This window comes from Zea mays, chromosome 7, assembly GCF_902167145.1.
Source record: "Zea mays cultivar B73 chromosome 7, Zm-B73-REFERENCE-NAM-5.0, whole genome shotgun sequence".
In the NCBI taxonomy this organism is placed as follows: Eukaryota; Viridiplantae; Streptophyta; class Magnoliopsida; order Poales; family Poaceae; genus Zea; species Zea mays.
Genome location: NC_050102.1, coordinates 125,697,488 through 125,841,666, shown reverse-complemented (window position 1 = coordinate 125,841,666; position 144,179 = coordinate 125,697,488). Strand labels below are relative to the sequence as shown.

Below are 144,179 nucleotides of genomic sequence, written 5' to 3'. Positions count from 1 at the left end.
CCCTTAATAAGGCTGATTTCATATGCATATCTTTCCTTACTGTAAGGTAGGTTGGTGTTTACACCTTAATATGTTCCAAGTGGCTTTGTGAAGCAAAGATGTTGTCCTACAGAACATCTTTAGAGGAATACACCTATATGAGCTTGACTGTTTGTCACAATCCATGAGATTTGAGTGATCTCTAAAAGTTCATGAAAGGCTATGGAGTTTGACTTATATGCTCCAAATAGAGGGGATGCATGTTGCAGCCTAGTATCAGTTAAGGGCTTTGGTAAAATTTATTCACACAAAACTGGCAATTCAAGGCATAATCCATTGTTCAGTTGTGGATGAACATAACCTCTGTCCTAGATGGATATTCAACTTAACAGTCTCCATCGAAACACTAGTATATCATATAACAGTGGAACTGAGATTATTTACATGTGCATTGGAATTTGGTGGGGATTGTTAGATTAATTGAGTTAAAACCCATTGACTAATTAATCAAATAAATCCCAAGGCACATTAGTGGTGGAAGTTAGAATTAGTTAATTGGCTCTTGATGACTAAGAGTTATTGCCTTGACTAGTAACTCATGTCTTTGATGGTTGAGAGGTACTGTTTTGATGGTCCTTTCATGGCTAGTAACTTATGTCTCTTGGTGGTCGAAAGTTACCGTCATTTGATGATACTTTTATGGCATTAACCTGGAAGCTAAAGGGGCTCCTGGTGCCTATAAGAAGAGGCACTACCTCTCATCCAAGGACACACGTAGCACCACCAGAGCTATCCACTGCTACGCGCGTTCTGCTTTCCCGGCTTTGTTCTTGCGCGCATAAGACACGGAGTAAGCAAGTCTCTGAAACCATCGTCATTGTAAGAGATCCTGCTCGAAATAGGTGACTGATTAGGTTTTTCGGGACCGCACGACGTGACTATTTGATCAACATCGACTCGTTGGTGAAATCGACTTGTTCGCAGGAACCTGTTTGTCTTCTTCCTGGTGGCTGTTTGTGGTACTGCACTGCGAATATCAACCTGCATTGAATTTTGATCGACTACATCGAACATACACACGAGATGTCTCACGTAAAAATGTATAAAAAGAAATCTTAATTTCTAATATGTCACTTAGATGTAGTTTCTTATCCTTTCAAATACAATTTTCTTACCCTTCTATGCCTCTAATAATGACATAAAAAATGTAAAAAAATGTATCCGAGTGGTGTAGAAGAGATTTGAACATTTTTATGACAAATAAGGTACGGACAAAATTAAAGTTTCATATAGAGAAATTTATAGGAACAAAAAATAGTTTTGCTGAGTGCTCGGTGCTTTGTCGAGTGCTTTCTATCGGGCACTCGGCAAAGACATCTTTGCCGAGTGTCGCACTCGATAAAGTCCTGCTCTCGGTAACGACATCGTTTACCGAGAGCAGGACTCTCGGCACAGAAATACACTCGGCAAAGAAATCTTTGTCGAGTGCCAAACACTCAGCGAATGGCGGCGCTCGGCAAAGGGCCGTCAGTAGCCGTCCAAAGTTGGCGGCCGTTATCTTTGCTGAGCGTCAAGCTTCGGCACTCGACAAAGAAACTTCTTTGCCGAGTGTCTCACGTCTGACACTCGGCATAGTATTCTTTGCCGAGTGCCATTCCTGAACACTCGGCAAAGTATATTTTTATTTTTTTTATTTTCCAAACCAAACTTTTTGTGGTATGTTCCTACACTATGTAGACCTACATGTACCATTTTGACACAATTATAAAAGTGTTTTCTATAACTATTAGATTTAGTTCGGTTAATTGAATTTCTTCGTAAAATTCACATTTGAACTGCAAGTCACTCGAAACATGGAAAATCGTGCATACAAAAATGATGTGCATATTATTTAGCACAAGTTACGACCGATTTCAGGAACAGACCGAAATCTTTGAGCACCATGCTCACTAAACATGACTGTGAACTTGCCATCCAGTTGTTTAAAAATTGTATAAAACACAAACAAAGTCAAAAAATCATGAAACTTGTCCACATATCATGATATCATATGTAAAGGCTGTGATAAAAATTTGATAATGTTTCGAGAAAGTTGTGACACACTATATGTAGAAACCTAAGTGACCTACACATGAAATCATAGAGTTTCAATGTAGTTCACTTAGGTTTCTACACATACTGCCTCACAACTTTCTCGAAACATTCTCAATTTTTTATCACAACCTCTACATATGATATCATGACATGTGGACAAGTTTCATGAATTTCTGACTTTGTTTCTGTTTTATACAATTTGTAAACAACTGGATAACATGTTCACGGTCATGTTTAGTGATCATGGTGCTCGAACATTTTGGTCTGCTCCTGAAATCGGTCGTAACTTGTGCTAAATAACATGGATATTATTTTTGCATTCACGGTTTTATATTTTTCTAGTGACTTGCAGTTCAAATCTGAATTTTCCGAGAAAATTCAATTAAATGAACAAAATCTAATAGTTATAGCAAACACTTTTATAATTGTGCAAAAATAGAACATGTAGGTCTACATAGTGTAGGAACATAGCACAAAAAGTTTGGTTGGGAAAAAAGAAAAAATAAAAATGTACTTTGCCGAGTGTCCAGAAATGGCACTCGATAAAGAATGCTTGGACATGAGACACTCGGCAAAGAATCCTTTGCTGAGTGTCAGACATGAGACACTCGGCAAAGATAATTTAGAAATATTAAAACCGTCTTTGCCAAGTGTTTGTCAGCTGGCACTCGGCAAAGACGTATTTGCCAAGCATTAGATCTAGGGCACTCGGCAAAGTATGTTTTAAATTAAAAAAATCTTTGTCGAGTGTCAGATCGTGGCACTCGGCAAAGAAGTCTTACATGTAGCCGCCGCAGCCGCGCCGTGCCCTCTCACTCTCACTCACTCACTCTTCTCTCACACCGCCGCCGCCGCCGCGCCGCGCCGCGCCCTATCCGCCGCCGTGCCCACACCGCTACCGCCCCATCCCCAGTCGCCGCCGCGCCCACACCGCCACCACCCCTTCCCCACACTGTCATCGTGCCCTCCCTAGCCGCCGGCCACCATGCCCTTCCCCGGTCGTCGGCCACCTTCCCCGTCCGTCGTCGGCTCACTCCATATTTAAGGTTTGTGTTTCTAAGTCTTTAGGGTATTAATTATTCATTACATGAGTAACTGTAATAAATACAAAAATATTCAGGACCACCATTGTTACAATAGTAAAATGTAGTGGTAAAATTGTTTAATGCAAAGCCTATCTCGGCAAAATACTATAGTGACACATGCTTGAGCGGTAGTTTTAGGGCATTCTAGTGAATTTGCTATGTTTAGTAAAATAGTTCTATATATTGTGATGGTGGATATGGATGTCACTTAGATGTGACTGGCATCCATCGTGCCGTTTGTATATGTGCATGTCAGCCATCGTGCTGTTACATCTATTTGCAGGTTTTGAAAACCTCCCCGTACAGGGGAAGTGCTGCCGATTTTTTGTTGACATGCTTGTTTATTTTTTTTTGTAGAGGTTTTCCTAGCCATTGCGGGTCTGCCTGCACCGCGACGCGTCGCCACTGCACCGACCCACCACCATCACCCTAGGTACAACTTCTATTCCCGCAGCATGGTAATAGATTATATACATGTTTATATTAAACTATAATATCTATTTCCGTACTGTACATGGATTAGATGTTTATATTAAACTATACTTGGTTATATATGTTAGAGGATGGAGGACTGTGAGTAGATGTACACGGGCCGTGTAGGAAGGAATGATGTCACCCCTAAATGGATTAGAAAGACCGATGATTTCGTGGAACGGGCATATGACGAAGCTGCTAAAGGAGCGAGTCTAGTCCCATGCCCGTGCAGCAAATGTGACAACTGGAAAATAAATCAAAGAAGTCCATGGTAGAACATATTTGGAAGAATGGATTTATGTCGGGCTATACTCAGTGGATCTTTCATGGTGAAGCGCATCGTACAAGAGAGAAGGTGCTGAGACAATGCGTCGAGCATTATGATGCAGATGCAGGGGTAGCGGATATGTTGAACGACTATCACGAGGCACAGTACGCCGGAGGATGTGCGGATGACGAGCCAAAGCCGAGTGCAAAGGCGTTCTATGACATGTTTGACACGGCGCAGAAGCCCCTTCACGGCCACACACAGGTTTCTCAACTGGATGCCATTGGGCGTGTAATGGCGTTCAAGTCGCAGTACAGCATGAGTCGAGACGCATTCGATGGCTTGTTGACTGTTATTGGTAGCCTGCTTCCGGAGGATCACGTTCTGCCAAAGAGCATGTACGAGGCACAGAAACTCCTTCGTGCACTCAATATGACGTATGAGCAGATACATGCTTGTCCAAAGGGTTGCGTGCTATTTAGGAAAGAATACGCGAAGGCAAAGTACTGTCCAAAGTGTAAATCATCTAGGTTCACGGAGGTAGACTCTGGTGATGGACAGAAGAGGCAGCTCGACATCCCCTTGACAATCCTATGGCACCTTCCATTCATACCGAGGATACAGTGTCTATACATGACCGAGGAATCCACGAAACAGATGACATGGCACAAAAATGGAAAACGATACAATCCTGACAAGATGGTGCACGCATCCGATGGTGAAGCATGGAAACACTTTGATGCCATTCACCGTGAGAAAGTCGAAGAGGCTCGTAATGTACGTGTTGCGCTGGCCATAGACGGGTTCAATCCCTATGGAATGAGCGCTGCCCCATACACATGTTGGCCTGTGTTTGTTATCCCAATCAATCTCCTCCCAGTGTGTGCTTTCAAAGGCAGAATATATTCGTGTCATTGATAATTCTCGGACACTCGGGGACATGTACATGGAGCCTTTGATCAATGAATTGGAATGTGCTTGGGAGGAAGGGGTATGGACGTATGACCGATCTACGAAGACAAACTTCAAAATGCATGTTTGGTACCAGTACTCCATGCATGACTTACCGGCGTATGGGCTATTCTGCGCGTGGTGTGTTTACGGTAAGTTCCCATACCCAGTTTGCAAGGAAGCTCTTAGGTTCATTTGCTTGAAAAAGGGTGGCAAATATTCGTCGTTCGATAAACATCGACAATTTCTCCCTCCTGACCATCCATTCTGCCTAGACATCAAGAACTTTACGAAAGGTGTCGTAGTGACAGACCGCCCACCTGCAACGATGACTGTTGCCGAAATTCGTCAACAGATAGATGGGTTTGTGGCCAATACAGAAGGTGGTTTTGTGCGATATGGTGAGCAGAATATGTGGACACATAAGTCGGGCTTGACTCGGCTCCCCTATTATGACGACATGCCCCTTTCACACAACATTGACGTGATGCACACTGAAAAGAATGTTGTTGAGGCACTTTGGGCAACAATTATGGACATCCCTGATAAGTCAAAGGATAACGTAAAGGCAAGAGTGGATCTAGCAGCGTTATGTGATAGACCAAACCAAGAGATGAAGCCAACTAGTGGTGGAAAGTAAGGCCTAAGGACGATTTCGTCCTAAGCAGGGCCCAGAGGAAGGAAGTACTTAAGTGGATCAAGATGTTGATGTTCCCTGATGGGTATGCAGCTAACCTGAGTAGGGTGGTGAACTTATCTACTCTGCGAGTCTTAGGGATGAAGAGTCATGACTTCTGAAAGGGAAATCGGGTTAACCATTTACTATAATTAATTTTGGTGGTTGATGATAAATACAAACACATGGACTAACTAGTTTGTCTAGAATTCATGTATTACAGGTGCATAAGGTTCAACACAAACCAAGAAAGAAATCAAGTTAGGGACACAATTTATTTGGAGCAAAAGAACTTGAGTGTGCTAAAAATTGGCGCACCGGACTGTCAGGTGGACCAGGGCCATACAACTCCAAACCAGCCACTCTTGGGAATTCTAGGGCAGCCTCCACTATAATTCACCGGATTGTCCAGTGTGCCACCGGATTGTCCGGTGAGCCAGCGGAGCAACGACTCTCTGCGCGCAACGGTCGACTACAGAGTGAACAGTGTCGCGCAGAAGTCAGAGCAGCGAAGTCAGAGGGCACCGGACTGTTCGGTGCCACAAGAAGACAATCCCTCCAACGGTTGGCTGACATGGCGGATCACCGGACTGTCCGGTGCGCCCATCGCCAGCAGCCTTGGCCAATGGCTACAATGTGGTTGGGGGCTATAAATACCCCCCAACCACCACATCCTTTGGCATCCAAGTTTTCTGAAGATCACATTCAATACAAGAGCTCTGGCATTCACTTTAAGACACAATTCAAAAGATCAAATCCTCTCCAAGTCCCAAATTCATCTCAAACACTTAGTGACTTGTGAGAGAGAGATTTTGTGTTCATTTGCGCTCTTGTTGCTTGGATTGCCTTCTTCCTTTCTCATTTCTTTACTCAAGTGATTTGTAATCGAAGCAAGAGACACCTAAGTGTGTGGTGGTCCTTGCGGGGTCTAAGTGACCCAAGAAATTAAGGAAAAGGCTTACTCGGTCTAAGTGACCGTTTGAGAGAGGGAAAGGGTTGAAATGGACCTGGTCTTTGTGACCTCCTCAACGGGGACTAGGTTCTTTGGGACCAAACCTCGGTAAAACAAATCATCGTGTTCACTCGCCTTGATTCTTGTTTGATTTGTTTTTCTCTCTCCTCGGACTTGAATTTAATTCTAACGCTAACCCCCCACCTTAGTGTGTGTTTAAGTTTATAAATTTAAGGTTTCGCCTATTCACCCCCCTCTAGGTGACTTTCAACTTCCACATATGGATTGAACGGATTCTTCCTGCGATGGTTCGAGGCTATGTCCCTGAGCATGTCTGGCTAGCGCTTTCAGAGTTGAGCCATTTCTTCCGCTAGCTTTGTGCAAAAGAGTTATCTCGGACCGTGGTTGCAGACTTGGAAAGATTGGCACCCGTGTTACTGTGTAAGCTTGAGAAGATATTTCCACCCGGCTTCTTCAATCCAATGCAGCATTTGATTCTTCATCTCTCCTATGAGGCATGAATGGGGAGCCATGCAGGGACGTTGGTGCTATCCAATTGAGAGTTTGTCAAAGAGAACCGTCTATGAACTCAATTTAGCGTCTTCTAACTTGCAAATACTTGCAGGGCCAAAAAGATTCGTCTATGAGTGCCGAGTTGAGACAAGTAGCCAACACCTTTGCTTATAGGGTCAAGAAATATTCTGGGTATGACGTCAATGGATACCATTTTCGCACAACAAACTACGACCAAAGTCGGCCCAATCCAAAAACAACGTGTTCTAGAGTCTTTACGCCCAGCCTTGACGATGTTGATTATTTTGGACAAATTGAAGAAATATATGAACTCAATTTTCATGGTTCCAAACCTCTTACTCCAGTGATATTCAAAGGTCATTGGTTTGACCCTCAAGTGATGAGATGGGCACATTCTAATTTTGGGATAGTCGAAATTCGACAAGATTCCACCTTACCAGGAGACAATGTCTATATCATGGCCCAACATGCCACACAAGTGTATTATCTCCCATATGCGTGCCAAACGAAAGAACATCTTAAGGGTTGGGATATTGTGTATAAGGTATCGCCGCACGGTAGATTACCTGTTTCTAACGATGAAGATTATAACTTACACCCGGACACATATGATGGAGAGTTCTTCCAAGAAGATGGGCTAGAAGGCGATTTGAGATAGACTTAACCGAAGCTATCGAAATGGAAGTAGATATTGAAATGGTTGTTGATGAGGAGGATGACGAGGTGCAAAATGAGAATGACTTAGTAATCCTTGAAGACAATGACATTAATGACGAACTTGCGCCTTCAGATGGTGTTGACTATGAAACGGTTGATAGTGATGATCAGAGTTATGATCCAGCTAACCCCGACACATATGAAGATTTTTTTAATCGATGTAATGCTATAGTTTTTTATTTTGCACCTGTTTCTAAATACACCTTTTTGTATGTGCTTATTTGTTTACTCTTAATTGCAGGTTGTTGGACAAAGATGGTGGGCGGTTGGCTGAGGAGGAGGAGGGGGAGGAGGAGCAGGACGGTGGAGGAGGCGCAGCAGGACGACGACGTCCAACAGCAGGCGGTGCAGCAAGACGATGATGACCAGCAGCTGGATGACGACGACGCTCAGCAGGACGCCTCAGGTTCGAGGAACGTCTACCTATGAGGTCCCGCGAGTCTCCCTCAGGGTCCCATACTTCGGGACAGGCGGCCGCTGATTCGGTCGGATGGGGAGAGGCATGTAACTTTATGTTCTCCATGCTTATTCATATTATGTGTTCAAAATCATAATATAAACTAATACTTTTTATTTATTTATCACTTGGACAGGTCTTGGATGGTTGTGGAGAATGCTGGGGGTCATCGTCACAACCCCAATGGCATCCTCGGCCTGCTGTGCAGGGAACAGTTTCCTGGACTGGTTGAGTACGCCGGAGTGACGGGCCCAGCCTACACCTTCGACCACTACGCCATCGCCCCCGATGCAGTAGACCGGGACGACAGGGAATTCAATAACAAGGCGGAGCAGGTGAAGCAAGAGCTATGGGTAAGTCTTATTATAATGTAAAATATGTTGCATTCGTTGCACATTCTTGAAATAATGTGTGGATACATCGTTTTTGTATGCAGGATTTCTTCAGATGTGAGGCTGGATACGAGGCTAGGACGGATGTGGTGGCCACCACGAGCTGTAAGAAGCTCGTCATGGACATGCACTATGAGGCATGAATCCAGGCCATCGTCAGCTATCACAGCTCTGTCCTTGGGGAGAAGGTGACCAAGCAGCAAGCCCGAACCATGTCGTTCACCAGGGACCAGTACCTGCTGGTAATATACAACACTTTAATTTTTCCTCAATTTTATCTTCTGATATGCAGTGTACGTGTTTACTTTGTAGATGATTCCATATTGGTGCACCACACATCCTCTGTGCTGGGAGCAGATGGTGGATAGGTGGTGCTCGCCTGAGTGGGACCAGGCGCACAACGCTAACCGGGAACGGCGTCTGATAATGCAAGGTCCCTCCTACCACCAAGTCAGCCGCAGCCTAGGCCAATATGCAGAAGCATGGGTACGCCCTCTTTTTTTATTTTAGTATATAACAGTGGATTAGATATTATTTCTAACTATCTCGTTGGTTTTCTTGCAGTCAGCGTCACATGGTGGCCAGCCTTGCTCCATCTTCTCGGCCTATACTATGGCCCACAAGGGCAAGGCGACGTTCGACGTCACCTACAACCCGGATGATGGGCCCGAGACGTACACCAACCCCACCGTCTACAGCCGCCTTCATGACTACACCGCCATGGCACAGGAGGTCCATGGCCCAGAATACGATCCGAGGACTGAGCAGATCGACCCCGATGTCCTCATGAGGGTCGGAGGAGGCATGAGATATGGGTGGTACTGGATTGCCGATGGGGCAATCGACTCGTCGTCCACTCCCACTCTGTCTCAGGTGAGAGCAAGGAGCACGGGCTCGAGTCTAGCCATACGACCTTGGCAGGACAGCTCACATCATCGCATACAACTCGAAGTTAGTGTTTCTGTAATTCGTCATTCCTTTAGTTATATACCTTCTCTTTGAGTTACTATAACATTGGCTTGGAATACTACAGACCCAGCTAGAAACAGAGAGGAGGGAATGTCAGGAGATGGAGGCGAGGATGGCAGAGATGTTCCAGTACATGCAGAGCCTTGGCGCCGCACAGGGTTTCGCTCCACCACCTCCATTGTTCCCTACAGTTGACCCTGCTCTGTTCCATACTCCTGTGAGTATCAAAATTGTAGTTAGATGTTGGTAATGGTTTTGGTATAACATATGCAATCTCTTCTCTGTGCAGGGACAATCTGGACGCGGCATCCAACAACCCTCATGGATCGTCCAGCCGCCCACCTCGATGAGATATTATCTTTCTTAGTGTTGTTGTTCTTGAGACTTATGTTCTTAGATGTTGGTATTGCTTTGTGAGATACTTGAGACTTATGTTCTTGAGTGTTGGATACTTATGTTTGTGTCCGAACATGTTGGTAATGTTGTGAGAACTTGTTTGATTTATGGTGCTTGTGAGATATGTGATGTATATGTTATATCTGTGATGATTATGTGATATATGTGATGTATATGTGATATCTTTTGTTTGTTTAGATGGAATAACAAAAACAAATTAAAAAGGTGTATACTGGTCAATTTGCCGAGTGTAACACTCGGCAAAGAGGTGCTTTGCCGAGTGTCAGGACTATAGCACTCGACAGAGAAGTAACACCTGGGCACCGGTAAAGGTTCTTTGTCGAGTACCGTGGCCCTAGCACTCGATAAAGAAGCAAGCTTTTCCGAGTGCCACCTAGAGCACTTGGTAAAGAAGCTGACAAAGGACTCCACTGATAGACCCTTTGTCGAGTGCAGGCTGTTAGGCACTCGACAAAGGTAATTTCTTTGCGGATGTCACCAAGAACACTCGGCAAAGGCGCTGTTTCCATTATCCGGCGCCGTGACAGCTACTTTTCTTTGCCGAGTACCGAGTGACACTCGGTAAAGACTTTGCCGAATGCCCGATAAAAAGTATTTGGCAAAGAAGTCAATGTACTGTTCGCCGAGATCTCTTTGCCGAGTGTCACACTCGACAAAAACTTTGCCGAGTATTTTTCAGTCTTTGTCGAGTGCTTCAGCGCTCAATTCCGGTAGTGAATGTATGAATGTATGGATACTTACCACGCATGTGCAGTGGGCGTCTGTACCGTTGTACAATCTTGTCTGCGCCGACGATGGTGTGTCAGTATCTCCCAAATTAACGGACGTACGAACACCGTCCCCAATCGTCGTCATAGGCGCTGGTCGTCGACAGTCCGGTTGTCCCGTTGTTCTCGCCATGCAAGGGCATGGCAATGGCATGCTAAGCTGACTCATGCATGCACGGCGGCAGGCAGATCATCGACGCAGCACCAGTGGAGCGCATGCAACGCGATCCTCGGCGGACGATGCGCGGTATCGATCTAGCTACCAGTGTAGCGGCCCCGCGGCGGTGCGGCCGGCTGGCCAATGCCCGTCGCCGCGCGTTCAATTCGTGCTCGCCAGCCGTACGCCCGCGCACGCACAGGGTACAGACACGAACGTACTGGGTGCTGCGTCGCGGACAGCGGACGCATCCGCATCAGTTCAGTTCTCATTTATGCGACGCCGGGCTTTCCGGTGCCCGCGCCTACTCGTGGCCGGTCGGAGAGCATGCAACTTGCACGTACGGCGGACGCCGGCCGGTGCCGTGCGATGGCCGACGGGGGTGCAAATAACGTACTCCTTCGTGTCTGAATTTTATTTAGAGGAGTTCAGATATGCTCATATCTAAATTCGGATATTTAATATCTGAAATTATATCCATATCTAAATATTTATATTATATATTTATAATATATATATATATATCTCCTATAGATATAACTACTATTATTCGTATTTGAATTTGAATCTTAATAGAAATACGTCTGCGATATCTGTCCATATCCTGTCCAATTCCGTTTTGCACGTCTTGTGTGTCATACTGCCATGTGCTCCGAGCTACTGTTACTAGTTAGGCTAGGCAACTAGGTAACCATTTAACTGATTCGGGAAAAAGGCTAACCGTTTACCTAACGGTTAATGTAAGAGAATTTCTAAAATTCAACTGTCTCAAAAATTAGAATTTTTCTAGATAGAAAGGATAAGGCAAAATTCGCAGCACCATCTTACGATATATAATGAAAGCATGATTTAGATAATGATTATGGAGAAATAACATGAAGGCAGCATGATCCTACCAAGTTTATGGAACATTGATTGGATTCTGGATTTTCTTGAAGGCCTGATTCGGTAGAATGTCACATTGAATCTTAGCCCAATCTCAGATACTAGCCCTGAGTCGACCCTGGTGTGGAAGTGAGGTTGTGACTGTTGGAAGGCAAAATGTCCCGCAGATGGTCCGGCCCCGAGGCCGGACGGTCCATGGTCCGGACGGTACGCACTGGTGGTGCGGACGGTCCGCGCGCGTGCAGAGTCAATTAGGGTTCCGAGTTTCTTGCTACAGTTGTTGGCTAGATTCACGGAATTAACTCGGGAGATTAGTTTATAACGGGTCCAGCCCCCCTCCTCTATAAATATAGAGGAATACGGCCAATTAAACAGCATCAATCGAATCAATAATCAGTTTATCTCTCGTTTTTTCCTTAGGCATTAGGAGTAGTTCTAGTTTAGCCTCTCAATCCCCAAATTCTTCGCTTCTCTTCGGCTCTACGTTGATTAGAGTTATCTAGGGTGGCCTACCGACCCTAGACAACACCTAGAATCTCTCCTCCCCGACGGGGTCCCTCCTGAGAGCGAGATTCAGGTGCCGTCGGCGAACTCCGCCGCCCCTGCGCACGCGCGGACCGTCCGGCCCGTTAGGCAGGGAACCCTAGCCCTGCTCTAGGTCGCGGACCATCCGGCCCCAGGCCACGGACCATCCGCGCCTGTGCAGAGAGCAGCGTCGCCAGTTCTCAACGCAGTGATTGGCGCCCGAATCGGCCCCAACACACTTTTTGGCGACTCCGCTGAGGAAAGCACATATAGACCTATCAGATCGGCTCTCAATGGCCGGTTCAAGGGATAACTCTAACATCTCCCCTAGCAATATCATAGAGCCAACTTGGAAAACCTTGTCGGCTGATGAACAACTCCAGTTCGAGGAGCACAAGGAGTAGCTGATCCAAGAAGCAAAGGCGAAGTTCCCGGCCAACTTCAAGGTGGACAGGAACAACAAGGTCGTTTGGCAATGGGCGACTCATCTGGCTTCGCTCCAACTCACAATGGATACCCCCAACGTAAGTAACACCAACGAGCTCCAATCTCTTAAAGCTTACATAGATGAACAGCGAGAACAAATGCAACATATCGTAGGGGGTATACAAAAGGATTATAAAAGGCTAGTACATGCGTTTGATAAATTTACTGTTGCAAATTCTCCTTCGCACGAGGTTGAATTGGGGGGAACACGCGTAATTCATCGGTTGTAGGTTGTCACGACCAGTCATAACCCCTTTATGGGATGCCGATGGACACATACCCTGAGCAACCACAACCTCCTACGCACATCAGCAATAAATTAGTCGATCTACACATGTCCGGACCGTCCGCCCGTGAGAGCGGACCGTCCGTGCCAGCAACGGTCGGTCCCATTTTCAATGAGTTACCGAGATATGCGTTCGAGCCACCACATGCTACACAAGTCCTAAACTACCCAGTCAGACCGTCCGCATACAGCGACGGACGGTCCGCATACGATCACGGACGGTCCGCGTATCCGACCGGATGGTACTGCACAGGGTCGTTTGAGGAGGATTATTGCCTAAATCCTCGCCCATCCTAGCAACACCTCCCATTGCACTATACAATGCACCAGCCCATTAATACAGAATTCCAAGCCCATGGGGGCGAGTACTTTTTGGCTCCGCCTAAAAGGCTGGAAATGAATGGTCAGTCCTATGAACCATATAGGGCAAATAGTAATGCACCACAGAACTCAAACCAGTGGGGGGAAGACAGTCATATTGGAGGCCTTATGACAGCCGATTTGACCACCACTCATACCCATAGGGAACCAGGATACCCGAATTCGCAAAATTTTCGGGTGACCAAGGAAAAAGCACACGTGAACACATAGGCCAGTTTTTAGCGCAATTAGGAGAATTGGCCGACAACGAGGCATTCCGTTTGCGTTTATTTTCATTATCTTTAACAGGAACCACATTCGCATGGTATGCCACATTACCTCCTAATTCTATTTTGTCACGGAGGGATTTAGAACAAAAAATTCCATGATCACTTCTTTTCCGGTGACTATGAGTTCGATTTGGTAGACCTAGTGGCCCTGTCACAAGGAAAAGACGAATCAGTTAATGAGTACATCCGGAGATTCAGGAATACAAGAAACTGATGCTTTCAAATTCATTTAGCAGAAAAGAGCTAGTGGGATTAGCCTTTAATGGACTATGATATTATTTAAAGGAAAGATTAGAAGGCATCTAGTTTTTCACGCTAGCACAATTACATCAGAGAGCTTTGGCTTGTGAAAGCCGAAGCAAAAAAACTGCTACAACAATTCGTAAGAATGTCCATATAGTAGAGTGTGACCAGAGTAGCTCGGACGATGAATCAAAAGATGTATATGCGGCTGAAATGGTTTGGCCAAAACAGGCCAAATCTTCGGCTTGTTCCTCCTTATAGTAAGTTCAAAAGAAACGGCAAGAGGAGGTTAAATTTACATTTAATGTTGGTAAATGTGACAAAATATTTGATGAATTACTCAAAAATGGCAACATTAAAATAAATCATAGTGTTCCATCCACCGACGAACTAAAACGTCGTGCATACTGCAAGTGGCATAACTCGTTTTCTCATGCCACTAATGATTGTAATGTATTTCGACGACAAATCCAATCGGCCATTAACAAGGGACGATTGAAATTTCATGAAATGCAGGTGGATACGGAGCCCTTCCCAGTGAATGTGATCGATTTCGAAGGCAAAAAGGTCCTAATTTGGCTCGGCATGGCCGATAAGGGCAAAGGCAAGGAAGTAATCATCGGCGATGCGCGAAAGGCCGGTGAGAATAATAAAATCTCTTGCAGGAAAGTGGTGGCGGAAAAGACTCCTAATGGAGGGGAGACTTTGAAAGTTACCATCACCACCTCCAACGCCAGGGGACAGGCGCAAGCATGGAACCAGGCGCCTGCACCTATTTTGCGCATCGTGGACGGTCCGATGCGCAGACGCGGACGGTCTGGGACACCACGGGACAGTCCGAACCATTCCAGTGGATGGTCCGAGAACGCCCAGGAACCACGACGACCGCGTACCTTCAAACCGCGACGACCAGAAATAGGTATGTGGAAAACTAACACGGTAAAGGTAGCTGGCCGACTGGTCAGATCTAGCCCGACCTTTGACCAATTATTGTCTAAATATGTAAAAAAGAAGGCCGACCCAAGTGACCGGCCAGCAAAGCGACCTCGCTCACCCACTTAAGAGCGACAGCAGGAAAGACCTATCGGACCACCTCACCAATCGGAAAGAATGACAGGTCATAATGTCCAATTATGACCCAACATACCTGCATGGACACCTCCACCCCCATATCCACCTGTGCCATATCAATATACATACATGCCACCGCCATATGTCCCAAATCAAATGTGGGGCATGCCACCATACCCATTTGGGATGCCCCAATACCCCGCTTGGGGGGCACCCCAAACATCTGTATTCAACAGGGTGGCACCTCCAGTACAAGACCGATTAGGCACCACTCAATCCATTCATCAGGCATAGGCCCAGCAAGATTGCCGGACCACTCGGCCACAAAGACCGACCAATCCGGCAGGGGGGCATATAGCTACACCCTCCAGCAGGACGACAAAAGGAGACGTCATCAGAATAGGAACACAGATGTCGTCATACAAGAAAATAATGAAGGGCCGATGATTTTTGGTGAATCGGCCGACACAAGCAAAAAAGAAGGTACAACTGTCAACAAAATAGCCGATCCAAAATACTACATGCCCCGATGGTGCCCATCAGGATTGACACGATCGCAAAAGTGAAAATTATAGCACCTAAGAGCGAAGGAGAACCAGGAAAAGGAGGCAGAAAAGATATTTTATGACACACATCCACAGTACCCACCACCACAAAAGAGATGGAGACCAAAGGCCGTTGAGGAAAAGCAAACGACCACAAAAATGGAAAATAAAACAATAATTGTGTAGCTCTCTGCAGGTATGGCGGACAGTCCAGCTATAAAGGCCGGACCATCTGCACAGGGCGCGGACCGTCCGACCCCTGAGTCCAGACCGCCCGCACTACACCAGGACACCTCCAACGACATGCCGACACCCATGGAGGAGGACGACCTACTGGGGGAAGACATGTTCGAATACGAAGCTTCTCTAGAGCACCCAGGTATGGACATAAATGTTATTACATTCTCCGTCGATTGTATTATTGTCGGCGACGATGAACCTATCGTTGCTCAGTTTGACTTTCGTCCTAAAGAGGTCGCCTTCACTAAACTAAAGGAATTGGTAAATCATCTAAAGTCGTTCTTCGTGTGCGGTCACATTAATGGGATATCGATTGCTAAAATGTTGGTAGATGGGGGGCGGCCGTAAATCTAATACCTTATTCATTATACAGAAAATTAGGTAAACAGGACGATGAACTTGTCAAAACCAACATGACCCTCAGCGGCGTTGGAACTGATAGTTCAATCAAAGCCAAGGGAGTCACGTCCGTTGAGTTAACCATCGGGACTAAGACCCTTGCTGCCGCATTCTTCGTTGTTAATGTAGAAGGAAATTTCAATCTAATCTTAGGGAGGGATTAGATTCATGCTAATCAATGTGTACCTTCTACGTTACATCATATGTTACTACAATGAATAAGCGACGATGTAGAACAAGTACATGCTGATGCATCGGCCTGTATTGCCATGGCCGATGCCCCTGTACTTTGGACCCATGAGACTGCTACGTGTCTCACAGGAGTAGATTTTTCTAATTATCAATTCATAAGTATAGATAAAAAGGGTTTCATTCCGGTAATGCTAGAGCCGATGGAGAATTGGTTAAATCCTAAATAAAGTTTAAATGATGAGTACACACATGGCAAACATGTCTCTAGTCGCGGACGGTCTGGCCTCTGAGGCCGGACGGTCTGGACTGTCACAGAACAGTTCAGCTTTTAAGGCCGAGCGACTACCACAACATAAAGCCAGTATCGCGGACGGTTCGACTCTCGAAACCGGACGGTCCGCCGTCACACAAAGATCATCTAATTCCTCTGTGGGAGACATAATAGAGGAATTCAGAGATCTCGACAAATTAGGATAGGGGTTTACATCGGCCGATTCTTTGGAGGAGATCGATATAGGAGATGGTAAAACTCCAAGGCCGACGTTTGTAAACAAAACCCTGGAGACCGATCCTAGAGATGAAATGATCGGTCTATTGAAAGAATATTCTGATTGCTTTGCTTGGAATTACACTGAGATGCCAGGATTAAGCCGAGAGATAGTAGAGCATCAGCTGCCTATTAAGTCCGGTTTCAGACCTTTCAAGCAGAAAGCTAGAACATTTCGTCCAGACCTACTTCCACGAATAAAGGACAAAATTCACCGGCTACTAGAAGCTAATTTTATTAGACCTTGTAGATACACAGAGTGGGTCTCCAATATTGTGCTGGTGGAGAAGAAAGAATCAGGTAAGCTCAGAGTATGCATTTATTTTCGCAATTTAAATAGAGCAACTTCTAAAGATAAATATCCCATGCCCATAGTCGACACGTTGATCAATAATGCGTCAGGAAATAGAATTATTAGCTTTCTTTATGGTAATGCCGGATATAATCAGATTTTTATGGCCGAAGAAGATGTGTCTAAAACGACCTTTATATGTCCAGTCTTCATTGGTTTATTTGAGTGGGTTGTCATGACATTTGATCTGAAAAATGCTGGTGCTACTTATTAGAGGGTTATGAATTTGATCTTTCACGAGCTGTTGGGAAATACTGTGTAAGTCTACATTAATGATATTGTAGTCAAATCAGCTGAGTTTAGTTCTCATATAGCTGATTTGCGCAAAGCCTTTGATAAAATGTGTCGGTATGATCTGAAAATGAACCCACGTAAATGTGCTTTTGGAGTGTCGGCTGGTAAGTTCTTAGGATTCATCATTCATGAACATGGTATAGAGGTAGACCCTGACCGAATTAAATCCATTTGGAATGTGGGACCTCCGACCTGTAAGCTTGAAGTGCAGAAGTTCCTCGGAAAGGTAAATACGGAGGTTTATTTCTAACCTAGCCGGGAAGATTGATGCCTTCACTCCTATCCTTCGGCTTAAAAATGATGCCAAATTCACATGGTGGGCAGAACAGCAGGAAGTGTTTGATCTCATTAGAAAGTATTTGTCTTCGGCTCCCGTGTTAAAAGCGCCACAGGTAGGAGTACTGTTCATATTATACATTGCAACTGAAGATAAGTTTATTGGAGCTGTTCTAACGCAAGAGACCAAAGGAAAGGAGCATGTGGTAACCTACCTAAGTCGAAGGCTGGTGGATGCTAAAACAAGGTACACTTTTATCGAGAAGTTATGCTTATGCCTGTTTTATGCATGCACCAAGTGTAGATGTTATTTACTGTCTAGTCATTGCACCGTTGCCGGTCAAACCGATGTGATCAAATACATGTTCCAAACCCGATTATGAGTGGTAGAATTGGTAAATGGGCTTATGCACTCATAGAATATGACTTGGCCTATGAACCATTGAAATCTATGAAAGGCCAGGTCATAGCAGATTTTATTGTAGAACATCGGATTGATGATACTCATAAACTAGACATATCTTACCTCACTGTTACTCCCTGGACTTTATATTTTGATGGATCGGTTTGCAATGAAGGACAAGGAATTGGCATCGTGCTTGTTTCACCATGTAATGTCTCCTTCGACTTCTCTAGCCGATTAAAAACTTATTGCACTAACAATCAAGCCGAATATGAAGCCCTTTTGTTCGGCTTGGAACTTTTAAATTGTATGGGAGTAAAACATGTGAAGGCATTTGGTGATTCACAGCTAGTTGTCCAACAAGTATTAGAAGAGTATCAATGTTCTAATGGTACTCTAAATAGTTACCTTGAAAATGTTGGGGCATAATTCATTCTTATGATGAATTCAGCATTCGACACATCTCTAGAGTTGAGAATCACAGAGCTAACAATTTGGCACAAGATGCATCATGCTATCGGATAAAGCGAGGGAAATTTCACAACGCCGAAAACCTGATAACCAGTACAGGGCCAATTCCCTAGGTCGTGGACCGTCCGGGTGAGGGCTCCAGACCGTCCGGGGTTGCCAGGAAAGTTCTCCTGATTGATTGGGCTAGTAATGAAGTCGATGCAAGCAATTGGAGGACACCCATAATTAATTATCTACGAAATCCTAGTGTTAGGACGGATAGGAACGTTCGGCGTACAACTTTCAAGTATGTTTTAATGAGTGATGAACTATACCGCTGAACAGTCAACAATGTCCTGCTTAAATACTTGGGCCCAGGTGATGCTATATTAGCCATGCCCGATGTACATGAAGAGATTTGTGGTACCCATCAATCGGCTCCAAAGATGAAGTGGTTATTGCGAAGGTCTGGCTTCTATTGGCCTAACATGATAGTTGATTGTTTCAAGTACTACAAAGGATGCCAAGTATGTCAAAAATTTGGCGACTTACAGTTGGTCCCTGCAGCCGAATTACATCCTATCATTAAGCCTTGGCCTTTCAGAGGATGGGGATTGGACTTTATAGGAGAGATCCATCCTTCATCATCAAAAGGGCATCAGTTCATGTTAGTTGCCACTAACTACTTTACCAAATGGACTGAAGCCATTGCTCTGAAGAACATGACACACAGGGAGGTAATTGAGTTCATAACTAAGCATATTATTCATAGATTCGGCATTCCCCAGACTTAGAGTACGGACCAGGGGGCTTCTTTTATATCAAAGGAGGTATGTTAGTTTGCTGAATTATATAGAATTAAGTTACTCAATTCATCTCTGTATTATGCTCAGGCCAATGGACAGGCCGAGTCTAGTAATAGGACATTGATTAGCCTGATAAAAAAGAAGATATCTGATCATCCTAAGCATTGGCATAGGATTCTGTTCGAAGCTTTATGGGATCATAGAATATCTAAACATCGTGCTACTAAAGTATCTCCGTTTGAGCTTGTATATGGGCAGGAAGCCGTGTTACCTGTAGGGATAAGTTTAAATGCTATCAGGTTCACCAAGCAAAATGATCTGACTATCGGTGATTATTATAATTTAATGATGGACAATATTGATGAAGTGACCGACAAGAGAGTGACAACCTTAGGAGAAATAGAAAAGGACAAGATCATGGTCGCCAAAGCTTACAACAAGAAGGTTAAGGCTAAATCGTTCTAGGTGGGAGACCCGGTAAGGAAGACTGTCCTGCCTCTAAGGAGCAAAGACCGAAAGTTTGGGCAGTGGTCACCAAGCTGGGAAGGTCCTTACAGGGTCACGCAGGTGATGTCCAGTAACGCCTACTTATTGCAAACATTACAAGGCAAAGCCTTGCCTAAGGCGTTAAACGGGTGTTTCCTCAAGCAGTATCATCCTAGTATGTGACAAGATGCCTAAGAAAACTGATGTGATCACATCGAGTTAGTTACTTTTGGTTCGCTCAGCTCCGCCAAAAGGCAGGGGGCATATGTTGGAAGGCAAAATGTCCCTGCGGACGATCCACAATGGTGGTGCGGACGGTCCGCGCGCACTGAGTCAGTTAGGGTTTCGAGTTTCTTGCTATAGTTGTTGGCTAGATTCGCAGAATTAACTTGGGAGATTAGTTTGTAACGGGTCTAGCCCCCCTCCTCTATAAATATAGAGGAATACGGCCGATTAAACATTATCAATCGAATCAATAATCAGTTTATCTCTCGTTTTTACCTTAGACATTAGGAGTAGTTCTAGTTTAGTTCTAGTTTAGCTCTCAATCCCTAAATTCTTCGCTTCTCTTCGGCTCTACGTCGATTAGAGGTGTCTAGGATGGCCTGCCAACCCTAGACAACACCTAGAATCTCTCCTCCCCAACAGGGTCCCTCTCGGGAGTGAGATTCAGGCGCCGTCGGTGAACTCCGCTGCCCCTGCGCACGCGCGGACCGTCCGGCCTATAGGCGTGTACCATCCTGCCTATCAGGTAGGGAACCCTAGCCCTGCTCCAGGTCGTGGACCGTCCACGACTGTGCAGAGAGCACCACTAATACCGTTGAGATGACTAAGCACCCATTCCATGTCAGAGTTTTTTAAGAAAGCTCTAAGCCCAGTTGAAGCTTAAAGCAAAGATAGGATTGAGCTAGAAAAGGCTTTTTTGAATGTAGGGCGAACCCCCCTCCCCTAGTCATCGAGGAGGGGAGGTAGCTTATTGACCAACTGTATAGGGTAGGCAGGCTGAGTTCCCTTTCGCTTGATGCAATGTCAATTCTAAATCAAGCAATTGATGGAATCAAAAGAGGGAACGAAAGTAAATGAGAAATTACTTTTCACTCGGAATTCTTTATTCATTTGAAAATGAGACTCTCACTCGCCTTTTTCTTTTCTTATCCCCTAATCTACTACTTCAAAGCAGTGTTTCTGCAGTGTTCCTAAGATGAGCTATGTCTGGTTTAGTGTCAACTAATCTTTAACCCTTTGATGGTAGAGGGGAGTAACTCGCTTTTAGAGCCGGTTTCTCAACGCAATGATTGGCGCCTGGATCGGCGCAAAAAGTGACACTTCATCTGGTAACACTTTTTAGATCAAGGCACGATGTTGCAACATTGTACAACTATGATCATTAACTTAAAATAGACGAAATATTGCCACTTACACTAGCCAGACTCGGTCATCCAAAGAGGTATCAGACGTTGTATACACCAAAGGGTACTCAGGACACTGATTGATGGGTGGGTGTAAGGCGCCTTAGGGGATGATGATTAAGTTCGTAAGGTCCCTCAGGAGAGGATGATTGAGTTCTTGGTGAAACACTTTAAAGGCCATGACTTGTCAAGAGGATTTGAGGACTCAATAGTAAGATCCCTCAAGGTAGGACGATTGAGTTCTTGGTGAAGTACTATGAAGGGCATAATGTGTCAGGAAGAGCTAAGAATTTAATCATCTAAAGAAAATATCCCAATATTGGTTCCATGAATACTGAGTTCTAGACAAAATTGCTCCAACAAAAGGAGTTTGCAGCTCAGTTATCGACGATAAAATCCCTACAACAGTGCAGGATCAAGGATTCTGGCTAAAACATTAGGGAAATTTAATTAGAATAACAAGAGATTCAAACATTCTACCCTAGGTTGACCTAAGTGGGTTTGCTACCTAGAATGACAAGAGATAATTGAAACACTATATATCGATGTGCTTAATGTAAGAACAATAACATTAAGCTTAACAAGATTGTTACCACACAAGACACCAAATTTATCCCATGGTGACGATGATAATGCCAGTCACCCCTAATCCACATTGAGGTCGATTCAATGACTTCCAATTTCTCTATAACCAAGAATCCACATGGTCAATGAGCCAGCTTGGATCAAAGAACCAATCCAAACCTCGTTTTCACTAGAGATGCTTTTCACCTTTAACACCCTAGTTTTTGAACCAACAAAATTTTTCAATATTTAATTTAATTTGTAAGATTTGAGTGGTTTGGTATCACGAATTATGGTTCTGAAAGTATTTTCTTTTATTATAAGTCAATTAAAATGAATTATAAAGTCAAACTTGCTTTGTTGCATTCATGTTGTTGCTTAGATTTTTAAGTGCAAAACGTGTTTGAAACATGTTTAAAAAACCTTGTAGAAAACCTCGATAATTTTTCGTGTTTTCTAGTTTTTTCTATTTTCGAAAAGAAAAAATCTATTTATTAGAGGCATTTAAAAACATTTTTATAACCTCACAATATTTTATTTGTGTTCGTTGGGTGCCAAAACATTTCTAGAAATTTGTCTGGAATTTTTGGAACCATTTGAACATTTTTGGGCATTAAAATGAATTTCTTATTTTCTGAAAATATAAAATCTTTAAAATTTGAATTTATCCACAATACGGATAAACCCAAGACATCCTTATAAACACATGTCTGACTTCCCCATCCTAAAACATATAGCAGTTTATCCGGATTCCATCTACAATCCCGCAATAGCTCGTCGAAGTTTGAGTTCGTTCCCAACCCGACGACAACTACGGTGAGGAATTTCTCTCCGTCCAAGGTGACCCAAAACATCGTCGTGACCGGCTGTGATTAGACGAGCGAGTGTTCGTGATCTATAAATCAAGACTTTTGAAGAGATCTGATCAACATGTTATTGCAAGTAAAAGGCAAGTGGTGTCCTTATCACATTTTTTGACCTAATAATATTAACTTTTATATCACCCTGCTTGTATTGTTAGGTTAAAATGGTGGGATCTAATAGATTATCTAGTCTTGTTTACATACATCTAGTTTGCTACAAATAAATTATTAGGTAGTCTTGCTATTTCTCTATCTGGTTTTGGGATTAACATTATATATGAATTATGATCATGCTTTATTATTATTGTTGTCTTAATTATTGTTCATGATAAGATTACCTTGTTAATTAGAATATGGAGCGACCACCCAGAAAAACAATGCTACCACAAGGGTGGAATGTGACGCCCTTGGTCAATTAATTAGGAAAGCTAATGTGAGATAATCCTTTCCCGAAAAGGGCAAGCGGGGAGTGAATCGCTGCAAGTATAGGGAGGTTCTCGAATCGATCTGTCAGTGATAGCTTTTAGAACGAGGGATTCCTATACCCCTTTTGCCTGAATTCGTAGCGGGTTTTCTCATGGTAGTGGAACTTTGTAAAGACCTCGTAGTGGATCCCTAGCCATTCACCTTGTAAGTGTCTAAGGGTCTTGCAAACCCTGGCTAGATGAGATACATGACTTGTGGGTAAATATGTGCAACCTCTGCTGAGTGTAAAACTGGTATATCAGCTGTGCTCACAGTCATTAGCGGCTCGAATCCTCACATGAGTAAATTATAAAATTAAATTTAGCATGTCATGAATTGCATTGTGGGATTTATTCTTCATTATGATCTATTATTTAATTAGATGATATTTACTTATATGTAGTAATTGCTAATAAAATTTTGACCAACAAAGTTAAAAGTTATGTTTAGCCTCAGCTATTTTTCTTGGTAAGCCTTACACTTCTTGAGTTCCAACCATAAGTGAGCTCATACATATTTTCCCCGCACTTGCTGAGTGATGACCGCATGGGAGCTCACCCTTGCTATAATCACACCAGGTAAAGATTAGGTACAGCCAAGAGGAGGATCACCATGATGATGAGTTCAAAGAGGTCTAGGTCGTCGTCTCCCAGTGAACTATGGTTGTGCAGGATCGTTGTCGTAATATGGTGTGTTTTATTTAGTTATTTTATACAGAAATTGTGTTAAGTAATAAAGATGTGTCATTATTTTTTATTCACTGAGTCACCATATGTGTGAGACTTGATTCGAGAACATATGTGAGATACATCTGGATTTATCATTAAATTCAGGTGTGACAGTACTGCTCTGGCAAGGCAAGCTCAAGGCCTCTCACAAACAAGCACCAGGCTTCTCCAACATCTTCTTGAAAAGGTCGACAGTGCAGTGCCACCAAGCTATATAGGAGGTGACAACCTCAAGAATAACAAGCCAAAAGACATCGCTTGATCTTCCTAGTGCCTCCAAACTCAACAATTGATGCAATGGACTAGGATGCACTCTCTCACACAAGAATTCAACCACTACGTGATGTGTGAGAAAGAGAATAGAGAAATAGCGAGATATGCTCACAAGTGTTTCAAATGGCCATGGGAGAGCCCAACCCCGTGCACCAAGTATTTATACTCCACTTCTCAAAAAACTAGCCGTCATAATGCAGTTTCGAGCATTCTGGGCATTCATGGACAGTCTACACTTTAAGTCTGGACTGTTCGCATTTGAAATCCAACAGCCAAAAATAAACAGAATAAAGAATTGCGGAAAGTCCACAACTCAAGCTTAGAACGTTCGTAGTTCAAATATTTCAAAACTACAGAATTTGCGCAAGTGCTATTTGTCTAGAAAATATAACGACGGATTGTCCAGGCATCAACCCTGGGTTGTCCACTGTATAAAAACTAGCACCCACCAGAAACTGCACAAAACAATTCATACACGCGCGGATCGTCCAGCTGTGACCCATGGAATATTCGCCATACAAAAACTTATGAGCCAAGTTTCATCAAGAATTATGTCCGTCCTCTTAGATTGTCTGATCATGTACCTCGGACAGTCCACCGCCATAAAATGCACAAATCCTTTTATGTTGTTTTTTCACAAAGATAGCTTTAAGAACTTAAGGCAAAAGACCTCGTGCACATGTATCAATCTATATGAGCAAATGAGGCACTAGAAACTATTCAAACTAAATGGTTTGACCCCTCTTAATAGTATGACTATTTAGCCTATGAAACCGGTCAATATTTCAGCCTCTAATCTCCTTGGAGTGGGATTACTCACCACCTTGGAGGGGAGGTAGTTGAAGATATGGGTGGCAGTATTCAGCGCCTCCATCCAATAGCTGGCATGGAGAGACGCTTGGAAAAGAAGGCAGTGGGTCATGTTGCTGGTGGCGTGAATAATGTGTTTGACCAGGCCTTTCTGAGGGCAGGTGTAGGTACACGAGAGTCGCACATGAACCACGTGATAGATAGAAAGAGCAGGAGGTAGAGTTGTCGAACTCATGACCGTTATCGCACTAGAGTGCATGAACCGGGAGATCAAATTGGGTGGAGACCCAAGCAAAAAGTGTGAGAAGAGTGTGAAAAGTATTAGACTTCAATCGTAGTGGAAAAGTCCAAAAATGAGAAAAGTCATCCAAATTCACTAGTAATATTTATAACTTGACAGGCTATCCATAGATCACAGTGTACAAGATCGAAGGCCTGATCAGCCCAAGAAGTGGAACTAGAGGAAGGGAGGCGAGCATGGCGGCCTAGCTGACAAGCATGACAAAGACTATCAGAATGGCCCCTGTTAAAAGAGATATCTAAACGACTAGATAGCTTGGACATAACATCGAGCCTAGGGTGTCTGAGACGACGATGTCAAGTGGTGAACATGGTGGTAGTAGCCAAAACATGACAGGAAGACGCACAGGTGGAGGAAGTGGGTAGTTGAGTGCGTACAATGGCCCCGAGCTATCACATTAGATGAGAAGGGTCCTGGTACCCAGATCCTTCATAGATAAACCAAAAGGGTCAAACTCAATGGAACAAGAATTTTCGATGGTGAACTGACAAACATAAAGAAGATTCTAAATGATATGAGGAGGAACAAGAATGTCTTTGAGGTAGAACGTTCGCGGAAGAACCGAATCATCTACTGAAGTGACCGGGAGAGTGGAATTGTTCCCCACAATGATACAAGAAGGATGGAAGGGAGGAGGAGGATGAGAGCGATATAATGCGCCGACAACAGGAGTGGTGTGGTAGGAGGCGCTAGAGTCCACCACCCAATTTGGAGAGGTGGGGGTGGAGTCAGCGCCATCATGCTAAATGAGGCAACGAGGGAATCCTGGTCCCAGCCCCTAGCCAACGGGGGACCAAGGGGCTGAGGCAGGGGTCCCTAAGAGCGGGAAGAGACGCGGAGCCGATGACGGTTAGAGTAGAGGAGGCGCTGAAGGTGGTGGGACACCGTAGGAGGGTGTCATTAGGACTGCTGAATGTGGGGGCATGACGAAGAAGAACCCATGGCCAGGGCTGGCCACATGGAGATGGTCCCAATCCAGGGGTTGTAGAAAGATGACCACATCGGACCGTTGTCATTGCCTATGGGGCCACCATGGGAGGATCCATCGCCCCAACGGTCACCCTTGCGAGGCCGGCGACTGCCGTTAGAGCTAGGAGCCTCACAAGGAGCTCTAGGGGGGTGGTTGGACAGAATGTAGCCCCCTAGTGGTGTTGCCGGGGATGGGCTCGCCAAGGTCATGAAGGGAGCCTGCAATGCCCTTTATCTGACGGCAGTACTCGCTGACAGATAGGTCCCTTAGAAGAATAGGAGGAAAGCAGTGTCGAGGTGGAGAGCCTGAGCTTCCCCGTTGCTAAGGAACTAGGCGTCGAGGGCAACCTAGGAATGGAGAGCGGTGCCCCTCTGCCCCTCTCATGGATGATGTCCTAAAGCTCAACGGTGAGCATGTTAAGGATCCACGATAGGACCACGCTGTCCATCAAGTGCCAAGACGGAGGCAGTAGGGAGGCGACATTAACGAGGATGTGGTCATTGAGGGCATAGTGATGGAGCATGAGGAGCGCCTAGTCGCTCTAGCGGGCTTACTGTATGGACGTCGAATCAAGGACGATGGAGACAAGCAACCGGATGTTTTGGACACTGTCCGCCTGAGCGTGAAGGGGGGCAATGACAGCGACGTCGAACCTGTAGGGAGACGGGGGCACTAGAGGGGTCGACAAATGAGGAGTCCTAAAAGTGGCGCTCGACCTTGGCTACCTAGGAGGCAAGACCATCCGTCGTGGTGTTCGTGCTCCTAGACAAGGGTCGCCACTTGTTCGCGATCCTGAGCGACGGCCTTGGTGACGTCGAGAGCCACGACTAAGATAGAGTGCGCAACGGTGACATAGAGGGAGGACAAGGCAAAGCTCGAAGAAGCTAGTGGGGGTCGACACGGCAGGGAGCACTAGAGAGGTCGAGAGAACCAGCGACGGGGGAGGCACATCCACCATGTAGGACCACACACTAGAGGGGAGGAGCAACGAGTTATAGGCAGCGCATTTTGAGGAGGCAGTCCAAGGGTTGGCGCAGTAGTGGAGGGAGGTGGTTGCATGGTCGCGAGTGAGGGTGACGGGCAAGTCGTTGTGGTAGAGAGCGTTGCGTCTTGTGAAGGGGAATGTTGCACCACTGGAGAAGGGGAGCGCAAGGGCCGCATCGCCGTGCTGAGGACGGGGTCGTGCCGCTGCTGCAGGGCAACGTGGGGGAGCATCGTGTCGCCAGGGAGTGGACAAGCGATGGTCGTGTCACCAGGAAGAGGAGGGGTGGTGTCGCGCCCATGCCACCAGGTGGAGGAGGAGCTAGCTGTGCCGACACCAGAGAGAGGGAAGGGGCGCCGATGAGGGAGGGGGAAGGCTTGGTGGCGGTGGCAGCATAAGGTGGGGAGGGCGGCGGCTACTATGGGAGAGAGAAGAAACCTAGCTAGATACCATATTAGAGGACTAAAAACCCTAACCATAGAATGGGTTGGGAGTATATTAATATATCATAGTAACTGGGCCAAGGCCCATTACAAGAGACACAATTACAGTTATGATAACATTTTGAACACTATACCGGATTTTAAGATCTAAGCTTCGTCAAAATCATCGCTAGTGATTTAGGCGCAAACCACCAAACATAGCTGGAGGAGTGTATTCATCACGCTTTCTCCATCCATCCTCGATTGTCTAATTATTAAGTTATTTGTGTCCCTGCTTAAATTGGTTAATTATTGTCTTGATTTGGTCAACATGGTTCATTCCTTCAGAAGGTCGCCTAGAGGGGGGTGAATAGGCGAAACCTGAAAATTATAAACTTTGAACACAAACTTCATCCTAGGTTAGCGTTAGAGTAGTTCTTCTTGCTATGAGTTGCTCAATCAATACAGATAACTTTGCGAGCCAACTCAAAACGATCACAAGTAAGAGAACTAGAGTGAGGGGAGAGGAAGAAGTAAATCGCAAAGCAAGATTAACACAAAGACACAAGCGATTTGTTTCTCGAGGTTCGGTTCCAAAAAATCTACTTCCTGTTGAGAAGTCCACATAGGACGGGTCTCTTTTAACCTTTTCCCCTTTCTCAAACTGTCACTTAGACCGGATGATTGCTTCTTCTTAATCTCGAGGGTCACTTAGACCCCGCAAGGATCACCACACACTTAGGTGTCTCTTGCTATCTTTACAATAGAATTAGAATTAGAAGAGTAGGAAGAAAGCATGATCAAGAAAATCAAGCCAAAAGAGCAACAAGAAACTCACAATGTCACACTCTCTTGAGTCTCTCCAAAGCACTAATCACTAACGATCTTCAAACACAATTATGGAACTTAGAGAGGACTTTGATGCTTTGAGTGTGGATGGAGTGAAGTTTTGCTCTTTGCAATGAATGTGAGCGTTGAAAGCTTGGGGTGCCACTGAAGTGGGTGGTTGAGGTGGTATTTATAGCCCTCAACCACCACATAGTTGTTGCCTCTTCTTAGCCACTTGCAGACTGTCCACGAGCTGAGTCCGGACGGTCCACACCTGTAGGATCAACGATTGGATTGCAATGGTCAGTTATAATGGCTATATCAACGACTATAATCGCATTTAATGTGTTGTCAGACGTCAGATAAATTCTGATGCTGACAGTCCAGACGTGCCTCAAGATGGTCCGTATGGATGCTATAATTCATTTTACTGAACTTGGCACCTTTGGGTTGGAGAGATCTTCAAAGGGCGGACGATCCACACATGAGGCCGGACGGTCCGTGCAGAGTGTCAGCCAGTTTTCAATTATCTTTCGGACAGTTCATAGTAGGAATGTGCATTTGATATAGTTCATGTCCGAATTCATTGTGAGGAACAAGGACCAACGGGGATGAAGATGATTTTATCCCCGTAAAGCTAAACGGGGCGAGGACGATGGCTAATCCTGGCCCCGCCCCATTGCCATCTCTAAGTGTTATCTACATTGTCGCGCCCACTATTTTCAAGGTCCGCTAAAGAGAGTCTAAGATGCTATCGTTCTCGCAAAATGTAGTAGTTTTAGTTTAGTCCTTTTGTTCTATTCTAGTGTGACCGCCTTGCAAAAGAAAGCGCTGGATTCTGAATATTTCATTGGACGTGCCATCAGGGGTACCAATCAATCCCAGGCTCCCATCATATCCTGAACTAGCCTGATTTGCCTGGAGATTTGGTTTGTGGTCCCATTTGTTGAAGAGGTTACGTACTGCAGTGATGCTGTTGAAAGAAAGTCCCAAGCCTATTACATTTGTTAACCTCGTGTAATACTAATTCCTGAAGCATACGGGTTGTTCTACTTGCACGCCCTTGCAAGAACTGTAAGCGTCAGCGAAATCAATCAGTTCTCAGGTCAGCAGCATCCAGGCCTTCTTGCAACAGACATGCATGAGTTATTTGAATTTGTAACATTCTCGTCGCGCGTCTTCGCCACTATATTACTCCACAGCTGTGCATCGCCATTTTGGTATTATGGAGCTCACAGCCGCGCCAGATTGGGACTGTTAATCTTCCACGCTCTGTTACCTTCCATGAGCTATGGTAAAAGTCAATTTTGTCCCTGCTGTAACCACGAGGCTGGTGAAAACCTAACTCCTCACTCCTCTCTGTTACCTCCCGCGCTATGTGAAAACCTAACTCTTCCACGGCGCTGCCACTCCTCTCTGTCTCCTCTGTGCTCGTTCCTCCGAGAGCACTCTTCCTCCGATGGCGACTCCGACGAGAGGGAAGAAACGGCTGGTCGTCGACGTCGATGTCGAGGTCGACAGTGAGGTCGAAGTGGCTTCCGCCTTCAGCCGATTGTCCATTTCAATCGTTGCCAAGCGTACAGGCGACGGTTGCAGCAAGGAGCACTCCATCGGCAAGGAGCACTCCACCGGCAAGGAACTCACCTACGCGGCCACATCAGTGTAAAGCCCAAAATTGGTAGGAGAAAAATAAATAAATAAATAAGTATATTTATAAGTGGGTGTTGGGGATCCATTGATTTTTTTTTTCTCTACATACTCAACTAATGGCATAATAACAAATAAAGAAAAAAAATGTGCATCTCATGCGGATGTTATTTCTGTGATGCATTCTAGTTGAATCAAGGAATCATAATTTAAATTTACCTTAACTTATAAATGAAAATATATATGAAAAAGGGATTTTAATAAAGTCATTCCTTTCTTCCCTAATTAAACAATTGGGAGAATAATAAATAATAATAATAACAATGAATAAATAATATTAGTGCAGGTAGAAGAAGTATTATCTGTATTATACTGTTGTGTTATTTTAAATCTGGAGTTCAAAACAAGGATTTAAAATTTGAGTTAGAATACTTGAACTTAGATAAAAAAAAGAAAGAAAAGAGAAAACCATCTGTGCTAGGCCAACTACCTCACTTTCAGCCCATCTCCACAATCCCATCCCGCGCGGCCCATCTACTTTCTCTCACCCGCACCAGCTACTACTGTGTCATTGACGCGTGTGGCCCACTTGGCAGCCTCCCCGTCTCCACGCGCAAGCACGTTCGGGCGAGTCAGTCCTCTTCCAAGTGGGTCCCAAGCGTCAGGTTCTTCATCCTCGCAACAGCCTCCGCGCCGCCCGCAACAGATGCCGCCGGAATCCTCGCTGTTGGCCTCAACAAACTCTGCAGTAATCACGACCTGGACTCGGTCTCTCTGTGTATAAAAGTTGGACCCGACGCCCCGTGACCTCCACGCTTGCATCGCACCACGGGAGCGGCTTCGCCATGGTGCAGTGGGGGAAACCGGCGCCACCACCGTTGGCGCACCCGTGGGATGACCTACCGACCGCGATGGGTGGTGCTAGTGCATCACGGGACTTCGCCGCGCACGTATGTGGCCTCGTCAGGCGTGGGCCGTGGTCGGGACGCCGACAATTGCACGTCGGCGCTCACCAATCCGCCCTGGGCCGTGGTCGAGGAATTTCGTGTTGTAATTGCCGGTCAGCTTCTCTCCCACAGATTCACATTCTCGTATGGTACGCGTAGATCGTCTCGGTTGGGGGATTAGTGCCCCGATGCATCGGATTGGGTTTCTCGCCGGAGCCTGGGCGCCGCCGCGGTGCTGCATAACACCGTGAGCCCTGCTCAAATCCCAGCACCTCCAACGCTAAACCCACCATTCACATGTTCGCCCTGACCTCCACACCACGTAGCACGTTTTGGATCATAGTCTCGTGCATGGCGGGGGAAACTTGGGTGCTCGGATCTGCGCAGCTGTGGTTGGGGCATGGCGCCGTCGCCCAGCTCGGGGGAGGGAAGAAGATAACGCTGTGGCCATCGATCTGATATTCTACGGTCGAGATTATACCCTAGATACTGATTCGACCGAGTCAATCTGCGGCGTTCGATTCAGATCTGGCGGGAGCTATTCGATCTGGTCATTACTAAATCTGAATCATCCATCGGGGATCCGATGGCCAGGGTCACTCGCGGGGTTGAGGGGCGTAGGATCTAATCTGGGCCACAGAACCGGAATCCAACGGCTGAGATCCAAGAATACCCCTTCAAGATGCATTTTTATTAAAGAGCCCTTATGTTTCCCCGAAAACAACCCGTAGTCCACGTAGTAGTAGTCTGTGTCTTAGGAATTTTTACGCGCCAGCCCCTGCGCTTTCTGGAATTTGAGGCCCAATCCAGAGAACTTTGAAAATCAGAAATTAATATCAGAAATCAATTTTTAGTGCATAAATAAATGTTAAAACTTGTTTAATTCATAGTAAATGCATATGAACTCCAAATTGGACCATTCTAGTTCCTATAATTTTGTAATATTATTATCTATCAAATAGTACCACTGTTTTTACATGAAGTGCACATTAAAATTTATTTCTCACTTAACCCTATATTAAATGCATAAAACCTCCAGAAATCCATAACTTAAAATCTATAACTCCAAATTTAATGATTCCAGTTCCTGTGATCTTATTTTAATGTCTAGATTATTACTGTGTATTTTATTTACATGCTTGGTGTAATGTTAATTTTGCCTATACAATGTTTGTTTGTATTGCTACGACTAGAGCAAGGACACGTGTCATCTGAAAAGCAAGTTGGTACCTGGATTCTCAAGTCCCAGGCAAGTTGTGCCCTTGATCACTTCTTTTTACCCACTCATGTTCTAATTAATCATAATGATCTGCATAGGTTACTTTTGATGGGACCCAATAGGTTACCCTAGTTTGTCTATCTTTATACCTTGTTTACCACTGAACTTTTTGGGTAGTACTTGCTAGTGCTTTATGTGGTTTTGGGTATGAAGGTACATTATTCATGATCACACTTTTATTATATGTTTATTATTACTGTTCATGGTAAGATCATTATGTTAATTGGAACATGGAGCGACCACCCGGGAAAACAGTGCTACCACAAGGGAGGAATGGGACCCCTTGGCTGATTAATTAGGAAAGCTAGTGGAAGACTACCTTACCCGAAAGGGGCAAGGGCAGTAGGGGAGTGGTCAGTGTAGGGAGGCCCTCGGGAGGATTTTGCTGCGATGGTGGTCCTGCAAGGGATTCCTGCATTGGAGCTTCCTATAAACTGTAGCGGGTTTTCTGAAGCTAGTGGAACTTTGTAAAGGCCTCGTAGTGTTACCCTGCCTCACCTCCTCGGTAGAGGTGTATGGGAAGTCGCGATCCCTTGGCAGATGGGTAACATGACTTGTGGGTAAAGATGCGCAACCTCTGCAGAGTGTAAAACTGGTATACTAGCCGTGCTCACGGTCATGAGCAGCTCGGACCCTCACATGATTAATCTATGGAACTTAAATTCAATTTGTCATATGCATTGCATCGCAGGTGATGTTGTTACTTTTGTTCTACTACTTAATTGGGTTGGTATTTACTTATACTTAGTAATTGCTAATAAAATTTTGACCAACTTTAAAAGCAATGCTCAGCTTCAACCATCTCCGTTGGTAAGCCTTACACTTCACGTGAGCTCCCACCTTTGGCGAGTTCATGCACATTATTCCCCACAACTTGTTGAGCGATGAACGTATGTGAGCTCACTCTTGCTGTCTCACACCCCCCCCCCCCACACACACACAGGTCAAGAACAGGTACCACAGGATGAGGCGCTTGGAGGATGCTGCAATGTGTTCGTGAGAGGTCTAGGCCGTCGTCTCCCAGTCAACTTTGGGTTGCTGGACCGTTGTCTCCATATAATGTAATTATTTATTTATTTTGTACAAAACTCTGATTATATAGTAAAGTTGTGACATTCGATCCTGTGCCATGATTCATCATATGTGTGAGACTTGGTCCTAGCACACCTGGTGATTATGTTCGTGCTCGGGTTTTGGACCCCTAAAACCCGGGTGTGACAGAAGTGGTATCAGAGGAATGTTGACTGTAGGACGAAACCTAGATAAAAAAAAACCTGGACAACCATTCTTTACTTACCCTTGCTACTCTGATCCTTTTCTAAACTTTTCTTAATCTTTTCTCATCTATTTCCGCTTTACTCTGATTATTCTTACCTTTTCATTCTAAAGACAAATGTGGATTTCACACTTTGAAATCCTGTGCCTAAAGTGACTTTAGGACTAGGAGACCTACTCTTAGGAACAAAAATAAAACTATTTTTATATATATCTATGAATTTGAATGTTTTGTTCTTATGATACTTGTCTGATTTGGATCTTTGATTGAGTGTGATGAGTTGTGGAGTAATGTCCACAATTACATCTGCATATACATAATGCCTATAAAACTAACTAGACAAACTAGATTATCCCTCATTAAAGTATCTAGCCTAGCAATATTCATCTCATCTTGAAAGATTCTATCTTACACTCATAGATCCATCTTGGCTTTAAAGATTCTCTCCTATCTCAATAGATTCATCTCACCTTGACATATTCGTCTTATCCTAACAACTTTGCTTATCTCATCCTAAAGTAACAACCATGATCTAATCCAAATTAATGAGATCTTATCTAGTCATAACAATCTAACTCAGATCTGATCTAATGTGATGGATTAATCCAACCTAACGAAGTCTAACCTTAAGTTGAGCTACTCTAATCTAAGTTACTTAAACAAGTTAGTTAATACTGGTAACATAGATTAGATTATATTTCTATAAATGGGTGCTAAACCTGAATTGGTGTCTTAGACCAACTCGTCCGTGAAACCACAACCTAGCCTATGTTATAGGTTGCCCAACCCATTTATCCCAAAAGCAAAGTAAACCTTGTTGGGCCTACCCATCCAAGCACCGACAACTATCTTAACCATATGTCCTTAACTCGGATGATAACTCCAAGAATAAAGGCCAAAGAAGACCAACCACGTCAAGGGAAGATAAGCATCAACTCAAGTCTTCAAAGATCAAGTTAGATCGCGAGAGGAATCAAGATCAAGAGTTCAGGATGAAGTCTTTCCTTATTATACCCTTGCCACAGCCTCTACTTGCCATAACCGTACCTCATCTGACCTAATAAATGTCTAGACATACAATATTCATATGTAAAAACTTGAACAAAACTTTGATTCCCAAAACCAAATGAGAAACTAAAATTCTAGACCAAACCTATTGTATCCCTTTTCTTACAAATCTCGAGGACGAGATTTTTTTAAGGGGGGTAGGATTTGTAAAGCCCAAAATTGGTAGGAGAAAAATAAATAAATAAATAAGTATATTTATAAGTGGGTGTTGGGGATCCATTGATTTTTTTTCTCTACATACTCAACTAATGGCATAATAACAAATAAAGAAAAAAAAATGTGCATCTCATGCGGATGTTATTTCTGTGATGCATTCTAGTTGAATCAAGGAATCATAATTTAAATTTACCTTAACTTATAAATGAAAATATATATGAAAAAGGGATTTTAATAAAGTCATTCCTTTCTTCCCTAATTAAACAATTGGGAGAATAATAAATAATAATAATAACAATGAATAAATAATATTAGTGCAGGTAGAAGAAGTATTATCTGTATTATACTGTTGTGTTATTTTAAATCTGGAGTTCAAAACAAGGATTTAAAATTTGAGTTAGAATACTTGAACTTAGATAAAAAAAAGAAAGAAAAGAGAAAACCATCTGTGCTAGGCCAACTACCTCACTTTCAGCCCATCTCCACAATCCCATCCCGCGCGGCCCATCTACTTTCTCTCACCCGCACCAGCTACTACTGTGTCATTGACGCGTGTGGCCCACTTGGCAGCCTCCCCGTCTCCACGCGCAAGCACGTTCGGGCGAGTCAGTCCTCTTCCAAGTGGGTCCCAAGCGTCAGGTTCTTCATCCTCGCAACAGCCTCCGCGCCGCCCGCAACAGATGCCGCCGGAATCCTCGCTGTTGGCCTCAACAAACTCTGCAGTAATCACGACCTGGACTCGGTCTCTCTGTGTATAAAAGTTGGACCCGACGCCCCGTGACCTCCACGCTTGCATCGCACCACGGGAGCGGCTTCGCCATGGTGCAGTGGGGGAAACCGGCGCCACCACCGTTGGCGCACCCGTGGGATGACCTACCGACCGCGATGGGTGGTGCTAGTGCATCACGGGACTTCGCCGCGCACGTATGTGGCCTCGTCAGGCGTGGGCCATGGTCGGGACGCCGACAATTGCACGTCGGCGCTCACCAATCCGCCCTGGGCCGTGGTCGAGGAATTCCGTGCTGTAATTGCCGGTCAGCTTCTCTCCCACAGATTCACATTCTCGTATGGTACGCGTAGATCGTCTCGGTTGGGGGATTAGTGCCCCGATGCATCGGATTGGGTTTCTCGCCGGAGCCTGGGCGCCGCCGCGGTGCTGCATAACACCGTGAGCCCTGCTCAAATCCCAGCACTTCCAACGCTAAACCCACCATTCACATGTTCGCCCTGACCTCCACACCACGTAGCACGTTTTGGATCATAGTCTCGTGCATGGCGGGGGAAACTTGGGTGCTCGGATCTGCGCAGCTGTGGTTGGGGCATGGCGCCGTCGCCCAGCTCGGGGGAGGGAAGAAGATAACGCTGTGGCCATCGATCTGATATTCTACGGTCGAGATTATACCCTAGATACTGATTCGACCGAGTCAATCTGCGGCGTTCGATTCAGATCTGGCGGGAGTTATTCGATCTGGTCATTACTAAATCTGAATCATCCATCGGGGATCCGATGGACAGGGTCACTCGCGGGGTTGAGGGGCGTAGGATCTAATCTGGGCCACAGAACCGGAATCCAACGGCTGAGATCCAAGAATACCCCTTCGCGATGCATTTTTATTAAAGAGCCCTTATGTTTCCCCGAAAACAACCCGCAGTCCACTTAGTAGTAGTCTGTGTCTTAGGAATTTTTACGCGCGAGCCCCTGCGCTTTCTGGAATTTGAGGCCCAATCCAGAGAACTTTGAAAATCAGAAATTAATATTAGAAATCAATTTTTAGTGCATAAATAAATGTTAAAACTTGTTTAATTCATAGTAAATGCATATGAACTCCAAATTGGACCATTCCAGTTCCTATAATTTTGTAATATTATTATCTATCAAATAGTACCACTGTTTTTACATGAAGTGCACATTAAAATTTATTTCTCACTTAACCCTATATTAAATGCATAAAACCTCCAGAAATCCATAACTTAAAATCTATAACTCCAAATTTAATGATTCCAGTTCCTGTGATCTTATTTTAATGTCTAGATTATTACTGTGTATTTTATTTACATGCTTGGTGTAATGTTAATTTTGCCTATACAATGTTTGTTTGTATTGCTACGACTAGAGCAAGGACGCGTGTCATCTGAAAAGCAAGTTGGTACCTGGATTCTCAAGTCCCAGGCAAGTTGTGCCCTTGATCACTTCTTTTTACCCACTCATGTTCTAATTAATCATAATGATCTGCATAGGTTAATTTTGATGGGACCCAATAGGTTACCCTAGTTTGTCTATCTTTATACCTTGTTTACCACTGAAGTTTTTGGGTAGTACTTGCTAGTGCTTTATGTGGTTTTGGGTATGAAGGTACATTATTCATGATCACACTTTTATTATATGTTTATTATTACTGTTCATGATAAGATCATTATGTTAATTGGAACATGGAGCGACCACCCAGGAAAACAGTGCTACCACAAGGGAGGAATGGGACCCCTTGGCTGATTAATTAGGAAAGCTAGTGGAAGACTACCTTACCCGAAAGGGGCAAGGGCAGTAGGGGAGTGGTCAGTGTAGGGAGGCCCTCGGGAGGATTTTGCTGCGATGGCGGTCCTGCAAGGGATTCCTGCATTGGAGCTTCCTATAAACTGTAGCGGGTTTTCTGAAGCTAGTGGAACTTTGTAAAGGCCTCGTAGTGTTACCCTGCCTCACCTCCTCGGTAGAGGTGTATGGGAAGTCGCGATCCCTTGGCAGATGGGTAACATGACTTGTGGGTAAAGATGCGCAACCTCTGCAGAGTGTAAAACTGGTATACTAGCCGTGCTCACGGTCATGAGCAGCTCGGACCCTCACATGATTAATCTATGGAACTTAAATTCAATTTGTCATATGCATTGCATCGCAGGTGATGTTGTTACTTTTGTTCTACTACTTAATTGGGTTGGTATTTACTTATACTTAGTAATTGCTAATAAAATTTTGACCAACTTTAAAAGCAATGCTCAGCTTCAACCATCTCCGTTGGTAAGCCTTACACTTCACGTGAGCTCCCACCTTTGGCGAGTTCATGCACATTATTCCCCACAACTTGTTGAGCGATGAACGTATGTGAGCTCACTCTTGCTGTCTCACACCCCCCCCCCACAGGTCAAGAACAGGTACCACAGGATGAGGCGCTTGGAGGATGCTGCAATGTGTTCGTGAGAGGTCTAGGCCGTCGTCTCCCAGTCAACTTTGGGTTGCTGGACCGTTGTCTCCATATAATGTAATTATTTATTTATTTTGTACAAAACTCCGATTATATAGTAAAGTTGTGACATTCGATCCTGTGCCATGATTCATCATATGTGTGAGACTTGGTCCTAGCACACCTGGTGATTATGTTCGTGCTCGGGTTTTTGACCCCTAAAACCCGGGTGTGACAATCAGGTACCTCTTTCTATCATCAAGGAGCACTCCCCCAGCAGCAGACCCCTTCTATCGTCAAGCACTGCTCGGCACCTCGTTCAGTGTTGGTAAGGGTTGTACTAAGTTCAATACTATGCAGTACTATGTTCAATTCCAACAGCAATTTTTGTGGTTTTGCAGATAACCCGATTTTAAACAGTTCGTAGTGACCTCGCCCAAGCCATTGCAAAGATGCATGTAGTTGGGAAGGAGTTGAAAGATTTGGCCGGAGACGAGATTATGGATTCGCCAGATACGGCCAAAGAGGTGTCAGTGAACTTCACAATGTGGCGCGTGTATGAGCTTGCTCAGTCACTTGAAGCTGGTCCGTCGCCACCATTATCTGAGTGTTTCAACAACCAATTTGCTGAAGATGAAGATATGGGTGGTGGGGAATGGGCACTGGATGATGTCAGTTCTTAAGAGATTCGGGATCGTCAGATGAAGTAGAGTAATATGGGTGGTGTTGAATGGCACTGGATGTGTTATTTGTGTAAGAGTTAGCTTGTGTAAGGTATCTGTGTAATAGTTAGCTTGTGTAAGGTTATTTGAGTATTTCGATAACTTGGTAACTGAACTTGGTAGTGAAGTACTGTGAACCTGGGTTGTCCATTCTGTCGAGTGTTGAATGGCACTTGATAGCTTTTGTAAGGTTATCTGAGTATTTCTGTTTTCAATCTGAATCTGTGCCATTCTGTTTGTGTATGCCCAAGTCATTCAGTTTGTGTATGTCCATTCAGTCTTCTATTTTCAGTCCATTTGGACAGTCCAAACTCACCAGAAACGACTGTTTTCAGTTGCAAGCCATTTGGACAGCCATTTGTCAATGCTGTTAACTGAAGCTGTCCAAATGAACCTGTTTTCAGTATGGTCATCCATTCTGTTTTCACTTGCAAGTCTACTGAAAACAGAACATACTAAAAACAGTAACAACTTTAGTCAACACTTCATTTGGACAGGGTGTGGCTTCAGTGAAAATACTGAAAACAGTAACAGCAATGACAAACAGCTTCAGTGAAACAAAGATAAGTGCAAATAAAATCTAAAAATAACAGGGTTGGTAAGCGCTTCTCCCTGAGAATGTCCGTCACCGGAAATACTGATAATACATTGTCTTCCTATTTATTCAGCCCTTCAGTGAGTATTTCTTTCCTGTGAATGCTGTGAATTTTTTGGTCTTCATTTGGTCAATCATTTGGTCAATCAATACAGATAGTTTCATTTGGACAGCTTCAGTTAACAGCATTGACAAACAGCGCTTCATTTGGACAGCTAGTTTCACACTGAAAATAGCTTCACTTGGACAAAATACAGATAGTTTCACACTGAAAACAGAAGACAGTTTCACACTGAATACAGATAGTTTCACAATCAAATATAGATAGTTTCACACCAGAAACGGCTGGTTCGAGATAGTTGCTGCTACACATCGGGATAATTTCACACATACACATCGAGATACTTTCAAACATTTTTCTCCTTCGGCGTCAACTTCTTTCCTACTGCTCTTTTTTTGTGCCTTTGTGGGGTTAAGTGCCCAACATGACCAACTGAAGCTGTGGCACCTAACAATAGCCTTGGTGGGATTAAGTGCCCAACATCAACTCCCTGGAACTCCTGCTGCCCAACCTCAACTCCCTCGAACTCCTGCTGCACAACATCACCTTCCTGGCGCAACATCAGCTGTGTTTGACTAGTAACTTCAGTTCTTCTGGGGTCATCTTGTGGGTTGTCATCCTGATGTTGAGCTGATTCGGCCATATTTTTTGGAAACCATTGTTTTTGTGCTATTTTTCTGAGGTTTCCTTTTCCTGAAAAACACCAAAAAATAACATTATGAAGTCAACAAAGTAATCATTAAGAGGGAATTTAAAGCTTCAATTGAAATAAAATGGCTTGCCTTTTTTTGACCCATTAAGAGGGCATTTTGGATTGGCCTTCCTATGATTGAGTTGGCCACAGTTCGGGCATTTAATTTTTCCTCTGAGTAGCTTCTTCTCCTTTTCCTCTTCAGGTATGGACTGTTTCTTCTTTGCAGCACCATCTTCTAGGCAACTTTTCATCTGATTCTTCCTTTGTCGCCCAACACTCCTCTTACCAATAGGTGCATTCACTTCATCGGCTAGGGACACTTTTGGCCAAAAGGACTTGTTGCCCACACTTTCAATCCTTCGTGTATAAGCCTTTTTAAATTTGTCAACAGAAAAGTAGTCGTCTACAAAGTGCTCCATTCCAACTTCTCGCATTTGTTGCGCTATAATGACCACTAGGCCGTGCTGGTAGGGTTTCCCTGTGTGCTGCCATTCGAGACATGAACAATATCTCTATTCTGCCTTCACAACGTGTCTGCAATGAATGTTGTTGTTATCATGGATCTCAGCATGATAGTAGTCACCTTTTTGTATACATAAATGACCCAACCCCCTGGTTCTAGCCTTCAACAAATTGATGACTATGGGAAGGATTGTACGACCCAATTTGTCCCCGATCCTTTTCCTTCTAAAAAAGAGATCCAAAACCAAACATCTGATTTTGTCTGCAAGTTCACAAACTGGTAGGTCTTTGTAGTCTTTAATCCAGTTGTTAAATACCTCAGCAATGTTGTTGGTTATGTAGTCACACTTTATAGCCGTGTTGAAACCACATCTGTACCATAAAAGAGGGTGTCACTCATCAATCCATTGCTTCACACCTAGTATATCCCTGGCATTACTGAAGTGGTGCTCGAAAATGGTGTTCCTATATGCTCTAGCTGCGGGATACATGTGCTCGGAACCAGTGAAGTGCTTAATGTAGTTTTGCATGAGGTGGCGGAAGCATTCTCTTTTTTTAGCATTTGGAAATACATCGTTTACTGTTGATGTCAGTCCTTTGTATGCATCAGAGCAAATGGCTAAAACAGGAGGGTCGCCTATGGCCTTACGAAGTTGTTGCATGAACCAAATCCAACTATCTTTTGTCTCTGACTCGAAGAAACCAAAAGCCACTGGAAACATCCAATTATGCCCATCAACACTTGTAGCTGAGGGAAGGTGACCATTCCAACGACCATTTAGAGCTGTGGAATCCACACTTAAGTAGGGCCTGCAACCTTCACGAAAACCTTGAAGACAAGGGCCAAAAGCACAAAAGAATCTGCTGAAATATAATTTTCCATCTTCAACTACTAGATCAAACTCAATCACTGAGTCTGGCATAACCTCCAAAACAGCTTCTCTCCATCTAAATAGTAATTTGAAGCTGTCCTCCCATGTTCCATACAACTCTCTAAGGGCCTTCTCTTTACCTTTCCACACTGTATCATAAGAAATTGTGCAATTGTGCTGCTCTTGCAAGGTATTTTGCAATTCTTTAGCTCCCATATGTGGTTTCTTCGTTAGGAATGGCAGTGCTAGGGATGCAACCCATGAGCTGGTGGGTGTTGTTGTTTTTCAACGACCACTAGAAGTGCATGTGTGCTGATCCACGATAACTGTAACATGCACACAATAAAAAATTCATTGTGACTTTCCCTAATTTCATTCATGATCCAAAGTAGAAACAATGTGTGATACAACATTACTCACAACGACTGTGGGAGGCCCGGCATTTTGTAGCCTTGCATTGATTCTCCATGGACAATCACCTCCTTTGCAATAAGCTCGATATCTGAAAGGTGAGCTTGACTCAATCCCTAACTCAAACTCATTATTAATCTCATACTGCCTGATAGCCAGTCTGAATTCTTTCATATCCTTGTACAAACTACCAATCTTCATTATTGGATTAGATCTGTTGCAAACAAATACCCTTTCTTGTGGTATGCAATCAGTGCAGGGCAATGCAGCAGTTTCATCATCAAATTCATCGCTTTGGCGGACACCAAATGGTCTGCTGGTAAAAGCATCTTGCCTTTCAGTAGTTTCACGTTCATCTTCAGCTAACAATCCTAACCGATCATACATCACTGACTCAGAGGCAGTTTCTTGTTCTCCTTCTTCCTCCCATCTATCATCAATCTGTATTGCCCCCCAATCAATTTCTAAAACCTGAAAACATCTAATTAAGACAGCTATGAAGTACTCGGCGCAGGTGCATCATAAAATAAACCGCTGGATATTTGAATCAAACCTCCATTCTATGTTAATCCCCTAACAGAAAATCTTGGGGATCCGACAAATCCGAGCTCCTAACAGGTAGATCCACTCTTTCCACAAGAGAAACCATGGGGAGGCAAGGAAGGGGTGGCTCACTTTCATCGCTGGGAGATGAATCCGGGGAGTGGGCGCAGTTTTCTACCTCCATGCAGACGGGTCGTGAAGGGAACACTAAGCTTGAGATAGCTCTCTTCCGAGGAAGGCGTGGCAGACGGCGGCGCGGGCTGTAGGTGGCAGGCGGAGGTCCGAGGAAGGCGTGGCAGACGGCGGCGCGGGCACCTGGTGGCAGGCGGCAGCGCGGGCATCTGGTGGCAGACGGCGGCGCGCTCTGTTTTCTTGTTCTCTCGCGCGGCTAGGGGAGTACTCCGGCTAGGGGTAGATTAGTACGAAGGGGTACACAACCTTCATCAAGAGCAAGAAAACAGACGTTAACAGAGCGTGGGAGATTAACAGTCCCAATCTGGCGTGGCTGTGAGCTCCATAATACCAAAATGGCGATGCGCAGCTGTGGAGTAATATAGTGGCGAAGCCGCGCGACGAGAATGTTACAAACTCACTTAGGTGTCTCTTGCTATCTTTACAATAGAATGAGAATTAGAAGAGGAGGAAGAAAGCACGATCAAGAAAATCAAGCCAAAAGAGCAACAAGAAACTCACAATGTCACACTCTCTTGAGTCTCTCCAAAGCACTAATCACTAATGATCTTCAAACACAATTATGGAACTTAGAGAGGACTTTGATGCTTTGAGTGTGGATGGAGTGAAGTTTTGCTCTTTGCAATGAATGTGAGTGTTGGAAGCTTGGGGTGCCACTGAAGGGGGTGGTTGAGGTGGTATTTATAGCCCTCAACCACCACATAGTTGTTGCCTCTTCTTAGCCACTTGCAGACTGTCCGCGAGCTGAGTCCGGACAGTCCACACCTGTAGGATCAACGATTGGATTGCAACGATCAGTTATAATGGCTATATCAACGACTATAATCGCATTTAATGTGTTGTCAGACGTCAGATAAATTCTGATGCGGACAGTCCAGACGTGCCTCAAGATGGTCCGTATGGATGCTATAATTCATTTTACCGAACTTGGCACCTTTGGGTTGGAGAGATCTTCAAAGGGCGGACGATCTGCACATGAGGCCGGACGGTCCGTGCAGAGTGCCAGACAGTTTTCAATTATCTTTCGGACAGTTCATAGTAGGAATGTGCATTTGATATAGTTCATGTCCGAATTCATTGTGAGGAACAAGGACCAACGGGGATGAAGATGATTTTATCCCCGTTAAGCTAAACGGGGCGGGGACGATGGCTAATCCTGGTCCCGCCCCATTGCCATCTCTAAGTGTTATCTACATTGTCGCGCCCGCTATTTTTCAGGGTCCGCTGAAGAGAGTATAAGATGCTATCGTTCTCGCAAAACGTAGTAGTTTTAGTTTAGTCCTTTTGTTCTATTCTAGTGTGACCGCCTTGCAAAAGAAAGCGTTGGATTCTGAATATTTCATAGGACGTGCCACCGGGGGTACCAACAATCCCAGGCTCCCATCATATCCTGAACTAGCCTGATTTGCCTGGAGATTTGGTTAGTGGTCCCATTTGTTGCAGAGGTTACGTACTGCAGTGATGCTGTTGAAAGAAAGTCCCAAGCCTATTACATTTGTTAACCTCGTGTAATACTAATTCCTGAAGCATACGGGTTGTTCTACTTGCACGCCCTTGCAAGAACTGTAAGCGTCAGCGAAATCAATCAGTTCTCAGGTCAGCAGCATCCAGGCCTTCTTGCAACAGACATGCACGATACAGAAACAACTGCCAGCACACCAACGAAATACCTCCAAACCGTCCAAATGTATTTGAGCTATACGCCTATAACGTGGAATTACAATGTGGCAATATAAAACATTCCCAGATTTCCTATCGCACGCCTTTACTTTCGCCAGCCTGCAGAAACCCCCATTGGGCTGTCTGCGTGCAACAGATTTGGCCAACTTAACCTTGCTGGCACCGTACCTCAAACAGGATCGAGCTGCTTGGACTTTTGGGTTCGATGCTTTTTATAGCTTGCAACTACGATCCAAGTAAGGCCCCAAACCACCAATCTTGATCAGATATTTGTAGTACGGCTAGGGCCTGCGGGTGAGCATGACCAGCTCAGCACAGCCCAAAAATGCACTGCTCTTATGTGCCATACATAATACATTGTATCCTTACATCTCATTACAATAGTGGACTGCTTCAACAAAATGGGAAGTTGAGACCTGATGAAGGCATTCCTGATGTATGTGAATAAGTCGATGTTAGTTTGATGTAAACAAAACTGTAAAAGTCACTGCACATAGATTTCTCCAAGGTTTAACGTAGGTAAAAGCAATTTCCAAGACAACTGGATGAGTGATGCGACTGGTTTGTCCCAGATGTATTCACCAAGCAAATTAACAAAACTTTGGATTTTGTAACTGTAAATTGGATCAACAATTATGAACTCGTGCATTAGTAGTACATACCTTTGTAAGAAGAACTCCAAACTTCAACAGATGTATTGAATAACTCAAAATTTAAAGGGATGTAAACCAATCAGCAATTGTTCTTGAGAGGACTCTTGTTTCACTAAGAGCCAATGATTTCAATCCTTGTGCAATGGCATCTGCTGGAGTGTATTCTGAACCAACTTGCCATTTGACATCCTGCAATACAACAAAGCTGAGTGCCTGACAACACAGTTGAAACATACGAAGAACAATTTCTTGATCGGTAAACAAGATAAGAGCACTATATTCTCCTTAGTGTGAAACAGTGATTTCGAACATGCTAAATGGTGGTGGAACCCTAAAATAATATCAGCTTGTTTACTTCCATTCTAGTGCTGTCAAGTAGAGACTAGAGGCTTATTATTGGTGGTGAGTGAAACAAGGTGATGCACATGCACATCACATATTCACATATGTTTCAGAATTCATTTAAGTACCCATTGTTTCCATACAATGTGTGAATAAAAAGTATGACAAGTTACCTGTATACATGGAGTTAGATGTGTTCCTGACAGTATGACCTTCTTTATTTGTCCACCGATTGAATCAACGCGGGGTCTCAGGACATCTTCAACTATGTCTGTATCATCAATAGCATCTACAGTGAATTTGACCTACGAGACCAAAAAAAATTAACACTAAACCAGAGCAGCTAGAGGTTGGATTGTATCAGATAGATGCAAGTTTGTCAGTACCAATAATGTATTGGGTACACTGTAGGAATTCTTGCAGAATTCACGGTTTTCAGGTGGTGTTGGTTTAAATTCAGACACACCTTCTGAAACCTGCAAATAGTACAGGAAACAGCTACCATCATGACACAGATGCTGTTATGGTCGCTAGATCGGTGAGGGATTTGAGAAGGGTATCAATGGGCAGGAACGTCGGCCGGGGGCCTCTGCCCACGGCCGAGCAAGATGAGGGTTTCTCCCTTCTAATTCTTGCCTACTTTATTTCTCATCCATTGATTACATAAATAAGCCAGTTGGCCGCCCCTATCTAGCTAGAGATCCTTATCTCCTTAAAACTCTCCTAAAAACTCTCAACAAACTAACTGATAACCTTCCTAGATAATCTCAACTAATCTCCTAAATAATCTCAACTAATCTTCTAATCTTATCTCTAACTATCCTTATCTAATCTCCCTTGGAGGGCCCATGGTTGTTGCTACCATAGCCCCTCCATGGGCCTCCTTAGGCCCTGACACCAGATGTTATGGTCGCTAGATCGGTGACGGATTTGAGAGGGGTATCAATGGGCAGGAACGTCGGCCGGGGGCCTCTGCCCACGGCCGAGCAAGAGGAGGGTTTCTCCCTTCTAATTCTTGCCTACTTTATTTCTCATCCATTGATTACATAAATAGGCCAGTTGGCCGCCCCTATCTAGCTAGAGATCCTTATCTCCTAAAAACTCTCAACAAACTAACTGATAACCTTCCTAGATAATCTCAACTAATCTCTTAAATAATCTCAACTAATCTTCTAATCTTATCTCTAACTATCCTTATCTAATCTCCCTTGGAGGGCCCATGGTTGTTGCTACCATAGCCCCTCTATGGGTCTCCTTAGGCCCTGACAGATGCACTGAAACCTGAAGATCACTAGAAGTCTAACACAGGGCATGGATGTACTGAAGATAGTTGAATGAAAAAAATAGACAGGCTTTTCTATCTAAAATAAATACCAATAGACGAGCATAAGTTTATACGATACCTGGTTCATTACTGATGGTAACTGATCAATAAATTTGCTCAGAGATACCGTAGCTTCTTGATCATACTCACGTAAAAGACCTCCAGCTAAATCAAATAGAGCTTTCCATGCATATCCTAAAGTCATGGAATCATATCTTTTTAAAACAGTACATGAAGCATGTCAAGCAAAAGTTCATACCCTTGATTCGTTCTTTCATTTTACAAATGTCATCAGACAACAGTGCACACTTTTACGTGTGGCAGCAGCAGCATGATATCATGAAGCACTGAACTACAAAAGCTAAGATCTATAACTAAGAGCAAACTATCAACACTAGACAGGGTGATCAGGTTGTTTTCTCAATGGATCCATAAAGGAAAGCTTGTGATAAAGCATTAGTTTGTTATGGATCTTTAAGCCTAAACAAATTTATTAAATAGATAAATGACAGATAACATGAGAACCTAAGTTGTAACCCAACAATCACCTGATGCATTTCTGGCCATCGAGTAAACAGGCGAGGCCTCCATCATAGGCATCAGTTGCCTAAAAAGGGGCCCTATCTGCATAAAACAAATATACTATTAAGACAGTGTAACTTCCAAAGGCCAGTAGGAAAGCACAATTAGACCAAAATCAGCTTTAAACACAAATTGTTTGTTGGATGCTTAGAAAAGAAGTATTATTCTGTTTTCCCTTTTTGGCTGATAGTGGCCCTCTTATCGATTAGATGTTGGCTTGAGTATTGGTGCCACTGCCACTTTAATCTGGACTGATAGATGTCTGTATTGGAAAAGATAGGCGTCTAGGCGGTGGTCCAACGCCTTATCTTGCCTTATCGCCTAAGAACCATGCCAGCAGCACCCGCCAAGCACCATATTCTGGCCTCCTCCTTAATGTCCTGAATGACTTTAGATACACTTGGGGGCACCCCATCAAAGACACAAGCATTTCGATGTTTCCAAATCCTCCAAGAAGAAAGCGCCACCAGCGAGTTAAAGCCTTTTTTCTTCTCCTTACAAACTCTTGCTTCAGCTGCTTTCCACCAATCTTGGAATACTTCATCAGCAATCCCAGGAGTGAGGAGTTGGAGGCCACTCAAACCCAGGATGGAAAAAACACACTTGTCAAGCAACAACACAAGCCACTAGGAGATGTTGCACTGTTTCCTTTTCCTGGTCACATAGGGGGCAGTACTCCGGATGATCCAAACCATGCCTTGCAAGACGGTCCGCTGTCCAACATCGGCTTAAAGAAGCCAACCAGAGGAAAATAATTGCACCTAGGAGGCGCCCAACATTTCCATATACGTTTTGTCGGATCAAAACTGGTAGCACCCACTAACAATCTGTCATAAGCAGATTTAGCAGAATAAACACCAGAAGCCGAGGGGGTCCAAATATGTTGATCATCTACTTCAGGGGAGAGATGCACCCCTTGCAGAATATCCCACAACCTGAAATAGTCATAGAATCCTTGTTGGGTCAGATCATCCCTTATATCAGCTGACCATTGGAGGTTAACTAAAGCTTCTTGTACAGTCCTCTTCTTGCGTGATCTAAAAGATACTGCTGAAACTAAATCCGGGGCCAAATCGGATAAAGTTTTCCCTTGCAGCCAAAAATCAACTCAAAAAAGAGTATTTTTTCATTGCCCACCACAGATTGGATGGAGATTGCAAATAAGGCTGTTGCACTAGAATGAACTGCATACCAAGACCTACCCAAGGACGACCTGGTTGAGTCTTTTGCAACCACAACCATCTCATGTTTAACACCCAATTGCCCATCCCAATGTTTCAATATTGTAGATGCCAAGACCCCCAAGATCATAGGGCCTACACACTCTCTGCCATCCAACCAAGCAGTGGCCTCCTTTTATATCCTTTCTCCCTTTCCACAAAAAAACTCGCCTAATTTTATCGATTGCCTTGATCACCCACTTGGGGCACTGGATAGATATGATGTGATAGATGGGGATAGCCATAAGAACTGATTTGACCAAGGTAGCCCTGCCTGCAGGGTGGATGAGGGCAGCTTTCCAACCCGGAAGACAGTCTGCAATTTTGTCTAGTAGAAAGAATAAGACAAATTTGGAGAGCTTCCTGATGGACAGCGACATACCCAAATATTTGCAAGGAAACTGAACCACATCACAAGGTAGAACCTGCTGGACAACCTCAATTTCATGTGCCTCACATCTAACTGGGGTAATGGAACTCTTATATTTGTCACCAGACCAGAAGCCACTCCAAAAGTTCTGAGGAGGTTTTTCAGGAACAATTGTGTGCTCAATGGAGAAATTTCAGCTATCGAGAGATGCAGGGGCGCCTGGGCACTTTCGGTGGTGTTAGGGGCTTGGTGCGCTCTGTTGTTGGATTGATTACAATGTTACTGTAACGCGTTTGAAAACTTGATGTTAGTGTTTGTGTAGTTTGGATGAGTGCCATGTGTTTTTATTGGTTGTTTTTTGTTTGGACCTCTCTCTCTCTCTTCTTAATGCAATGATGTGATGTCCTCCTACACGTTTGAGAGAAAAAGAAGGGCATCAAATTTTAGATACTCAACTGTTCACTACTCACACAAACACAACCACAGACTGGCACTCAGTTAGCCTACAGTACTAACTAGCAAGAAGAGTTGAACCACAACTTGTATCCCAACAAACTAATTTTAGGTCGAGTTTTGGTCTAGTCAAAAGTTAATTAGAAGTTCAGTATCAATTCCTCTCCTGTTCCATATATAAGTGTACTCATTTCTACGCTTGCTAATCAGCATCTGCAACTTGCTACTCTTATGCAGGGAAACATTAATGTGAAACAGAAAAATGCACACCCATTAAGCATAAGGTAATGAAGCCCAGACTAAATACCTGTTCAAAGTAAGGCACAGCCTCCGATGCCGGCCTATTGTTGAATGAGACAATGGCATTAGCCTAAAACGAGAACCCAACATAGAAATAAGATCAAAAGCACTTGGCGATCAGAATTATTATATGAGATTATATGAAATTTTAAATAATACAAAGCTTCTTTTTTGATTCATTATACTGAAACATTAAAACAAACTGAAACTTTGCAGACAGATTTTTCATCAACAAAACATCAGCGGACCTCTGGTATCCTTTCTGAGAAGTAGCTTCCCACTAGCAGCTGAAGCAGTGCCCCGTTGCTGCAAACCATGACAACAGAACAATTAAATGAACACATCAACAAACCAGAGCTCGAGGCTTCCTCCGAGTCAAATCATCGAACAAGTAGCGTGCGACAGCCCTCGATGAAATCACCTGTGGCCAACAGAGTAGAGCGGGAGCTCCGCGATGTCCAGGGCGCTGAGGCCGGCCTCCGGGAGCCCCGACGCGAGCAGCGCGTCGTAGCAGGCATGGAAACTCTGGAATACCTCCCGCGCGGCGGCCTCGTGGTCGAAGGTGACGTTGTATGGTACGCACACGACCACAAAGCCCTCCAGCGCCAGGAGCTCCAGCAGGTAGCTGCGAGCAAGTGAGCAACCAACCGCGCGATGAGCCAAGCGCACCAGTCACCAGTGCGGGTCCAACGGAACCGAATGAAACCCATTGTAGCCGACCGCCGGAACGGAATGGAACTCACGCGCTAACAAAGTTACCCGTAGGTGACCTCGGGGACGGCGCCGATGAAGGCGCCGCCGAGGAACTTGATGACCGCCAGCGGGCGTCGACCGCGCGGGGGCGGGAAGATGAGGCAAGAGTGCTCCCGCATGTACGGCTTCCTCATCGGTGGCGCCATCCTGGGACTGGGAGCCCCGAGCATGGCCAGCGATCCATCGGGGCTGAGCGACGCGCGGCAGGGGAAGAATCTTCTCGATGGTGTGGCCCGGGGGAAATGTGCACATGAGCACCATACCCCTTTGAGCACCAGATACGTTCCCGTGGCGGGGTTGGCGCGGCCACGGGTAGCAAGGGGCCGTGGGTTCGCGGCGCGATAGGCGGCCGGTGCGGAGCAGAAGAGGTGAGCCGCCGCCATGGAAGATAGCAGGTGAAGCACGGTGAGCCGGTGAAGTGAGGCGGGCAACTGAAACAAACAATCGAACACGAGCTGACGATTTGGCCACGAGGCCTGCGTCGTGGCCGGGCGTTTCTTGGTTTCTGACTTTCTGCCTGGAGTTTGTGGCCGTCCGTCTTGTCCTGTGCCTGTCGGCCCAAAGCACATAATTTTTGGCACGACTCAGATTTGGCATGGTCCAACTTAATTGTAAGTCTGAGCCGAAAAGCACATAATTTTTGTCACGACCCAGATCTGGCACGGCCCAACCTCATTGTAGGCCTGAGCCGGCACGGCCCAATATGTGGGCCGTGTCTGGGCCTCAAGTCAAGCCCATGGGCCAGCCTGGCACGACCCATTTAACTAAGGCACATCGAGACCCACTAAATATAGACTCAGTATTTAACTAAGGTCCATCAAAACTCACATGACCAGCACAACTTGGAGAATCTAGAGCTTCAATAGGCCTTCGAGAACCAATACCTAGATGGGGATAGTGAATAGTGATGATGATTATTGTATATGTATTCTGTATGGCTGTATAGTACTCAATAAAACACTGAACAGAGAACTAAATATTATTTCTAAGCTATTTGTAATATTTTTTCTTTCTAACCAAAGGTTTTTAATGTGCATCCACAAAACATCTTAGTTTTATTTGGGTCATATATTCTATACTTTTTGTTTATCTATTGCTATTCTATGTATATGGGACCAGTCTGGCACATTAAGACATTTTAGGCTATTTCGGCCGGTCTGGTACATATAACTAATTGTGGATCATGATGTGGGCCGATGATTGGGCACACGTGCTGGTACGGCACGATCCATAATTAAATATGTGCTTTTGTGGACCGTGCCTTTGTGGACCGTACTTTTGTTGACATGTGCCGTGCCAGGCTGGCCCACGTGTACATGTATACGTCCCACCACGCCCTAGCTGTGGGCCAGAGAGTTTTGGCCCGTCCAAGTGGCCGTGCGATTGCTGGCTGCATGCCCACGCATTGACGCAACTGCCGGCTTGCGAAAAAATCCGTGTCAAAACCTTTGTAGAGCAGCTCTCAAATAAAAAAATAAGCAATTATTATTGTATAATTGCAGATAAAAATTAAAGCAAATACCTTATACCTGTAAAGTTCATGTAAATTCATAATTCTTGGCAATATTACAGAATTTACAGTTTTTTCTCGAACACTACAGAATTTACAGTTGCCCGGCCGAATCAGAACTCAGATGAGCACTACGAAGTCCGAACAGAGGTTATACAGGAATACAGGATTATGCTGACGCGGAAGACATGACTTTCAGAATGAAAACCTAGCCAAAAGCATTGAAGGTTTACTGCCTGGCGATTTTCCTTGTAAACCTTAGTAGATTCAGCTGTACACTTGGACTAATTACAGCTATACAGTAACAATAATAGAACCGGGGGGAGGACGAGACATCACCTGATCAGTTAGCATTGTTCTTGCACTGTAACTACTTTATATACAGTGTATGTGGGCAAAATTTGCTACCTCGAAATTTGGGTGTGCCTGTGTTCAAAGACATGAACAAAAGCACGGTATGTGGTCGAAGTCAATCGATAATTCGGTATGAAGAAATCCTAGATGATGCCCCCTTTGGAATGCGGGGATTTTTTTTCAGTTTCCTGCATTTTTTCTGTGAGAATGGACTGATTCCTGTGAAATTCCTGTATATTCCTCTAGAATTCCTGCATTTCAGAGGAAGCCTAATATCAGGGGCAAACTCTTATCATCTACTAGTTCCTCTTCCTAGGCATATCATCTGTTCCTCCGCCACCTGCATTCGTAGTAATAGTAAAAGGAGTTAGAAATTTGTAGGATGGTAAAAATGAAACTTCAACCGTGTCTGTAGAACAGACCTTACAACGTAGGGAAGAAACCATCCCCCATTTCGATAATCCAGTATAGAGTAGTATACACACTTGCCTAAGTACAAATGACCTGGATACTCTAGTTATAGATCCAAAAGCCATTCCAATCAGCAGTACCCTCAGTCAGATGAGCAAGAAGCTAACCGAGCACATACTCTTTGCTGCCAGCAAGTTGCAGGGCATTGCATTTTAACATGTATGGTAGGAAAAACCCTTCATTGCTCGCAGCATACGCATGGTGATTAGTCCTTGTTGGAAGCTCACTCCAGCATTATGTTTTACTCTTCTGAGCCTCATCACACAGATGTATCCTTCTGAACAGGCTTTTGAGGGAAGAAAAAGATAGCAAGCAAGGAGCAGATACTTAAGCCGATAACACCATCAAAAGGATGCAGATGGTAAGTGCTAATCATCCAAAACGGTGTTTCAGGTTTGGATGTTAAAACACCACTGCTTTGTATTAAATAACTGGCAGTCATGATTCCAGAACGTAGGCCAATGGGTGCAGCAAGCTTTCCTTGTGTCCTCTGCCTAAGCCCAAAAAGTACCAGAGAAAGTAGCAAGAAACCTGGTACTGAGGGTAGTGACCTGCCATCCAATTGTATGTTACATTGTTACCAATTTGCAAATGTTTTGCCACATTAAAACATGTTTTAATACAAAAAAACATGGATAAAATCATACATACGCATTACAAACTGAATAATTCATATCTTGTGAAGCTTTTGCGCAACTAGTTAGTTCAATGATTTGATATATCATGATTGGTTTTATAGTACCATAAGGTATGCACAGATAAAATAAAGTTCATTGCATCCACCATCCCCCTATTTTTATCCCTCCTCACCCATCACCTGCAGTCTCAATGATAGACTGTAACCCCTCCCAAGTCCCAAATCAGACTCAGACTCGACACTGCAATAATTATATCTCCCAAGTCTAGTGATGGTTGACTTGCCATTTACCAGCAGTTGCATGAAATATGTACATATTAATAAAGCCTTGCTTGGCTCCACTCTAATCCACCCCAATCCACATGTATTGGGTCGAAGTGCAGCTGAACAAGTGGTGGTGGGACAGAATTGACATACCGATGAATTAGAGAAAACACAAGTCCAGATATCAGAATGGCATTGTAGTAACCAAGATCAACTGCAATTTCCTCTGGAAGCCATGATCTGAAAACCATTTCTTCCACAACAGCAATGCTAGTTGCTGTGGCAAGCCCTCGAAGAGCTAGCAGAAACACATTACTAGAAGACTTGAGAAGATCAAGGGGTCTAGCTAAAGATGAAGAGAACCCTGTCCGAAACGCTGCAAAACCGAGTAGAATGCTTATCGAGTGCACCAACCCTACGACCGTTACGCCTCCAACCAAACCTTGAAAAAACTCTCGCAGCTGCAATAAAACATCAAATTTTACATACTATATACATAAACCAGCACACTCCAGTTCTCTGAGAAATATCAAGTATGGTGGCTATGAGATTGTAAGTTTATACCCTAGACGCCGACCAAATATTCATCCCATATTGCTCAACTGGATCCTCATAGCCACGTATCCTTTTGCCCCACAGCATGACAAGTATCATTATAGAAATGTACAATCCAACAATGCAAGCATATCCGATAATCCCCGTTGAAGCACTTATTGTCCAACTTTGAACAAGCGTTGGCAGTAGAGGAATCACAACAGGGGACCATAGGATGAGAACCATTAAAGAAAATCCCATAATCCTATAACACAAAGAAAGAACAGTTTAAAGACAGACTAAGAAAAGAATGTAAACAACAAAAGGTAATAACATGTCTACGATGGTGAAATTTCAACGGACTGATCCATGGAAGGGCAAACCTTGTACACACGATACTTACAAGGAGAAATCTAAGGGCATGTTTGGATCACCGCCGCTGGCCCCACACCGCGCCACACTTCGCGCGCCGCAGTTGTGGCGGCCGAATCGGCCGCCGCACCTTAGGCGGGGTGTGGCTGGAGGTCAGCGTCCAAACAGGCCCTAAATCCACCAAAACTGGCTCAAGTAACTACTACTACTACAGTATCACTCAATAATAAACCGCTGAGTGATACCAACTCAAATGCTCCATGTAGCTTAAAAAGATGTAAGGCCCTAACTGTTTATGCACAAAAGTGAAATTAATGGTCATGAAGCCACTTTCTTAGAAAAGAAACTGCGAAGGTACAAAAAATGTGCCTGTTGTGCAATGACCCAAAAAGAAAGGTTAAAATGAAGAAAAAAAGAACGACAACATCTTGGAGGTGGAACTACTACGGAAAAAGAAGAAATGAAAATAGAAAAATCAAATCAAAATTCAAGCTAGTGCCTGAAACAGAAGAGTAGGGCCACAACATCTGGCATTTTGAGATGACTATTCAAGCATCTTTATAATTTGGGGCAATTACGATTATACCCTTCTCCGACCTTTGCAATTGTGATTTTACCCATCGTTTTTTTATTTTTTTAATCACCAATTCTGGTTTTCACTACCGGTGTTAAGGGAGAGGGGATTTTACCCATCGTTTCTTTATTTTTTAATCACCAATTCCAGTTTTCACTACCGGTGTTAAGGGAGAGGGGCAAACGGCAACTTCGTTTTCAAAACAGAGGGGTAAAATCACAAAGTTGAAAAACGAGAGGTAAAATCACAATTGCAAGGTCGGAGAAGGGTATAATCACAATTCCCTCTCATAATTTTGGCTTGGTTAAGTTGCTGGCTATTAAAGTGGAACAGCACAGTCTGTAGTTGGTCATCTCTAGTTGTATGTCCCTTTTGGACATGAAAAATGAAACTGAAGAATAAAAGAGTCAATATGGTTTTGGTAAAAATACTATTTTTCAAGGAACTAAAGAGAGAAAATAAAAATAAAAGTAGAAAAAATAAATACAATAATTCCAATGAAATGTAACAACATCTATTGGAAAGAGATGAATGATTGAATTTCTTGATCCATTAAAAAGAGGTATAGGTTTCAAAACATCAGTCATCCCAGTCAGAGTTCTCAAGGGGAACACCCAAAAGGCACTGATTATGTGCCATCACCTTCACGCATAAACATCTAAGAACTGAAAATAGAACGCAAAGTATAAAAAATAAAAACAGCACATTAAAATATATGATAAAAACCATCTAATGAGGACACACCAATTAAGTTCTTGTTTTCCATTTAATTGATGTTCTCTTGTGCACAAGAACATAAGACTAACCTCTGAAATAAGGGCCGCTCACTGATACGTAAGAATGAGATAAGCCTATCAGTTAAGCTCATAGCACCACGAATTCCGCCCCAGAGTAGAGCAATTTTTCCAATGAACCTCAAAAACCCACCCTTTTGTCCGAGTTCAGCTAGAACTGCAACAAGCCTGCTTGCAGAAAGTCAGAACATGATAAACATTTTCACACAAAAAAGGAAAAAAAAAGAAAAAGAAGTAAAGACAAAGGAACACAACAATAGCAATATTAACAGACCTTTCATGATCAACCTCACCATCACCCTTTGTGGGAACTACAGGTCCTGCCACAGACATGGCTTTCTCAGCAAAACTGCTCATCAAACTGTTCTGGCTCTTTTCCTGTGCAGTTTCCTCATGTTTGGCACCTTCTATCTCAACAAAATCCTTGCAATTTTCATCCTTATTTTGCTGAAATATGAAAGTTAAATGTTTTATAAAAGAATGTCCTGATAGGAAGAAATAAAAAGATTTAAGGCAAATTTTGCTATGAATATCAAACAACATGGTATTTGCTAGTTCCCACTGCAAATGCTAAAATTTTCCTTGTATCATTATCAAATCATGGTCATTTCCCTGGCACACCGCAATGATTGTTTTGTCTTTTTTTTATGAACCATCTTTCTCTCTCTTTTCACACGCAGCTGCCGCTTGACTTGTCACCTTCACCCCCCCCAGAAAAAGGGGAAAAATCAACTAAATTGAGGACCACCATGACCATGAGCACCTGCGCCCCATTTGCTCACCTCTCCTGCTCAATGTCGCGCTGCTGCCACATGTACCAAACCCCAAAGAGTAGGGGCGCCACTGCTCGCACAATCCATCTGTGTGTTGGTATAATAGTCAAGGGTATTAGTATTATCTCCTTGTCTGAGGTTTTCCTCCTGTGCCCCTTGTGTACTCTATATATACTCCTTATTGGGCCTCAATAGATCATCCAGTTGAGTCTCTATTCGTAACATGGTATCGAAGATCTAGGTTTTTGATCTAGCCACTGTTAGGGTTTCGGGGCTAGTCCCTATGTAATTACTTGCATACGCTCAGTGTAATGGGCTTGGCCCAATTACTCAGTATATATATATTTCTCTCTCCCCACTCCCTCCGGCGCTACCTCCCTCCCCCTCTCCCTCGCGCTGGCCGTCGGCGCAGGCTCTCGGCGTCGGCGCGGGCTCCCGGCCTGGCGCGACCCTCCCCCTCTCCCTCGAGCTAGCCGCCGACCTAGCCCAGCACCCCGACGGCTCCACTGCCATGGCCCTAGCCACAAGCGCCGCTGCCGCCGCCGTCGCGCCGTCCACCGCCCACTCATAAATGTTGTGCTGAATTTCTGTTAACATGTTCTCTTTTCTTCAGATTAGGCTAAAGAAGAAGCTGGGCTTTTTATGGACTGCAACAACCCTAAATGTTTTCTATATTTTTCTTGAACTTAGTGGTTCATTGTAAGCACATTAAGCTGGTTTCTATGTTTTCTATATTTTTTATGAACTGCAACAGCTGAATAAAAAAGGATTTCTTGAATTTTATTACGAGTTGCATCCAACACCTGTTTGTTTGTACAGGTTACATTACGAGCTACATCCAGCGAGCTGTTTTTAGTCGTCATGCAGTGTATAGCAGTACATGTTATATTTGTTTGAGAGCAAGCCCATGGATTTGTACAGATTCAATTAGCTAGTGGTGGTCGTTTGCTTGCTTGTGAGGGCCCTTGGATTGGCCCACGGATTTTGAAAGGATCGGAGCAGATTAGGATGTCGAGGCTTTAAAGAATGGATCGGATTGAGCTGCATCAATTCAGGTTGGATTCAAGTAGGGCTGAATCGACTCCTTAATCTTTAGGATCGGAGTGGGGTTAGGGCCCGATTATGACCCATTACCAGGCCTAGCCGCCACCCTCCTCTCCGCCACTCCACTCCCTAACATGGGCACTACCTTGCACAACGCTGGCATCGCAAACGCACTCGACCTTGACACCCCAGCCTCGCCCAGCACGGGCGCAGCCACTGCGTCCGCCCTGGCAACTGCACTGTGCGCGGCCCCTAGCCCTCCAACGGACATCTACTTCCTCTACAAACAGCACGGCCCCCGTGTGTACTGGGCCTCGGAATCCACTACGCGCGCAAACATTCGCCGCTGCCAACTCTTCGCGTCCGGCGTGGATGTTGACTTCGGGCAAGGTCAAGTCATGGGATCTATCTAGCTCATAAAGTGCCAGTGCCATTGAAGACTTGGCTATCAGTTGTATTGGACCCATGACCAAACAACTGCTGCCCCCCCCGTGGGAGTCCAGGTCGTGTCTCAGTCCCAGTGTGGCTGATCATCCAAAAAGACCAGCTAAGCATCATTGGCTCGCCCGCACAGCCACACGCCGCCTCTTCTCTGTGTCCAGTGCCCGGGCTCTTTGCCCTACCAGCGCGCTCGGTTGCTCGGGGGCCCTAGCCACCAGTGCGCCCGACACCCTCGCGCCTGCTTCCTTGACGCTCGTCCTTTGCCATGTCATGCTCCATGTGCCTCCCTATCATGTGCGTGTCTCCCTTCACGACGGTCAGCTTCTCTGAGGCACATTCGTGGCCTTTAATCAGGTCATGAACCCTGTTCTCTGTCACTGCGTCGCGCTCTACCACTCTCCGAACTCCATCCACCCTCAAGAGGGCCGCCACGCTACTGGACCATTTCTGTTCCGCGGTTCTGAGATTGTCTCCATGACGCTCGAGGTCCCATCGTCTCCACCACCCATGCGCGATGTCAGCATGCTTGCCACTGGAGGCCCCAGCATCCCTCTGGTGGCTCTCTCCTTGTTCCCCATGTCATCGCCACCTACTCCTACTAAAATCGACTGACTTGCTAACTCCGGCGTCTCGTATCACATCACTCCTGACCCGAGTGTTGTTTCTTTACCCCATTCCCATAGCTCCACCTTCCCTTCTTCCATCATTGTTGGTAATGGATCGACTCTGCTTGTCATCTCAGTAGGTGACACGGTCTTTCCTGGTCCTTTGAACCTCAACAACATTCTTGTTGCCCCCAATATCATCCAGATTCTTCTCTCGGTCCGTCGCTTCACCACTGACAACCATTGTTCTATGGAGTTCGATCCTTAGGAACTCACCGGAACTCACCATACAGGATCTTACCACTCGTGTTGTGGTCGCTCGATGCGACAGCTCCGACCGCCTATATCCCATTCGCTTCCTTGCCCCACCTTCCTCCGCCCATGTTGACACACCCTACGCCCTCGCCTCCGCTGCCTCTGCCTCCACTTGGCACCGTTGTCTTGGCCACCCCGACCACGATGTCATCTCCAGCCTCTTGGCCACCTCGGCCATCAGTGGCGGAGGACAGAAACGATTTAAGGTATGGCAAAGACTACCAAAGATTTCTAACCAAATTAGCTTCTACATGTATAGCATATTATAATCATCACCTATTGTATAAATAAAAGCATTTAAAATAAATATAAAGATACTAGTAAAGCCAATCAGCTAAGCGGTTGATAACACACTTCAATTGTGCCTAGGGGAGTAAAAGTTTGCAGCTCCACCATTGCCAGCAAAAAGATTAGAGGTGTGACCATCCTATCAGACCAAAAAGTTCGTAAATCTGCAATCAACCACCACCATTTATTTACCAGAGTATATTAAACTACCAAAGCACACATGCTAATTGATTTATAACAAAATTTGCATCTACAAAATTACAATGTGCACCTCTTGTTTTGGTACTGACATTGTCTTATCCGTTTGGATACATCCTTGATCCTTAAACAATCTATGGTCACTATGATTCATCTTAAATTAATCAAACAAACTAAGAAATTAATTAGTATCCAAGTATCAAATGACTAGGAAAAAGTAATTAACTTTGGCTTCTTTTGTAGACACTCGGGTTATAGCAATTGACACTCAGGTCAAGAACCGTTCAGGGATATAGGAGACACTGCTGCCCGGCTGCCATTGACATGGACTTGACGATGACGCTACGACTCGTGCTCGGTAGTCACGCATGCTAGGCATTTGTGGTCACAGTTCCGTGAGAGATGGGAAGACAACTGAGCGAGACACTGAACCCAATGGAATGGAACACAAAACAGCGATTCGGTGAAGTCAAAATTCAAAAGTCAAAACGTCCTAGTATTCAGGGGCGGGCCCATATAGAAGTTAGGGTATTCAATCGAATACCCATTATTTTCTGGCAACAAAATTTATGTATATGTATACATATTATGTTTATACACTCAAATATTGTAAAAATATAAAATAACACGGTTTTACGGGCTTACAGATATTTGTCCAAACTTCGCTTTTCGTTGGTGAGAGGGAAATAGGGTTTAACCTTTTCCCATAAATAATTTTGGTGGTTGATAGCCCAACACAAATAATGGGACTAACTAGTTTGCTCTAGAATATATGTTCAACAGGTGCATAAAGGTTCAACACAAACCAATAAAAGATTGAAGAAAGGGTTCAAAAACAAAGGAGCAAAAAAACCGAGTGTGCCCTGGTCTGGCGCACCGGACTGTCCGGTGCACCAGGTTCGTACCAGAGTGAACTAGCCACTCTCGGGTTTCTCAGAGCGCGCTCCGCTATAATTCACCAGACCGTCCGGTGTGCCACCGGACTGTCCGGTGCACCAGCGGAGCAACGGCTGCTTCGCGCAACGGTCGCCTGCAAAAGCTGAAGATTTAGAGGAACAATGCGCGGCAGAGCAGAGCCACCCGTCAGAGGCGCACCGGACACTGAACAGTGCCTGTCCGGTGCGGCACCGGACTGTCTGGTGCCACTAGAGGACAAAGCCTCCAACGGTCAGAAGCTCCCGAACCCTAACGGTTGGGTGTCGTGGCTGGCGCACCGGACTGTCCGGTGCGCCCATCGACAGCAACCTGCCCCAACGGTCCTTTGGTGGTTGAGGGCTATAAATACCCCCCCAACCACCACCACTCCAAGCATCCAAGTTTCCAGCACTTCACATTCAATACAAGAGCTAGTGCATTCACTCCTAGACACAAATCAAAAGAATCAAAGCCTCTGCAAGTGCCAAATCCACTCCAACCACTTAGTAACTTGAGAGAGTGTTTTGTTCGTGTTCTTTACGCTCTTGTTTCTTGGATCGCTTTCTTCCTTCCTCATTCTTGTTCTCAAGTGACTTGTAATCAAGGCAAGAGACACCAAGTGTGTGGTGGTCTTTGCGGGGTCTAAGTGACCTGTTTGATTAAGGAGAAAGCTCACTTGGTCTAGGTGACCGTTTGAGAGAGGGAAAGGGTTGAAAAAGACCCGGTCTTTGTGACCACCTCAACGGGGAATAGGTTCTTTAGAACCGAACCTCGGTAAAACAAATCACCATGTTCATCCGCTTTATTTTCTTGGTTGATTTGTTTCCCCTCTCTTTCGGACTCGGATTCATTTCTAACGTTAATCCGGCTTGTAGTGTGTGCTTAAGTTTATAAATTTCAGATTCCGCCTATCCACCCCCCCTCTAGGCGACTTTCAGTTCGCCTTTTTCATTTCCCTACCGTGCGACTAGGGATAACAATTGTGCGGTTAGGACACGGGTATTGGTCTTCCTGCTGCTATTAGTAGGGTCTAGGCTAGGTTCCAATCTGATCTAGTGTTTTGGCTTGCCCTCTGGCATTGTACTTTGGTCCTCTTGGACCTTTTTCCTCTCTTAATATAATGATGTGCAGTTCTCCTGCGCGTTCGAGAAAAAAAAGGACACGAGTATATGGTTTACAAATTCATAACTACGAGATAAAATTAAATCCATACTTGTACCCATATACGTTTGTAGGTATAGATCTGTACTAATGTCAGATACACATCAGGTAACAGGTATGGATACTGTATATCCATACCCACGAAAAATTTACCATAGATACTTTATTATATTCATATTCATACCCGTGGATAATAAATTATATTATATTGTGTTCGGTGGATAATTATCTGTTTCCCATGGATAACAAATTTATGCTGTAAAAAAATGTGCGTACTAAAATTCCGAATACCCATCGTCAAAATCCTAGGCCCGCCACTGCTAGTATTGTCTCATAGATGACCGACCCTACTCACGTGGAAGGCTTTTAGTCCAACACTCCAGCTAGATAGCAAGTAGGTTGTAGACCACGTACCAAGTAAAGGGCCAAAAGGCACATACATATAGTGTAGCAGCTCTAGAGGTCTGATAATGGTTCGTAAGAGGAGTTCTGGTTCTTCCTCTAATCGTCAATACTGAGTTTCTTGCGCAGAACTTCATTTCATTCAATATGCTTGTTATATAGAGTGCTTTAGGGGTAAACATCGCTAGAAATTTAAGGTATGTCAAGCGCCATACCTTGCCATGCTGAGAACTCTGCCCCTGCCAGCAGGTGTGCCTTCACATGCACACCCCACGGAAGCCCCACCTCACTGCTCTCAAGTGGATCCTTCGCTACCATCGTGGCTCCCTCGACTTCGGCCTCCTTCTTCGGCCCTCTACAACTTCTGAGCTGGTGGTCTGCACCGATGCCATTTGGGTTGGCTGCGCTGACACACGCCGGTCCACATCCGTCTATGTTGTGTTCCTGTGCGCCATCCTTATCTCCTAGTCCTCAAAGCGGCAATCCATCGTCTCCCACTCCAGCGCTGAGGCCGAGTATCACGGTGTGGCCAATGGCGTGACCTAGACTTCCTGGCTTCGTAAGCTTCTTCATGAGCTTCACAGCCCCCTCAAGCGCTCCACTCTCGTCTATTGCGACAACGTCAACACGGTCTACCTCTCCACCAATCCCCTGCAGCATCAGCGCACGGAGCACGTCGAGATCGACCTACACTTCATCCGCGAGCGTGTCGCTATCGACGATGCTTGCGTTCTCCGCGTCCCGACCACTTCACAGTTCACCGACATCTTCACCAAGAGGCTTCCCTCCATTTTCACCGAGTTCCGGTCCAATCTCAACATCTGTACAGGATGGTGTTGTGACTGGCGGGGGATGTCAGCGTAACTTTAGTGTTACCGTGTGTACCTCTTTTGTAATGGGCCTTGGTCCACCTAATACTCCTATATCAATACACTCCCAACCCTGATTAAGGTTAGTGTTTGTGCTCTCCAACAAGGAGCCATTCTAGCCTCACCGCTAAGGAGCACGAGGATCCAGGAGTAGACAGAAGTGGCCGACATGAAGTTGGACAGATGATACAAGATGCAACGGATGAGGGCGTGCAATGGGCGGTGCAGGCACTGGAATACCAAGGGTTCATGAGTGTAAATGATGGTGGCGAGGGCAAGGTCCATGGCGTGCAGGTAGCGAACTTGCCGCACCCACCTTGCCCTTCACGAATAGGGGTTGACTCGGCACTGAGAACATCAGGAGAGGACGAAGAATTGAAATGTGGACCGTGAGGGCAAAAAGGACATTTTTGAACCGTCTCTCCCGAAATCTTAGAAAAGAATGAATTAATCATTCTGGTGTCCTACGACAAATGGCTGGATGTGATGTAGTCAATACCATGTTTGTTCGACAGTAAAATTTGCCTAATGAAAAATGTACCACTCCTCTAATGTAGTATATCAAGGAAAAAGAGCTATGCAGGTCTATAAGAATGAAAACCACTACTTGATACTTCACTAAACTTTCAGTTCAACAAGAAAAAACTAGGCAGTGATTGTAGAATAGTGAAGTGGATGATCTATTGCATAGAGAAGGGGTTACAATATATAGACTCAACCCTAACCCTAATGGGCCGGCAGCCCAAGTGCCCAACAGTGGTGCCGGCCCACACACACTCACACACACAGTCTAACATCCCCCCCCCCCGCAGTCACAACAGGGGCACCACACACGATGAGACTGGAGTAGAGGCCGAAGGTAGGAGCCGACGGGTTGAAATCCCCCCGCAGTTGCAGCACCGTGATGGTGTGAATGTTGCGGCTGGAGTAGAGACCGGTGTGTGCTCCATGAAGATGATAGCCCCTAGATGCCGAGGTAGCCGAAGTTGAGGTGGTCGCGGTCGGGAGGCGCGCAGCAGAAGCCTGTTCTTCGGGAGGGGTCGACGTTCGAGCATCAACGGTCAGCAGGGCGACACAACAAAAGGGCAGCAGCAGGCCGACCCTCCTGCTTCTTCGAACGGGCGGATGTCAAGGAGCCCCACCAGGGAGGCCGACAGCAGCGCACGCGTCTGCGCCGGTCATGGTGTCCGCGCCCGCGGCAGAATAGAAGGGGAAACGGTAGATCCGGCCGGGAAGTCGACGACAGCGACGAATCCAGCCAAAGGGACAGCGGATCGAGCCAGGAGGATCGCAGCAACGGGGATCCGGTCGGGAAGGCCGCGGCAGCGACGGATCCAACGAAAGCGATGAAGGAGGGGTGGGCGGCGGGGTGGGTCCAGCCGGGCAGGGGCCTGCGCCGGACCTGGCAAGGGGTGTTGACGGCACCAGTGACGGGAGAAGCTCGAAGTGGGAGGCGCTGCTGGGGCGTCAGCGCGAGCAATTAGGAGGTGGCTAGCGCAATGAAAAGGGGCTGCAAAGCGGAGGAGCGGCCTGCTGGCCGGTCGGCGGCGGAAGGAGAGGGTGCCGCTGCCAGGGGCGCCTGCTGTGGCGGCGACGAGGTCGCCCGCCCCCACTGCAGCAGCAGCAAGGCCGAGGAGCGAGCCCGGCGACGGATCTAGGCCCGCGAGCAATGTCGTGGCCAGATCTGGGCAGACGCCGGGGTGTAGGGGGAGAGGCGGCCGGAGATGGCGGCTGGGCTTAGGGCGAGCCCGAGCGGGACCCTGGCGGCTTGAGCGCCTGCACTGGGGAAGATGGCCGCATGGAGAGGCTGCCGAGCAGTGGGAGAGGAAGAGAGAGGGGAAGGCGTCGCGCCCCGGAGGGTGGACCAATCACGCGTCCTGGGCGTAGAAGTTGATGACCTCCTTGAGGTCGAGGTGCAGGATCTGGGAGACGGAGCGGGCGTCGCAGGCGAGCCAGAGGATGTGCTCGAAGAGGATGGCGTCGACGTCCACGAAGATGGCGCCGCCCCCGGCTCTGCGCGCCGCCGTCTCCAGGAGACGCCGGAGCGGGTAGGAGGCGAGCACGAGGCGGTCCACTGCGAACGCCCGCCGCTCCTTCTCGACCACGAGAGGGGAAGGCGCCGCGCCCCGGATGCAGGAGCAGGAGCAAGGGACGTGAGCCCGAGCGGCCGACGATGGGGAGCACGAGCAGCGGCGGCTGGGATGTGGGCTGGCGTGGCTAGCACAGCTGGGAAGGGATCCACCCCGGGAGGGAAGGATGAGCCTCTCAGGGCAGCGGCTGGACCTAGGGCAGGCGGCTGTAGGGGTTGGAGGCGGGAGATGGCGGCTCGGATGTGGGAGGAAGAAACCCTAATTTGATACCATGTAGAATAGTGAAGTGGGTGATCTATTGCATAGAGAAGGGGTTACAATATATAGACTCAACCCTAACCCTAATGGGCCGGCAGTCCAACAGTGGTGCCGGCCCACACAGTCTAACAGAGATCATCATCCATGTTTTGTGTGCTAAATAAATCAAATACTGAAAAGAAAATCATGAAATATGTTTTATTAAGCTCATCCAGCTAACCTTAAACATGGCGAGAGGAATTTGGGAACAAATGTAGTAATATAATATAGAATATAGAGTAACAGACTAACAGGTCCAAAGGAAATCATAGACAAGAAAATAAAGTTGGGATATTAGTTTACTTACTTGATGTGCTACCAAAGCAGAAGCACCTAGGGCAGCCGTCACAGCCCCGACCATCATATCTTGACCCTGTGACTTCGTCATATCCTGCTGGTTCTCCCCACTGGTTTTTTCAATATTATTATCGTTTGTATTTGCTTTTCCACTATCCTGAACATTCTCTTTGCTGCTGTCCTGAACAATAACTTCCTCACCAAAAATATCTGACTTCATAGTGGCTATCATATGGTCACCATGCTTAGAGACACCAACATGGAAGTAATTTCTCAAACATGCCAAAGTTACACCAACTATGACACCGACAGGAAGAATATTCCTCAGATGCTGAGATTGCTGAACTGCAGTCGACACAGCTTCAACAACATTTTTTCCATGTGTTGAACCAAACTTGATAGTTGTTGGACTTCTTTGCACATGTATGGCTGAATACAACTCACAGTCAAGGACAACAGTTTTAGAAACTTCAGCAGCAATCTGTTCTACATCATTTGCAAGACTCCTTTCAAGTTGCTTAGTATCTGTTATCCCTATTTTGCGACCAACTTCAATTTTAAGGGCACTTGATAGTTCATCTCTAACAAAGTGTGTAAGTGCCTCGTTCAAATCATTACCAGGTTTTGACCTGGTTGCTACTGTATTATTCCATTTATTGGACTTGTATGCGATGTCTGGATTTTTTCCTGGTATAAAGTAGGGTGGCTCAATAGCATTGTCCATCTTAGATGACTCTTGTGAGGATTCAAAATTGTCATTTTGCACATTGCCCATCTGTTCTTCAATTTTCCATTTACCCTCTTGTGGATCAAGGAAAAGATCAGTTGCTGAATTAGACTCTGGTGATTTGAGTTGCAATTCTGTGTAAAGAAATTCACGAAGATACATTGCATATTGCGCCTTCAAGTAAGAGTTGACAGCTATATCTAATAAATAGTCAGGCAAGCCACTGACTCGCTCGATACCATCAGCACCCACATGATCACCAACTTTGTTTCCTCGGTAATATCTCATTTTTCCTCTACCATATGAAACAATGCTTAAATTGGGATTTTCCTCACCAAAAGCACAATCATATTTGGACATGATTGAATCAGTTTTTCCAGGACTGCTACCTTCTGGTTGTTTAGATGAGTGGTTTATATCTTCTCCACTTGACACATTCTCTGTATTCTCTTTCACATGAGATTCTGTCTCATCCACGGAAGTGATACCATCATTTCCATCAGCACTTTCACCATTCTCAGAGTCCTGTTGTTTCTCAAACTGATCAATCATATTTTCAAGAACTCCAAAAACACTGTTGACAGCCATTTGAGTCGAGTCATCAAACCCAGTTAATGCATCTAATGCCTGGGTCACAGTAATGGGGGAAGGTTTTGATTCTTCTGTTTTAGAGACTTGTGTGCTTTGATCATTCACATTATGAGCAGTCTTATCTTCACCTGTGCGACTTGTGTCACCTTCCTTTTCTGTTGTTGTGTTAGATTGTAGATTCTGGTCTGTTGTAGCATCTGCTGATTGCTCCCTTTCTTTAGAAGGCCCATTACAGTTGGCCACTGACTGATCATCAGAAACTTGCTTTGGAGTCATTTCATTGTCCTGTTCTGTTATATGCTGCCCTTCACTGCTATCATTGGTTCCATAATTAGCTTTATCTGATTTATAAGGCTGTTCAGTTCCAATTTCTGTCGCTGTTCCAACAGGTTCAGAAGTTTGAGAAGGCTTTCCCTGTGACGATTCGATGCTTTCTCCAGGTTTATCATCATTTGTCATATTAATGTCTTTCAGATCCCCCTCAAAAGCGGTTGCAGAAATCCTGTTCTGATCAACCATTTTGGTATCCTTAAGCCCGCTTTCATGATCTGAATCTTTGAGCTTTTCCTGGGCCAATGTCTTGGTAGTGGTTGGTCTTACATTGTTCCAGCCAAGTCGATTCAATGCACCTAAACTGAAAGTTTCTCGTTTGGAATGTAAAATTTCAGTTACAGAAGCTGTAAGTTTTCCGCGCACGTCTTCAGGTACAGCTTCTTCTAGAGCCTTCACAAGAGTCTCCCCTTGCTCCACAGCTACCAGAACCTTATAACAAGAAACAAAAATATAACTTGTAAGCAGCTTGACATACATGTTCTATAGTACCCAAAGTTCCTGACTTCAGCAAAATAGCACCAAAAGGTTTTGGTACACTTTAATAGCACCCAAAAGTTTCCAATGTTCAGATTTCTAGCGCACCTAGCTTTTTCCATCCACTGCAGTTATCCATGATGAAAATACCACAAGGCTAATTCCAACAAGGCATTGCTTGTTATCAACGCCTCTCCGTCTCATGCCTGATTGAACAGTGTACATACTGCAAGAGCTTGTAGCCATCGTCACCGACAAACCAATCAGACAATTGCTCTGTGGACCATAGGACCTGCTGCATGACAGGGAGGGAGGAAGACAACGGAGGCAGTGTGACTTGCTCTGCAGGCCACACTACCTGCTGGGCGCATGGGCAGGCAGTGCCACCCCAGCAGAAGGCCACCAGGGACCCACCAACGAGAAAGCAAGCCACTGGGTCACCGACAGGAGGTCGGCACATTTGGGCCTGGGCGCCTGGCACGTAAGAGCTGCTCAGTCACCTTTGTCTCATTGTCTGTGAGCAGACATGAGCAGAGCGAGAAATAAGAAAAATAGCAGTAGCCAAAAAGGATCATGGGTACTTCTGGTACTTCTCATTCTCATTGTGAAAAACGCTACTAGTAGTTGACAAAATGCTAGAAAAAGTTAACATTTTACTGCTAGTTTGCTTAAGTCAGGAACTTTTGATGCTGTAGAACCAATTTTGCCAATTTAATGTCTGCATACCTTCTTCTTCTGATCATCATTGAGAGTGCCAGGCATTGTAGCATCTAGCATATTCATCACAAGACTTGCTGATTGTAGTGCCTGACCTTTCTCAACATCTTCAGAACTCTCTTCTAACTCTTCTTCCAGATCTTTGTCTACAGTTCCTATGTCACCATTATTATTCAACTGCCCATTTTCTTTGTTTTGAGCACCAGAGTACTTATTTGCAGAATCAACTAGCAGTCCATTTATTCCATGTGCAACATTATTATACAAAATAAGCTCAGAATGTTGACGAAAACTATTTCCTTTTGGAGATTTCCTTTGATTCACTTGAGGTTCAACAAATGCTAGACCTTTGGACGGGTTAATTGTGATGTCCACATCTTTGATAAGTGGATGGCGACCCTTCAGAAGAGCAAACTCAACTGCTGATAACCACTGCATATAATAAATCCAAATAAAAAGTCATAATGGAAGAAGCAATTAAATCCATGGGAAACTGCAACTAACAACGTTGAGTATATTTGCTTACAATGGTCATGTATGATATAACATCTAACAGAGCAAAAAAAGGGGGGGGAGTGGATTTAGCGCCCTCCCTATCTGCACCATTGGAGTAACCAGTCAGAAATTACCCCAATGGAGAGTAACGGCAGCCAACGTTTGAAGGGGCCAGTAAAAAAGCGGATTTATGTGTTTATGCTGCAGTCCAGACTCCAGACTGCTATTGTATCATATTTTTCCTGGTTTTGGCTGAAGCTATATGGATTTCATTCTTCTCCATTCAACAATTGCTGATTACATAACTTGTGTATGGCCAATTCCATGCTATAGTATCATAAATTTTCAGTTGCAGACAATGCATGGATTCCATTTTTCTGACCAAAGTTCTATCTGCTATAAATTTGAATCATGGCTTAGTTTGCTGACTTCATAAAGAAACACACAAACTGATGAACTGATCCAACCAGCTTTTGAAGAGTCTGCTATGGATAGGAAAGTTTAAGAGCAATATAAGATGCAAGTTCCTCCTCGGACAGGTATAAGGCACATATAATTTCATTAGGCAAAATAACATGGGAACCATCAAGTGAAGTTTAGTAATGCATCATGCGAAGCACAAATTGGAACACAATACAATGTTGTATTGCACAAAAACCAGGTATACATCAGCTGCATTCTGGAAGACCAATCTGCCACACAATACTATATGCTATCACAGCAAAATCCAGTATATGACCAAATGTTATCTGCTTTAAATATTTTTCACCACAACAACGTTAGGCTGGCTTCAGTTAAATCAGATGATGCCAAACGCATGTAAAGGTGCAGATAGCAAGGGGCCAGCCCCCCTGGGCACCCTACTATTTTCGAAAAAAAGTTTGAGGCCGTAGGTGTATATCAATTTTCTGTATGCTACTAGTTCTTGAACAAAATATCTATTTTTAGAAGGAATACTTCTACAAATTAGTTACTGGTGTTTATGTGAAGAAATCTTGTTAAGAAAATGAAAATATAAATGTCTCATGCTTGAAGTGGTATAAAGAATGTTTCCATCGGAGTCCTAGAGCAATGTTATCAAGTTGTCCAACTAATCACGATTAGTCATGATTAGCCAGGCTGATCGGTACCATGGCGCTTAGGCGGGCTGATCAGTGCCATGGTGACTGGGATCGGTTAGACGATTTGATACCATTGTCCTAGAGAAAATAAATACCACAATATTTTACCTCTAAGGCAAGGTTCTGGCACCATAACACACTGTATCTCTGAAACATGGACATAGTGGAGTGTACACAAGAACAAAAGAGAAGGCTTGTGAAAGGATTTTCTGATATTGAACTGCGGGGCACTGCAAGAAGCGGCACAGTCCCATCATCACTCTGCAGTACCACATATATGCAAATTAGATAATAGAAAGATGATGTTCAAAATGCATGCACTAATTTCAGAATGATGTTAATGCTAATTAATTTTTTATATCCAGACAATGGGATTATTACAGTAATACAGTATGCAAATAACAAGTTAGCTAAGCTCTAGTATTTCTTATATAGTTATATTGTTGAAAGATATACCTGTATAAAAAGTAGAGGTATTCTAACATGGGCAACTGACAGCCTTGTACTAATTTCAGCATAGAAGTCATGAAGAGTATCGAACCCATGTGAAACCATGGATATAGCAACATCGAAGTCACGCAAACAACTGGCTGATAAAGCCTTTTGAACATTGAAACCTTTAGCTTTACCTTGAAAGAGTTCCTGCAAGAATACATCATCAGCTGTTTCGCAATGCATTTACAGGGAAAAGGCTAAAAATACTTGTGGCAATACCATGAATTATAATGATCACAGGAGCAACTGGTTGGTAGAGTAGCTCAACTTATACAGCTTACATCCTAAACTTAAGTGAGCACTGCCACGCTAGTACGGCTACTTCCTACAATGACCTAGTGCTAATTTTGTGGACTGATCTATGCACATGCGGACATGGGGTTACGGGTTTTCTAAGAGAGCAGTGGGAACCAAACCTTATTAGAACGCAAAATATCAACCAGGCCAGCTGTGAGCTTTTCATCAAGAGTTATATGATGAGGAAATGATCTCGTTGCTTCTTCTATATCAAAAGGGTTGTCAATACAAACAGCAGCAGTAAGAGGAGTCGACTCTCCAACTTCCACGAGGTACTTTGTAAGCATATTTGCCCCATAGCCCCATCCAACACCCATTAGTGTTGTCCAAGGTCTCTTGCTGTTTATAAACTGTACCACTGTGCAGATATCATCACTGTCAGCTGCTGTAAATAACCTACATAAGCAGCTAGTTTAGAAGCCCCACAATTTCGAACACATATCCATCATTGCCACATCTTAAAACTTATGTCCAAACATCAAAAGGTACATAAATGCAACGAAGTACTCCATAGGTTCCAAATTAAAGGTCACTTTAGTTTTGTCCTATGTCAAACTTCTCTTTGTCCAAGTTCATAGAAAGATGCATCAAAATCTACAAATCAAACGTGTTTCACTAAATCCTCCATGCATATGTTTGGTAGTTGGTATCAGGGGCGGGCCTCATTAAATTCAAGGGTATTCAAATGAATACCCATTATTTTTGGCAAAAGAACTTCAATATATATACATGCATATAGTAATAGAAAATGAATCAAATAAATAAAGGAATTCTTTTAATTTGGACCTAAATAATTCCTTCCTACTTCTCGTACCTAACTAACCTAATAGTTTGTCGTGGACCATGAGGCCCATCGGAGCGACAAAGCCCACCTCAGCACCTCACGGCAAAAAAAAAAATCTCCAAACCCTATTGTAGTCGCACCATGGCAGAGCCATCAGATGCGCCAGCCACCAAGTCGTGGTCACGTCTTGCAGCCCCATGTGCCATGGAGACACCAGCACCTCCGTTGCGCCATTGTGGCTCCGCAGTGCAGCTAGGTACCTAGATTTGACCGGCTAACTGTCATTGCGTTGCATCTAGCCTCGTTGTTGCGTCGTCCGTCGTCCGAGGCTTCAATCCACCGTAGTTAGGGCATCACCGCAGGACAGACAACCAGGGGGCAAGGTCCCATCGTGCCGATGTCCAAGCCCACCTAGCCTGTGCCCACCCGACCTTGACCTCCCCTGCTTTGCTGCTTGCAGTACTAGGCTGTAGGTGGGGCATTAGCGATTGGAAAATGCCAAAGAGGACAAGCAGCCAGCCAGCAACCGAGCAACAACAAACAGATGCATTTTGATTTAAAACTTTTGAAATAGTTTCATGAAATTTGAGTTTAGTGGACTAGTTATTGAATCAGTTATGACCATAGCGTGTGTGCTTAATTATAGGTTATACATATATATAATTAATTATATATATCGATAGACATTTTTTAATCAACCAAAAAAATTATCTTATAAAAAATTTCGAATACCCACCCTCTAAATCCTGGGCCCGACATTGGTTGGTATTGCATTTATTTGAACTTGTAGGTGTTAATATATTTTTCTAAAATTTTGTTAAAGTTAGAAAAGTTTGACTTAGGAAAAAGCTAAATTGACCTATAATTTGGAACCGAGAGAGTAAACAATAAGATGGGTGCATTAATGCAACAGTTTTGAAGTGCATGACTGACAATAATGGATCCATGGTGTTCCCGTGTAAAAAATTCCAGTGTCAGAAACATGCATAATGATTAGTCGGTAGAATAACAAAAGGCTAACACTTGTGGTTGACGACATTATCTGAACTAGTCATGGTACTCCATTGACATCAATTTGTACAGTGTTTTTTCCAATTACTTTTTGTTACATTACAGTAATCACAATTGCTAGGTTGAACAAGCATTATTTCGTCTGAACTTTATTTAAGACGTCTTCAGAATAGACAGAAGTTATAATATAATAGCATATATGTGGCATAGTTAGTTGAAAGTTTAAAACTGACCATATATATCAGTAATGACTGGCATGAGGGCAAACAATCACAATTCTGGTAATATAAATCAAACAATGAACACATATTGAGATGTTAAAGTGAATTCATATACATCAAGCAGTGAGCACCTAAAAGTGACTGCAGATTTCTAGTTCTGGTAAGGAGCTCCTTGAGATAGATAAAATTTACGCTTAATGCCCTCAAGTTAAGTAGGGCAACAAATAAGCATCCCCAATGAGCAGAAGACTGAAGGGCAGGCCTAGTGCACTGGTGTGAGTTGTCTGGGTCACTAGGTCGCAGGCTAGAAGCAGTCGCTCCACGTTTACGGAGGAAAAACTTGCCTCCGTTTTTCCTTTCCAGATTTCACTCATGCGAGAGTCGTCTCGACTAGATCTGCCTTTTTTTAATAAGCAGAAGACATTTTTAAATAAGCAGAAGACTTTCACCTTGGGGTAGTGACCGGGGAGCCGCCGCACCCTCTGGGGTTCATTACAATAGGAAAGTACCCGTTGTTCAGTGCATCTAACACGAACACCTTAATGTTCCTCTCCATGCTCCCCTCGTGCGTACCAGGCACCATAAGCACCGTGGAATCCAGTCCATGCTCTTTGTCCAAGTACAAATTATCAGGCCAATCGAGCGCGATCACCCCACCGTCCTCCAGGGCGATGCAAATCCTCTGGTAAGAGATATCATAGGCACCGTCCCCGCCGCGCACCACGGGGATGCAGCCCCTGCTCAGATTCACGTAGTGCCGCTCCTCGGTGAGGAGGCGCTCGTTGACGCCGTCGAGCCCGTCCTCGAAAGACACGGACGGGCAACGCAGCAGCACGCAGCGGTTGAATGGCGCCGGGCTGGTGAAGAGAACCCACTCGCCCGCGACATCCCCGCACGCGTTGTAGTCCTCGGATTCCTGGGGCGGCGGCGGGAGGCTGGTCTGGGACGAGGAGGACCAGGAGGAGAAAGAGGTGGCGACCGCGGCCGCAGCCGCGAGCGCCGCGGGACCTACGAGCGCGAGGGAGGAGGGGAGGTTGGCGATGAGGTCTGAGAGAGAGGCGCGGGGGGCTAGGCGGTACGGGCGGTGGTGGTGGCGCCGCCTCCGCTGGTTCCTCCGGAGGACGAAGGATGGGGTTGTGGTTGGTGCGACGCCGCCCCGGCGAGGGAGATGCGACGGAGCAGGGGGATGGAAGGAGAGATGCATCAGCGGCGGCTGTAGCGAGATGCCACGGTGTAATCCTTGGGGGCGGGAACGCGAGTGGCGGCGAGGGAAGTGGTGGTGTGGTGGAGGAAAACGCGGAGGGGATCGGGGAACCGGGAAAAAGAGGAAACGCGACGTTGACGGGGACGAACGAAGGCTCGCGGCTTTTCGAGCGTAAAGCTCCCGCAGTTCGTTGCTGTGGCTGTGTGGCATATGCCGGGCCCACGGATCCGTCAGCTACCTGTGGGGCACGACGTTGCGTAAATGCGTAGAATGCCGACTCCAATGGAAGAACGCGAAACTATATTTGATATTGGTATTTGATATCGGTTGACACTGTAGAGTAAAGTTTGAATATAAAATAGGATAGAATCATAGAAATGGGATAGAGATATACTGAAGATAGTCTAATAACGATAGGTAGAATTCAAATTAGATATGTCTACAAGAATCAATATATGATTCAATATTCAAGTCCAGATACTCAATATTCAATCCGTATTAAATTTTTATTTATATTCGTATTTTTAAATTTGAATATTTAAGATGTTGATATGTATTTAAATCTTATGCAACAAAACTCAATATATCCGATTTAAATTTAAAAAGAAAAATATGAAAACAAATATGGAACAAGTAATATACGTCCATATTCAAGTCCGCGAACTCACCCGCTTCCGTGTGTCGTCCTCCTCCCCCACTTCGTGTGTGCTGCCCCCGCCATAGCTGCAACCTTGTCCTATCCATCATCCTCGCCCTGACACGCTTGCAGGACCACCGCAAACACCCCCCACCTACTCTCTCAACCGTCATCTGACTCGCGCGGACATATTTCATCACCCAAACCCTAGGACGCATATTTCGCTTCCTCATTTACATCGTCGCAGCCGTCGTACCATCGCCACCATGACGTTCGCCTTCACCTCTGCCTCCTCCGTGTCACGGCCCATAGTGTATGAACATTGTTTGTAATTGACAGCTAGCTTAGTATTGTGTTGGTTAAGCAATAGTAGTAGAAGAGAAGGGTTTGGTGTGGCCTTAGGCCATTTAAAGGCATATATAAGCATTCTTGTAATCAATCAGAAAACTATGGAATAACAGAAATTAGAAATACCAGAACCAATTCAGTTAGGGTTCTTACCTGGCTATTCTTGGTGATTTCCTAGTGCGCGTTCTTACACCCCCAACGTTGTCCTCGTCGGCGGTCAGCATGCGCTACACTTGGTATCGGATTCAACAGTCTTCGGTGGCTTCCATGTCGTCATCGTCGTCGTCAGGTTGTCGTCGTCCTTTGGTGCGATCACGACTGGTGTCATCGTGCTCGTGCGTCTTCGACGTGCGAGTTGTTTGGCGTCATCACGGTGCCACCTGTAAAACCTTCAGTGCAAATGAGGTTTGTTCTGGATGCGATGGTTGAATCTTTGCGTATGGAGGGCGATCATTGGACCCAAGTCATGGACGAGTTGAAGTCGATCAACCAACGCATAGGCAAGGTGGAACAAGTTCAACATCAGTTGATGGGCCAACATATGTTGTCGTTTTCTATGGCTGAGCAGGCAGTGAAGGATCGTGATATGATGGCTCGGCAGATCGAGGAGACCGGGAAGAGGGTGGTGTCATTAATGTTGAAAAGGATGGCAGAGGAGATGGAGCAATTTGGTGAACAAGGTTCGGAACCATCTGGTGAGCCTTCTATTACTCATTCTAGACCTTCTCCATCATGTCACCTAGGCGGGCATGTACGGGAATAGCAGAGAACTATAGGGGAGCATGGCCATGGAGCGTTTCAAAACAGACAAGAGGAGAGTGCTACTCATGCCTCATTGCTGAAGTTCTCATTCCCCAAGTTTCAAGGAGATCAACCATCGATTTGGTTAGATAAATGCAAGGATTACTTCACTATTTGTCATGTGTCGGATATTATTTGGGTTATGGCTGCTTTATTGCATATGGAGGGGAAGGCAGCTAAGTGGTGGCAGGTCTAAAAACTACATCACATAGTGGTGAGTTGGCAGCAGTTCACCACTGCGATGGTTACTACTTTTGGTCCTTATGATTATCCAAAAGTCATGTATGACATGATGCATCTAAAACAGACTAGATCAGTTGAAGGATATTTTGTTGTTTTCGATGATTTGAGGTATGCTACAGCTGTGCATAATCCTCAAATGGGTGAACTCTTTTATGTGACAGTTTGTGAAGGGATTGAAAGAGGAGATTCAAGGTCCAGTTCTGTGTCAAATTCATACTACTATGAGTATAGTTGTCCTTTTGACTCAGTTGTATCAAGATGTTTGGCCAAATCCAAGTCTAGATTTTAGAGACCTGTTGGTAATACCAGAATTGTAGGGCCACCTAAGATGGAAGTGAAGGGGGTGTTGGTCCAATGGATTACACCAAATAGCAACAACTGAGAGATTACAGACGTTTGCATGGTCTGTGTTTCACATGTGGAGACAAATTTGAGGCGGGTCATGCGGCTAAATGTGGGAAGAAACCTCAGGACCAGTTGCAAGTTATGCCTACAGAGGATATGGACAAAGAACTTAGTGAGGAGGTACTCCAACATCTAGAGCTAGAGGATCAGTTGACAGAAGGTTTGTGCAAGATCTTTGTTCATGTTGTGTCAGGAACTAAAGGGATGGAGAGTATCAGGCTAAGAGCCATGGTGAAGGATCAGGTGTTTTTGTTGTTGGTTGATTCTGGTAGTTTAGCTACCTTTACCAACTCTTCATTTGTGCAACAAGTGGGTTTGCCATATATTCAGTGTGCTCCTACCAAGGCGAAGGTAGCTAATGGTGTTGAATTGGTGAGTAATTTGATGGTCTCTGATGTGGAATGGTGGTGTGATGGTTTCACTTTCCAAACTGATATGAGAATATTAGATCTAGGTTCTTATGATGCCATATTGGGCTTCGATTGGTTGAAGGGCCATAGTCCTATGACTTGTAATTAGGAGTACAAAACTCTATAATTCTGGTATAAGCAAAGAACAATTAAGTTGCAAGGAGTTTTGGATGCTGGTGCTTCTGTAGTTACTGCTTTGTCTTTGGTTCAACTGAATAAATGCTTTGTCTACTTTTTTGGGTTTGACTGGATATTATAGGAAGTCTATGAAAGATTATGGAGTTATTGCCAAACCATTAACTCTTTTGTTGAGGAAGAAACAATTTTAGTGGCATGAAGGGGCAACCACTGCTTTTCAACAATCAAAGAAGGATATGATCAATACTCCTGTTCTAGCTCTTCCAGGTTTTTTCTCAGCCATTTACTATGGAGACTGATGCTAGTGATGTGGGGTTGGAGCAGTGTTGTTGCAAAAGGGCCAACCTATTGCTTTCATAAGTAAGTCCTTGGTTGAAAAGAATAGGCATTTGTCCATCTATGAGAAATAATTCTTATCTTGATTATGGTTGTGGAAAAAAGGAGACCCTATTTACAGCATAATGTCACTGTTAAGATTGATCACAAGAGTTTAACATTCTTGGAAGGTCATCAGCTGCACTCTCCTTTTACAAAGAAAGTCTATGTCTAAATTTGTCACACCCAGATTTCGGGGCACCAAGACCCGGGCACGAACATAATCATCAGGTGTGCTAGGACCAAGTCTTACATATATGATGACTCATGGTATAGAACGAATGTCACATCTTTACTATATAATAGGAGTTCTGTACAAAATAATTAAATAATTATATTATACGAAAACAACGATCCAACAACCCAAAGTTGACTGTGAGACGACGGCCTAGACCTCTCACGATCTCATCACAGCATCCTCCATGCGCCTCTTCCTGCGGTACCTGTTCTTGACCTATGGGGGTGTGAGATAGCAGGGGTGAGCTCACATACGTTCATTGCTCAACAAGTTGTGGGGAATAATGTGCATGAACTCACCAAAGGTGGGAGCTCATGTGAAGTGTAAGGCTTACCAAAGAGGATGGTTGAAGCTGAACATTGCTTTTAAAGTTGGTCAAAATTTTATTAGCAATTACTAAGTATAAGTAGATACCAACCCAAATAAGTAGTAGATCAAAATTTATAACAACACCAGCGATGCAATGCATATGACAAATTGAATTTAGTTTCATAAATTAATCATGCAAGGGTCTTGAGCTGCTCATGACCGCGAGCACGACTAGTATACTAGTTTTACACTCTATAGAGGTGGTATCCTTTACCCACAAGTCATGTTACCCATCTGCCATGGGGTTGTACGGGCCCCATACACCTTTACCAAGGAAGGGAGGCAGGGTAACACTACGAGGCCTTTACAAAGTTCCACTAGCTTCCGAAAACCCGCTACAGTTTATAGGAAGAGCAATGCAGGAATCCCTCGTCTGATCGCCATCGCAGCAAAATCAACCCGAGAACCTCCCTACACGCCTACTCCCCTATTGTCATTGCCCCTTTCGGGTAAGATAGTCTTCCACTAGCTTTCCTAATTAGTCAGCTAAGGGTGTCCCATTCCACCCTTGTGGTGGCACATGTTTCTCAAGTTAAGGTCGATGTTCCAATTAATATAATGATCTTTTCATGAATAATAAGTAAAACAACAGTATAATTGGAACATGATCATAATGTAATATTGAAAGGGAAATGTGCCCTTGGGCCATTTCTAAGTATTTTGGTGATTGAGTGCCAACACAAATGCTTAAGTGTTAATCTATGCCAATTGATGGACAAAGTGCAAATCAAGAGTAAAGGTATGTTTCTAAGACTTAGTACATTGTTTTGGAGACTAATGTATTGTGTCTAAGTGCTAGAAACAGGAAAAGACCAATTTGGAAAAGACTTGGCTAAGCAGCCAAGACTTTGCGCAGTCTGGGTGCACCGAACTGTCCGGTGGTGCACCTGACAGTGTCCGGTGCGCCAGGCTGGCGACTGTCAACTGGCTGCTCTCGGGAAGCGATCAACGGCGTACGACTATAAATCACCGGACTGTCCAGTGGTGCACCGGACTGTCCAGTGAGCCATTCACAGGCGAAGTCGTCGCTCTCGGGAAGCGATTAATGGCGTACGGCTAAAATTCACCGGACTGTCCGGTGAGCCAACGGTCGAGCGCGCCAACGGTCGGGCGCGCAATCCGCGCGCGACGCATGGCCGAGCCAACGGTCGGATGGGAGCACCGGACTGTCCGGTGTGCACCGGACAGTGTCCTGTGCGCCAACGGATCCAAGTCTCCAACGGTCGGCTGCGCCAGAATAGGAAAGAAATCCGCACCGAACAGTGTCCGGTGGTGCACCGGACTGTCCGGTGCGCCAGTCGACAGAAGGCAAGAATTGCCTTCCTGGAATGCTCTCAAGGGCTCCTAGCTGCATTGGGGCTATAAAAGGGACCCCTAGGCGCATGGAGGAGCACACCAAGCATTCTCTAAGCATTCCTAAGCACCAAGACTCCAATTCCGCGCATTCGATTCCTTGTGATAGCAACTAAAGCTCCATTTGAGTAGAGAACTCTTTGAGTTGTGTTGAGAGCTCGTGTTGTGACTTGTGTGCGTGTTGTTGCTCTGATTTTGTGTCTTGTGTGCGTTGCTCATCCCATCCTTACTTCTGTGCTTCTTTGTGATAATCAAATTGTAAGGGCGAGAGGCTCCAAGTTGTGGAGATTCCTCGCAAGTGGGATATAGTAAAGTGAAAGCAAAACACCGTGGTATTCAAGTGGGTCTTTAGACCGCTTGAAAGGGGTTGAGTGCAACCCTCGTCCGTTGGGACGCCACAACGTGGAGTAGGCAAGTGTTGGACTTAGCCGAACCACGGGATAAACCACTGTGGCATCTCTGTGTTGATCTTCTTGTGGTTATCGTGTTGTGCTAACTCTTAATCAAGTTTTGTGGATTAAGTTTCAAGTTTTTACAGGATCACCTATTCACCCCCTCTAGGTGCTCTCAAACATTAATCCCAAAACCATATAGAGCAATAGCAAAGACTACCCAAAAGTTCAGGGGTAAATAAGGTGTAAAGATAACCAAACTAGGGTGACCTAATGGGTCCCATAAAAATTAAGCCTATGCATGATAAAATGGTTACAGAGAACATTATTGGTTAAATAAAAGTGGTCAAGGGCACAACTTGCCTGGGACTCGAGAATCTAGGTACCAGGATGATCTTCCAATTCTCACGACCTCACTTCTATTCGTAGCAATACAAACATACATGGTATAGGCAAAATTAACATCACACCAAACATAAGCACAAGATGCATAATAATAATCTACACGCCGCTACGAGATCGTGGGTTCAAGAACTACAAAAATCGGAGTTACAGTTAAGGAGTTATGATGTGATTAAATGATTAAAACTAGATCTTATGTTTATTTTATAAATCAGGAGAAGAGATAACCTAAAGTAGTAATTAATTCAACTTTAATCTAAATTATAACTTGACCATAGATCATATTTTAGTGGGTTATAATGATAGACAGATTAACAAGATTAATCAACATGAGTTAAATAAAGATCTAATTATAAAAGAATGAGATATGGTACAATAAATGTCGTTATTGTGTAGACAAGAATTTTATGAATCTAACACAACAAGAACATAGTAAAACAGAGTTAAAATGTGTAAGATATGATTTTTCTAACATTTTTAGGATTATTTTTATGTTTAAAATCATTTTCTACATTTATATACCCATTTCTGGTAATCTGTTTGGACTGCGCGTTAAATTTCTAATAGCCTAGGGGCCCAACCGAAAGAAGGATCAATCTGCAATATAGTTTGAACTGAGGTGGACGATGACTTTAATTCTAATAAACTCAGAGGCACATTTGCATAATCACTTCGGCCGAAGGGGTATGGTTGAATGCCGACCGTCCGATCACCAGTTGAGGGCTCGTACCAAACTCTCCATAATGGTATGCTGCCCCTAATCCAGCCCATCCACTCCTTATCCAACAGCTCTCCCATCAACTCTGTAGCGCCAGATCCACGATCAACGATCCACACTTCTTCTACCTCTGGCCACATGGACACCGCGGCACAGAGACACCCCACGGCGTCGCCGCCCCACCGAAATGCATCTAAACGAGGTTTTGGCGTTCGATTCTAAGTGACAACGAGTCCAACACATAGATCCTACCAGGCTTATCAACTGGGAGGCTTCTTATCGGATCGAGTGGACGCAGAGAGTTAGCCATGGTAGCAAGCGGCACGCGGTGACGCCGAGTAATCCTGAGCATCACAGGCTTCAAATCCACACGGCGAGGCCCTGACCCCAACCCAATGAACCCCGCGAACCTCTAAGGCCAGTTCTTTTGGTCCGGAAAGCTTCACAGGCAGGGTTCCATGGCGGCGATCTCCCTGCTCTCTCTCTCTCTTACTGTGTTCTCTCCTTGGTGGCATGGGGATTCTGGCGGACAGGGCGCTCGCGAGCGAGGACGAGGAGGGAGGAGGTTGCGAGGATTCGGCTGGTTAAATAAGGATGAGGGCGCGTGATTGTGGCGGCCGGTAAGCAGACCCAGCGAACGCAACGGCGTCCCATGCGCCGTTTCTGTTAGAGAGGATAGGGACGACGCTGATCAAGGGGGCCCACAAGCAGCGGCACAGTGGCGAGTCCGTGCCCGCAAGTGTGAGTGAAGGTGGGTGGCTGACGTCAGGCCAAAGGGCCCATGCGGCAGAGACCAAGCAAGCGCACGCATGGCTCCCCCGAGTCACTGATGAAGTGGGTCCACCAGTCGCCCACTTGCCAGCGTGCGGCGAGGGGTGGAGGCGAAATAGGTCCATGGGCCAACGCTGGGGAGAAAGGGTGTTGTGCCAGTTTGGGGATCTAGGCCCAAGCGCCAAGTAAGTCCTTTTATTTTTTCTATATTCTTTTCTAGTTTATATTCCCCTTTTGATTTCCAAATTTTAAATTCAAATCCAAGATAAAGTTTAAGAATTCAAATTTAATTCACACTCAAAATCAATCATGATGCAATAGATATATTTTTATTTTAATTTATTTATTTGTTTGGTAGATGTTTGAAATATGAAACACACTCATATTGTTCCTTTCTTTTTAGGAAAATAGCATTTTGAATGTGGGATAAGAATCAAAAGTTACTTCAAAAATAAATATTCATTATCTATTTATTTTGAAATAAGGTATTGTATACTTTCATTTAAGGGTTTTTTATTGTTTTAAGAGTATGTATAGTTTATGAGGAAAACAAATCAATGGAGTATCTTCTTGTCGGGTACCATAATTAGGGGTACCCCCAACGCTCCTAATCACGGGTGGTTAACACCCTCAGACCAACTGACGGGTGCGGTTCAAGCCAAGACTTCGTCTACCCGAAGGGCGCGATCTTACCCGAGCCCAGCCTCGGGTAGGAACAGTGGTCCCAGACGAATTCACGCCTCGCCCGAGGGCCTCCTCAGGCGGCAGGCGCCACCTCGGCTCTCCCGAGGCCCGGCTCGGGCAGGCTTCGTCGTGAAGCAACCTTGGCCATACTGCCTCACCAACCGACCGCTTCGCAGGCGCATTAAATGCGGGGATGCCTGATACCGTATCTTGACACACGCGCCTCAGTCGGTCAGGTCGAAGTGACTGCAGTCACTTCGCCCCTCCTCTTTACTGTCCGATATGACAGGAAAACAGCGCCGCCCGCTCCGCTCCGACTGCCGTGTCAGCCACCCGGCAACGACTGACAACAGGTCACGATCAACCACCGAGCTCAAGCCTCGGGCGCCACAGGAAGCTCCGCCTCGCCCGACCTCACGCTCTGGCCTCGGGAGGAGATCTCTGCCTCGCCCAACCCCCGGACTCGGCCTCGACCCCGGTCTCGGGAGGAATCGCGTCCTCGCCCGACCCCGGCCTCGGCCATAAGAGAAGTCTCCGCCTCGACCGACCCTGGGCTTGAACTGACCGTGCTGATAGGGGATACATCATTCCCCTACTCCTAGCCTGCTCAGGCTACAAGGAACAAGACCGGCGTCCCATCTGGCTTACCCCGGCGACAGGTAATGATGGTTCCCCGCGTGCGCCATGACGCCTATGGCTCTCAGCCCCTTATGACAGCAAGGAGACATCAGCAGGGTCCTCGCCGCGCTGCCAGCTATGCTCCTACAGGACTCAGGCGCTCCTCCGGCGGCCACGCCATCACATGTACAGCGCCCAAGCTCACCCCCGACGGCCACGTTGGCTTGTACACAGGGCTTAGGCACTCCACTGCCGGACACGTTAGCGCATAGCTACGCCCCCCGTTGTACACCTGGACTCTCTCCTTGCCTCTATAAAAGGGGAGTCTTGGGCCACCCTGAAAGAAGTTCGAGGTTCGCGCGAGGGGAAGCGGCGTACGAGCCATCTCTCTCTCTCTCCCTCACGCGACGCGCTTGTAACCCCTACTGCGAGCGGCACCCCTGGTGCAGGATAATACAAGGCTTGTCCCACATCTTGTGTTCCATCGTGCGCCAACCCATCTGGGCAGGGACACGCAGCGACAATTCACTCGTCGGTCCAGGGACCCCCCCGGGGTCGAAACGCCGACAGTTGGCGCGCCAAGTAGGGGCCTGTTGCGTGTTAACGAACACCTTCCCGTTGAGATCCAGATGGGGAGTCTTCAGCAACCTCTCCAGCCCGGGACGGTGCTCCGCTTCGGGAGTCTTGAGTTCATGTCCCTCGACGGCAGCTACGACATGGTACTCCTCCCCCCGCGGCGCGACGATAACGACGGTCTTCGACTCGCACGACGATGACGAGCTCTATGACAACATCTCCCCGCGGCAGAAGAGGAGCACTCCGGTCGTCCCCGCCACCCTCCTCGTCGGAGGAGGCGGAGACGGGGCAACCATGGCCACGTAGGAGGCGGCACCTTGTCGGCTGTCGCACTAGAGCGAGTCGACGACGCCGGCACTCCCCCGCGGGACATGTCGGACATGGCCCTCGCACCTGAGGCGACGGCGGGTGTCACTTCCCCGCAACGTGTCAGCCCCAAGCGGACTGATGACGCCAGCACCCTCGCGAAAGGCCTGATGGGCGTTACCCTCGTACCTGAGTTGACGGTGTGTACCGCTCCCGACGTGACTTCACCACCGTCCAACGACCAAGAGGTACCATCCGTTTTCCATCCCATACCTTTTCGGTTCAGCTTCGATCCACCTAGCGACCCCGCGATGGTGAGCGCCTTCGTAAAGGCGTATCCAAACCTTCCGGGGTACCACATGTGGTCGACCTGGGACCGACTGACAGCCGTCTCGACCTCCGGGCTGGCGGGTTCTGAGTAGGAGGACACCCTCGACTCCGGTTGGGATTTCTCTGCCCTCAATGACCCCGGTGCCATGCGGAGCTTCATGTCCGCATGCGACCACTGCCTCTCCGGTTGTTCTGACGATGGCCATGACCTTGACGATGAAGGTTACGGCCCGAGTCGCGAATGCTTCCACGTCGATCTGGGGGATCACAACAAAGGCAACCACCTCGGTATGCCAGAGGTTGACGATCCCCCTGGGCCCTCATCTCACATTGACATCCTGCGGGAGCTAGCTGTCGTCTCAGTCCCTGCGGGGGGTCAGGACATACAGCTCGAGCAAATCCGTGAGATGTAGGCCCGGGTCGACGGGGAAGCAGACCGGCTTGTGCAGCTCTGACAGAACATCGAACAGGAGTGGGCAGGCCGATCACTCGCCGGAGAAGCCTGTCACTGGGCCCAAGACATCCGGCACCGCATCGTCGACAATGCCAGGGCAGCACTGCCTCTGGCCATCAGCGGGTCCGCCCAGGACCTAGTTGCAGCGGCGATGCTGCTTCGGGCCATGCCGGAGCCATCCACCATCGAGGGACGGCGCATCCAGGGCGAACTCAAGAATCTTCTAGAGGGCGCCGCGGTTCGACGAGCCGAGAGCTCTGCCTCCCGTAGGCGAGCTGACCCCTCGGAGCATCACGCGGTGTCCTCCCGGCGCATTCGGGAAGCCTCAGTCCGTCCCGAGCGTACACGGGACGAGGCGCCCACCGCCTGGGAACGCCTCAGCAACGAGTACCACCATCTCGACCATCGAGCCCGCCTCGACGAGAAGGTGCACCGAGGCTACCATCCCAGGCGCGGGGGACGCTGCAACAGCGAGGAGGACCGCAATCCTTCGCCCGAACCACCCGACCTGCGAGTCTTCAGCCGAGCCATACGACGAGCACCGTTCCCTGCCCGTTTCTGAGCCCCGACTACTATCACCAAGTACTCAGGGGAGACGAGGCCGGAGCTGTGGCTCGCGGACTACCGACTGGCCTGCCAGTTGGGAGGGGCGGATGATGACAACCTTATCATCCGTAATCTACCCCTTTTCCTCTCCGACGCCGCCCGAGCCTGGCTGGAGCATCTGCCTCTCGCGCAGATCTTTGACTGGGACGATCTGGTCAAAGCTTTCGCGAGGAACTTCCAAGGCACGTACGTGCGCCCTGGGAACTCGTGGGACCTCCGAAGCTGCCGCCAGCAGCCCAGGGAGTCCCTCCGAGAGTACATCTGGCGATTTTCGAAGCAGCGCACCAAGTTGCCCAATGTCACCGACTCGGATGTCATCGGGGCTTTCCTTGCCAGCACCACTTGCCGGGACCTGGTGCGCAAACTGGGGCGCAAGACCCCCACCCGCGCGAGCGAACTGTTGGACGTCGCCACCAAGTTTGCCTCGGGTCAAGAGGCGGTCGAAGCCATCTTCCGGAAGGACAAGCAGCCTCAGGTCGAGCCGAAGACAGACGCCCCTGAGGTGTCCGCCCAGCGGGGCACGAAGAAGAAGGCCAAAAACAAGTCGCGAGCGAAGCGTGACGCCGCAGACGCGAATCTCGTCGCTGCGGCCGAGCATAGGAACCCTCGGAAGCCACCTGGAGGGGCCGACGTGGTCGACAAGATGCTCAAAGAGTCGTGCCCCTATCACTAGGGGGCCATCAAGCACACCCTCGAAGAATGTATCATGCTCCGACGCCACTTCCATAAGACCGGGCCCCCGACGGAGGATGGCAGGGGCCATGACAACGACAAGAAGGAGAGCGGCAAGGAAGAGGGATTCCTGGAAGTCCATAACTGCTTCATGATCTACGGCGGGCAGGCGGCAAATGCCTCGGCTCGGCACCGCAAGCAGGAGCACCGGGAGGTCTGCTTGGTGAAGGTGGCGGCGCTAGTCTACCTAGACTGGTCCGACAAGCCAATCACCTTCGACCAAGGCGACCACCCCGACTTCGTGCCGAGCCCGGGAAGGTACCCGCTCGTCGTCGATCCGATCATCAGCAACGTTAGGCTCTCCAAGGTCCTCATGGACGGAGGCAGCAGCCTTAACATCATCTACGCCGAGACCCTAGAACTCTTGGGGGTTGATCGATCCGAAGTCCGGGCCGGTGCGGCACCCTTCCACGGGATCGCGCCCGGGAAGCGAATCCAACCCCTCGGACGGATCGATTTACCCGTCTGCTTCGGAACTCCTTCAAACTTCCGAAGGGAAGCTCTCACCTTTGAGGTCGTCGGGTTCCGAGGAACCTACCATGCGGTGTTGAGAAGATCATGCTACGCCAAGTTTATGGCCGTCCCCAACTACACCTACCTCAAGCTCAAGATGCCGGGCCCGAATGGGATCATCACTGTTGGTCCACGTACCGCCACGCGTACAAATGCGACGTGGAGTGCGTGGAGTACGCCGAGGCTCTCGCCGAGTCCGAGGCCCTCATCGCCGACCTTGAATGCCTCTCCAAGGAGGCGCCCGACGCGAAGCGGCACGCCGACAACTTCGAACCGGTTGAGGCGGTCAAGTCCATCTCTCTCGACCCCAGCAACGACGCCAGCAAGCAAGTTTAGATCGACTCTGAGCTCGACCCCAAATAGGAAGCAGTGCTCGTCAACTTCCTCCGCGCAAATGCCGAAGTCTTTGCGTGGAGTCCCTCGGACATGCCCGGCATACCGAGGGATGTCGCCGAGCACTCACTGGATATCAGAGCTGGAGCCCGACCCGTGAAGCAAACCCTGCGCTGCTTCGATGAGGAAAAGCGCAGGGCCATAGGCGAGGAGATCCACAAGCTACTCGCGGTAGGGTTCATCAAAGAGGAATTCCATCCCGAATGGTTAGCTAACCCTGTTCTTGTAAGGAAGAAGGATGGGAAATGGAGGATGTGTGTAGACTACACTGGTCTAAACAAAACATGTCCGAAAGTTCCCTACCCTCTACCTCGCATCGATCAAATCGTGGACTCCACAGCTGGATGCGAAACCCTGTCATTCCTCGATGCCTACTCAGACTATCACCAAATCAAGATGAAAGAATCCGACCAGCTCGTGACTTCTTTCATCACACCTTTTGGCATGTACTGTTACACCACAATGCCATTTGGGTTGAGGAATGCAGGCGCCACTTACCAGAGGTGCATGAATCACGTGTTTGGAGGACACATCGGCAGAACGGTCGAGGCTTACGTCGACGACATCGTTGTCAAGACGAAGAGAGCCTCCGACCTCCTCTCCGACCTTGAAACGACATTCAAGTGTCTGAGAGCAAAAGGCGTGAAACTCAATCCTGAGAAGTGTGTCTTCGGAGTCCCCCGAGGCATGCTCCTTGGGTTCATCATCTCCGAGCGGGGCATCGAGGCCAACCCGGAGAAAATCGCCGCCATCACCAGCATGGGACCGATCAAAGATTTGAAAGGAGTACAGAGGGTCATGGGATGCCTTGCGGCTCTAAGCCGCTTCATCTCACGCCTCGGCGAGAAAGGCTTGCCTCTGTACCGCCTCTCAAGGAAGGCCGAGTGCTTCACTTGGACCCCCGAGGCCGAGGAAGCTCTCTAAAACCTTAAGGCGCTCCTTACGAAAACACCCATCCTGGTGCCCCCCACCGCAGGAGAAGCCCTCTTGATCTACGTAGCCGCGACTACTCAGGTGGTCAGCGCCACGATCGTAGTCAAGAGACGAGAAGAAGGGCATGCACTACCCGTCCAGAGTCCGGTCTACTTCATCAGTGAAGTACTTTCCGAGACGAAAGCTCGCTACCCACAGATCCAGAAGCTGCTCTACGCGGTGATCCTGACGCGGCGAAAGTTACGACACTACTTCGAGTCTCATCCGGTAACTGTGGTGTCATCCTTCCCCTTGGGGGAGATCATCCAATGCCGCGAGGCCTCGGGTAGGATAGCAAAGTGGGCGGTGGAGCTTATGGGCGAAACACTATCATTCGCTCCTTGGAAGGCCATAAAATCCTAGGTCTTGGCAGACTTCCTGGCTGAGTGGACCGACACCCAGTTACCAACAACTCCAATCCAGCCCGAGCTCTGGACCATGTACTTCGATGGGTCACTCATGAAAACAGGAGTGGGCGCTGGCCTGCTCTTCGTTTCACCCCTCGGAAAGCATCTCCGCTACGTCATTCGCCTCCATTTTCCGGCGTCAAACAATGTGGCCGAGTACGAAGCGCTGGTTAACGGGCTATGCATCGCCATCGAGCTAGGGGTCCGACGCCTCGATGCTCGAGGCGACTCGCAGCTTGTCATTGACCAAGTCATGAAGAACTCCCACTGCCATGACCGGAGGATGGAAGCCTACTGCGACGAAGTCCGGCGCCTGGAGAACAACTTCTACGGGCTGGAGCTCAACCACATCGCCCGACGGTACAACGAGACTGCGGACGAGCTGGCAAAAATAGCCTCAGGGCGAACGACAGTTCCCCCCGACGTCTTCTCCAGAGATCTACATCAACCATCCGTCAAGATCGACGACGCGCCCGAGCCTGAGGAAGCCTCGGCCCAGCCCGAGGCACCCTCGGTCGAGCCCAAGGCACCCTCGGCCGCGCCCGAGGCGCCCTCGGCCATCGAGGAAGAGGCCTTGCCCGTTGAAGAGGAACAGAATGGGGACGCGCCAGATCCGAACTGGCAGGCCCCGTACCTGGAATATCTCCTCCGAGGAGAGCTTCCCATCGACAAGACCAAAGCTCGGCGGCTGGCTCGGCGCGCCAAGTCATTTGTTCTGCTGGGTGATAAAAAGGAGCTCTACCACCGCAGCCCCTCGGGCATCCTTCAACGATGCATATCCATCGCCCAAGGACAAGAGCTATTGCAAGAAATACACTCGGGGGCTTGCGGCCACCATGCAGCACCTCGAGCCCTCGTGGGAAATGCCTTTCGACAAGGTTTCTACTGGCCAACCGCGGTGGCCGACGCCACCAGGATTGTACGCTCCTACCGGGGGTGTCAATTCTACGCAAAGCAGATGCATCTGCCCGCTCAGGCCTTGCAGACGATACCCATCACCTGGCCATTTGCTGTGTGGGGTCTGGACCTCGTCGGACCCTTGTAGAAGGCACCCAGGGGCTTCACGCACCTGCTGGTCGCTATCGACAAATTCTCCAAGTGGATCGAGGTCCGACCCCTAAACAGCATCAGGTCCGAGCAGGCGGTGGCATTCTTCACCAACATTATTCATTGGTTTGGGGTCCCAAACTCAATCATCACCGACAATGGCACGCAGTTCTCTAGAAAAAAGTTCCTGGACTTCTACGACGACCACCACATCCGTGTGGACTGGGCCGTCGTAGCTCATCCCATGACGAATGGGCAGGTGGAGCGAGCCAATGGTATGATTCTGCAGGGGCTCAAACCAAGGATCTACAACGACCTCAACAAGTTTGGCAAACGATGGATGAAAGAGCTACCCTCGGTAGTCTGGAGTCTGAGGACGATGCCGAGCCGCGCCACGGGTTTCACGCCGTTCTTTCTAGTCTATGGGGCCGAGGCCGTCCTCCCCACATACTTGGAATATGGCTCCCCGAGGACCAAGGCGTATGACGACCGAAACAACCAGACCAGCCGAGAAGACGCGCTGGACCAACTCGAGGAGGCTCGGGACGTCGCATTACTACATTCGTCACGATACCAGCAGTCGCTGCGGCGCTACCATGCCCGAAGCGTTCGGGCCCGAGGCTTCCAAGTGGGAGACTTGGTGCTTCGCCTGCGACAGGACGCCCGAGGGCGCCACAAGCTCACTCCTCCCTGGGAAGGGCCCTTCATCATCGCCAAGATCTTGAAGCCCGGAACATACAAGCTGGCCAACGACCAAGGCGAGGTCTACAGCAATGCTTGGAACATCCAACAGCTACGCCGCTTCTACCCTTAAGATGTTTTAAGTCGTTCATGTACCTCATTTACGTACGCAAAGTCTAACCGTCAAGGAAGGGTCGGCCTTGCCTCAGCAAAGCCTGACCCTCCCTCGGGGGCTAGAAGGGGGGAACCCCCTCTGCATCAAAATTTTCCTCGGAAAAATTTTCTACCAAAACAACCTTTGTGCTTTCGACTTCCGTATTCATAGCGGGATCCTGAGAACGATGAGAGTACACGTAAGCGGCAAGGCCGACCGAGCGGAGGGACTCCTACGCCTCCGGGATACGGATATCTCACTCATCACTTTCCGCGAAAAGTAACTCTAGTTCGGATAAACGATTCTGCTATTGACAGACAAGTTGTGATGCTCGAAACAAGAGGAGAGAAGACGCAGCTTCTTAAACACGACGATAAAGTGTTTAGGCCTCGCCGCAAAAAAGCATGCACATGCTACAGACAAACTGTTCCTGCAGGTTCTGGCATCGGCAGGGGGAGCAGCAGCACCCTCGGCGTTGATTCCACCCTCGGCGGAACCAGGCCCGGCCTCGGACGACGACCCGAGCAAAAGGACCTCCACCTAAGGGAGGACACCAACACCACGCCAGCAGATGTCTTAGCCAAGCTCCAGCAGCCTGCTGCCACATCTTCCTCGGCCTGGGAAGACGCCATCTCCCAGGTCGATGAAGCCTCGTTCCGAGCCGACTCCGCGTCTGTCCGCGCTAGCACCGCTGCCTCCGGCTTCGGCTCATCGCAGAGCAGCCGAGGTTTCTGAAAACTGAGCAAGGGAAGCCTAGAGCGGCAAGGCCGACAGAGCCGAGGGACTCCTACGCCTCCGGGATACGGACACCTCACTCGTCACCTTCCGCGAAAGGCAACCAACGCTCGGTTAAGTGGTTCGGCTAGCCAACAGACAAGTCCCAGCGCTCGGAATGAGGAAGACACACAGCTTCAGTCTCGAATACCCAAATGTTCAGGCCTCGACAGCCACCATGAACATACACTGGCGCTCAAGGTGCCATTACAAACGGGACTCCGGTTCCGTTCCCGTGGGTATGAACAACCTCCATACCAGGGGCCCCGCGGGATGACGAACTCCAAGCGGCCACCTGCTCTCCGACGCTGCACCGGCGTACGACGTCCGCCCCGAAAGCGCACCGGCAGGTCCTCGCTCTCGCCCTGGCCACAAGAACGAGAACGGGACCGTCCCAGAACACGAACGCCGCCCTCGCGGCATACGACGTGTTGGACGACCCCCCCAACAGCCAGCGACCCAGCAAGTATCGGTAGTGGGGGCGACGCTGGAAGTAGCACCAGAGCCGCTCGTGCCGGGGAACCAAGCGCGCGGCAGCCGCCGAACGCCATAGGCAGCGAACGCCCTTCTCCCCAGATCACTGAGGGAAGGAGCGATCCGCTGCCCACACAGAGGCCGACCCCGGCTCAGCTCTCCCTCCGCCTCAGCAAGGATGACGAAAATCCTTGAAGCTAAGGGTAGGGCGGAGGCCGCAGCCCGGTTTGCTTCTCCCCACCAAACTGCCCATTGGTGAGGGAATGCAGCCGGGCTGCACGATGAAAATCCTTGAAGCCGAACGATGGTTGAAAGGTACCGATCTCCATGAGTCCGTGCTCCTCCAACGACAGCAAGAGCAAGGCAAAGCTGGGGCACCCCATCCAGGGGCTCAAAAGGCGAAAGGGCGCGAGGCATGAGGGGAGGATGAAGGCATGGCCACTGCCTAGGGGATCATTTCCCCATTTTTTATAGGCAGACCTCCTCGCTTGCACCCCTTAGCGTCACGGGCGAAGTCCCCACTGACAACCTCCAGGGTTCTCCCCCCACGACATGGGGGCTAGGACCCACGCGTCATACGAGCTGACCCGAAGCACGAGAAGGCGAACCGCCGCACGCAAGGCATGTAACCGTCCTGCGGTTACAAGCACTCCCCCATCTTCGCAGAAACCGGTGGTCAAAAGGGTGGACTGCTACGTGACAAGCGTCCAACTGCACCACAACTGTGCGCCCCTTCGGCTCCGTCCACATCCGGTGGACCATGAAAGGGAAATGTGCCCTTGGGCCATTTCTAAGTATTTTGGTGATTAAGTGTCAACACAAGTGCTTAAATGTGAATCAATGCCCATGGATGAACAAAGTGCAAATCTAGAGCAAAGGTATGTTTCTAAGTCTTAGTACATTGGTTTTGTGTACTAATATATTTGTCTAAGTGTTAGAAACAGAAAGAAGAAGAGAAGAGAAGACTTGGCTGTGTACAGTCAAGAGGCTGTTTCGGTCTGGGGCACCGGACAGTGTCCGGTGGTGCACCGGACAGTGTCCGGTGCGCCAGGCTGCCTCGGCCGAAGAGGCCGCTCTCGGGAATTTGCTGACGGCGTACGGCTAAAATTCACCGGACTGTCCGGTGTGCACCGGACTGTCCGGTGAGCCAACGGTCGGCCGGGCCAACGGTCGGCCGCGCGATCTGCGCGGGACACGTGGCCGAGCCAACGGTCGGAAGGGGGCACCGGACTGTCCGGTGTGCACCGGACATGTCCGGTGCGCCAACGGCTCTCGCATCTGCAACGGTCGACCGCGCTGTTTAAGGAAAGAAATCGGGCACCGGACACTGTCCGGTGTGCACCGGACTGTCCGGTGCGCCCGACTACAGAAGGCAAAGATGGCCTTCCAGATTTGTTCTCAACGGCTCCTAGCTGCCTTGGGGCTATAAAAGGGACCCCTAGGCGCATGGAGAAGTAGACCAAGCACACCAAGCAACCTCAGAGCATTCTTGATCATCCACACTCAGTCTTTGCGCATCCGTTTGTCATTCTAAGTGATTCGAGCTCCGTTCTTGTGAAGAACTTTGAGATAGTCTTTGAGCTCGATTCTTGGCCGTGTGTGTGCGCATTTCGCTGTGGATTTGTGTGTGTTGCTTCCCTCCCTTACTACGTGCTTCTTTGTGAATCTTAAGTGTAAGGGCGAGAGACTCCAATTTGTGGAGATTCCTCGCGAGTGGGATAAAGATAAGCAAGGCAAAACACTGTGGTATTCAAGTGGGTCTTTGGACCGCTTGAGAGGGGTTGATTGCAACCCTCGTCCGTTGGGACGCCACAACGTGGAGTAGGCAAGTTTTGTACTTGGCCGAACCACGGGATAAATCACCGTGTCTTCTCTGTGTTGAATTCTTTGTGATTGTCATATTGTGCAAGATCTCCTCTCTAGCCACTTGGCAATTATTGTGCTAACCCTTAACAAGTTTTTGTGGCTATAAGTTTAAGTTTCGCAGGATCACCTATTCACCCCCCCTCTAGGTGCTCTCAATTGGTATCAGAGCCGTTCTCTTCAAGAAAGGGACTAACCGCCCGAAGAGATGGATCCTAAGGGGAAGGGAATCGTGATTAACGACAAGGAAAAGGAGTTCGTCGTCAACGAGCCAAAAGATGACAAATCCAACGACTCTGGCTCGGGCCACAGACGTAAAGATGGGAAGAAGAAGAAGACACGACGTATCAAGGAGATCGTCTACTACGACAGCGACGAGTCTACTTCTTCCCACAAGGACGACGACTACGACAAACAAAAGACGGTTAACTCAAACTTTTCTTTTGATTATTCGCGCATTCCGCACAGCTCAAATACTCATTTGCTCCCCATTCCACTTGGCAAGCCCCCTCACTTTGATGGAGAGGACTACGGATTTTGGAGTCACAAAATGCGTACACACCTATTTTCTCTCCATCCAAGCATTTGGGAGATTGTGGAAAGTGGAATGAAATTTGATAGCTCGGATAGTCCTTCATTTATTAATGAACAGATCCATAAAAATGCACACGCTACTACTGTGTTGCTAGCCTCTTTGTGCAGGGACGAATATCACAAGGTGAGCGGCTTGGACAATGCCAAGCAGATTTGGGACACCCTCAAGATCTCTCATGAGGGGAATGATGTCACCTTACTCACCAAGATGGAGTTGGTGGAGGGCGAGCTCGGACGATTTGCGATGATAAGGGGCGAGGAGCCGACGCAAACATACAACCGACTCAAGATCCTTATCAACAAAATAAGGAGCTACGGAAGCACGCGATGGACGGATCACGACGTCGTCCGCCTAATGCTAAGGTCATTTACCGTTCTTGATCCTCATCTCGTGAACAATATTCGTGAGAATCCCAGGTACACGAAGATGACGCCCGAGGAGGTACTCGGAAAATTCGTAAGCGGGCGGATGATGATCAAGGAGGCAAGATACGTCGACGACGCCTTGAATGGTCCGATCAACGAGCCTCAACCCATTGCTCTCAAGGCAACAAGGAGCAAGGAGACGCTACCCAGCAAGGTGGCACAAATTGAGGCTGCCGGTCTTAATGATGAAGAGATGGCCCTCATCATTAAAAGATTCAAGACGGCGCTAAAAGGTCGAAAGGGACAGCCAAGCAAGGCTAAGACCAAGGGAAAGCGATCATGCTTCAAATGCGGTAAGCTTGGTCATTTTATTGCTAACTGTCCCGACAATGATAGTGATCAGGACCAAGGGAACAAGAGGGAGAAGAAGAAGAATTATAAGAAGGCAAAGGGCGAGGCTCATCTTGGCAAGGAGTGGGATTCGGACTGCTCCTCGTCTGACTCCGACAATGAGGGACTCGCCGCCACTGCATTCAACAAGTCATCCCTCTTCCCCAACGAGCGTCACACTTGCCTCATGGCAAGAGAGAAGAAGGTAATCACTCGTAATGATGTTACTTATGATTCTTCTAGTGACGATGAGTCTAGTGATGATGAAATAGATTATTCTAGTTTATTCAAGGGATTGGATAGAAATAAAATTGATAAAATCAATGAATTAATTGATGCCTTGAATGAGAAGGATAGACTCTTAGAGAAACAAGAGGATTTATTGTATGAAGAACATGATAAATTTGTAGAAGCACAAAGATCTCATGCTCTAGAAGTTAAAAGAAATGAAATGCTTTCTTGTGAATTATCTTCTTGCCATGAGACAATTTCAAAACTAAGGAGCATTAATGATGAATTGAATGCTAAGTTAGAAATTGCTAATAAATCAACATCTTGTGTAGAAATTGTTGAAACATGCACTAGGTGTAAAGACCTTAATGTTGATGCTTGTAGTGAACACCTAGCTTGCATTTCTAAATTAAATGAAGAGGTAGCTAGTCTCAATGCCCAACTTGAGACTAGCAAAAGCGAATTTGATAAATTGAAATTTGCAAGGGATGCCTATACGATTGGTAGACATCCCTCAATTAAGGATGGACTTGGCTACAAAAGGGAAGCCAAGAACTTGACAAGCCGTAAGGCTCCCATCTTCATCAAGGAGAAAGGGAAGGCCCCTATGGCTACTAGTACTAAAAAGAACCATGCCTTTTTGTATCATGATAGGAAAAATTCTAGAAATGTTTTTAGAAGTTATGATGCCTTTGATTCACATGCTTATGATTCTTATGCTATGACTGCTTCTAGTTCTCATGTTGTGCATGATAGAAAGGTTGGTAGAAGAAATGTTATTCACAATATGCCTAGGAGAAATGTTGTTAATACTCATAGGGAAGTTCATGGACCTTCTACAATTTATCATGCCCTAAATGCTTCCTTTGCTATTTGTAGAAAGGATAGGAAAATAGTTGCTAGGAAGTTAGGGGCAAAATGCAAGGGAGACAAAACTTGCATTTGGGTCCCTAAGGAAATTTGCACTAACCTTGTAGGACCCAACAAGAGTTGGGTACCTAAGTCCCAAGCCTAAATTTGCCTTGCAGGTTTATGCATCCGGGGGTTCAAGCTGGATTATCGACAGCGGATGCACAAACCATATGACGGGGGAGAAGAAGATGTTCACTTCCTACGTCAAGAATAAGGATTCCCAAGATTCAATTGTATTCAGTGATGAGAATCAAGGCAAGGTAAAAGGGTTAGGTAAAATTGCAATTTCTAATGAGCATTCTATCTCTAATGTATTTTTAGTAGAGAGTCTTGGATATAATTTGCTATCTGTTAGTCAATTATGTCATATGGGATATAACTGTCTATTTACAAATGTAGATGTGTCTGTCTTTAGAAGAAGCGATGGTTCATTAGCTTTTAAGGGTGTATTAGACGACAAACTTTATTTAGTTGATTTTGCAAAAGAAGAGGCCGGTCTAGATGCATGCTTAATAGCTAAGACTAGCATGGGCTGGCTGTGGCATCGCCGCTTAGCACATGTGGGGATGAAGAACCTTCACAAGCTTCTAAAGGGAGAACACGTGATAGGTTTGACTAACGTGCATTTCGAAAAAGATAGACCTTGTGCAGCTTGTCAAGCAGGTAAACAAGTGGGAGGAGCGCATCACGGCAAGAATGTGATGACCACTTCAAGACCCCTGGAGCTGCTGCATATGGACCTCTTCGGACCCGTCGCCTATCTGAGCATAGGAGGGAGTAAGTATGGTTTAGTTATTGTTGATGACTTTTCCCGCTTCACTTGGGTGTTCTTTTTGCAGGATAAGTCTGAAACCCAAGGGACCCTCAAGCGCTTCCTCAGGAGAGCTCAAAATGAGTTTGAGCTCAAAGTGAAGAAGATAAGGAGCGACAACGGGTCTGAGTTCAAGAACCTTCAAGTGGAGGAGTTCCTTGAGGAGGAAGGGATCAAGCACGAGTTCTCCGCTCCCTACACACCACAGCAAAATGGTGTGGTAGAGAGGAAGAACATGACGCTAATCGATATGGCGAGGACAATGCTTGGAGAATTCAAGACCCCCGAGTGTTTTTGGTCGGAAGCCATGAACACGGCTTGCCACGCCATCAACAGGGTCTACCTTCATCGCCTCCTCAAGAAGACTTCGTATGAGCTACTAACCGGTAACAAACCCAATGTATCTTACTTTCGTGTATTTGGGAGCAAGTGCTACATTCTAGTGAAGAAGGGTAGAAATTCTAAGTTTGCTCCCAAAGCTGTAGAAGGGTTTTTGTTAGGTTATGACTCAAATACAAAGGCGTATAGAGTCTTCAACAAATCATCGGGTTTGGTTGAAGTCTCTAGCGACGTTGTATTTGATGAGACTAATGGCTCTCCAAGAGAGCAAGTTGTTGATTGTGATGATGTAGATGAAGAAGATGTTCCGACGGCCGCTATACGAACCATGGCGATTGGAGAAGTACGGCCACAGGAACAAGATGAACGAGATCAACCTTCTTCCTCAACAACGGTGCATCCCCCAACTCAAGACGATGAACAGGTTCATCAAAAGGAAACGTGTGATCAAGGGGGAGCACAAGATGATCAAGTGATGGAGGAAGAAGCGCAACCGGCACCTCCAACCCAAGTTCGAGCGATGATTCAAAGGGATCATCCCGTCGACCAAATTCTGGGTGATATTAGCAAGGGAGTAACTACTCGATCTCGATTAGTTAATTTTTGTGAGCATTACTCCTTTGTCTCTTCTATTGAGCCTTTCAGGGTAGAGGAGGCCTTGCTAGATCCGGATTGGGTATTAGCCATGCAGGAGGAACTCAACAACTTCAAGCGCAATGAAGTCTGGACACTGGTGCCTCGCCCCAAGCAAAATGTTGTGGGAACCAAGTGGGTGTTCCGCAACAAACAGGACGAGCACGGGGTGGTGACAAGGAACAAGGCTCGACTTGTGGCAAAAGGTTATGCCCAAGTCGCAGGTTTGGACTTTGAGGAGACTTTTGCTCCTGTGGCTAGGCTAGAGTCAATTCGTATCTTGCTAGCATATGCCGCTCACCATTCTTTCAGGTTGTACCAAATGGATGTGAAGAGCGCTTTGCTCAACGGGCCAATCAAGGAAGAGGTGTACGTGGAGCAACCCCCTGGCTTCGAGGATGAACGGTACCCCGACCACGTGTGTAAGCTCTCTAAGGCGCTCTATGGACTTAAGCAAGCCCCAAGAGCATGGTATGAATGCCTTAGAGACTTTCTAATTGCTAATGCTTTCAAGGTTGGGAAAGCCGATCCAACTCTTTTTACTAAGACATGTGATGGTGATTTGTTTGTGTGCCAAATTTATGTCGATGACATAATATTTGGTTCTACTAACCAAAAGTCTTGTGAAGAGTTTAGCAGGGTGATGACGCAGAAATTCGAGATGTCGATGATGGGCGAGTTGAACTACTTCCTTGGGTTCCAAGTGAAGCAACTCAAGGATGGCACCTTCATCTCCCAAACGAAGTACACGCAAGATCTGCTAAAGCGGTTTGGGATGAAGGACGCCAAGCCCGCAAAGACTCCGATGGGGACCGACGGACACACCGACCTCAACAAAGGAGGTAAGTCCGTTGATCAAAAAGCATACCGGTCAATGATAGGTTCTTTGCTTTACTTATGTGCTAGTAGACCGGATATTATGTTTAGCGTATGCATGTGTGCTAGATTTCAATCCGATCCTAAGGAGTGTCACCTAGTGGCGGTGAAGCGAATTCTTAGATATTTGGTTGCTACGCCTTGCTTCGGGCTCTGGTATCCAAAGGGGTCTACCTTTGACTTAGTTGGATACTCAGACTCCGACTATGCTGGATGTAAGGTCGATAGGAAGAGTACATCGGGGACGTGCCAATTCTTAGGAAGGTCCCTGGTGTCATGGAACTCTAAGAAACAAACCTCCGTTGCCCTATCCACCGCTGAGGCCGAGTACGTTGCCGCAGGTCAGTGTTGCGCGCAACTACTTTGGATGAGGCAAACCCTCCGGGACTTTGGCTACAATCTGAGCAAAGTCCCACTCCTTTGTGACAATGAGAGTGCTATCCGCATGGCGGAGAATCCTGTTGAGCACAGCCGCACAAAGCACATAGACATCCGGCATCACTTTTTGAGAGACCACCAGCAAAAGGGAGATATCGAAGTGTTTCATGTTAGCACCGAGAACCAGCTAGCCGATATCTTCACTAAGCCTCTAGATGAGAAGACCTTTTGCAGGTTGCGTAGTGAGCTAAATGTCATAGATTCGCGGAACCTGGATTGAATTGTAGCATACATGTATTTATGCTTTTGATCATGTTCCTTTTTTGCATTTTGTTGCTTATTATGGTGCTCAAGTTGTACAAACACTCCCTGGACCTCACAAGTCCGTTGCAAAGTGTTGCACATGTTTAGGGGGAGATGTGTTACAACTTGACCCTTTGAGACTAACCATGTGCTTGAGTTTGATGATTTAGTCTCCAAGGAGGATTGAAAGGGAAAAGGTGGACTTGGACCATGAAAGACTTCCACTGCACTCCGATGAGAGGGTAACTTATTCCAAGTTCATCTCATGAAATCTTATTGCCATTTGCTCTTAATTGAAGACTTTGGTGAGGCAATGGGGTTAAAGGGCCAAGATTGATCCCGTTTTGGTGCTTGATGCCAAAGGGGGAGAAAATAAAGGCCAAAGTGAAAAATGGATCAGCTACCACTTGAGAGATTTTGAATAGTAGAATAGAGTTTTTGGCTTGTCAAACGCTTTTATTGTCTCTTGTCAAAAGTTGGCTTCTTGTGGGGAGAAGTGTGAAATAGGGGGAGTTTTTGAAATCTTTGATCAATCTCTTTTGGAATGACTCTCTTTATGCTTCAACATGTGTGTTTGACATAGAGATAGAGATTTGAGTTTGATTTGCAAAAACAAACCAAGTGGTGGCAAAGGATGATCCATATATGCCAAAATTGAATCAAAATCAATTTGAGTTTTATTTAAAGTGATTTTGCACTTGTTCTAGTTGCTTTATGTTGTGTTGGCATAAATCACCAAAAAGGGGGAGATTGAAAGGGAAATGTGCCCTTGGGCCATTTCTAAGTATTTTGGTGATTAAGTGTCAACACAAGTGCTTAAATGTGAATCAATGCCCATGGATGAACAAAGTGCAAATCTAGAGCAAAGGTATGTTTCTAAGTCTTAGTACATTGGTTTTGTGTACTAATATATTTGTCTAAGTGTTAGAAACAGAAAGAAGAAGAGAAGAGAAGACTTGGCTGTGTACAGTCAAGAGGCTCTTTCGGTCTGGTGCACCGGACTGTCCGGTGGTGCACCGGACAGTGTCCGGTGCGCCAGGCTGCCTCGGCCGAAGAGGCCGCTCTCGGGAATTTGCTGACGGCGTACGGCTAAAATTCACCGGACTGTCCGGTGTGCACCGGACTGTCCGGTGAGCCAACGGTCGGCCGGGCCAACGGTCGGCCGCGCGATCTGCGCGGGACACGTGGCCGAGCCAACGGTCGGAAGGGGGCACCGGACTGTCCGGTGTGCACCGGACATGTCCGGTGCGCCAACGGCTCCCGCATCTGCAACGGTCGACCGCGCTGTTTAAGGAAAGAAATCGGGCACCGGACACTGTCCGGTGTGCACCGGACTGTCCGGTGCGCCCGACTACAGAAGGCAAAGATGGCCTTCCAGATTTGTTCTCAATGGCTCCTAGCTGCCTTGGGGCTATAAAAGGGACCCCTAGGCGCATGGAGAAGTAGACCAAGCACACCAAGCAACCTCAGAGCATTCTTGATCATCCACACTCAGTCTTTGCGCATCCGTTTGTCATTCTAAGTGATTCGAGCTCCGTTCTTGTGAAGAACTTTGAGATAGTCTTTGAGCTCGATTCTTGGCCGTGTGTGTGCGCATTTCGCTGTGGATTTGTGTGTGTTGCTTCCCTCCCTTACTCCGTGCTTCTTTGTGAATCTTAAGTGTAAGGGCGAGAGACTCCAATTTGTGGAGATTCCTCGCGAGTGGGATAAAGATAAGCAAGGCAAAACACCGTGGTATTCAAGTGGGTCTTTGGACCGCTTGAGAGGGGTTGATTGCAACCCTCGTCCGTTGGGACGCCACAACGTGGAGTAGGCAAGTTTTGTACTTGGCCGAACCACGGGATAAATCACCGTGTCTTCTCTGTGTTGAATTCTTTGTGATTGTCATATTGTGCAAGATCTCCTCTCTAGCCACTTGGCAATTATTGTGCTAACCCTTAACAAGTTTTTGTGGCTATAAGTTTAAGTTTCGCAGGATCACCTATTCACCCCCCCTCTAGGTGCTCTCAGACCAGCGCATAGGAAGCGGGCCAGCACGTCATGTAACCGGCGCGCCGGTTACGACGTGCAAGAAGCTACACCGCCACTCACGCCAATGTCGCGCCTCCTCGACTGCGGGACCAGTACCGTGACTCGAGGTACCCCTGCGCATGACCCAACAGTGCCAAATAAAGGCGACGGCCACGGGTCGATCAGCCGCGGGGCAGGCACGACGGTTGGCGTGGTCAAAAGTGGGCCGGCAGTAACTGCAGCGGCAGACGAACGGAAGCAGCAGTCAAGTCGCCAGCAGGCTCGCGTCCCCTCCTGAAGCAACGGGAGAGCCCTCCCTCACGGCGTGAAGACGACGTGCCCATGCCCCGCTCCTCGAACGGCTCGCACGCGCAACGGGCACCACGCAAATCACCCGTCCCGTCGCATCAACTCCCCGGCGGAGCAGGCAACACCTTTGGCAGGCGAGGTAGGCGTCGCTTCGTCTTCACCATAATGACCGCGTCAAAAAAGGTGTGCCACTTTATTTAAAATTCATATCCTTCCCCTCCTCCTCTCTCTCTCTTGCCATAGGGACCGGGAAAGGGGACGTTGTGGAAATGGTTCTTCCCGGCGAAGGAAGCGGGCCCCGAGCCCTCCTACTGATCAGGGGTTCGAAGACTGGCCCCTCGGAAGGGTTCGACAGCCGCCCCAGAGCACCCAGGCTCCGTGCCCACTATTGATCAGGGGTTCGTAGGCTGGCCCCTCGGAAGGGTTCGACAGTCGCCCCAGAACATGCAGAGTGAGGGATGACTCTGGGTACGTCGATACATAACCAAGGCTCGGGCTACGCTCCCGAGGTACCCTAGGACATTTCCGAGACCAGCGGGAACGATTTGTAACGGAATCCCACCGGAGGGAGGCATTGAGCCCTCGGACCCTATCGAAGGGGTCTGGGTCCGGCAAATCACCCGCAGGTACTTTTGGAGCGCGCCTCTGGGCTACAGCCAACCCCTAACGAACGGGGCACGGGCGTCCACTCGGATCACCCATTAGCAGCTCACTGGAAACACCATGTTCGGCGCCGTCCGAGGGCAACATGGCGCTTCCCCCCCTCCTCCTTGCGGAAAGGCGACACAGGGGCGTATGATAAAAGTCGGGAAAGTCCTTGATCGTCCTCTCGCTCCGTGCAGAGGCTCGGGGGCTGCTCTCGCACCTGGCTACGGCCCAAAACTGTTGACAGCGTCAACAAACCAGCCTGATAACTTGGAACCCGACCACGCACCCGAGCTACTGCCAAGCCACAAGAGGGAACGACCGGACCGGCCGAAGCACCATGAAAAGCATTCAGACCTCAGAGGAGTCAAACCACTCATCCGAGGCCTCGGGGGCTACACCCGGCGGGTGCGCTCGCGCGCACCCACCAGAACAAGGCAGAAAACCGAGAAAGGCCAGTCCCCTCACCGAAAACGCGGCAAAAGCCTCCAAGCGAGTACCATCACTCCCTTCGAGGCTGGGGGGCTACTGTCAGGTACCATAATTAGGGGTACCCCCAACGCTCCTAATCATCACTGGTTAACACCCTCAGACCAACTGACGGGTGCGGTTCAAGCCAAGACTTCGTCTACCCGAAGGGCGCGATCTTACCCGAGCCCAGCCTCGGGTAGGAACAGTGGTCCTAGACGAATTCACGCCTCGCCCGAGGGCCTCCTCAGGCGGCAGGCGTCCCCTCGGCTCTCCCGAGGCCCGGCTCGGGCAGGCTTTGTCGTGAAGCAACCTTGGCCATACCGCCTCACCAACCAACTGCTTCGCATGCACATTAAATGCGGGGGATGCCTGATGCCGTATCCTGACACACGCGCCTCAGTCGGTCAGGCTGAAGTGACCGCAGTCACTTCGCCCCTCCTCTTTACTGTACGATATGACAGGAAAACAGCGCCGCCCACTCCGCTCCGACTGCCGTGTCAGCCACCCCGGCAACGACTGACAACAGGTCACGATCAACCACCGAGCTCAAGCCTCGGGTGCCACAGGAAGCTCCGCCTCGCCCGACCTCACGCTCCGGCCTCAGGAGGAGATCTCTGCCTCGCCCAACCCCCGGACTCGGCCTCGACCCTGGTCTCGGGAGGAATCGCGTCCTTGCCCGACCCCGGCCTCGGCCACAAGAAAAGTCTCCGCCTCGACCGACCCTGGGCTTGGACTGACCGTGTTGATAGGGGATACATCATTCCCCTACTCCTAGCCTGCTCAGGCTACAAGGAACAAGACCGGCGTCCCATCTGGCTTACCCCAGCGATGGGTAATGATGGTGCCCCGCGTGCGCCATGACACCGGTGGCTCTCAGCCCCTTACGACAGCAAGGAGACGTCAGCAGGGTCCTCGCCGCGCTGCCAGCTGTGCTCCTACAGGACTCAGGCGCTCCTCCGGCGGCCACGCCATCACATGTACAACGCCTAAGCTCTCCCCCGACGACCACGTTGGCTTGTACACAGGGCTTAGGCACTCCACTGCCGGACACGTTAGCGCATAGCTACGCCCCCCGTTGTACACCTGGACTCTCTCCTTGCCTCTATAAAAGGGGAGTCCAGGGCCACCCTGAAAGAGGTTCGGGGTTCGCGCGAGGGGAAGCGGCGTACGAGCCATCTCTCTCTCTCCCTCACGCGACGCGCTTGTAACCCCTACTGCGAGCGGCACCCCTGGTGCAGGATAATACAAGGCTTGTCCCACATCTTGTGTTCCATCCCACGCAACCCATCTGGGCAGGGACACGCAGCGACAATTCACTCGTCGGTCCAGGGACCCCCCCGGGGTCGAAACGCCGACACTTCTATTATTTATTTTCCCGAGTTCCAATTTTATATGCTAAATTTAAAAAGTCTAGTCTAGATTTGAGTTATCTAATTTAATACTCATTTAAATAAATGCTTATAGTGTATTATTTAATGAAATGAATAATCATTTAGTTGAATAGAAAACCTTTCTATTACTTATTTTCTAAATTAATTCTTGGTTCCGATATTCAGTCCTCAAAATTCAAAGCTTAAGTATAATTTGAGATATTTTATTGCTTCATTTATTTATTTTATTATTTTCTCCTTATACAAATTTTGGGCTTTACATAATTGATGGCCTTGCAATTTCATATTGTCTATAGACATGGAAAGGATAATGTTACTGCTAATGCCTTGTCCAGAGTTGGCCATATGATGGTTGTTCAGGTTGTAAGTGAAGTTAAGCCTTTGTGGGTGCAAGAGGTTCTAAATTCTTACATGACTGATGGGTGGCTCGACAGTTATTAGCATTGTTGGTTGTGTGTAGTCCTAATGAGCAAGGGCTTTCTCTCCATCAAGGCTTGGTCAGGAAAGGGGATCAGATCTGGGTAGGCCACAACTTAGCATTGAGAACCAAATTGATAGTTGTCTTGCATGATAGTGCTCTTGGTGGCAACTCTAGGATTATGGCTACTTATCATCATGTAATGAAAGCATTCTATTGGAAGGGACTTAAGGGTGATGTAGAGAACTATATAAAACAATGTGTTGTGTGTCAACAAGCAAAAGTGGATCACATACATCCTTTTGGATTGCTTTAGCCCTTACCCATTCCCAAAGGTGTTTGGCAAGACATTGCTGTGGATTTTATAGAAGGATTACCTAAATCTGAAGGTTATTCATCCATTTTGGTGGTAGTGGAACGATTTTCGAAATATGCTCATTTTTTCCTCTTAAGCATACATATTCTATTCAACAAGTGGTGTTTGATAATGTGTGCAAACTGCATGGAATGCCTCTGACCATAGTGTATGATTTTGATAATATTTTTACTATTGCATTTTGGTACTAGTTATTTGCTCTAATGAACACTAAGTTGTTGATGTCCATTGCCTACCATCCTCAGACAGATGGGCCAAGTGAAAGGGTGAACCAGTGTTTAGAAATGTATTTGAGGTGTTCTATCCGCACTTCTCCCTCAAAATGGAAGGTGTGGTTACCTTTGGTTGAACTATGGTATAATACCTCATATCATTCTGCTTTGGGTTGTTCCCCTTTTAAAGTCTTATATGGCTATGATCTGTCAGTTGCTGCTACCCCTTTAGTGTCTGCTGATTGTGATAAATCTGTGGCTGAACTATTGGAAGCCAGAGCACAACATTTGGAGATATTGAAACAACATTTGGCTAGAGCTCGGAATAGAATGAAGCAACATACTGATAAAGGCAAGACTAGCAAGGAGTTTCAATTGGGGAAAATGGTGTTGCTCAAACTGCAACCTTATGTGCAACATTATGATCTTTAAGGCATCTCCTAAGTTGTCCCTTAGATATTTTGGGCCTTTTAAGGTGGTGCAAAACATTGGATCTATGGCATATAGACTGGATTTACCAGAAGGCTCCCTAATTCACCTCATGTTTCATATCTCTCAACTCAAGCCTTTTATGCCTAATTACAATCCATTTTTTAGAATTGCCCACTTCTTTGAATCTAGAGAATGGATCTCTAAGGCCAGTCAAGATTTTGGAGAGAAGATTGGTCAAGAAAGGCAACCATGCTATTTCTCAGGTCCTGATTCAATGGACTTTGAAGCCAGGGGAAGCTACTTCCTGGGAAGACTGGAATGTGATTTGACAACTATTTCCAGAGATTGGTGCTTGGGGACAAGCACAAGTTGAAGAGGGGAAAGGTGTCACGGGCCATAGTGCCTAAACATTGTTTGTAATTGACAACTAGCTTAGTATTGTGTCGGTTAAACAATAGTAGTAGATGAGAAGGGTTTGGTGTGGCCTTAGACGTTGAAAGGCATATATATATAAGCCTTCTTGTAATCAATCAGAAAACTATGGAATAACAGAAATCAGAAATACCAGAACCAATTTGGTTAGGCTATGTTTGGATGTTGGTATTGAGAGCCACATAATTGAAATGGGTCTAATATCAAATCTGTATGGCAATTGAAATGGATCTCAATGTAATATCAGCGTTTGGATGCCAATACCAAGTGTGCAAGCTCTGAATTGAGGCGATGCTATTTTCGCTGGGTCAAATATAGCGGAGGAATTGAGCCACGTTTCCGGATGCCAATTCTTTCACCAACCAAACAGTAGAATTTGGGCATGTGCTTTCCAATTTTCAATTCTAGTCTGAAATACCGAGATCCAAATAGGTTGTTAGGGTTTTTACTTGGCCATTCTTGACGCCTGGCGTGCGTTCTCACACCCCGACGCTAGCCTCGTCGGCAGCCAGCAGGCGCTACACTCCGGCACCCCAACCTAGTTGTGGTACGGTGCTGACTCTCCTTCCCATAATATTATGTTCGTGTTCCTCTTCCTCTCCGCCTCAGTCTAAACCTCTCAACTCCTCCTGCTCCTCTCATTTTTGTGACATGATGCTACAGCTAGGGTGTGGCGGCACCTTCATCGACTACCTAGCCACAGTGGCGTCCTTCCCTAGCCTCGACGATAAGATCCGTAGCCTCACCCTCAAGATGCAGGGGGTAGCAACACTAGCAACGCAATCACTGCGACTGCACGCTTCGCTCCGTCCTAGCCTCCCAAGATCATCTCCAAGGTCCATTCTTGATTTTCCCCTATCCTCTTCTCTTCAACTGGATGCAGGTAGTCAACGCATGACCTTGCTCTAATGCATACAAGAATCCATTCATCTCGTCCGGATCAGGTAGCCAACGATGCTCAAGGAAGAAGTATCCTCAATAAGCTCAAATCTAATGGCATGGACACATCCTACATCCTGGTGTGAATTACTATCCCTTATACTGCGTTTGGATGCTGGTATTGAGGCCCAGATTTTGGAATTGGAATTGGTAAAGCCGAATTTCAGCGTTTGGATGCTCACGGAATTCGGAACTGGAAATCCATCCCAATTCCCCTGGTATTCAACTACACCTGCACCCCCTCCCCTTCAATACCAAGCCCCCCACCTCGGTATTGCTCAGAATTCAATTACACCCGCATCCAAACAACAACATTGGTATTGCAGATCAATTCCATTTCCCTCAGATTTGGTATTCCTAGATCAATTCAATTCCACCACGTGAATGCCTACATCCAAACGAAGCATTAACGTTTCGGTGACAATCACTCTGGTGCTAATATCATTGTCCTCTACAATGCTGCATCCATCCATTTTTTTAGGTCACGGAGAACGATAATTCACCTTTCACCTACATAATAATTGATGAGCAGACGTGAGCTCACTCGACACACTCAATCTCTTGTGAACGTACTCTACTTTTTATTTGGAATAGGGATGGTCTTTTATTTAGCCCATTTATAAATCATAGATCTGGATCTAAATAGAAAAGTTGTTTTAATTTTGTCCATGTTGCCGGCCTACACCTTATGTTGCATTAATACCACACATAAGCCTTTCTATGGTTAACTTTCTCCTTTCTGCACTGTTACTGAGATTGATCTTTGTTTATGGAACAATCCAGTGCATGCAAGTCAAAGAAAAATCCCAATTTTAATTGATGTCGAAAAAAGAGGGAGGGCTGGACAAGCCTCTCAATTTTGCATCTTACATTGTATGATCTGCAAAGTTTCCTGAGGTAAGTTGTTGAACTATAAAAGAGCAAAAGCGCCTAACTGCATAATTATCTCCAAGACACGCCCAGTTGACTGTTTCTAAAGTTTTACTATAAAACATTATCTTTTACTAGCTTCTCCTTGTAGCAATGTAAACCTCTTACATCTCCTATGACTGAGGCAAAAACAAATTCTTTATATACTTCTCACAATGTGAGGGTCGACATCATATTATTTGTGATGCAAAATTGTGATGGCTTTGTTTTACTGTAATCTAACTTAGAGAGGTAACTTATAGTTGGATTAGCATAATCAAATAAGGCAGTTAGCAACAAAATTTCCTTGTGCTAGATATTTTGGACTTTTGCAACACTAAAGGCTTTGGTCGTTTAGCACTTTTAGTTCTCTATTCTTGTTGATTAGTGATATGTTCTTTTCAAGCTGGGCTACATTTGTAGGCTTGGACAAGAGCCTCATCAATACATGTTGTTTTAGTATCCATGCTTTCAAGGTTACCAAACATCAAATTTGTTATTGTAACTTTGGGGGAAAAGGTTGTTTAATGCTTGAGAGAAGCATTATAGGTTAGTTTTCTGTTGTTCTCTGTGTGTTAATGTTAAGTATTTGGGAAATACATGGATACATGGGATTATGAATTCTATCAACAAAGGGTCCAGTGATGTATATTTTCTTTTTTATTGGAAAAAGCGTGCTGCATACACTTCTATGGCAAGGGAAATAGATGTGGAAGCTTTATTTGAATCACTAGAGAAGAAAGTTGACCATAGTTCTACTATACCAAAATGCATTACTTCTAAGGTATGATGCCTTGTAATGCACATGGGCTGAGTGTATTTTTCCACACTGCCATTTTGAACTATATGTACAGATATAATCACAGTGTAGGAGTTGTAATACACCTTTTTTGTTTCAAAATTAAAACTGAAATATGGAGTAGCGCAAACATCCTGCTTCTAGACTAGCACATTGTTTCGAGTATAGTAGTGGAAATCTGTATGATATTCATGACTCCTCGCAATTTTGAATGGTATTTTTCTAATTTGTTTCTTTATGCTTCTGTTTGCTTTTAGTCAAACTTGAGAATAAGTGTGGATTGAGTAGGCTCGATAAGTGGAAGGTTACTTCTAAGTACGACTGAAGTTATACCTCTTAATGAACTTGTACATACAACTGGCACTAGAGATAAATTCATTGGAGCAGTTCCATATGGTGAGTGTGTGATGTTTCGTTTTCCATGCCATAGATAACTGCAAAAACCGGTTCTTCTATTTATTATTGCTTCTATTTTGTTGGCGAACATGTGTCGTGGCGGACGCATGTTTCCTCTTCCATACCTATGTCATGTGGCCATCACCTCCACCCTAGCCACAGGAGGGTCCCAGTGCTACATTGTGTTGATTTCTTTTTGTTTGTGTGGTTGCGCTGTTGAAAGTCACCTAGAGGGGGGGTGAATAGGCATAATCTAAAATTTACAACTTAAATCACAAACTACAAGCCGGGGTTAGCGTTAGAATTAAATCCGAGTCTGAGAGAGAGGGGGAAAACAAAACAACCAAGAAATAAAGCGGATGACACGGTGATTTGTTTTACCGAGGTTTGGTTCTAAAGAACCTAGTCCCCGTTGAGGTGGTCACGAAGACCGGGTCTCTTTCAACCCTTTCCCTCTCTCAAACGGTCTGAGAGCACCTAGAGGGGGGGGGGTGAATAGGTGATCCTGTAAAAACTTGAAACTTAATGTCACAAAAACTTGATTAGGAGTTAGCACAATAAAGCCAAGTGGCTAGAGAGGAGTTCTTGCAAAACACAATAACCACAAGGAGATCAACACAGAGAGGCACAATGGTTTATCCCGTGGTTCGGCCAAGTCCAACACTTGCCTACTCCATGTTGTGGCGTCCCAACGCACGAGGGTTGCACTCAACCCCTCTCAAGCGGTCCAAAGACCCACTTGAATACCACGGTGTTTTGCTTTGTTTCAATATATCCCGCTTGCGAGGAATCTCCACAACTTGGAGCCTCTCGTCCTTACAATGTGATTATCACAAAGAAGCACAGAAGTAAGGTTGGGATGAGCAACACACACAAGACACAAAATCAGAGCAACAATACGCACACAAGTCACAACACGAGCTCTCAACACAACTCGAAGAGTTCTCTACTCAAATGGAGCTCTAGTTGCTATCACAAAGAATCGAATACGCGAATATGAAGTCTTCGTGCTTAGGAATGCTCAAGGGATGCTTGGTGTGCTCCTCCATGCGCCTAAGGGTCCCTTTTATAGCCCCAAGGCAGCTAGGAGCCGTTGAGAGCAATCTAGGAAGACAATTCTTGCCTTCTGTCGACTGGCGCACCGGACAGTCCGGTGCGGATTTCTTTCCTATTCTGGCGCAGCCGACCGTTGGAGACTTGGAGCCGTTGGCACACCGGACACTGTCCGGTGCGCACCGGACAGTCTGGTGCTCCTATCCGACCGTTGGCTCGCCACGCGTCACGCAGATTGCACGGCCGACTGTTGGCGCGCCCGACCGTTGGCTCACCGGACAGTCCGGTGCCTCACCGGACAGTCCGGTGAATTATAGTCGTACGCTGTTGACTTGGTTCCCGAGAGCGGCGACTTCGCCGCAGCTGACTCACCGGACGCTGTCTGGTGCACCATCGGACAGTCCGGTGATTTATAGCCGTACGCCACCATCGAGACCCAAGAGCAGCCTTTTCACCAGAGCCAGCCTGGCGCGCACCACCGGACAGTCCGGTGCACCCAGACCGAGCAGAGTCTTGGCTGCTTGAGCCAAGACTTATCCAATTGTATTTTCTCTGATTCTAGCACTTAGACAAAAATGTTAGTACACAAAAACCAATGTACTAAGTCTAGAATCATACCTTTGTATTGATTTACACTTTGTCCACCATTTGACATAGTTTAACACTTAAGCACTTGTGTTGGACACTAAATCACCAAAATACTTAGAAATGGCCAAAAGGCACATTTCCCTTTCAATCTCCCCCTTTTTGGTGATTTATGCCAACACAACATAAAGCAACTAAAAGAAGTGTAATAACAATGCAAATGTGAACACAAATTTGTTTTGATTCAAATTTGGCATATTTGGATCATTCTTTGCCACCACTTGGTTTGTTTTTGCAAATCAAACTCAATTTCCTATTTCTAAGTCAAAATCACTTGTTGAGGCATAGAGAGAGGTATTCCAAGAGAAATTGATCAAGAATTCAAACACTCCCCCTTTTTCCCATAATCAAGCACTCTCCCCACAAGAGACAGACTTTTAGCATTAAGAGACAATAAGAGTATTTTGCCAAAACAAAACTCTATTCTACTATTTTCAGAATTCTCAAGTGGTAGCTGATCCATTTCTTGCTTTGGCCTTATTTTCTCCCCCTTTGGCATCAAGCACCAAAACGGGATCAATCTTGGCCCTTAAACCCCATTGCCTCACCAAAATCTTCAAATAAGAGTACAAGGGCAATAAGGGTATTGAGATGAACTTGGAGTAAGTTACCCTCTCATCGGAGTGCAGTGGAAGTCTTGCATGGTCCAAGTTCACCTTTTCCCTTTCAATCCGCCTTTGAGACTAAATCAAGCAAGCTCAAACATGTGGTTAGTCTCAAAGGGTCAAGTTGTAGCACATCTCCCCTAAATATGTGCATCACTCACACATGGACTTTTGAGGTCCGGGGAGAGTTTGTACAACTTGAGCACCATAAATAAACAAAATGCATAAGGGAACATGATCAAAGCATAATACACATGTATGCTACACATCAATCCAAGTTCCACGAATCTAAGACATTTAGCTCACTACGCAGCCTGCAAAAGGTCTTTTCATCTAAAGGCTTGGTAAAGATATCGACTAGCTGGTTCTCGGTGCTAATATAAAACACTTCGATATCTCCCTTTTGCTGGTGGTCTCTCAAAAAGTGATGCCGGATGTCAATGTGCTTTGTGCGGCTGTGCTCAACAGGGTTGTCCGCCATGCGGATAGCACTCTCATTGTCACATAGGAGTGAGACTTTGCTCAGATTGTAGCCAAAGTCCTTGAGGGTTTGCCTCATCCAAAGTAGTTGCACACAACACTGTCCTGCGGCAACGTACTCGGCCTCAGCGGTGGATAGGGCAACAGAGGTTTATTTCTTAGAACTCCACGACACCAGGGACCTTCCTAGAAATTGGCACGTCCCTGATGTACTCTTCCTATCGACCTTACATCCAGCATAATCGGAGTCTGAATATCCAATTAAGTCAAAGGTAGACCCCTTTGGATACCAGATCCCGAAGCAAGGCGTAGCGACTAAATATCTAAGAATTCGCTTCACGGCCACTAAGTGACACTCCCTTGAATTGGATTGAAATCTAGCACACATGCATACACTAAACATAATATCCGGTCTACTAGCACATAAATAAAGCAAGGAACCTATCATGGACCGGTATGCTTTTTGATCAACGGACTTACCTCCTTTGTTGAGGTCGACGTGTCCGTCAGTTCCCATTGGAGTCTTTGCGGGCTTGGCGTCCTTCATCCCAAACCGCTTGAGCAAGTCTTGCGTATACTTGGTTTGGGAGATGAAAGTGCTGTCCTTGAGTTGCTTCACTTGGAACCCAAGGAAGTAGTTCAACTCGCCCATCATCGACATCTCAAATTTTTGAGTCATCACCCTGCTAAACTCTTCACAAGACTTTTGGTTAGTAGAACCAAATATTATGTCATCGACATAAATTTGGCACACAAATAGATCACCGTCGCAAGTCTTTGTGAAAAGAGTTGGATCGGCTTTCCCAACCTTGAAAGCATTTGCAATTAAAAAGTCTCTAAGGCATTCATACCATGCTCTTGGGGCTTGCTTAAGTCCATAGAGCGCCTTAGAGAGCTTACACACGTGGTCGGGGTACCGTTCATCCTCGAAGCCAGGGGGTTGCTCCACGTATACCTCCTCCTTGATTGGCCCATTGAGGAAAGCGCTCTTCACATCCATTTGAAACAACCTGAAAGAATGGTGAGCGGCATAGGCTAACAAAATACGAATCAACTCTAACCTAGCCACAGGAGCGAAAGTCTCCTCAAAGTCCAAACCTGCGACTTGGGCATAACCTTTTGCCACAAGTCGTGCCTTGTTCCTCGTCACCACCCCGTGCTTGTCCTGTTTGTTGCGGAACACCCACTTGGTTCCCACAACATTTTGCTTGGGACGCGGCACCAGTGTCCAAACTTCATTACACTTGAAGTTGTTGAGCTCTTCCTGCATGGCCAACACCCAATCCGGATCTAGCAAGGCCTCTTCTACCCTGAAAGGCTCAATAGAAGAGACAAAAGAGTAATGCTCACAGAAATTAGCTAATCTAGAGCGAGTGGTTACTCCCTTGCTAATGTCACCCAAAATCTGGTCGACGGGATGGTTCCTTTGAATCATCGCTTGAACTTGAGTTGGAGGGGCCTGTGGTGCTTCTTCCTCTTCAACTTGGACATCCTGTGCTCCCCCTTGATTACACGCCTCTTCTTGAGGAACCTGTTCATCATCTTGAGTTGGGGGGTGCACCATCGTCAAGGAAGAAGGTTGATCTTGCTCCTTGAGTTCTTGCGGTCGCACGTCTCCAATCGCTATGGTACGAATCGCGTCCGTTGGAACATCATCCTCATCTACATCATCAAGCTCAACTTGCTCTCTTGGAGAGCCATTAGTCTCATCAAATACAACGTCGCTAGAGACTTCAACCAAACCCGATGATTTGTTGAAGACTCTATACGCCTTTGTATTTGAGTCATAACCTAACAAAAACCCTTCTACAGCTTTGGGAGCAAATTTTGGTTTTCTACCTTTCTTCACCAGAATGTAGCATTTACTCCCAAAAACTCGAAAATACGAAACGTTGGGTTTGTTACCGGTTAGAAGCTCGTATGATGTCTTCTTGAGGAGGCGATGGAGATAGACTCGGTTTATGGCGTGGCAAGCCGTGTTCACAGCTTCCGACCAAAACAGCTCGGGCGTCTTGAATTCTCCAAGCATCGTCCTCGCCATGTCTATGAGCGTCCTGTTCTTCCTCTCTACTACGCCATTTTGCTGTGGTGTGTAGGGAGCGGAGAACTCGTGCTTGATTCCTTCCTCCTCAAGGTATTCCTCCACTTGAAGGTTCTTGAACTCAGACCCGTTGTCGCTCCTTACCTTCTTCACCTTGAGCTCAAACTCATTTTGAGCTCTCCTTAGGAAGCGCTTGAGGGACCCTTGGGTTTCAGATTTATCCTGCAAAAAGAATACCCAAGTGAAGCGGGAAAAATCATCAACAATTACTAAACCATACTTACTTCCCCCGATGCTGAGGTAGGCGACGGGTCCGAAGAGGTCCATATGCAGCAGCTCCAGGGGTCTTGATGTAGTCATCACGTTCTTGATGTGATGAGCACTTCCCACTTGTTTACCTGCTTGACAAGCTGCACAAGGTCTATCTTTTTCGAAATGCACATTTGTTAGTCCTAACACATGTTCTCCCTTTAGAAGTTTGTGAAGGTTCTTCATCCCCACATGTGCTAGACGGCGATGTCACAGCCAGCCCATGCTAGTCTTAGCAATTAAGCATGCATCTAGACCGGCCTCCTCCTTTGCAAAATCAACTAAATAGAGTTTGCCGTCTAGTACACCCTTAAAAGCTAATGAACTGTCACTCCTTCTAAAGACAGACACATCTACATTTGTGAATAAGCAATTATATCCCATTACATAATTGACTAACCGACAAAAGATTATAACCTAGCGACTCTACTAAAAATACATTGGAGATAGAGTGCTCAATTGAGATGGCAATCTTGCCTAAGCCTTTAACCTTGCCTTGATTCCTGTCACCGAATATGATTGAATCTTGGGAATCTTTATTCTTGACATAGGAGATGAACATCTTATTCTCCCCCGTCAAGTGGTTTGTGCATCCGCTGTCGATAATCCAGCTTGATCCCCCGGATGCATAAACCTGCAAGGCAAATTAGGCCTGGGTCTTAGGTACCCAACTCTTGTTGGGTCCTACAAGGTTAGTGACAATAGTCTTAGGAACCCAAATGCAAGTTTTGTCTCCCTTGCATGTTGCCCCTAATTTCCTAGCAACCACTTTCTTATCCTTTCTACAAATAGCAAAGGAAGCATTGCAAGCATGGTAAATTGTAGAATGTTCATTACTCACTTTCCTAGGTACATGAACAACATTTCTTCTAGGCATATGATGAACAACATTTTTCCTAGCCAAATTTCTATCATGCATAATAGAAGAACTTGAAGCAATCATGTCATGAGAATCAAAAGCATCATAACTTCTATGAACATTCCTAGAATATCTCCTATCATGGTACATGAAAGCATGGTTCTTTTGAGCACTATTAGCCATAGGGGCCTTCCCTTTCTCCTTGGCGGAGATGAGAGCCTTATGACTTGTTAAGTTCTTGGCTTCCCTCTTAAAGCCAAGTCCATCCTTAATTGAGGGGTGTCTACCAATCGTGTAGGCATCCCTTGCAAATTTTAGTTTATCAAATTCACTTTTGCTAGTCTTAAGTTGAGCATTAAGACTAGCCACTTCATCCTTTAATTTAGAAATGGAAACTAGGTGTTCACTACAAGCATCAACATTAAAATCTTTACATCTATTGCAAATCTCAACATGTTCTATACAAGAGGTTGATTTATTAGCTATTTCTAGTTTAGCATTCAAGTCATCATTGATACTCTTTAAGCTAGAAATAGATTCATGGCATGTATACAATTCACATGAAAGCATTTCATTTCTTTTAACTTCTAACGCAAGAGAATTTTGTGCACTTACAAATTTATCATGCTCTTCATATAAAAGATCTTCTTGCTTTTCTAGAAGTCTATTTTTCTCATTCAAAGCATCAATTAATTCATTGATCTTATCAATTTTAGTTCTATCTAATCCTTTGAATAAACTAGCATAGTCTACTTCATCATCGCTAGATTTGTCATCACTTGAAGAGGCATATGTAGTAGCATTTCGAGTACTTACCTTCTTCTCCTTTGCCATGAGGCAGGTGTGATGCTCATTGGGGAAGAGAGACGGTTTGTTGAAGGCGGTGGCGGCGAGTCCTTCGTCGTCGGAGTCGGACGAAGAGCAATCCGAATCTCACTCCTTTCCAAGGTGTGCCTCGCCTTTAGCCTTCTTGTAAACCTTCTTGTTCTCTCTTTTCCCATTCTTTCCTTGTTCCTGGTCACTATCATTATCGGGATAGTTAGCAATAAAGTGACCAATCTTACCACACTTGAAGCAGGAGCGCTTTCCCTTCGTCTTGCTCTTTTTGGGATGCTCCTTGCGACCCTTTAGCGTCGTCTTGAAGCGCTTGATGATGAGGGCCATTTCTTCCTCATTGAGCCCCACCGCCTCAACTTGTGCCACCTTGCTAGGTAGCGCCTCCTTGCTATTTGTTGCCTTGAGAGCAATGACTTGAGGCTCATGAATTGGACCATTCAACGCCTCATCGACGTATCTTGCCTCCTTGATCATCATCCGCCGGCTTACGAACTTTCCAAGTATTTCTTCGGGCAACATTTTGGTGTACCTAGGATTTTCACGAATATTGTTTACAAGATGTGGATCAAGGACAGTGAAAGACCTTAGCATTAGGCGGACGACGTCGTGGTCCGTCCATCGCGTGCTTCCATAGCTCCTTATTTTGTTGACGAGGGTCTTGAGCCTGTTGTATGTTTGGGTTGGCTCCTCCCCCCTGATCATTGCGAACCTTCCTAGTTCGCCTTCCACCAACTCTATCTTGGTGAGCATGGTGACGTCGTTCCCCTTATGTGAGATCTTGAGGGTGTCCCAAATCTGCTTGGCGTTGTCCAAGCCGCTCACCTTATGGTACTCATCCCTGCACAATGAGGCTAACAACACAGTAGTAGCTTGTGCATTTTTATGAATTTGTTCATTGATGAACATGGGACTATCCGTACTATCAAAGTGCATTCCGTTTTCTACTATCTCCCATATACTTGGATGGAGAGAGAACAAGTGGCTACTCATTTTGTGACTCCAAAATCCGTAGTCCTCTCAATCAAAGTGAGGGGGTTTTCCGAGGGGAATGGAAAGCAAATGAGCATTGGAATTTTGCGGAATACGAGAATAATCAAAGGAAAAGTTTGAATTAACCGTCTTCTTTTTCTCATAGTCGTTGTTGTCGTTGTCCTTTTGGGAAGAAGAAGACTCGTCGCTGTCGTCGTAGTAGATGATCTTCCTGATACGCCTCTTCTTCTTCCCGTCCTTCTTCTTTTGACTTGAGCCCGAGTCAGTGGGCTTGTCGTCTTTCGGCTTATTGATGAAGGACTCCTTCTCCTTGTCGTTGATCACTATTCCCTTTCCCTTAGAATCCATCCCTTCGGGCGATTAGTCCCTTCTTTAAAGAGAACGGCTCTGATACCAATTGAGAGCACCTAGAGGGGGGTGAATAGGTGATCCTGTAAAAACTTGAAACTTAATGTCACAAAAACTTGATTAGGAGTTAGCACAATAAAGCCAAGTGGCTAGAGAGGAGTTCTTGCAAAACACAATAACCACAAGGAGATCAACACAGAGAGGCACAGTGGTTTATCCCGTGGTTCGGCCAAGTCCAACACTTGCCTACTCCACGTTGTGGTGTCCCAACGGACGAGGGTTGCACTCAACCCCTCTCAAGCGGTCCAAAGACCCACTTGAATACCACGGTGTTTTGCTTTGTTTCAATATATCCCGCTTGCGAGGAATCTCCACAACTTGGAGCCTCTCGTCCTTACAATTTGATTATCACAAAGAAGCACAGTAGTAAGGTTGGGATGAGCAACACACACAAGACACAAAATCAGAGCAACAATACGCACACAAGTCACAACACGAGCTCTCAACACAACTCGAAGAGTTCTCTACTCAAATGGAGCTCTAGTTGCTATCACAAAGAATCGAATGCGCGAATATGAAGTCTTGGTGCTTAGGAATGCTCAAGGGATGCTTGGTGTGCTCCTCCATGCGCCTAGGGGTCCCTTTTATAGCCCCAAGGCAGCTAGGAGCCGTTGAGAGCAATCCAGGAAGGCAATTCTTGCCTTCTGTCGACTGGCGCACCGGACAGTCCGGTGCACCACCGGACACTGTCCGGTGCAGATTTCTTTCCTATTCTGGCGCAGCGGACCGTTGGAGACTTGGAGCCGTTGGCGCACCGAACACTGTCCGGTGCGTACCGGACAGTCCGGTGCTCCTATCCGACCGTTGGCTCGCCACGCGTCACGCGCAGATTGCACGGCCGACCGTTGGCGCGCTCGATCGTTGGCTCACCGGACAGTCCGGTGAAGTATAGCTGTACGCTGTTGACTTGGTTCCCGAGAGCGGCGACTTCGCCGCAGCTGACTCACCGGACACTGTCCGGTGCACCACCGGACAGTCCGGTGATTTATAGCCGTACGTCGCCGTCAAGACCCGAGAGCAGCCTTTTCACCAGAGCCAGCCTGGCGCACCGGACACTGTCCAATGCACCCAGACCGAGCAGAGTCTTGGCTGCTTGAGCCAAGACTTATCCAATTGTATTTTCTCTGATTCTAGCACTTAGACAAAAATGTTAATACACAAAAACCAATGTACTAAGTCTAGAATCATACCTTTGTATTGATTTGCACTTTGTCCACCATTTGGCATAGTTTAACACTTAAGTACTTGTGTTGGACACTAAATCACCAAAATACTTAGAAATGGCCAAAAGGCACATTTCCCTTTCACGGTCACCTAGACCGAGTGAGCCTTCTGAAAGGGAAATGTGCCCTTGGGCCACTTCTATAAGATTTTGGTGATTAAGTGCTCCACACAAATGCTTTGAGTAATATTTGTGCCAAAGACTCAAGAAGTGCAAATCAAGATTAAAGGTATGTTTCTAGACTTAGTCCATTGTTTCGAAGACTAATGTATTGTGTCTAAGTGCTAGAAACAGGAGAAATCACTTTGGAGATAAGTTGGCTGTGTTCAGCCAAAAGGCTGCTCGGTCTGGGTGCACCGAACTGTCCGGTGGTGCACCAGACATTGTTTGTTGGTGCACCGGACAGTGTCCGGTGTGCCAGGACCAGTTCCGATGAACACACTACTCTCGGGTCTCGACGGCAGCGTACGGCTAAAAATCACCGGACTGTCCGGTGGTGCACCGGACTGTCCGATGAGTCGTCTGCGGCAAAGTCGCCGCTCTTGGGAAACCAGTCAACAGCGTACGGATAAAAATCACCGGACTGTCCGGTGGTGCACCGGACTGTTTGGTCAGCCAACGGTCAACGGCGCCAACGGTCGGCCGCGCAATCCGCGCGTGACGCGTGGCCGAGCCAACGATCGGATGGGGGCACCGGACTGTCCGGTGTGCACCGGACAGTGTCCGGTGCGCCAACGGCTCCAAATCTTCAACGGTCGGCTGCGCCAATTTAGGAAAGCAATCTGCACCGGACTGTGAACAGTGCCTGTCCGGTGGTGCACCGGACTGTCCGGTGCGCCACCCGACAGAAGGCAAGAATTACCTTCCTGGATTGCTTCCAACGGCTCCTAGCTGCCTTGGTGCTATAAAAGGGACCCCTAGGCGCATGGAGGAGTACACCAAGCATTCTTTGATCAACTCTAAGCACCAAGACTCCATTTCCGCGCATTTGATTCTTTGTGATAGCAACTAGAGCTCCATTTGAGTAGAGAACTCTTCGAGTTGTGTTGCGAGCTCAAGTGGTGACTTGTGTGCGTGTTTGTGCTCTGATTTTGTGTCTTGTATGTGTTGCTCTCCCTCCCTTACTTCTGTGTTTCTTTGTGATCATCATTTGTAAGGGCGAGAGGCTCCAAGTTGTGGAGATTCCTCGCGAACGGGAGATAGTAAACGAAAACAAAAACACCGTGGTATTCAAGTTGATCATTGGATCACTTGAGAGGGGTTGAGTGCAACCCTCGTCTGTTGGGACACCACAACGTGGAGTAGGCAAGTGTTGGACTTGGCCGAACCACGGGATAAACCATTGTGCCTCTCTATGTTGATTTCTTTGTGGTTATCGTGTTTAGCAAGAACTCCTCTCTAGCCACTTGGCTTTATTGCTCTAACACTTAATCAAGTTTGTGGCTACGAGTTTTAAGTTTTTACAGGATCACCTATTCACCCCCCTCTAGGTGCTCTCAATTGGTATCAGAGCCGTTCTCTTCAAGAAAGGGACTAATCGCCCAATGGGATGGATCCTAAGGGAAAGGGGATAGTGATCAACGACAAAGAAAAAGAGTCCTTCCTCAATGAGCCAAAAGACAATAAGCCCACAGACTCGGGCTTAAGTCATAAGAAGAAGGACGGAAAGAAGAAGAGGCGTATCAAGAAGATCGTCTACTACGACAGCGACGAGTCCTCTTCTTCCCAAAGAGACGACGACGACTACGACGAGAAAAAGAAAACGGTCAACTCAAACTTTTCTTTTGATTATTCTCGTATTCCGCATAATTTGAATGCTCATTTGCTTTCCATTCCTCTTGGTAAACCTCCACACTTTGATGGAGAGGACTACGGATTTTGGAGTCACAAAATGCGTAGTCACTTGTTCTCTCTTCATCCAAGTATATGGGAGATAGTAGAGAATGGAATGCATTTTGATAGTTCAGATAATCCCATGTTTATCAATGAACAAATTCACAAAAATGCACAAGCTACCACTGTTCTATTAGCATCCTTGTGCAGGGAAGAGTACTATAAGGTGAGCGGCTTGGATAACGCTAAGCAGATTTGGGACACCCTTAGGATCTCGCATGAGGGAAATGATGTCACCATGCTCACCTAGATGGAGTTGGTGGAGGGCGAACTGGGAAGGTTCGCAATGATCAGGGGGGAGGAGCCAACCCAAACATACAACAGGCTCAAGACCCTGGTCAACAAAATAAGGAGCTATGGAAGCACGAGATGGACGGACCACGACGTCGTCCGGCTTATGCTAAGGTCCTTCACTATCCTTGATCCTCATCTTGTAAACTCTATTCGTGAAAATCCTAGGTATACCCAGATGACGCCCGAGGAAATACTTGGGAAGTTTGTAAGCGGGTGAATGATGATCAAGGAGGCGAGATATGTTGATGAGGCGCTAAATGGCCCAATGCCGATCCACGAGCCTCAAACCGTTGCTCTCAAAGCAACAAGTAGTAGGGAGGCACTACCTAGCAAGGTGGCGCAAGTTGAGGCGGCCGGGCTTAACGAGGAAGAAATGGCCCTCATCATCAAGCGCTTCAAGACGGCGCTAAAAGGTCGCAAGGAGCATCCCAACAAGAGCAAGACGAAGGGAAAGCACTCCTGCTTCAAGTGTTTCAAGTGTGGTAAGTATGATCATTTTATAGCAAATTGTCCCGACAACACTAATGACCAGGAACAAGAGAAAGGCGGGAAGAGGGAAAAGAAGAAGGCCTACAATAAGGCGAAGGGCGAGGCACACCTCGGCAAAGAGTGGGACTCGGATTGTTCGTCGTCTGACTCCGACGACGAGGGACTCGCCGCCTCGGCCTTCAACAAATCGTCGCTCTTCCCTAACGAGCGCCACACTTGCCTAATGGCAAAGGAAAAGAAGGTAATCACTAGAGAAACTCCTAAGTACTCTACTTCTAGTGATGAAGACTCTAGTGATGATGAAATTGATTACACTAGCTTGTTCAAAGGATTAGATAGAGCTAAGATATAAAAGATTAATGAGTTGATTGATGCTTTGAATGAAAAAGATAGACTGCTAGAGAGGCAAGAGGACATCTTGTACGAGGAACATGACAAATTTGTTAATGTTCAAAAGTCTCTTGCCTTAGAAGTTAAAAGGAATGAAATGCTTTCGTGTGAATTATCTACTTGTCATGAGACTTTGGCTAGCTTAAAAAGTATTAATGATGATTTAAATGCTAAGCTAGAAGTAGCAAATAAATCTAGTTCTTGTGTTGAGCATGTTGTGATTTGCACTAGGTGTAAAGATTTTAATGTTGATGCTTGTAGTGAACATCTAATTTCTATTTCTAAATTAAATGATGAAGTAGCTAGTCTTAATGCCCAACTTAAGACTAGCAAAAATGATTTTGATAAACTAAAATTTGCAAGGGATGCCTACACGGTAGGTAGACATCCCTCAATTAAGGATGGGCTTGGCTTTCAAAGGGAAGCCAAGAACTTAACAAGTCAAAGGGCTCCCATCTCTGCCAAGGACAAAGGGAAGGCCCCTATGACTAGTAGTGTTCAAAGGAATCATGCTTTCTTGTATCATGATAGGAAATATTCTAGAAATATTCATTATAATAGGAGTTATAATGCTTTTGACTCTCATGCCATGATTGCTTCAATTTCAAACTTTAATGGTAGATCTAGGAGGAGTTTTATGTCTCATGCTCCTAGGAAAGTGTATAATGAATCTACCACTATCTTTCATGCTTGCAATGCTAAATTTATTCTTTCATGTAAAAATGAAAAAGTGATTGCTAAAAAGGTGGGGGCCAAATGCAAGGGAGACAAGACTTGCATTTGGGTCCCTAAGGCTATTGTAACTAACCTTGTAGGATCCAACAAGAGTTGGGTACCTAAAACCCAAGCCTAATTTGCCTTGCAGGTTTATGCATCCGGGGGCTCAAGCTGGATTATCAACAGCGGATGCACAAACCACATGACGGGGGAGAAGAAAATGTTCACCTCCTACGTCAAGAACAAAGATTCTCAAGACTCAATCATATTCGGTGACGGGAATCAAGGCAAGGTTAAAGGTCTAGGAAATATAGCTATTTCATCCGAGCATTCCATTTCTAATGTGTTTTTAGTAGAATCGCTCGGGTATAACTTGTTGTCCGTTAGTCAATTATGTAATATGGGTTACAATTGCTTATTTACAAATATAGATGTGTCTGTCTTTAGAAGGAGTGATGGTTCATTAGCCTTTAAGGGTGTACTAGATGGCAAACTCTATTTAGTTGATTTTTTGAAGGAGGAGGCCGGTCTAGATGCATGCTTAATTGCTAAGACTAGCATGGGCTGGCTGTGGCATCACCGTCTAGCACATGTGGGAATGAAGAACCTTCACAAGCTTCTAAAGGGAGAACATGTGTTAGGTCTAACAAATGTAACTTTCAAAAAAGATAGACCTTGTGCAGCTTGTCAAGCAGGTAAACAAGTGGGAAGTGCTCATCACAACAAGAATGTGATGACTACATCAAGACCTCTGGAGCTATTGCATATGGACCTCTTCGGACCCGTCGCCTACCTTAGCATCAGGGGAAGTAAGTATGGTCTTGTTATTGTTGATGATTTTTCCCGCTTCACTTGGGTATTCTTTTTGCAGGATAACTCAGAAACCCAAGGGACCCTCAAGCGCTTTCTAAGGCGAGCTCAAAACAAATTTGAGCTCAAGGTGAAAAAGATTAGAAGCGACAACGGGTCCGAGTTCAAGAACCTTCAAGTGGAGGAGTTTCTTGAGGAGGAAGGAATCAAGCACGAGTTCTCCGCTCCCTACACACCACAACAAAACGGTGTGGTAGAGAGGAAAAACAGGACGCTTATAGACATGGCGAGGACGATGCATGGAGAATTCAAGACGCCCGAGCGGTGTTGGTTGGAAGCTGTGAACACAGCTTGTCACGCCATAAACCGGGTCTACCTTCATCGCCTCCTCAAGAAGACGTCGTACGAACTTCTAACCGGTAACAAACCCAACGTTTCATATTTTCGAGTTTTTGGGAGTAAATGCTACATTCTGGTGAAGAAAGGTAGGAATTCAAAATTTGCTCCCAAAGATGTAGAAGGGTTTTTGTTAGGTTATGACTCAAATACAAAGGCGTATAGAGTCTTCAACAAATCGTCAGGTTTGGTTGAAGTCTCTAGCGACGTTGTATTTGATTAAACTAATGGCTCTCCGAAAGAGCAAGTTGATCTTGATGATGTAGATGAGGATGATGTTCCAACGGACGCGATTCGTACCATGGCGATTAGAGATGTGTGACCACAGGAACACCAAGAGCAAGATCAACCTTCTTCCTCAACCATGGTGCATCCCCTAACTCAAGATGACGAACAGGTCCCTCAAGAAGAGGCGTGTGATCAAGGGGGAGCATAGGATGTCGAAGATGAGGAGGAAGAAGTACCACGGGCCCCTCCAACTCAAGTTTGAGCGACGATTCAAAGGAATCATCTCGTCGACCAGATTTTGGGTGACATAAGCAAGGGAGTAACCACTCGCTCTAGATTAGCTAATTTTTGTGAGCATTACTCTTTTGTCTCTTCTATTGAGCCTTTCAGGGTAGAAGAGGCCTTGCTAGATCCGGACTGGGTGTTGGCCATGCAGGAAGAGCTCAACAACTTCAAGCGAAATGAAGTTTGGACACTGGTGCCACGTCCCAAGCAAAACATTGTGGGAACCAAGTGGGTGTTCCGCAACAAACAGGACGAGCACGGGGTGGTGACAAGGAACAAGGCTCGACTTGTGGCAAAAGGTTATGTCCAAGTCGCAGGTTTGGACTTTGAGGAGGCTTTTGCTCCTGTGGCGAGGCTGGAGTCGATTCGTATTTTGTTAGCCTATGCCGCTCACCATTCTTTTAGGTTGTTTCAAATGGACGTGAAGAGCGCTTTCCTCAACGGGCCAATCAAGGAGGAGGTATACGTGGAGCAACCCCCTGGCTTCGAGGATGAACGGTACCCCGACCACGTGTGTAAGCTCTCTAAGGCGCTCTATGGACTTAAGCAAGCCCCAAGAGCATGGTATGAATGTCTTAGAGATTTTTTAATTGCTAATGCATTCAAGGTTGGGAAAGCCGATCCAACTCTTTTCACTAAGACTTGTGACGGTGATCTATTTGTGTGCCAAATTTATGTCAATGACATAATATTTGGTTCTACTAACCAAAAGTCTTGAAGAGTTTAGCAGGGTGATGACTCAGAAATTCGAGATGTCGATGATGGGCGAGTTGAACTACTTCCTTGGGTTCCAAGTGAAGCAACTCAAGGACGGCACCTTCATCTCTCAAACGAAGTATACGCAAGACTTGCTCAAGCAGTTTGGGATGAAGGACGCCAAGCCCGCAAAGACTCCAATGGGAACCGACGGACATGTCAACCTCAACAAAGGAGGTAAGTTCGTTGATCAAAAGGCATACCGGTCTATGATATGGTCTTTACTTTATTTGTGTGCTAGTAGACCAGATATTATGCTTAGCGTATGCATGTGTGCTAGATTTCAATCCGACCCAAGGGAGTGTCACCTTATGGCTGTTAAGCGAATCCTTAGATATTTAGTCGCTACGCCTTGCTTCGGGATCTGGTATCCAAAGGGGTCTACCTTTGACTTGATTGGATATTCAGACTCCGACTATGCTGGATGTAAGGTCGATAGGAAGAGTACATCAGGGACGTGCCAATTCCTAGGAAGGTCCCTGGTGTCGTGGAGTTCTAAGAAACAAACCTCCGTTGCCCTATCCACCGCTGAGGCCGAGTACGTTGCCGCAGGACAGTGTTGCGCGCAACTACTTTGGATGAGGCAAACCCTCCGGGACTTTGGCTACAATCTGGGCAAAGTCCCACTCCTATGTGACAATGAGAGTGCTATCCGCATGGCGGATGTTGGGGCGAAGGCGTAGACGCTACCCTCCGCTCGATGCCTTCGCCAGTCTCGCTGCACCAACGGAGACGACGACTGACGGACTGCACCCTTCGTCCGACGCGACTGAAGGACGAAGACCCATGGCGAGGCCACTCCGTCCCGTGGGGTCGCCCAACGTGAGAACCCACGTGCAATCCGGCCCGTCATAATGGGCCCCGTGCTGTTGTTGCGCATTACGGGCCTAAATTGTAAAGGTTTTTCTATTATTACAGTCTTAACCCTGCTTTAATGGGAATATTCCGGGGAGAACCTAGGCTCCTGAGGGTGAAAGTCGCCTAGAGGGGGGGGGGTGAATAGGGTGAAACTGAAATTCTCAAAAATAAACACAACTACAAGCCGGGTTAGCGTTAGAAATATAATCGAGTCCGCGAGAGAGGGCGCAAAACAAATCGCAAGCGAATAATGAAGTGAGACACGCGGATTTGTTTTACCGAGGTTCGGTTCTCTCAAACCTACTCCCCGTTGAGGAGGCCACAAAGGCCGGGTCTCTTTCAACCCTTACCCTCTCTCAAACGGTCCCTCAGACCGAGTGAGCTTTCTCTTCTCAATCACTTGGAACACAAAGTTCCCGCAAGGACCACCACACGATTGGTGTCTCTTGCCTCAATTACAAGTGAGTGTTTGATCAAAAGAAAGAATCAAGAAAGAAGAAAGCAATCCAAGCGCAAGAGCTCGAAAGAACACAAGCAAATCACTCTCTCTAATCACTAGGGCGTTGTGTGGAATTTGGAGAGGATTTGATCTCTTTGGTGTGTCTAGAATTGAATGCTAGAGCTCTTGTAAGTAGTTGGGAAATAGAAAACTTGGATGCAATGAATGGTGGGTGGTTGGGGGTATTTATAGCCCCAACCACCAAACTAGCCGTTTGGTGAGGCTGTCTGTTCGAAGGCGCACCGGACAGTCCGGTGCACACCGGACATGTCCGGTGCGACAGCCACGTCACCAAATAGCCGTTGGATCGACCGTTGGGGTTCTGTCTTCTGGGCCCGCCTTGATGTCCGGTGCACATCGGACATGTACTGTTCAATGTCCGGTGTGCCTGCTCCCGCGTGCCTGACGACTGCGCGCTTCTGGCGCGCATTAAATGCGTCGCAGGTAGCCGTTGGCGCCGAAATAGCCGTTGCCCCGCTGTTACACCGAACAGTCCGTTGTACACCGGACAGTCCGGTGAATTTTAGCGGAGCAACCGAAGTGAAAACCCGAGGCTGGCGAGTTCCGGAGGCGACTCTTCCTTGGAGCACCGGACATGTCCGGTGTACACCGGACAGTCCGGTGAATTATAGCGGAGTCGCTCCTGCCAATTCCCGAAGGTGAGCAGTTCGGAGTTGGAGTCCCCTGGTGCACCGGACATGTCCGGTGGCACACCGGACAGTCCGGTGCGCCAGACCAGAGGAGCCTTCGGTTGACCCTTGCTCCTTAATTTGAACCCAATACTTGGTCTTTTTTTATTGGCTAAGTGTGAACCTTTTGCACCTGTATAACTTATACACTAGAGCAAACTAGTTAGTCCAAAGATTTGTGTTGGGCAATTCAACCACCAAAATTATTTAGGAACTAGGTGCAGGCCTAATTCCCTTTCAATCTCCCCCTTTTTGGTGATTGATGCCAACACAAACCAAAGCAAATATAAACGTGCATAATTGAACTAGTTTGCATAATGTAAGTGCAAAGGTTGCTTGGAATTGGGCCAATATAAATACTTACATGATGTGCATGGATTGCTTCTTTGTTTTTAACATATTGGACCACATTTGCACCATATGTTTTGTTTTTGCAAATCCTTTTGTAAATTCTTTTCAAAATCCTTTTGCAAATAGTCAAAGGTAAAATGAATAGGATTTTCAAAGCATTTTCAAGTTTTGAAATTTTCTCCCCTTGTTTGAAATGCTTTTCCTTTGACTAAACAAAACTCCCCCTCAAATAAATTCTCCTCTTAGTGTTCAAGAGGGTTTTAGGACAACAATTTTGAAAATACTACTTGCTCCCCCTTTAGAACACAAAGAGATACCAATTTTGAAATTTTCCATCCAATTGAAAATCATATTTTAAAATTAGGGTGGTGGTGCGGTCCTTTTGCTTTGGGCTCATATTTTCTCCCCCTTTGGCATGAATCGCCAAAAACGGATACTTTGAGTGAGATATAAGCCCTTTTGTTGACTATTTTCTCCCCTTTGGCAAATAAAACATATGAGTGAAGATTATACCAAAGACGGAGAGTGGAGCGGAGTGACGACGAAGGATGAGTAGTAGAGTGGAGTGGAAGCCTTGTCTTTGCCGAAGACTCCAATTCCCTTTCAATATACCTATGACTTGGTTTGAAATACACTTGAAAACACATTAGTCATAGCATATATAAAAGAGACATGATCAAAGGTATATTTATGAGCTATGTGTGCAAATTAGCAAAAGAAATTCCTAGAATCAAGAATATTAAGCTCATGCCTAAGTCTGGTAAAAGATTGTTCATCAAGTGGCTTGGTAAAGATATCGGCTAATTGATCTTTAGTGTTAATGTATGAAATCTCGATATCCCCCTTTTGTTGGTGATCCCGAAGAAAATGATATCGAATGGCTATGTGTTTAGTGCGGCTATGCTCAACGGGATTATCCGCCATGCGGATTGCACTCTCATTATCACATAGAAGAGGAACTTTGGTTAGTTTGTAACCGTAGTCCCGCAGGGTTTGCCTCATCCAAAGCAATTGCGCGCAACAATGGCCTGCGACAATGTACTCGGCTTCGGCGGTAGAAAGAGCGACCGAATTTTGCTTCTTTGAAGCCCAAGACACCAAGGATCTTCCCAAGAACTGGCAAGTCCCCGATGTGCTCTTCCTATTAATCTTACACCCTGCCCAATCGGCATCCGAATAACCAATCAAATCAAATGTGGATCCCCGAGGGTACCAAAGCCCAAACTTAGGTGTAAAAGCCAAGTATCTCAAGATTCGTTTTACGGCCGTAAGGTGTGATTCCTTAGGGTCGGCTTGGAATCTTGCACACATGCAAACGGAAAGCATAATGTCCGGTCGAGATGCACATAAATAAAGCAATGAACCAATCATCGACCGGTATACCTTTTGATCCACGGACTTACCTCCCGTGTCGAGGTCGAGATGCCCATTTGTTCCCATGGGAGTCTTGATGGGCTTGGCATCCTTCATTCCAAACTTGCTTAGAATGTCTTGAGTATACTTTGTTTGGCTAATGAAAGTGCCCTCTTGGAGTTGCTTGACTTGAAATCCTAAGAAATATTTCAACTCCCCCATCATCGACATCTCGAATTTCTGTGTCATGATCCTACTAAATTCTTCACATGTAGATTCGTTAGTAGACCCAAATATAATATCATCAACATAAATTTGGCATATAAACAAATAATTGTTAAGAGTTTTAGTGAATAAAGTAGGATCGGCTTTCCCGACTTTGAAGCCATTAGCAATAAGGAAATCTCTAAGGCATTCATACCATGCTCTTGGGGCTTGCTTGAGCCCATAAAGCGCCTTAGAGAGCCTATAAACATGGTTAGGGTACTCACTGTCTTCAAAGCCGGGAGGTTGCTCAACATAAACCTCCTCCTTGATCGGTCCATTGAGGAAAGCACTCTTCACGTCCATTTGATAAAGCTTGAAGCCATGGTAAGTAGCATAGGCTAATAATATGCGAATTGATTCAAGCCTAGCTACGGGTGCATAGGTTTCACCAAAATCCAAACCTTCGACTTGTGAATACCCCTTGGCCACGAGTCGAGCTTTGTTCCTTGTCACCACACCATGCTCGTCTTATTTGTTGCGGAAGACCCACTTGGTTCCTACAACATTTTGGTTAGGACGTGGAACTAAGTGCCATACCTCATTCCTTGTGAAATTGTTGAGCTCCTCTTGCATCGCCATCACCCAATCCGAATCTTGTAGTGCTTCTTCTACCCTGTGTGGCTCAATAGAGGAAACAAACGAGTAATGCTCACAAAAATGTGCAATACGAGATCGAGTGGTTACCCCCTTATGAATGTCGCCGAGGATGGTGTCCACGGGGTGATCTCGTTGTATTGCTTGGTGGACCCTTGGGTGTGGCGGCCTTGGTTCTTGCTCATCCTCCTTTTCTTGATCATTTGCATCTCCCCCTTAATCGTTGCCATCATTTTGAGGTGGCTCATCTTCTTGATCTTCTTGTTCAACATCTTGAGCCTCATCCTCAATTTGAGTTGGTGGAGCTGCTTGCATGGAGGAGGATGGTTGATCTTGCGCGTGCAAAGGCTCTTCGGATTCCTTAGGATACACATCCCCAATGGACATGTTCCTTAGCGCTGTGCATGGAGCCTGTTCTTCACCTATCTCATCAAGATCAACTTGCTCTACTTGAGAGCCGTTAGTCTCATCAAACACAACGTCACAAGAAACTTCAACAAGTCCTGAGGACTTGTTAAAGACTCTATATGCCCTTGTGTTTGAGTCATATCCTAGTAAAAAGCCTTCTACAGTTTTAGGAGCAAATTTAGATTTTCTACCTCTTTTAACAAGAATAAAACATTTGCTACCAAAAACTCTAAAATATGAAATATTTGGCTTTTTACCGATTAGGAGTTCATAGGATGTCTTCTTGAGGATTCGGTGTAGATATAAACGGTTGATGGCGTAGCAGGCTGTGTTGACCGCCTCGGCCCAATACCGATCCGGTGTCTTGTATTCATCAAGCATGGTTCTTGCCATGTCCAATAGAGTTCGATTCTTCCTCTCCACTACACCATTTTGTTGTGGAGTGTAGGGAGAGGAGAACTCATGCTTGATGCCCTCCTCCTCAAGGAAGCCTTCTATTTGTGAGTTCTTGAACTCCGTCCCATTGTCGCTTCTAATTTTCTTGATCCTTAAGCCGAACTCATTTTGAGCTCGTCTCAAGAATCCCTTTAAGGTCTCTTGGGTATGAGATTTTTCCTGCAAAAAGAACACCCAAGTGAAGCGAGAATAATCATCCACAATAACTAGACAGTACTTACTCCCGCCGATGCTTATGTAAGCGATCGGGCCAAATAAATCCATGTGTAGGAGCTCCAGTGATCTGTCACTAGTCATGATGTTCTTGTGTGGATGATGAGTGCCAACTTGCTTCCCGGCTTGGCATGCGCTACAAATCCTGTCTTTCTCAAAATGAACATTGGTTAGTCCTAAAATGTGTTCCCCCTTTAGAAGCTTATGAAGATTCTTCATTCCAACATGGGCTAGTCGGCGGTGCCAGAGCCAACCCAAGTTAGTCTTAGCAACCAAGCAAGTGTCGAGTTCAGCTCTATCAAAATCTACCAAGTATAGCTGACCCTCTAACACTCCCTTAAATGCTATTGAATCATCACTTCTTCTAAAGACAGTAACACCTACATCAGTAAATAGACAGTTGTAGCCCATTTGACATAATTGGGATACGGAAAGCAAATTGTAATCTAAAGAATCTACAAGAAAAACATTGGAAATAGTATGGTCAGGTGATATAGCAATTTTACCCAATCCTTTGACCAAACCTTGATTTCCATCCCCGAATGTGATAGCTCGTTGGGGATCTTGGTTTTTCTCATATGAGGAGAACATCTTTTTCTCCCCTGTCATATGGTTTGTGGACCCGCTGTCAAGTATCCAACTTGAGCCCCCGGATGCATAAACCTACAAAACAATTTTAGTTCTTGACTTTAGGTACCCAAACGGTTTTGGGTCCTTTGGCATTAGAAACAAGAACTTTGGGTACCCAAACACAAGTCTTGGAGCCCTTGTGTTTGCCCCCAACAAACTTGGCAACTACCTTGCCGGATTTGTTAGTTAAAACATATGATGCATCAAAAGTTTTGAATGAAATAGCATGATCATTTGATGCATTAGGAGTTTTCTTTCTAGGCAACTTGGCATGGGTTGGTTGCCTAGAGCTAGATGTCTCACCCTTATACATAAAAGCATGATTAGGGCCAGAGTGAGACTTTCTAGAATGAATTTTCCTAATTTTGCTCTCAGGATAACCGGCAGGGTACAAAATGTAACCCTCGTTATCCTGAGGCATGGGAGCCTTGCCCTTAATAAAGTTAGACAAGTTCTTAGGAGGGGCATTAAGTTTGACATTGTCTCCCCTTTGGAAGCCAATGCCATCCTTGATGCCCGGGCGTCTCCCATTATAGAGCATACTTCTAGCAAATTTAAACTTTTCATTTTCTAAGTTATGCTCGGCAATTTTAGCATCTAATAATGCTATATGATCATTTTGTTGTTTAATTAAAGCCATGTGATCATGAATAGCATTAACATCAATATCTCTACATCTAGTACAAATAGAAACATGTTCAACATTAGATGTAGAGGGTTTGCAAGATTTCAATTCTACAACCTTAGCATGTAACAAATCATTTTTAGTTCTAAGGTCGGAAATAATAGTATTGCAAACATCAAAATCCTTAGCCTTAGCAATCAAATTTTCATTTTCTATTCTAAGGTTAGCAAGAGAATCATTCAATTCCTTAATCTTAGCAAGCAAATCATCACTATTATTTCTAAGATCGGGAATTGAATCAATACAAACATGAGAATCAACCTTAGTAATTAATCGAGCATTTTCATTTCTAAGGTTGTTAATGGTGTCATGGCATGTGCTTAGCTCACTAGATAATTTGTTACATTTTTCTACCTCTAGAGCATAAGCATTCTTAACCTTAACATGTTTCTTATTTTCCTTGATTAGGAAGTCCTCTTGGGAGTCCAAGAGATCATCCTTTTCATGGATGGCACTAATTAGCTCATTTAATTTTTCCTTTTGTTCCATGTTAAGGTTGGCAAAAAGGATACGCAAATTATCTTCCTCACCACTAGCATCATCATCACTAGAAGATTCATATTTAGTGGAGGAGTTAGATTTAACCTTCTTCCTTTTGCCGTCCTTTGCCATGAGGCACTTGTGGCCGACGTAGGGGAAGAGGAGTCCCTTGGTGACGGCGATGTTGGCGGCGTCCTCATCGTCGGAGGAGGAGTCGGTGGAGCTCTCGTCGGAGTTTCACTCCCGGCAAACATGGGCATCACCACCCTTCTTCTTGTAGTACTTCTTCTTTTCTCTCCTCTTTCCCTTCTTGTCGTCGCCCCTGTCACTTTCACTGGACATAGGACATTTTGCAATAAAATGACCGGGCTTACCACATTTGTAGCACACTTTCTTGGAGCGGGGTTTGTAGTCCTTCCCCCTCCGTTGCTTGAGGATTTGGCGAAAGCTTTTGATGATTAAAGCCATCTCCTCATTGTCGAGCTTGGAGGCGTCGATTGGTTGTCTACTTGGTGTAGACTCCTCCTTCTTCTCCTCCGTCGCCTTAAATGCCACCGGTTGCGCCTCGGACGTGGAGGGTTCGTCAAGCTCGTTGATCTTCTTTGATCCTTTAATCATGCATTCAAAGCTCACAAAATTCCCGATAACTTCCTCGGGGGTCATTAGTGGATATCTAGGATTACCACGAATTAATTGAACTTGAGTGGGGTTAAGGAAAATAAGAGCTCTCAAAATAACCTTAACCACCTCATGGTCATCCCACTTTTTGCTCCCGAGGTTGCGCACTTGGTTCACCAAGGTCTTGAGCCGGTTGTACATGTCTTGTGATCCTCCCCTTGGCGAAGATGGAAGCGACCGAGCTCCCCCTCGATCGTTTCCCGCTTGGTGATCTTGGTAAGTTCATCACCCTCGTGCGCGGTCTTGAGTAGGTCCCAAATCTCCTTTGCATTCTTCAACCCTTGCACTTTGTTGTATTCCTCCTTGCTTAGAGAAGCGAGGAGTATGGTTGTGGCTTGGGAGTTGAAGTGCTCGATTTGGGCTACTTCGTCCGTGTCATAATCCTCATCCCCTATTGATGGTACCTGTGCTCCAAACTCAACAACATTCCATATACTTTTGTGGAGTGAGGTTAGATGAAATTTCATTAAATCACTCCACCTAGCATAATCCTCGCCATCAAAGGTTGGCGGTTTGCCTAATGGAACGGAAAGTAATGGAGTGTGTCTAGATGTACGGGGATAGTGTAAGGGGATCTTACTAAACTTCTTGCGCTCTTGGCGCTTAGAAGTTACGGACGCCGCGTCGGAGCCGGAGGTGGATGTCGATGAAGAATCGGTCTCGTAGTAGACCACCTTCCTCATCCTCTTCTTCTTGTCCCCACTCCGATGCGGCTTGTGGGAAGAGGATTTTTCCTTTTTCTCTTTGTGATGAGAAGAAGATATTTTCTCCTTCCCTTTGGAGGAGTCCTTCTTCTTTTCTTCGTGGTGTGAAGAAGATCTTTTCTCCTTCCCTTTGGAGGAGACCTTCTTCTTCTCCTTCCTCTTGGTGCGGGATTCTTCCGATGAAGTGCTCCCTTGGCTTGTAGTGGGCTTGTCGCCGGTCTCCATCTCCCTCTTGGTGTGATCTCCCGTCATCACTTCGAGCGGTTAGGCTCTAATGAAGAACCGGGCTTTGATACCAATTGAAAGTCGCCTAGAGGGGGGGTGAATAGGGCGAAACTGAAATTCTCAAAAATAAACACAACTACAAGCCGGGTTAGCGTTAGAAATATAATCGAGTCCGCGAGAGAGGGCGCAAAACAAATCGCAAGCGAATAATGAAGTGAGACACGCGGATTTGTTTTACCGAGGTTCGGTTCTCTCAAACCTACTCCCCGTTGAGGAGGCCACAAAGGCCGGGTCTCTTTCAACCCTTATCCTCTCTCAAACGGTCCCTCAGACCGAGTGAGCTTTCTCTTCTCAATCACTTGGAACACAAAGTTCCCGCAAGGACCACCACACGATTGGTGTCTCTTGCCTCAATTACAAGTGAGTGTTTGATCAAAAGAAAGAATCAAGAAAGAAGAAAGCAATCCAAGCGCAAGAGCTCGAAAGAACACAAGCAAATCACTCTCTCTAATCACTAGGGCGTTGTGTGGAATTTGGAGAGGATTTGATCTCTTTGGTGTGTCTAGAATTGAATGCTAGAGCTCTTGTAAGTAGTTGGGAAATAGAAAACTTGGATGCAATGAATGGTGGGTGGTTGGGGGTATTTATAGCCCCAACCACCAAACTAGCCGTTTGGTGAGGCTGTCTGTTCGAAGGCGCACCGGACAGTCCGGTGCACACTGGACATGTCCGGTGCGACAGCCACGTCACCAAATAGCCGTTGGATCGACCGTTGGGGTTCTGTCTTCTGGGCCCGCCTTGATGTCCGGTGCACACCGGACATGTACTGTTCAATGTCCGGTGTGCCTGCTCCCGCGTGCCTGACGACTGCGCGCTTCTGGCGCGCATTAAATGCGTCGCAGGTAGCCGTTGGCGCCGAAATAGCCGTTGCCCCGCTGTTACACCGGACAGTCCGTTGTACACCGGACAGTCCGGTGAATTTTAGCGGAGCAGCCGAAGTGAAAACCCGAGGCTGGCGAGTTCCGGAGGCGACTCTTCCTTGGAGCACCGGACATGTCCGGTGTACACCGGACAGTCCGGTGAATTATAGCGGAGTCGCTCTTGCCAATTCCCGAAGGTGAGCAGTTCGAAGTTGGAGTCCCCTGGTGCACCGGACATGTCCGGTGGCACACCGGACAGTCCGGTGCGCCAGACCAGAGGAGCCTTCGGTTGACCCTTGCTCCTTAATTTGAACCCAATACTTGGTCTTTTTTTATTGGCTAAGTGTGAACCTTTTGCACCTGTATAACTTATACACTAGAGCAAACTAGTTAGTCCAAAGATTTGTGTTGGGCAATTCAACCACCAAAATTATTTAGGAACTAGGTGCAGGCCTAATTCCCTTTCAGAGGGCACATGCGTCCTTAATCCTTGACGCTGGACACTTAGGCACCTATAAATACCCCCGCATAGTGTCAAGGGCTATGTTAACAGAGCTATTGCTATCCCAAGTTGTAGCCCCGTTTACACCGCTTTCACTCCCCCGTTGGATCAACTTGCGTAGGAGAGCAAGTTCCAACATTTGGCGCCCACCGTTCGTGCTACGAAAACACCACCCGCGATGGCACCCAACAGAACTTCATCGAAGGCTGACGAAGCCACGAAGGCGGCACTGCTGGCCGAGAAAAAGGGCAAGGCCCTTGTCGACAACACTCTCCAAGAGCCCTGCGAATACGACGCAAACAGCAAGAAGCAGCGCAATGAACAACCCACTACCGAAGGCAGCCTCCGCACCTACAGCTCCGGGGGACCACAGCAGCCTCCCCCAGGCTTCGCTCCACGAGAGGGCGCGGACGCCACCGAGGACGGTGAAGTCATCGGCGTTTTGGCCGAAGAGCAGCTACAGCTGCGCGCCCTACGCATCAAGAACCGCAACCTCCAAAAGCAAAAAGAGATCCTCGAGGCCAAGCGCCAACGTGTGTCTGCACAAGCCAAGGTGCGACAGATGATACGCGACGAAGAGCAGAAGGCACAGGAGCTTGAACAAGAGATCGCACTTATGCAGAGCGAAGGCCAACTCGGCCTGCAACACGGCCCACCCCTCCAGCAGCGCGCACAAATCGAAGACCTGTTCATCCCTCAGCGCGGACACACCATCCCTCACGCCACGACTTTCCAAGGCGTCAACTACCTTGACGAGCGAAGTCCCCTGGCACCTCACCTGCAAGTGACACCATGGCCCACCAACTTTAGGGCAGGGACCTATCCCAAGTACAACGGCAGCACTGATCCAGCACAGTACATCATGAGCTATCAAGTCACCGTTGCATCATCCGGAGGGGACGACGCCACGATGGCCAAGTCATTCATCATTGCCCTCGAAGGCCCAGCCCTCACCTGGTACACCAGGTTGCCTCCATTGTCCATCGACTCCTGGAGAAGTCTCCGGGACAAATTCTTGCTCAACTTCCAAGGGTACCGCCCAGACACCGATGCCTTGGCTGAACTCTCACTCTGCAAGCAGCTGGAACGAGAGACTCTGCGGGAGTATTACCGCAAGTTCCTGACCCTCAAGTCACAACTGCCTTCGGTCGATGACCAGATCACCATCCACTACGCCATCAGTGGCCTTCGGGCCGGCGTCCTCTACAGCCACTGCATCAGGGATCCGCCCAGGAACCTCCAGGAGCTATACCAGCTGTTTGAGAAATATGCTAGATCCGAAGAGCTCCACCAGCGCAAAGTCGAGTCTCAGAGGAAGCCCAAAGACCCTTCGTAGTCCAGCCACACTTGGACAAGGCCCTCGCAGACAGACTTCGGCCGGGACGGCCGCAATCAGCAGCAGGTGCACAACATCGCCAACCAGCCCCCCGCTGGTGAGGCCCCTCGCCGCCAGGAGTATCTCCCCCAGGGCCGAGGAAATGGAACTCGCGGTCGAGGACGGGGGCGTGCGCAGCAGCCACGCAGATTTTACTGCCTGTTCCACGGCGAAGACTGCGCGCATCCCACAAGGGACTGCCCAGAGACGAAGGCCACCAGAGACAGAATGGCACGGGCACAACTAGCCGACAACCCTAGAATTGTCGCGCACGCATATCAGCAACCCCCTCAGCCATACAACCATGGCCCCGCTCCGCCTCCACCGCACCACGCATACCAACACCACCAGGAGGTACAAATCGTACCTCCCCCACCCCCACCCCCATACCATCAACAGCAAAACATCCACCACCCCAACCACCCCCAAGGCCCAAAGCAAGAGGACTTCGCCGATCAACCATATTGCGAAGTCATTCATATGATTACTGGGGGGTCCAGCGTCGACTTCGACACAAAGCAACAAAAGAGGGACCATTACCGCAACATCAACCACGTCGCCGTCACCGGCCCGGTCGTGCAGACAAAGTGGTCCCACGTGCCATTGACCTTTGACGCCCGAGACGTCGATCTGCGCAGTGCCCCCCACATCGATGCCATGGTCATCAACTGCAGCATGGCAGGCTGGGACTTGCACAAAGTCTTAGTCGACAATGGCAGCCAGGCGGACATCATTTTCCTCCATGCCTTCGATCGCATGGGCATAAGCCACAGCCTGCTCAAGCCCTCGGACAACCCCCTGTACGGCTTCGGCGGCAAGGGCACCTTTCCCGTCGGCAAAATAGAGTTGCCCCTCTCATTCGGTGTAGCACCCAATGCCCGAAGTGAGCAAGTCACGTTCGACATCGTCGACATGGTGTACCCGTACAACGCCATAATGGGCCGGGGCTCCATCAACAAGTTTGAGGCAGGTATCCATAGACTTTACCTGTGCATTAAGATCCCAGGTCCGCAAGGCGCCATCACAGTTTACGGCAACCAGCAGGTTGCGCGTAACATAGAAAGAGACTTCATCCCCGGACAAAGAAACGTACACTGCCTCATGGCCCAACGCGAAGTCCCCGGGTCTGCCAATCCAACTGCCAAAGAGCATGAAAAAGCACAGCTGCAGAGCAACGACGGGACCAAGACTGTCCCCCTCGACCAGGCAACGCCCCAACAGATGGTTACCATCAGCGAAGACCTCACTTCGCACGACGAGGAGAGGCTCCTCTGCTGTCTGTCCAAGAATAAAGACGTCTTCGCCTGGTCCGCCCTCGACCTGGTCGGAGTCAGTCGCTCCATCATCGAGCACGGCTTAGGAATCGACCCTTCGGTGAGGCCGAAGAAACAACGGCTGCGCAAGATGTCTGACGAGAAGACAGAAGCCACCAAGGCCGAGGTGCATCGCCTGCTCGAAGCCAAATTCATCGAGCCAATCGCCTACCCCACATGGCTCGCCAATGTAGTGATGGTGCAGAAGAAGAGCGGCAAATGGCGGATGTGCATAGACTTCACCAGTCTTAACAAGGCCTGCCCCAAGGATAATTTCCCGCTGTCTCGGATCGACAAAATCGTCGATAGCGCGGCCGGGTGCGAAGTCATGTCCCTCCTTGACTGCTTCTCCAGCTACCACCAAATATATATGAAGGAGGGGGACAAGGCAAGCACCAGCTTCATAACACCCTTCGGCACATATTGTTTCATCAGAATGCCGGAGGGACTTAAGAATGCCGGGTCCACTTTCTCTCGACTCACCAAAACGGTGCTCGAGAGCCAGGTCGGCAGAAATATATTCACATATGTGGACGACATCGTCGTTGCCAGCAGAAGCAAGGAAGACCACCTGGCTGACCTCGCTGAAACGTTCGTGAACATGCGGACCGCACGACTTCGCCTCAACCCCGAAAAGTGCATCTTCGGAGTTCGTCAGGGGAAAATCTTGGGCTACCTGGTATCACACCGCGGAATTGAGGCCAATCCAACCAAAATCCAGGCTATCATCAATATGACGCCCCCGCAGTCAGCCAGAGAAGTGCAATGACTGACAGGCAGGTTGGCCGCCCTCAACAGATTCATCTCCAAGTCCGCGGAGCGGAGCCTCCCTTTCCTCAAAACACTCCGCGGCGCAAAAGACTTCGCATGGGGGCCAGAGCAGACGGCGGCCTTCGCTTCACTAAAACAGTACTTGTCGGAATTGGCGATCCTTACAAGCCCCGACCCTTCGCTACCCCTATTGCTCTATGTCGTGGCTTCGCCACATGCGGTCAGCGCAGCACTGGTTCAAGAGCAGACCAGAGAGGGCACCACCAGACAATGTCCAGTTTATTACGTCTCTGAAGTACTCACAACATCAAAATGTAATATGACGGAACTGGAAAAGATCGCCTACGCAGTCGTGATGGCCTCGCGCAAATTGCGCCATTATTTCGAGGCATTCAAGGTCCGGGTCACCTCAGATAGGGGACTCGGCGAATTGTTCAGAAACCCGGAGGCATCAGTACGGATCGCCAAGTGGGCAGCCGAACTCTCCGGCTACCACATCACATTTGAACCCAGGACAGCCATCAAACCACAAGTCCTGACAGACTTCGTCGTCGATTGGACTGGGCGAATGACATAGCCGGACCCGACCACAGAAAAAGTGTGGACAATCCATTGCGACGGCGCATGGTGCCATGCGGGGGCAGGCACCGCTGCAGTCATTACTTCACCCACCGGGATCAAGCACAAATACGCAGCGCGCCTCAGCTTTGCTTTGGAGTCTGATAGGTGCACCAACAACATAGCAGAATACGAGGCTGTCATCCTCGGCCTTCGCAAGCTAAGGGCACTCGGTGTCACCACCTGCATCATCAGAACAGACTCTAAGGTAGTCGCCGGCCAGGTCGAGAAAGACTATGCAGCGAAGGACCCCGCACTCATGCAGTACCTCGCGGCCATCCGTAGCCTCGAAAGACAATTCAAGGGTTTCACGTTGCAGCACGTGGACCGAGCCAAGAATGAGGAGGCCGATGCATTGGCCAAGGCAGCCGCCAGGGGCGAGGCCCTACCCTCCGACGTGTTCTACCACGTCATCGGCACGCCTGCCGTCCGCAGCCCAGAGGGGCTCCAAATAACCAATGACAGCGAGGGCCACCGCATAGTCAACCTCATCATGACCGAAGACTGGCGGGCACCAATAACCCTGTTCCTGCAGGGGTACGACCATCCAACCGACATCAACGAGGCCAAGCGTCTCAAACACCAAAGCCGGGACTTCGCGTTGATCGAAGGCCAACTTTACAAGAAGGGGGTCAGCCAGCCGATGCTTAAGTGCGTCACCGAGACTGAAGGCATCCAAATTCTGCACGAGGTCCACAGCGGGACTTGTGGCTCTCACGTAGGGCCTAGGGCTCTAGCGGCAAAGGTGATTCGTCAAGGTTTTTACTGGCCCGCCATGATTTGCACCGCAAATCGGGTCACAAGGTCCTGCGAAGCCTGTCAGAAATTTTCTCCACGCTCGGGACGCCCTTCGCAATTCACGAAGCTAATCGCCCACACGTGGCCTCTTCAGCGTTGGGGCCTGGACATTGTCGGGCCCCTGCCCACGGCTCAGGGGAACCTCAAGTTCACCTTCGTCGCCGTCGAGTATTTCACCAAATGGATTAAGGCGAGGGCAGTATCCACTATAACATCGAAGACAGCCCAAAAATTCTTCTGGCAGAATATCGTTTGCCGCTTCGGAGTCCCGTCCGAACTCACAGTCGATAACGGCAAGCAATTCGACAACCAAGACTTCAAGGATTTCTGCTTCTCCATCGGCACCAAGCTTGCCTTCGCCTCAGTGTACCACCCCCAATCCAACGGAGTCATGGAACGCGCCAACAGAAAAATTTTCACAGCCGTCAAGAAAATCCTCCTCGACGACAGAAAAGGCAAGTGGCCCGACCTGTTACCCGAAGTGGTCTGGGCGCTGAACACAACTGAGTGCAGGGCAACTGGGTTCACCCCCTTTCGCCTTCTATACGGATCGAAGGCTATGACTCCGCAAGAAATAAAACACGGGTCACCTCGGACAGTTGCGTCGGCCGTCCCCGACGTAGACGAGCCTACTTCGAAGGACCTCATCGACGGAGACCGCGTCTTTGCCCTACAGGCTCTAAACAAATACCAAGCTCAGACAAAAGCATGGCGCGACCACACAGTCATCTCGAGGGAGTTCAATGAAGGAGACCTCGTACTCGTCCGGACAGCTCGGACAGAGTCCCGGGGCAAGTTGGAGCCGAAATGGGAGGGCCCTTTCATCGTCAAGACGAAGGCGTCCCCCAGCGCGTACAGGCTCACAACGTCATCCGGCGAAGACTTAGAACATTCTTGGAACATTGATAATCTTCGCAAATTTTTTGTTTAACTCCTCAGGGCCACTTCGCCCTTGTAATCCGTAGAACAGTTTTAAGCCGGCCCGCACTCTTTTCCTCCTGGGGGGTGAGGTTTTTAACGAGGCGGAGCCATGTAATATACACGCGAAAAATCCCCCGCAAAAACTACGTCGAAAAAGACCGCATCAACGGTCTTCGACATTCGACCGACACAAAAGTCACCGCGAGGGGCAGCGATGGCTACCCTCGCGTGCGACAGTCCGCGCAAAAGTCGCCTAAGGGTGCAGCCGGACTAGCACAACAAGTGCGTAAATTCGAAGTCTTCTCAAAAAGACTATCTGCGCAAAAGTCGCCTAAGGGTGCAGCCGGACTAGCACAACAAGTGCGTAAATTCGAAGTCTTCTCAAAAAGACTATCCGTGCAAAAGTCGCCTAAGGGTGCAGCCAGACTAGCACAACAAGTGCGTAAATCGAAGTCTTCTCCAAAAGACAATCCGCGCAAAAGTCGCCTAAGGGTGCAGCTGGACTAGCACAACAAGTGCGCAAATTCCAAGTCTTCTCCAAAAGACTACCCGTGCAAAAGTCACCCAAGGGTGCAGCCGGACTAGCATAACGAGTATAAAAATCGAAGGCGCATTACATTAGTCCGGAAGTCTACAGGCGCAGCCGAACCGACACAATAATGTACCAGACCGGGTGCGCAACACCTTACGAACACACCCAGATGCGTGAAGGCAGTCAACCTTAATCATACAAACTACAGTTACACACGTACAGCGAGGGCATCACACCTTACATAGGCTCAACCTTCGGAATGATCCCCATCTTCCTATAGTTAAATAGCATTATCCTTAGCTCCTCACCCTCAAAAAGCCTTTGCAACTCCCCCTCACCCATACTCGCCCCAACCGGCGAGGACAACAATTCCTGCCTACCAGCCCTGCCCACACGAAGCCGACCACCATCAAACCCGCTCACTCTACGCTTCGTCATCGCCCTTCGCCGCCTACGCCCAACACTCGGACCAGGCAAAATTTCAGCATCCGTAACACGCGGAGAAGCCTCCGCCTCAGCCACATCCAAGGCCACAAAATAATCTAAGCCTTCATCCGAAGACTCTTCCGTCCACAAAACCGAACTCCCAGAGTCGTCAAACTCAGAAAACTTAGACGTAGACCCATCTGATTCATTTCCGGCGACCAGGGTCGAAGCTGCCACAAAATTAGCAGTACCGGTTGCGTGCGCAGGCCCAAAATCCTGAACCTGCGCAGCAACCAAGGTTTAGTAACACAGACAAAATTCCCTAACTACCCCATACACACTAAGCCACCTGCGAAGACCCAGCAGCCGCGACAGGATCTTCCGCCGCTGGCTCCGTCGCCGCCTTCGGGGGATCCTCTGCCATCGGCACGGTGGCTGCCGGTGAGCCTCCACTAGACACAGTAGACGCAGGGGCAGTGTGGGAACCTTCACCGATTTCCAGGAGCGGCGCCGGGTAGACCTCGGCCTCAGCCATCACCGGGGCGGCCTCCGCTTCGGACAGCGCGCTGTTTAGACACCCGAAGTCCTCCACCTCCTCAGCACGCGCCATCTGCAGCGCAACACACCGATTCAGTACACCAGCGTACACCCACATTCCACAACACAAAACAAAACACAAACTTTACCTGATCCCTCGCCCGGTCAGCCCGTTCCCTAACCGCCTCCCGACCGTGGGGGCCCCACATCCGGTTGAAGAGGGCCCCCCCGGCGTCCTTCACCATAGGGTCTTCAACCTTAAAAATCTCGTGCCCAAAATCTTCATCGGATCGGTCGAAGACCTCATAGTGACTGCACCCCTTGCGGGACAGCGCATTCATAGCCCCCTCGCAGGTGACGAGGGAGGCATACGACATGAAGCCCGCCACGATGGTCGGGAGCGCTTGCAACTCCTCTTGCAGCCATTCGAGGAACCGAAGGCCCGCCTCTCGGTCGGGCACCTCGAAGTCAGCAGTCCGTGCACCCAGCTCATGGTACGAGTCCACGAGCTGTTTGCGCGTCCGCTCAACCTCCACGCGAGTAGAAGCCTCGGCCCTCTCCACGCGGGCCTACAGAGCGTTGAACCGCGCCTCCCATTCCTTGGCGCGCTGGCTGGCGAGACTCTCCTCCGCCCTCGCCAATTTGGCCTCCGCCTAAGCTGTCTGCGCCTTGGTGATGGCCTGATTGGCCTCCTTCCTTTCCTCCACCAGCTGGCGCCGGAGGTCAGTCCTCTCGCTCTCCAGGGCGGCCACCTTTTCCGCCAGCCTGCGGTTTTTGCTCTCCGCAGCCGATTTTTCCCGGACGGCGTCCGCGTGCTGCGCCCGAAGTCTCTCGACTTCGGCATCCACGCCCGCCGTAAGGGTGTCTGACGCCACGCGGTCGGTGAAGTCGGCCGCCTAACAGACGCGCATCAGTCCACAATCACCATGAAAGCGGCCCACAACGAAGCCTACCTCAACTTACTTGATTCAGCTGCAGCGACGCTTCTCGCAGCCGGCGGGACACAGTGCCTGCCTCATCTTTGACGGCAGTGGCCATCGACACCTCGACGCCAGCGCTGAAAGCGCCACCCTTCACCCCGGAAACAGCGGCAGACGCCGTGGCTGCCACCGCAGGCGAGACGGCAACAAGTTGCCCTTCACCCGACCCTGCAACGTATCACCGGTTAAAAAAAACTTACCGACGAGATAGTCGTCCACGCAAATGTCTGTGCCGAAGTCGGCAAGACGCTTCCCCAGCGAAGGCAGCTCCCGGGCCTTCGCAGCTCCCTCGGGGCGGACTTGGTCCCGCCAGCGCCGACCGCCTTCGCGCTCTCCGGCAACTTGCCAGATCCAGGCGCGACCGCCTTCGCAGCCAGCGAAGGCTGGCTACCGCCGGGGACGGCAGCCTTCGCACCCCCCCTCGCGCCCTCTTCGGCCTGGCCTCAGGGAGCCGGACGACCGCCTGACGCTTCTGTGCAGCTTCCTGCCGATCCTTGTTCATCACTGCCGACACAACAGCAGCAATATTCCATCCGTAAGGGAAAATCTTTAATCCACGAGCTATACGAGACGTAGACATGTCTTCGCCCTCTGCCCAGGGGATCGGAACATTCTTTGGCCACCGACCCCCAGTAACCTCCAGCATTCGTGCCGAAGACTCCCGGAGCTCGTGCGAAGACATCCTCCCCCCGGGGGCCGCGCATGTCTCCATCAACTCCACAACAAAATTATCAGACACCCTCTTTTTTCCCACCACGGTACCTAATTTTCTCTTCTTAGTGACCGGGGCGGCCTCCTGCGATGGCCCTTCCTCGGTACCGCCCATCGGTTTCTTCCCGCGGC

General features: G+C 47.0%; 2 protein-coding genes and 1 pseudogene across 5 annotated transcripts; 1 reads left to right on the top strand and 2 right to left on the bottom strand.

Annotated features, from left to right (window-relative positions):
• Window positions 1-44,300: 44,300 nt before the first annotated feature.
• LOC100275401 (uncharacterized) lies at window positions 44,301-50,931 on the bottom strand. 3 transcript variants are annotated; one of them, XM_023300478.2, is made up of 11 exons: window positions 50,422-50,931; window positions 50,084-50,287; window positions 49,911-49,968; window positions 49,670-49,732; window positions 47,286-47,361; window positions 46,817-46,932; window positions 45,800-45,889; window positions 45,587-45,718; window positions 45,081-45,260; window positions 44,788-44,849; window positions 44,311-44,706 (listed from the first exon to the last, which is right to left on the bottom strand). In XM_023300478.2, exons 1-9 carry the CDS (start codon window positions 50,796-50,798, stop codon window positions 45,132-45,134), a joined length of 1,245 nt encoding a protein of 414 aa, XP_023156246.1. In that variant the 5' UTR covers window positions 50,799-50,931; the 3' UTR covers window positions 44,311-44,706; window positions 44,788-44,849; window positions 45,081-45,131. The 3 variants fall into 3 exon arrangements, with proteins under 3 accessions (NP_001337082.1, XP_023156246.1, XP_023156247.1); NM_001350153.2 differs by having other exon boundaries at window positions 44,301-44,849; window positions 50,422-50,892; XM_023300479.2 differs by lacking the exon at window positions 45,800-45,889 and having other exon boundaries at window positions 44,311-44,849.
• Window positions 50,932-51,882: 951 nt separating this feature from the next.
• On the bottom strand, window positions 51,883-74,282 carry LOC103632806 (uncharacterized). 2 transcript variants are annotated; one of them, XM_008654538.3, is made up of 12 exons: window positions 73,336-74,282; window positions 70,990-71,266; window positions 70,535-70,720; window positions 70,187-70,339; window positions 68,472-68,894; window positions 65,631-67,700; window positions 56,200-56,372; window positions 55,938-56,093; window positions 54,216-54,450; window positions 53,805-54,112; window positions 52,702-53,301; window positions 51,883-52,619 (listed from the first exon to the last, which is right to left on the bottom strand). In XM_008654538.3, the coding sequence occupies exons 1-11, from the start codon at window positions 74,088-74,090 to the stop codon at window positions 53,010-53,012; spliced, it is 5,028 nt and encodes a 1,675-aa protein (XP_008652760.2). In that variant the 5' UTR covers window positions 74,091-74,282; the 3' UTR covers window positions 51,883-52,619; window positions 52,702-53,009. The 2 variants fall into 2 exon arrangements, with proteins under 2 accessions (XP_008652760.2, XP_020396848.1); XM_020541259.3 differs by lacking the exon at window positions 73,336-74,282 and adding an exon at window positions 73,018-73,310 and having other exon boundaries at window positions 51,919-52,619.
• A 711-nt stretch (window positions 74,283-74,993) lies between these two features.
• On the top strand, window positions 74,994-108,884 carry LOC103634144 (uncharacterized; annotated as a pseudogene).
• Window positions 108,885-144,179: the final 35,295 nt, after the last annotated feature.

Coding starts and splice junctions, on each gene's coding strand:
- LOC103632806 (XM_008654538.3), bottom strand. CDS start 74,090: ATGCATCTCTCCTTCCATCCCCCTGCTCCGTCGCATCTCCCTCGCCGG. Junction 70,340..70,534: donor TACCTCTACTTTTTATACAG/GTATATCTTTCA, acceptor GTGGTACTGCAG/AGTGATGATGGGACTGTGCC. Junction 54,113..54,215: donor ATATTTGGTCGGCGTCTAGG/GTATAAACTTAC, acceptor GTTTTATTGCAG/CTGCGAGAGTTTTTTCAAGG.
- LOC100275401 (XM_023300478.2), bottom strand. CDS start 50,798: ATGGCGGCGGCTCACCTCTTCTGCTCCGCACCGGCCGCCTATCGCGCC. Junction 50,288..50,421: donor GTCCCCGAGGTCACCTACGG/GTAACTTTGTTA, acceptor ACTTGCTCGCAG/CTACCTGCTGGAGCTCCTGG. Junction 46,933..47,285: donor GATGGCCAGAAATGCATCAG/GTGATTGTTGGG, acceptor CCATGACTTTAG/GATATGCATGGAAAGCTCTA.